Genomic DNA, 128,762 nt, shown 5'->3' with positions numbered 1-128,762 from the left:
AAAGGTTCAAAACCTCATGTCACATTTTCTGGAACAAAGAAATTCTGCAAGTTTTAACCTAAAATGTTTCCTGTCAGGGGCAGGAGAAGGGCTAAGTGATTCTTCACACCATGAAACAAGTATACTGTGCAGATGGTAGGACCTCGGCAAGGAAGCAGGAGCCTCTTTCCTCCTCCCAGGGACTTCTTTTTCCCTCGGGGAGCACGTTCCAGTCCCTCGTGACAGAGGCTGTAAATGAGAATTACTGCTGGGTTGCAATTAGAAATCTGCCTTCAGTCTTAAGGGAACAATATTTTGGAGACCTCAAGGTTTTTCTCTTCTCCCTTACCCACCCGCGGAAGGCTGTGGTGCTTGATCAGGAAGGAGTGTTTGGGGAAAATTACAGCTTTTACACTCCTCTTCCTCTGGCACATATTTGCTTTCCTGAATGTTTTGCTTTCCCTGTATGTTGTTGCGGAAGAAAGCACATGACCCAACATGTTTCAATTAAAAGCATCACTTGCGTGTATGATTTCATTAGGTTTGCCTTCTTAGTGAAAGATTTATAAGGAATTACCTCCTGTGTGCAGTGTAATTGCCTATGATTTTTTGTCATTTCAGGAATGTCATGTCGCTGTGTGTTGAAAGAGCCTATAGCACCTAAATGAGCAACCCAGGAAAACAGGGAAAGAGGATTCTAAGGATCTTTGAATAACCATGAGGTCTAATCTAACTGCAAAGATTAACTATTTCAGAGGTCACCATGCTTCTTAAATCTTTCAATCTGTTCTACTGCAATTTCTTTTCCAGGCTAATTAATTAAAGGTCTGAGCTAGAACTTCAGTTGCCTTTTATCAGCCTCTTTTTTTTCTCCCCCTGCCTCCCATCTGTCTACTTTATTCTAACCTAATCTCTAAATATAACTTAACCAAGGTATTTCTACTGCCAAATATCACCATAGCATCTGACTATAATTAAACTGCTTTTACTGTTCCCAAATGCTTTTGGTCAAATGGAGCGCAACTCACTGCCACTTCTGTTGCCCACACTAATTCTAAAATTTTTAGATGACAGATGAAATTGCGCAGATTTTATCTTCAGCATGTGACCTTATAGCTTTTATGTTTCCCAGTATGACACAGACACTCTGAGAGACATTTCTACTGAACAATTTTCAGTTAGGTGCAAATGACAATATTTTTTTCTCTTCTAATTACCGTGTATTTGATTGTTATGTTCCAATAATTGTATTATTGTATTTGTAATTACAAAGTTAATTATGCATGTTCTTGGTGATGTGCATTTTCTAATAAAATAATCAATGTTTTCTTAAAGCCCTCCCTGTTCTCATACTCCCTAGCCATAATTATAAACCTCATATAAAAGACAGTTTGGAAAAGCAAATAAATCTTCAAAATATCTTCGGGTTTTTAAAGTCAAGACTAACCCCTTAACCAGTCATTGGTGCAGAACATAAAGTACATGCATCATGTGTTTCTTATGGGAAATGACTGCTATTAGCATAACTGTAGCTGCCTTTTGATTGCTAGAAAATCCTTTTTCTAAGTCACATTGCACAAAAAAAGTTTAAAAATTAGTGTGCCTTAATACCATTACCTTACATATGCATGTGCACTTATTTTTCTTGATGTACAGTAACAGAGAGAGACGTCAGAAAACAATTCAAAGCATGTAAGTTAGGACCCTGATATGCATGATCCAGAGGTGCCTGCTTCTCTCCAATGACTATACAGGAATCCTGGGAAGCCTCCCCAGCTAACTCAGCTGCTCAAATTAGGTGCTTAGAGTTAGAAGACATAGATATCCCTTGGATTCATATTCTACCTTCAGTACAGCTAAAATGTGGCATCACTTCTGAGCTGTCTATGAGGAGATTTTTTTCGGAGTTTTTTTGCTATACATTTGAACTACAAGTACAAAAAGCTTTCAGTGTAGACATGCTCACATCTAAGTCATTTAAAAGTGACAGCATTCTGATCCTTCTATAAACTCAAGTAATGTAGGCTTGCAACAGAAACAATCTTGTTCCTCCAAAAATTCCCAGTTTGTACATCTTTCATATACTGGTTTGCTCTATATTAGATCAGGACTGCTATCCTGCCTGTACCTTAAATGTACACATGTTGAAAATCTGATACCCATTTGCCTATCTGATAACTTTTTATCACATACTAGCGATAGTCACAGTTCTAAGAAGATTGCTGATGTGCAGCCACAACTACGGTTATACGAATATCGCCTTGGCTGTTGTTGTGCATTCTTGACTGGGTGTTATCAAGACATGCCACATTTACTTGGAAAGCTTTTTTGATACAAACTGTAGGCTCCCTCATAACCAGACTTAGCAAAAGACCATAAACACAAGCCTAAATCCATACTTACTAAACAAGTGCTTAAAACTTAACCATGTGCTCTCGTGTTTAACACAAAATAAATTCAGTCAACCACAAACCTATGGGAACGGCTAATGTGACTGTAGCCCACCATTGGTGTCATCCAGTGAAGCACAGCTGCTCCAGGTGAGAGGACAGGGCATCAGCTATAACCCTCTTATCCACATTTCAGCTGCATGCAACAGCAGATTTAAGCACATTCTTAAGCTTTGCTGAAGCAAGGCCTTACATCCTTGTGCAAAAGTTGTTGAGGTTATGGCAAGTTTCTTTTGACTTCAATTTCAAATCACAGTTTCAATCAGGGATTTATTGTGGGCATCATCTTCAGGAGGACTTTGGTTAAATACCAAGTTTCTTCAAAATCCTACAGAGATTGTAGTATGAACTTGTTAGTCTGACACTTGCTCATTCTGCTAAAAGGAGGATCCTATACCAAATAGATTGTTGCTTACATTACTCCACGTAATATAACTTGCATAATTCATGTTAAAAATTGCTTTGAGATATTATTGCGAGAGAAATTGCAAAAATACATACACATATAAATGTATAGTAAACTATGCTGTAATGTAAGTGTCTTCAAACATTTAAAAGAAAGAGGAAATGTTATAAACTGTTGGTAAATTTTTTGGATGCTGTTTATGTTTGAACTTTTCTCTGTTTTCCTGTAGAAACTTCCGTATCCTCTTCCTGTGTCCCTACAAAGTTTTGTACAATGCAGAACAAGAAATGCTACAGGGATTGTGCTCCACCTTTCTCCTTCCTGCTGGGATATCCTTTCTGTAGAGAAATGTAAAGCATGTAATAGTCAAGTAAAAATGTTATATTATTCTTTATCTCAGTCATTTTCTGTTATCTACAACATATCAAGCTAAGTGTACATTGGTTGCAGAAGTACACCACTATTTTTACATTTTTATGACATATGAGTTTCTCAGCCAAAGGTAGCTAAAATCTATTACAAAGTTTCTTGTTTTTCAGAGTCTTATCAAGGGTTCATGTCTAAGCCAAACAAGACAAGGGTGGGTTGGGTTTTTCTCTTCATTGTTTAGACTGAATTAACAGGAAGGGGGGAGTGCTTTACCTGTCTGACACTAAAGCAATATTCATTAGCTCCCACTTTTCACTTGTCTGTCTGTCCAGACTCTGTCTGCATCCTTGTGGGAATTGTACAGGAATTTCTTAACTCCCAGTAATAAATAAGGAAATTAGTAAGGGCCTTTGAGCTGAGTTCCAGTCTTAATTCATTCTAAAAGTCAATACTTACAATAAAATAAAGGACCAGGACTTTAAAAGCTTAGTTAATGTTAATGGACCATGTTCCTTAGCAGTCAGTGTAGGCTTTTACCATTGTACTGTTCCTCTGAATGTTGGAAGCCTGTTTTATAACCCTACAGACATATAAATGCAGATGTATATATGTATGTTTCTCATTTAGATCATTTAGCAGTTCTTCCCTAGCAAGAGCAATAAGGCATGATGGTGGTCAAGACGGAAAAGAATTATTCTGCAGTCTGGTAGACAGGGAAGATCAGAAAGCAAACTGAGTATTCATTTCAAATGAAGTTCATGTACGTAAAATAAAAGATCCACAGGAGTGCCAAATTAAAATAATGTAAAAAGTCAGAGACTTTTAAAAATATGCAGAGGTTTCAGACAATTTGTTGAAATACATAGCAAATAGGAAGTAGATGTTTTAAAATTTGCCTTTAAAATAATACAGAACAAAACTCCTCCCTGTGCATGGATGAGATCTGCTGAGTTAAAAATTTCTTATAGTTATCAGTCTTTTATTTTCCCCTCCACCTTTTCTGATAATGTATCGCCCAGTGTGACGCCCATCTACAAGAAGGGCCAGGAGGAGGATCCGGGGAACTACAGGCCTGTCAGCCTGACCTCGGTGCCGGGGAAGATTATGGAGAGGTTCATCTTGAGGGCGCTCACAGGGCACGTGCAGGATAACCAAGGGATCAGGCCCAGCCAGCACAGGTTCATGAAAGGCAGGTCCTGCTTGACCAACCTGATCTCCTTCCATGACCAGGTGAGCTGCCTTGTGGATGAGGGAAAGGCTGTGGATGTTGTCTACCTGGACTTAGTAAAGCCTTCGGCACTGTCTCCCACAGTATTCTCCTGGAGAAACTGGCTGCTCATGACTTGAACAGGCACACTCTTCACTGGGTGAAAAACTGGCTGGACGGCTGAGCCCAGAGAGTTGTGGTGAATGGGGTGAAATCCAGTTGGTGGCTGGTCACAAGCGGAGTCTCCCAGGGCTCAGTTTTGGAGACAGTCTTGTTTAATATCTTTATCGATGATCTGGATGAGGGGATCGAGTGCTCCCTCAGCAAGTTTGCAGGTGTCACCAAGTTGGGTGGGAGTGTTGATCTGCTTGAGGGTCGGAAGGCTCTGCAGAGGGATCTGGACAGGCTGGATGGATGGGCCCAGGCCAATTGGATGAGGTTCAACAAGGCCAAGTGCCGGGTCCTGCACTTTGGCCACAACACCACCATGCAATGCTACAGGCTTGGGGAAGAGTGGCTGGAAAGCTCCCCCACAGAAAAGGACCTGGGGGTGTTGGTTGACAGCCGGCTGAAGATGAGCCAGCAGTGTGCCCAGGTGGCCAAGAAGGCCAATGGCATCCTGGCCTGTATCAGAAATGGTGTGGCCAGCAGGAGTAGGGAGGTGATTGTGCCCCTGTACTCGGCTCTGGTGAGGCCACACCTCGAATACTGTGTTCAGTTTTGGGCCCCTCACTACAAGAAGGACATTGAGGTGCTGGAGCGTGTCCAGAGAAGGGCAACGAAGCTGGTGAGGGGTCTGGAGCACAAGTCTTATGAGGAGCGGCTGAGGGAACTGGGGTTGTTCAGTCTGGAGAAGAGGAGGCTGAGGGGAGACCTCATCACTCTCTACAACTACCTGAAAGGGGGTTGCAGAGAGGTGGGTGTTGGTCTCTTCTCCCAAGTGACGAGTGACAGGACAAGAGGAAATGGCCTCAAGTTGCACCAGGGGAGGTTCAGGCTGGATATTAGGAAAAATTTCTTTACTGAGAGAGTGGTGAGACACTGGAACAGGCTGCCCAGGGAAGTGGTGGAGTCACCATCACTGGAGGTGTTCAAGGAACGTGTGGACGAGGCATTGTGGGACACGGTTTAATGGGCATGGTGATGTTAGTTGATGGTTGGACTTGATGATCTTACAGGTCTTTTCCAACCTTAATGATTCTGTGATTCTGTGATATATTTTATTGGCTTGTTTATCTTTCTTTTTGTGCTAAATAGAACAGGCAAACAGAATAAGGAGAAATATTTTGACCTGTAGGGGATTGATAGTATGAAGAACAAAATAAGGATGTAGCCAGCAAAAGTCATTATTTAAAATTTGTGCTTTTGCTGATTAGTAAACGGATTAAGAAGTATATATCAATTTAACCTTTATTTTATTTACATTTTATTTATCATACTGATTTATATTATAATGTTCTTGCCTGACCTTTATTTCTATAAAATTTATTTCTTTAATAATAAGTAACTTAGCACAAGGCTAACATGGGGCAAGGAATGATCCCTAAAAAAACCCCTGTGTTTAAAACTGATACTGTAAATTGACGAGAGTGTTTTTTTCTAAGCAAATCACAAAATCACAGTTAGCAGTGGGAACTATACTTTGGCATGTGGCAAACATTTATGATTGTGTTAGAGCATTCTGCTTTTGTGGTTAATAAATTTGACTCCAAGTCCTGTTCTGCTCAGGCTCCCTCATGTCTAAATTAACAGAACTCTACTGAAGTCATTGGTGTTACTCTGAATTTTCATTGGGTTAATTACAAACAATTTCAGACCCTTGTTGGTGTTTCAGAAACAAATAATAAATAATTCCAAAGAGACAGAAATAAGTTTGGCCCATTTTTTTAAACAAATCAGTCTTTTGTGATCACACACCATGTGAGTGCAGGTGAGAGAACCTGTGTCTGTGCAACTGTAGATCTGCACACTTTGATGTGTTTGCATGATGTCTGCCAGTTCTCCCTGATAACAGGTAACCCAGCTTTCCCATTTCAGCCAAACTGATAGAAATGGTCTCAAAGGTCCAACCAACATTACTTTAAGTTCCATGAAAATTCTGTGAAAATTAGCACTTAGAAAGAAGACCCTGTTAATGCTACATCAGGAAGAGGTGTAATTGAACTCAACAAGTCACAGACACCAGTGAGTCCACATGATGAATGCCTTAATCATGTGATTAGAGTCAATTGGAATTTGCACTTACTAGGCACTAAAAAACCCAATCAAAATATGTAAAGCTATATGAAGCCAGGCTTCATTAGCTCTTCTTTTCTGGAACAACTTGGTTTTTGCACGGCTTCACAGAGATATAAATTCTTCTCTTCTTGTCCAACATGCACAAGAGGCTACTAGGAACAACTGCACTGTCTTGGGGGCCAGTGTTACGCCGTTAAACATAGATTACTTAACAGTATTCGACCTGCTCCTCCTTCTTTATATCTTTCTTCTTTGGTCTTTCTGGTTCTCTAGATAATCTTGGTTTGCCTATCAGAGCCTCATGAAACCACATTTCAGAAGGTATAGATAACTCTGTTCTGCTCTCTGGGTTAACCTCAAAAGCAGTGCAAATTGTTCAATACCTTCCCCCAGAGGTTGCAGTAGTCTTCTTTCCTTGAGGGCATCAGTGTAAAATTACACATGTGCTAGAATACAAGAATAACATTTACTAAAAACAAGGTGAAAACTCAACGTAAACAAAAGAAATGTGTATTTTACCTTAATTTATCAGTTACACTTCTGATCAGCTATATGAGATAAGATAGTCTCAGCTGAGGTTTATAAAGGAAAAAAAATATAAACAAGTAGCTTAGTGAACAGCTTGCTTCAGTCTCCAGAGGGTTCTCTTGCTGCGCAGACAGACACAGAGATTTGAAACAGTGGCTTTCTGAACTAGTTTCCCCAATTACCTATATGCATAAGGCTGTAAACTCATTGCTTTCTCTAGGACGAGTGGAAACCTTTATGTACCCAAACTAGCATCAGTAAAAGTGGAGTTATGAGACACATAGGTGGTTGGTTTCATGTCATGCTTATGTTAGCTCATTTTTATCACTAAGTTATTGCTCGGTGGTGTCACAAGGGGAACCTGGGCTCCATGGAAGTGGACAGAGAATGCTCTAGTGAAAGACTTTTTACTGACAGTAAAGAACAGCCTCTTGAAAGTTTAGCAACTATTTCAGAGCCTGCATTTTCAGGTTGGTTTGTTTGTTTAAACCTCATTACAAGCCGCTCCAATTATTTCTTCACCCCAGAAAAACTGTTTCATAATTTGATTAAATTTTAAAAAAAATCTATGTGTGTGTTTCTATGAGGATTTTACTGAGGTAAAGACACATCAAAAAGATGGGTGCTCTGTGTAATTCTGAAAACAGTGAAGTCAGAATCATGACTTGCGTCTCCTGTGGGAGGTAACCAAGTCAGGCATTTACCATGATGCTGAAAGGGTTTCCTTTCTCTTCCCTGTACTTCCCCAATTAGCATGGTCTGCAAGACCTCCATGCACTCAAGGGCCACATCAGTAAATCATGGCTATAAGTCATATTTAGAGCAGGGCTGCATTCGCCCCTCCAGGTTCCACAGCCTCCACTTCCATTTCTCTCCCACAGGCAAAAACCTTCCTTTGGGACCTGATACTTTCCTCAGTCGAGCAGAACAGCTGTCAAGGGAGTTTATGTTTGTGAAGAAACAAAAATGAGTCACAGGCTAAAGACTAATTTAATAATCTAGAAACAGATGCCCTTGAGGATGTGTGGTATAGTAGAGGAAACAGCAACTTCTATGATGCCTGTCTTTCTTCCAGCAAGAATCACCTCTGTCTTGCCTCTCTGCAGCTTTGCCAGCTTCTTTTAAGATAGGTCTGCCAGTTTAGAGACCTCTAGGTGCAAAGAAAATCTGGAATTGTAGCATTTCAGTCCTTTGTAGCAGTTCTTCTGCTCACAAAACTGCTTCATTTCCATGGAGCTCTACCAAAATACAGTCTGTGCCTATTTTCCAAGATGCATGTTGTTTCATCACCTCTCTTCAAAGTTCTGCATAACTGTTGAGTGGGGTGAAACAGGGAACTGAGATGTTCTGGGTCTCATGGCAGGAGTGCCGGGAAGTGATGAGCAGTTATTGATAATGATCCTTTGCTTCAGGAATGGAGAACTTACTTAGCTGTTTCAAGTTCTTTGCTGAACTGTGAGAATACTTTATTTCTTTAAGGGAATATTATCTTGCAGTGATTTGCAAATTGCTCTGTTGTCACCCTTCTCAAGTCTGGAGAAAAAGGGAGGTCATTTGCCTGGAAAATATGGATTTGTACTTACATGAGGAGGAGTTGGAGCCCCAGGTGTCAAAGTTAGGGCTTCTGGCATTATCTGCTAACTTTTTTGATTAAATTGCTTAGAAAGGGGAGCGCAATCTCTGCTGGTAAGATATAAATCACTCTGTCACTCTGTAACAGGTATATGCTATTTGGGTGACTTCATGCAAGTCTTACACTGAGTCTTCTGCCTGGAGATGACAAGGAGTCATCTGTCTGTGAGATGAGGATGGGATTCTTCCAGGCTATAGGAGAGAGAACATCAAAGATGGAAAGGACACAAACAACATTTAATCTACTATCTCTGGCTTCCTTGTATGCAGCATGAAAAAGGTCTTCTCTGAAAAGCTGTAAAGCACACGGGACATTCTATAAAAGAAGAGAGAAGGGAAGGGAAGGGAAGGGAAGGGAAGGGAAGGGAAGGGAAGGGAAGGGAAGGGAAGGGAAGGGAAGGGAAGGGAAGGGAAGGGAAGGGAAGGGAAGGGAAGGGAAGGGAAGGGAAGGGAAGGGAAGGGAAGGGAAGGGAAGAGAGGAGAGGAGAGGAGAGGAGAGGAGAGGAGAGGAGAGGAGAGGAGAGGAGAGGAGAGGAGAGGAGAGGAGAGGAGAGGAGAGGAGAGGAGAGGAGAGGAGAGGAGAAGAGAAGAGAAGAGAAGAGAAGAGAAGAGAAGAGAAGAGAAGAGAAGAGAAGAGAAGAGAAGAGAAGAGAAGAGAAGAGAGAAGAGGAGAGAAGAGAAGAGAAGAGAAGAGAAGAGAAGAGAAGAGAAGAGAAGAGAAGAGAAGAGAAGAGAAGAGAGAGAAGAGAAGAGAAGAGAAGAAGAGAAAGGATTTAAACTGTGTTCAGCTATATCTGACAGCTTACACTATATATACTAATATCCTAAACCAGGAGTTATGCCCTTAAATGTAGCTTTTTGTGGGCTTATACACCCAACAGAAATTGTATATGTTCACTAAAATTAATGCTTATGTACAAGGTTGCTCTGTACTGATTGTGTTACTATATGAGATTACAGTACACTACTGGGTCCACCATTAGGGCTTGCAGAAAATTATTGGTCTGTAAGACATGAACTGAAGAAAGTTTATAATTGTCTGCTTTGGGCTGTCATCATTGCTTAAGAAGTTTCAGAAAGACTTTGCACTGTTGTCCTAATTAAGGAACTCACTTTTTTTTGGACAATGACACCAATGAAATCTCTGCAAAAAAAATCAAAATTGTTGTCACATTTTCCTTCCGTTATTTTGGCATTTGACATCTTGCATATTGTAAACCAAATGGATCAAAGAATTAGAATCTGTACTTGTGTGTGTAACATCTTACATGTCTTAAAATTGCAAAGAAGAAAATCAGGTAACAACCAAAACCCTGGTTTTAGTCAGGTACATACTTGGAATTTTTTGAGTGAGCCTGTATTTTGAACATCAAAGTTCACTGAGAATGAGGATTAATTTGCTAGTGGGAATAAGGATTGTAGCTGTGTGTGCTGTGTTCAACAGATAAGGATGAATCCTCTAACCCCACATTTTTTCTGTGTGGGTTTTCAGGTGTGGCTTTTATTATGTTCTTCCTCAAAATAGTGGGAAAAAACCCAGTTTATATTATGTATGTTAAATTGATTAACTTATAGATCTCATTGGGATGAATTTTATGCTTCGCAGATCAGTTGTATGTTTTTCTAAACCTTTTAGCCTGGAAACAACCCACACACTGCGGTGGAGTGTCTGTGATGTTAATATCTGGAAACTTCGAAGAAGCCTTAGTCTCAGATTTATAAAAAATAAACAAACACCCTTTTAAATAGCATGATGATCAGCTGCAGAAATGTTATACTACAGCCTCATTAGGGTCAGAATTCAGCAAGGAAATTCTTGATGAAGGTAACAGATCATCTTTCAAAGTGTCACCTCTCCTATTTTTTTTTTCAGCTATGATGCAGAAACTTTCTTTTGCTAGCTAGGATTATTTTATTTGCTCTCTTCAAGTCATGTCAGCATTTATTTGGCTTCTGCAAATCCTCACTGACTTTGTTCTTTTCATTGATTTTTTCAGGCCTATGATGCTGTATTTTCAGCTTATTTTTCACTTTTTCAAATATGTTGTTTCCATATTTTGAGGATATATCAATAAATCTAGCTTTCTTTGCCAAAAAAAATAGGGTTTACAGGTCTGGATTTTATTTTATATTCACATTTAGATTTTTTTCACATCTGTTTCTTTTTCGCAAGTATTCTGAGGGAATCACTTTGCTTGCCTTTTTTTTTTTCCTTTATAAAAGCACTCAAATTCTGTTCCTATTTATTTCAAATGTTTTCATGTTCAGCTATCCACAAAATAAAATTCATCTTCAGCTCATTCTTGTTTCAAAATAAAAAAGACTATGGTTTTAGGAGGCAGAAAGGAAGTTATGCCCTTTTGACCCAAAGAACTAAGAGGAAGGTTGGGAGGAAGATGATAAAGAAAAAGCAAAGGAGGATACAATTTGTATGCGCTCGTCATAGATCTTCAAAGTTTTAAATTATCCCAGCAGGAGGTATTTGGGGAGCAATCCCAGGCAGAATGTGGAACCATGTTGTAGTCCACCACACTGTATTGACTTTTTCTCCCTGTCCCCTGGAACAGTAACTTGGATATAGCTATTCCAGCACATTTCATAAAAGACTGGGTTTCTGTGATCCTTTCAACAGGTTCTGTGTGAAATTAGTGTTTCTGAGCACAAAATGCTCCTGAAAAGTTATGTCAATCTAGGAAGTGCACCTTGCCGTGGAAGTGGAAGCCTCAGCTACACAAAAACTTGGGATCATGATTTCTTTTCTGCACTTTCCTCTTCTTCACTCTTTCTCATTTCATCATGTTCTTCGTTTTACTTATATACTTCTCTATCTTGCAGCTTTTTCTCTTTTTCCTTAATATTTATATTTATCTTTTTACATCTTCCAGCCCTCTTGGTAATCTTCCAGTGCCTGTTGGAAAGGAAAGTGGGGCAAAGCTTATCTTTTTCCTTTCTGCAGATGAAAATCCAGAGGATGCATGCAGAGAGATGCCGAGAGATGGAAGGAAGGAGTGCTGTTGCAATGGGAGTCTTCTCTGCTTCCTCTCTTCTGCAAGAGCTTATCCTTAGAGAGCCCTGCAGGATCCTGGGCACTCGGGACAGGAAAGGGCTCTGAAACGCTTGCCTGAAATAGAAAACAGGTAACTTAATCCTCCTTTTATCCCACAGGAACCTGAGGATGAATGGATGTGCCCAGCAAGTGTGACAGCAAGGCAAGAAATTAGAAACAGTCCCATGAAGAAGGAGGCTAAAAGAGAAAAATGGGCAGAGATGTCAGGACTATGCTTTATACATCTCCTTGGCATGCAGAAGGACAGGGAAAGGCAAGGAATGGTGCTGACCCTCTCTTGCATTGGCCAGAAGGTACGGCTGGACAGTGAGATAAGTCACTCCCGCTACCGTCATTTCCCCAAGCGGATGAGGACCTGGGGAGGAAGTCTCACTGCCAGTGTGTCCCAGTGCTCCTCCTGGCCTGGGGCAGCTGAGTGCAGAGTCCTCCTGAGACCTCAGAGCAGGCGGAAGGGCCCGGCTTGTAAAGCAAAGTGGCAAATGTGTATGGGCATTTCTCATGAATTTAGCAAGGTTTTCAAAGTCTATGTCGTGACATTTTATGCCTTGCCGTAGATTTTTGTTGGTGAGTCAAACACCTTGTACAAGCAAATCATTAGCTGCTGCAGTGAGCTAAACTTGTCTTTAATTAAAACTTCTTCCAAATATGTCACACATTTGAATTTGTGACCCTTACATTTATTAAACCAAACTTTCATACATCTATGGGATTTAAGTGTTATTGGAGCTTCCATTTGCAGGCACTCACACCAGACAAATATAAGCTTAATAAATGTCTGAAGACTGTGACGAAATTGTGGTAGAGAAGAATTTGGTCCAGTCTCTTCAGAATCAGGAAATATATAGCCAGGTATAGTAACCCTACTTCATACTTGCATGGGTAGATGCACATTAGTTTCTCGTAAATTCAATTACTTCATTCTTGTTGATCATATATGACAGCTTTTACATATACTCGTCCACTTAATATGTTCCCAATACATTTGACAATGAATAAAACGTAAAGTTGCTGATAAGCTGAATTGCATGTTTCCACTTAAATTTGCATTGCTTGTTGGGTTCTTGTGTTGGTTTTCTTTAGAAATGTCCCAGTATTTTGCCTACCATGTTTGCAGTTTACCTGAACTTATTGTTCTTTCATTTCCTTTGTCTAGCACAAGATGCTGTTATTCCACAAAGTCCCAGGGAGAGTTAAAAAAGGAGAAAAAAATGTTAATTTAGGAAGTAAATCTGCTCAGTGTTTTATCCCAGCATCCTGTCCTCCTGCTGCTTTTTATATGACCTTTTGCACTGCACAGAATTCATTACTATTGTAAAACGCATGGTTTTGTTTCTTACAAGATTTCAAGAAATCTGTGCTCTGTTTTAAAGTAGACGGGATTCACAAATGGCAAAAACATGCCTTCTTCCAAATCCTTTTCATTCAGTAGCAACTCTGCAAGTTTGCTAATTAGACCCACTAAACAAAAACAGCCCAGCAATAACACCATGCAGAAGGAAAGGAGAAAACATCATTATTGCTATTTTATTTACCGTTTCACTGCAGGACGGCACAGGAACCCTAACCAGATCAAGACTGCATTGTGTCAGGTGCTGTACACAATAAATAGCAGTTCCTGCTTCAGGAAACATGAAATTTGTGCATATATTTATAGCCAGGTTTGTGGCCCCATGGTAACTCATGTCGTGATTACCTCTACAAATGTTGGTGTAGGCACCCAGAAATGTTTGTCACAGGACACAAACACCTGTTTTTTACCCCGGGCTGAAGCCCAGTATAGTTTCACCTCCACAGAAGAGTAGTTAGCGCCTTAGTGTAAATGGAGTGGAATATGACCCAAAATACTTTGTGTTTTTTAAATGAAAGACACTTCATACACATATATGTTTACTGAAAGTCCTTTCAAAGAAGCATAATTAGACAGGCATCTCTGTGTAATTGCCTGGGTCAATGCTAATATTAGTAAGTACTTTGTGGGTCAGACATATTGCTGCAGTCTGCAGTCCCTGGCCTGCATGGCCGTAATAAATCACTCTACAGAAAAACTAGACTAACATGTATCTGTCTCAGCTTTTTTAATTGCAGACCACAAACACTGATAGAACCTAAAATGTTTGCTCAGTCTAGACTGAGTGCAGAAATGGAGGCGCACGTTGAATTTGCTCTTTGGGGAGTACCTTCTGCTCCTTTTAAGGAAGCAAAGTCTACACACGATACCAGAAATGTCAGACTGTGTACAAAAGCAACAAATGCTGATAGTCCCAGGTGGTTCCTTAAAAATCTTTTAGATTAATACAAAGCAATCAGGTTTGCATGCGGACTTCTAGAGTTTGGGAGTGCATTTAGTGTCTCTGGAAAGGGCTGGGTTGATTGTTCAACCACAAATAGGAGCAGCAGGTGGGACACTGCCACCCTCCCCATCCTGTTCTAGAGGGGACTGGTCCTTCGCTGGCTGAAATGAGCCGGGGAGCTGCAAAGGCTGGCATCAGAGACACGCCAAGCCGTGCCTGGCGGCGTCCCGGCCCTGGCGTCCCTTCCTGCGGCCCTGGCTCCTGCAAGGGTGGGCGTGCAGGACGAGCCATCCCGGCTGGCCAGCCAACAGGGGTGAACCTGCGACCTGAACTGGCAGCCGATGATCACACCACCGCCACAAGGTCTCTTCCTGCAGACAGGCAGCTGTGGGGAGGGACATGAGCCCGATCCTCCAGAGGATGGGGGTGAGGAGGCGAGGCCCTGCCGGCTGTAGTGTGAGCAGGGCTGCTGCGGCTGCTGCCTCCCCTCCGCCGGGAAGCTGGGCAACCCGTTTTGCTGGAGTTACGTTAAAAATGGCAGCCAAGGCCAAGTGCTGGGGTATTCACCATCTGAAAGCCCCATGGCGCCTTAGAGTGCTCAGCTTTGGGTGGTGGGAAGGGGCACACTGGGCTGTGAGTCAGCCTTGCTCTCCTTGGCAAGCCCACGGCCGCCATTTGGGTGAGACAATCTCCATCTCGAACCACAGTGGGCCATGGCCGGTGTGTCGCTTGCACTCGTGGTTTTACTATTTGCCTGCTGCTGCTGTGTTTCTCGCAGCCCCTCAGCTCTTCTTTGTGGAAATCGTGCCTTCCATTGAAAATAAAAGTCACTTCGTAGCTCTGATGGGGGCAGAGAAAAGCCGAGTGCGAGTAAAAGGCTCAGGAGCCAGAAGGCAAATAAAAACAAGGCCAAATGCCTTTTTTTTTTTTTTTTTTTTTTTGGGGGGGTGGTGTTCCTAAGAATTCTCCAGCCCAAAGAAGCCTGAGTAATGATTTCTCCAATGGTGGGGTGGGCCATGGAGACGCTCTGCTGGCTGACTGTCCCTTTTCCTGTGATTTCCACCCAGGGGTCCCTGAAGGCTTTTCTAAGAGTCCCCAAAGCAGTTGTTTAAGGGCAGTGCCAGTAACTGTGGGAAAGCGACCCGATGGGAGAGATCCACCCAGAATGGGACCCCTGAAATGGTGTCCTCGCAGCCCTGATGCTCCCGTACGTGCCAGCCACCAGCACTGGCCGCTGTGCCACACCGGCCGCTTTGGGGGCCCCTCACACTGCAGCAGAGCTGGAAGCCAAAGGCAGGAATTCCTGACTCGGCTGACCTGAATCCAAATATATGAAATTAAGCATGAAAAAAAGAAATAAATAAAAAAGCAGTTAACTCTTTTCAACTGAGTTAATAATTTTCCAGTCTTGCCTCTTGTCTGTCTGGGAGCTGGAAGCACTGCCCCTGAACACCCTCTGAGACACCATTTTCATGTGTTGCTTTGGCCCATGAGGGTCACAGAAACATCCTACCTCCTAGGATGCTCAGGGCTGCTCAGCCTGTAAAAACACAAGCACCCAACCCCCCCACGTTCCTCCTCAGAGCCCAGGATCGATAGGCAACAATCTGGAGAAGGCTTTAAAGGGTTACTGGGCTGTGAGAGGGAAGGGTGGGGAACGGAAGGCGCAGGGGGAACCATGGTTCTCTTACAGTTGTCAGATCAAGTCACAGGGTGGAGGAGGATTTTCCAGATCCTCTGACCTTAAGGTTGGGGAGTGAAAGGAAGAGGAAGCACATTTGCACAGATCGTCTGTCAGAGCTTCCTCAGAGAGGGGCTTGGTCCTTCTGGCCCTTTGCTACATGCAGGGCCATGCGTACACATACGCACAGCTAAACGAACATGGGAATGAAGTTCAAAGTAGACTCACAGGAGAAAACCTAATCTATGGGAACCTGTTATTAAAACTTGTGTTCACCAGCCCCTCGTGTCTCAAACATTAAGTGTTTAACCAGCCATAAAAGAAAACATTTGCTGGGTACCAGGAATACCTTTCAGTCCTATAGCACTTTCTAAGATTTTTCAATCACCTTATGAGCCATTAAGCCTGATTACAGCTTTGGGTAGGCACTTTAGAAGACTCAGAAAAGTTGGGAAACTAAGGTATAAAATGTAAATTAGTTGGTGGGGTCATTTGGGAACCCTGTGGTAGAGTTGGGCAGGGAGCAGAGACTCCATAGTTCCCCATCACTTACTTTGTGCCTGATCCAAATCCCACTGAAAAAAATGAGTTTTTTATTGACTTTAATAGGCTTTGGCTTAACCTCTTCTCCCACAAAGACATCATCATTTGTATTTTAGAGCATATCTGTCCTACAAAACAGATGTCTGAATCCTCAGCATAGGTTTCTAAGACAGTAAGACATATTAGAAATAGGCATGAGAGAATCTCTCTCATTTCCCATTTTACTTTATTCTCAAAAAGTGATCATCAAAAGTAGCAATTCAAAGGTTTGTTAACAATACAACCAAATTTCTCCCATGCATTTCGCCTTCTCCCTTGTTTTTCCTCTTGGCCTTTCTTTTTTTTTTTTGTCCTCATTTTGTTTTCAAGCTACAGGAAATGTTAGCATGGGTCATTTTAGATTAGACACAGCATTTAGTGGGTGAGACCCTCCCTACAGTAGATGTCAAAGAACAATTAGGACATTATAACTGTGAAGAGGCACTCAGACCTACAAAATTTCTTAGTAGTTTATGTTTCCTAATTCTGAATAATTCACCTCCTGCAGAATATTAAAAATAATAGCCTAGCATGGGAGGAACTCATCTCCTTACAGTAGCGGAACAACTGCCTCAGCCAACGTGTCAAATTCAGTAAGTGCTCTTTTCAACACGTATTTTTTTCTGTTCCACACATTATAATTGTGTGTGTGAGTGCCTGCGGCAGCGTAGCCTCCTGGAAGGTGAGCCAGCTGAAGGTAACTGGAACTTTTTCTTGAGTCACTAAGCTAATTTGGTGAGGGTAGAAGCCATGTTAGCATCTCCATCAGCCCTGCGGCTAGATCCTCATCTCAAGCGGGAAGGCAGTTCAGTCTCCTCAACCGTTGGTCTGATCATTTCTTGTCATTTGCCCATTGTTGGTTTTTCAGTCATTTTTTAACAATTCCAAGTCATTCTGCTGCATTTTCTTGTCTACCCACCTGTACTCCTACATCTCTTCCTTTTATTGCTCCTACGATGCTGATACACAGAAATTATATACCTCTTCAAGTGACTGCATAGTTAATCTTTTGACACAAGGTGGTGTTTACATAGAGTTCGGTTCATTACGGCACAGAAGAAACAGACCCTTTAAACAGTGATTTACAAACCCTTCAATCTGACATTTTCATATCAGAGAACCACAGGTTCTGACAAATGAGCCAAGGCAGCTGAACGGTGGTATGCTCCATCTTTTAATGTTTCTTTGCTCCCAGTCATTAACTTCGGTTTAGTCCATGTATTTCTTCCTCTTAGTTCTGAGTACTTTACTCCTGTGAAAGAGAGAATTATATTTATTGGCTATTACCTTCTGGAGGTCTACATTTTATTCCAACAGGATAACAAATACAGCAATAGGCCATTTCTGATTAGATTTTATCTCTACCCATTGGGAAAAAAAGCGCAATTTGCACAGATAAGATCTAGACAGGATGAGAGCATTAAATGCCCTCTCCTTCAGAGACAACTAAAATCTGTTGCCTTTCTGGTTTACAACTGCCTGTGAAGGGGCTTTGCCATCAAGAGATCTGCCAGTAGCAAAACCCAGCCTCCAGCACATCCTGCTCATTGCTGGATTTCTACCAGCCAGATCATGGTGCAGAGGCAGCACTTGTAATGCCAGTGAACATCCTCTGCCAGGGTGTTCGGTATAGGTATTCTTCAAGATGCTCCAGGGTGAGGAGAAATGGCAGGAATTGGCTATCCTCTTAGACTGAACTTGATTCATGAGTGCTAGCAATCAATCAGTCTCTGGAATATGCAGCACAGAAATTCAACCTCATCTCCCAATTCTTGATAACGTCTGCCTGCACCAATGCCATCTTGATAAATACTGTGTATTTACTGAGTTTTGACCTGTTTATCTAGTTTTGACCTATTTAGACTCCTGAATGCTTCTGAATAACCCTAATATTCAAGGCTGCTAAAATTTCATCTTCACTTTGTAGCTGCTGAGAATATTGCAACCGTGTAATAGCCTGCAGGCTGGACTTCTGGATGCAGTGTCAGAGCATCTTTAGCATCAGCAATTCATTCAGTAGCTGCGATTTATTGTAGATGTAACCTGTAGTTGAACACTGGGGAAAAGCTCCCTTCAATACAAATTTCACTTGCTTAGTTCTCTGCTTGCTGAGCAAGGCAGCACAGCCACATCGCACTGGTGCTCATTTTAGCACTGGTCACCAACAAATGCAAAGTCCAGCTCCAGGTTTCCAAATAGGAATGTCCTTCCTGGGACAGGTCACTCCTTTCTCTCCATGACAGCACCTTCCTTTAACATTTGCATCCTCTTAGAGCACCAGTGTTATTACCGTTAGGAGGAAATCCACAGGAATGGATTAAACCATACCTTTTACTCACATAAGAGACAGGAATGACTGCAGGCTTTGTGAGTGGAAACCAAAGGCAAATTTCATTTCTTCAACTCAGCATTTCTTAAGCAGCTCTTCGCACTTATACAGGGAATCTTAAGCAGTAATATTTCATTGCCTATTCCAAAGTTTAGTGATGTGGGTGAGGAGAGGAGAAAAACAGACAGACTTTCTTCTGAGGCTGCTCTTCCTCCTGCCTAATTCTGGGGAGGCTCTCCTGGACCTGATGTCACAGGGTCTTCCATCAGCAGCCTCTGCAAGGATGCTGGTGACTGCTTCCTCTCCTCTCTCCAGAGCCACCTGGAATGGATCATGGCTGGATGGGGTTCCCACAGGAGGACTTTGTGATGTGAACGACCTACTGTGAAAACTGAAAACCAGCGCAAAGCTAAAAGGAGCTTGGTGTTTCCTCCCCGAGGTCAGGAAGAACAGCTTCCAACTTTTCAGTCGCGTGTTTTCGCTCTGCCTTGTGTGAACAGAGTAGTCATATTTGTCTTGTTTCAAGGCTCCCAAGAGAGGCCAAAACTAAGCTACAACATATTTTTACATTTCAGCAAGGACATATTGTGGTCTTTCAAGGAAAAGAAAAACCAACATTTCTGTTCACAGCTCAAGCTGCCACTGGAGCAACACGGCAATGTCTTTTTCATAAACCAGCCTGTCTTTACTTGCTAACTGGACCAGTGCTCTCACATGAAATCAGACAGCTTGTGCATTGCGCTCTGTGAAACTTGCACAACTATCCCATCTTGCCACCTGCAACAAGCACTCCACCAGCTTTGGTTATGGTTCCTCTGTGTGGGGTCCTCTACTTTCTGACATTTTATGAGACTTCTAATGCTATGCAGCCAGAAATTTGAGGCAAAATCCCAGATCAGGTTGTAGAAACTCCAGGATCTGCTGCCTACTGCTAGCTGAGCATTTTGAGTAGTTGACATTGTTTACAGGGCTTATGTTCTTTAACAATTTGCAAAATTTATTATAGTGTTGAATTAATTTTTGCAACGATTTCTGTTTTCCACCCAATTCCCTTGTGGCCATGCTTACAAGGGTTAAGAGGTAACGTTTGGGAAGCTCTGATCTCATGCAGCAGTGTGCAGTACAGAACCGTGTAGTAAATTATCCTGTTCTCTGAATCCCCTAATGTGACTTTTCCCAGGTAGTGACATTGATGGAATGGAGCCCAAGAAAACCACACGTGGCAAAGCAGCAAGTCTCATCCCCATCAGCAGATGGTGGGACTGCATCTTGCCACAGTGTGATCAAATCTTCTAATAGTGGGGGCCAAGTCCCAGCTCTGAGACAGTACTGGACAATCAGTTATAGCTATCAAACATCTGGAAATCTGAGATAAGCATGAAAACGCCTCAGAATTTGTTTGGGCATAATTTCTAAGCAGAAGAGAGAAGTGTCTGGGGAAATCCAGCTGTATGAATCCTTATTCCTCCTAACTTTTCTGCTCTTCTAATAAAAAAATATTGTGAACCAGACTTCGCTAAAATTTTCAATTTTCCAGTCCTGCAGTAGACCACTTAGTTAGCTGCTGCTGACTTCTCAGGAAAGGGTTGAAGGAGTTTAAAGCTGCTCCCTGGCACCCGTGAGCAGGGGTAGAAGCGGCTCAAGGTGTGCCAGCAGGAGCACAGAGGTGGGACACAGGCCAGCAGCATGGCTCAGGCACACCGCTGAGTGGGCTTGCACCTAGGGAGGAGAAGGCAGGAATAGCTCTGCACTGGGAGTGCGCTGGCAGGCTGCCTTCCTCCCCAGCTACTGGACAGGTGGATGTGATTAAGCCATCTGTCCTAACCATTAAAACCACTGGAACAGTAATTGTGGAGTGAAGGTGAGCCAGAGCTCCGAGTGCAGGGATGCTCAGATGTGATGGATTTGTTTAGCTTGTTGCAGAAATCGAGATTAATGTTAAAATTTGAAGAGTACTGGTCTCTGCAAGTGTTAGGGTTTTTAGCTTCTGCTTTCCTTTAAAAAGCCTCTTTCTCTCTTTCACCCTCTTATTTTTTTTCAAACAGATAAGGACACTTGGATACTGACACTGGAAAGGAGACCGAATTATTCTGCAGCAGGAGCCAATAATGAATGAATCAATCAATTTTTCTTTCAGAGAGGAGGGAACAGAGGGTAGGGAGACAGGGGAGGAAGTGCTAAATATTCAATTAACCAAATGAACTAACAGGCTAAACTTTGGGGAATGTTTTATATGATATATTACCATGCAATTAAATGGCAGTATGGTATTACGGTGTTACATTAAATTCCATTTAATCTCCTGTAACCTCTCATGATGAAAATGCAGGCAAAAGCTGATTCTATTGATCTTTCTTGCTCTAACCTACTGAACAGCTCTTCAGCGGACAAGTGACTGTTACATGAGCTTCATCTGGACTTATACACTGTGAGGTAATGATTTGCTCCTTCACTGAGGCAACTTCATGTTTGCCTGCCTCCCTCCTGGGGCATATTTGGGATGTCATCTCGGCAAACATAGAGTGTGGATAGCTTGCTATGTGCTGCTAGATTTTTGTTGTTCTTTTCTTTCAGTATTGCCAAAATCCATGATAATAACTAATATTTTTCCCAGTGCAGAAGTGAGTCACTTTTTAAATTGCTCAGTAAACAAAGATTGATGTGATGTATGTGTGTGAGAAATTAGTACTGCAGCTTTAAACAGCGTCATTGTGCCACCTTGTACCAGTCTTCAGTTGCTAACTCTCTCTTCACCCAAGGACCAGCTCTTACAATCACATTCAAAAGTAACTATTCACTTAAGCATAAACAAAGGCAACCAATAGGTTTGTGCAAATAAGAGAGGTTAAACTAACAGAGGAACACATTGCGAAGTAGGGATGTAGCTAAGTATATTCTTAAATGCTCAGGACTTTAAGGAACATCTTGGTTGTTGGTCAATTACTACCGCACTGAAGTATTATTTCATAATCCTCTCATTATAGGGAACTTGACTGGGTTTCATGCTAGTCTCAAATTACATAAAGTTTTTCATTCTCCTTCGGTTCTCTTAGCATCTGTAGCTGCTATGGTGCACCACCAGCGTCAGTCTTGAAAGGAGTGTAACATGGAGAAAGGAAGGTGTGTGGCAGGTCAGGACTGAGCTGAACAGAAGAGCTATGGAAAAGATTACCTGAGATATGCTGAGACCATGTCAGCTCCTACTTACTGATGTTAATGTGTAATTTTCATGAGCACCATGATCAAATAAACTTACAAAAACATAATCCAGATTTCTGAGGCAGAGAAAGGGCTGCACACAGGGCTGCTCTAATATCCTGTGTATTATTGGCCCAGAGCCACTGCCAGCTGCAACATTTTTCTGTTAGAGAGATGAAATTGCTGCTCCTGAATGCACACAAATATTTAAACAACCAACACAACATAAAGCAATGGATATAAGGACATAAGAAATAAAACAGCCTTTTGGCAATAATTCTGGTTGAGAGAGCAACAGCCTAGTAAATCCTATCTAACATTTAGCAGAGCCTTAGACCTAACGCTGACCTCTGCCAATACATTTGTGTGTAGATTCAATAGGAATCCTGACAGTTTGGGGTCTTGGTTTTCCTTTCACCCATCTGTTACTAACACAGCACATATTTGACATGACTGTTCCACTTCATCTGAGACCTACTGAATAAGAATTCTCTTTTATTTACATGAGTAATAACTACTAATAATTTGCATTTACAGCACATTGCACCCTCTCTTGAAAACTCAAAGCATTTCACAAATATGAGGAACAGAGCTTTTTAATAATCCTGAGAGATGGTGTATTTTTTTCCCTATTCAAAACTACAGAAGCTACTGCAGAGAAAGCGTCACATTCAGTGTTATGGCTGAAAGAGGAAGGCAGAGCCTTGAGGAGACTGTGAGCCCCTTGAGTGCTTTTGCCACAAAGCCACCCGGCAGTAAATGAGAAAACTGCATGCACCATAGAAAGGATAGTCACACTGAATGAAGTCAGAAGCAGTACCTATGAAATACTAAGCCATTTTAGAGTCAAAGAATTTTTATGAAACCTGTTCATTTGCAGTGTTTCCCATGGGGCATTTTGAGTCAGATTCAGCCTGCTAAATAGAGGGAAAAAGTGCTAACTCGCATTAAGGGAAAGGTCAAATCTACACTGATTAGCAAATGTGGGAAATGACCAGGCTGTCTGTGGTTCAATCCGAGGGATGCTGATAACTGGAGACCTCAGTCCTCCCACCCTGCGTGCCTCAGCAGACTCCTTCTGGCTTGATGCTCCTCACGGTGGCAAAGATTTTCTCACACAAAGGCACTTTATGGCACTGAAGTGTTCAGTAGGCTCCCTCTTCTGCACTGCGAGGGTGGAGGGAGCTTGGCTGATACGAAGCTGGGTCTGTACTGTCTCAGTGCCTTGTGACGGGAACCACAGTAATGTGTTGCTTAGTAATGATCTTTCTAGGGACTCAAAAGGCTTTATAAATTTTTAATGCTCCAAATTCATTTTCTGATAGCCTTAATACAGGTTTACTATTTCAGTCTGTGAAACAACAGCTGGTGCATGTTCCCAGTTATTAAGGTCCTACTTTTTTTGTTGTTGTTGTTTAATTTTCAGTAGTATCCCAGTTTTGTTCAAGATCACTTTTTTAACAACAGCCACAGCAACATTTTTATCAACCTCAGCACACTATTCTGGGTTGGGCACAAGATGGGGTGATTCAGGTCTCATGCAAATCAGTTTTAGAGTGGGTTTAACTCCCTGAGCTCCCTGTGGAGCTGCTCCTCCTTTACACTGGCGTAAGTGCAGGATAAGGATCAGGCTATCAGCATTCGTAACTTCTCTTCCCAAGGGTTCGTGCAGCAGAGTCTGCCTCTGTGATATGGGTAGTGAATATATTCATTCTGCTCCACTTCCAGGCATTCATTTCCTGTAACATAATTTTTAAGGAGTTTCTGGCAGTTCAGTGGAAAGAGATTTTTTTTTTCTTTTTGATCTCTCTTAAAGCCATATTACCACTTTTAATTACCACTGTTTAATTTTTAAGGACAAAAAATCTGGCAGACTTGTTGAGCTGCATAAGTCTCGTTAATCGCTCCTAGTTAACACAGCCACTCTGTCAGCCGCAAGCCAAATGAAGAGGAGGGCAGCAGAGGCAGGGACCATGCATCTACCCACTCGTGTCCCTTCATGGCATGTTTGTACCGGTGCTTCCCTGCTTTTTTGTCTTTTTAGTCCTTCTCTAGTTGTGTCATGGACACATTGGCACCATAAGGCCTGCAGGACCAAGACAGTCTTTGCCTCTGCTGGTGGCATGCCAGGACCCCAGGCCCCCACCATGGCCAGCTGTGGTGCCCCTTGCTACCTGTGATCCTCACACTGCCATGGTCACCAGCACAGCTCAGAGCCACCCTTGCTGCCCCTCCTGGGTGGTGAAGGACCCAGTGTGTCTCCTTTCCCATCTCTGAGTGGGGCTGGTGCTGCTGGGGATGCCCAGCCCGGGTACCGGGGCTGACCCAGTCCAGGCTACGGATGTCCCAGTCACCTCATGTCCCCGCTGGACAGGGAGTCAAGTGAGTGAAGTTAGACACGGTGCCAGAGCACAGAGCACACAGCAAGAAGAGACAAGAGGGGAAAAAAGGTCTTGTTTTCACACCGCCCAGCTGCAGCAAGCTGTGAAGCAGGTGAGAACATTGGGAGAGCATGTGCTCGGTTCTGCATGTCTGCAACATGGCAGGTTTGCTCCTGCCTCCTACACAAGTCATGTGTGGTGACAGCTCACCTGCTGTCACCAACAGACGGCCTCTGATCGTCATGGATATAACCTCCTTTCGCTCCCGAAGGAGGGGCAGAGGCAGAATGAATACCCTGACACAGGCGACAAAGTGCTCGTGGAGATGGTTGGTGCACGGTGTATTCTGCTGTCCAAAGGGCATGGATAGGAGTCCTCTGTCTGCAGCTTTCCTCTTCCTTTACGCTTCTTCCTTTCTCCTCTTGAGAAAACTTTACAGAGGGAAATTTCTGTGTTTCAGGCAATAGCTCACTTCTATCAGTGCTTCTTGAAGAGCTCATGATTCCTGGTTATGTATCTGATGTGTGTAAATGAGAATGTGTCACTTGGGTTGTGTTCGAATGGAGAGAACAAAATAAGTAATTGTATGATGTGCTAGGCAGCTTTTCCTCTTGAAGACATAATGAGGCTGTTTACTGCTGGATCGTTGATTTCTGCGAACTCTATTGTAAAATCTCCTGCTGCCACCATCAGGACACCAAAATATAAAACACTTTTTTATACAGAACACAGCATCGAAGCCAAATAAGTCAGTACATGCAAGAAAAATGTGGCTAGGATATAAATCTTTCGGATGTACACAACAATATGTACTGAGTTAGAAATTATAATAGCGTGTCTCTCCAGAGAGACATCCATAAGAAAAAGTAGGGGGGTGGGGGGGTGGGGGGGGTCTGTAATTTGTGCAACAGTCATACAGTAAATAAAAAATCTAAATAAAATAACTTGCATTGTCCATATTCATGGGCATGAATTAAAGGGTCATCTAATAATAACACTGTAAAGACATTAAGAATAATTTTGCCTGTACTTCAGCACAAGGTGTATGGCTCATTGAAGACTGCCTTCTTTCCACATAGATGCTGACTGTTATTTATGAATTCTCAGTCAGCTTTTGTGTATAACCTGGAAACCTAAATTTTTAAAACATTCTTTCTGACACTTTGCAAATGCAGTCACAATTTTCTATGGAATATTCAACTATCTAACACCAAATATAGCAAGAAAGTACCACATCTACATGGTATCACTTGGCTATCATCAGGAAGTCTTGGTTGAGGCTAGACTGGGCAGGGTGTGGGTAGATGGAAATTATCTCCTTCTAACATAATTTATAGAATTTGGTCTTCTCCATATAGTTTTGTGTAGTAGTTTTGTGTAGTCCAAATAAAGAATCACTAATAAAACACTAAATAATAAAGACACTTCTCAACACATTGCGATGCAATACACCAGATTGCTTTTACACCCAAGCATCGCAGGAAAGCATGTGCTCTACTGCCTCAGCTGCATTAATATATTGTCTAGCTTTATTCACTAATAAATAATGTCCCATTCCAGGTGAATATGTTTTGTATGTTTTAGATTAAAATTATAACAGCTTTAAATCAAATTGTTTTACTTGAAGAAGGTAAGCTACCCTCCTTCAGCATTAGTAGCTCTCTACCTACTGTGCAGTTGCTCCAACGCACTGCTCTGCTGTCGCTGCCGTGGCTAAGCACCTCAGGAACCCTGGTAGGTGTGCAGGCAAAGCAAATAAGTACGTATTTCTAAGGCACACTAACAGTAAGTAGATATTTACTGCCAGCAATTATGTGCCTATCTGGGTCCTCATTGTCCGATGACAACATATATGATCTAAGGAAAGCACTTGTGACTTTACTGTTTTAACCCAAATATCTGTGTAACCAAGCACTGAAAAATTTCTAGGAAGAACCTTTGCTGCCGTGAATCAAGGGGGCCTGGTCTTTGATAGCAAGTTGTTTTGGGACATGTTTGTCCTTTGCTGGTTATATGAAAAAGACTTTTCCATAATTCCCAGTAATTAATTTAAAAGGAGAGGCTCATTACAGTGGAAAGCAATGGGAGTGGGTGTGCTGCGGGAGTGAGTAGTCATTCGTTACGGTCATTTATGGCAACAGTTTTCAGAACAGGTGGGGGTTTCTCCACAGCTCAGTAAAGGGAAGCATTTGGCCCCAATGGGGTTACAGAAAAGATCACAGAGAAGTCTGTGGAGGAGGAGGCCATGGGAAATGAAAAGAGGTGCAGAGTGAAGGCAAGCAGCCTGCAGTTCTGAGCCGCACAGATGGCAGTCTGTTGTCGGAAGGACGGGTATTTCTTCTGGGCTACATTACTCAAAGTGCTGGGGAAATACCCCGGCTCAGCAAGGAGGCTGGAAAAGCAAGACAGTACAGGGTACAGGAGAGCTGACAGGTCTAGGGTCTAGGTCTGAGGCTGGCAGAGGTCTTCCAGCCCTGGGAATGGGGCAGGAAGGTTCCCAGGAGGAGAACTCCTGTAATTGAATTTTAACTTTCGAAGAGCTTTAGACCAAAAGACCAAAAAGCACAACAGCAGCTTCCCAGCCTGTTTAGGGCAGCTGGTCCAGATGAGGAATCAAGGCATGATACCAGCTATGTAAGCGTTACCTCAAACCAGTAAGATCCAGCAGGCTGCTGGGAGGAGGGTGCTGCACAGCTGAGGTCCTTCTGCTGAAAATGACTCATGTCCTGGGCACACATTAATAAACTTTCAGGAAAAACACTGCCGATTATCTGAGTTTCCATGGAGGCCCATGGAGGGAGACATGGTCCTTCAGGACCAGCCTCTAACCATTTACCATCCAGTTTTAGCAGCTCAGATTACATCCAGATGGGAAAACAGTGTGGCTGTGTCATGCCTTCAGCCAACTCTCCCCACCCTGGAAACAGCCTGCCCATGATCTGCTAGCTGGAATGAACGCCTGGCTTAATTGCATTGCCGTATTGCCACTTGCACTTGAAATAGCCATGATCTGCTAAGTAACGATAAGCAGGAGAAGCAGTTTTGTGTGAGGCGGAACTACGAAGGCTTGGTAGTGTCTCACGTTTGATCTGGCATCTAAGGAGGTGTGCAGTCTAGTAGATGATTTTCCTCTTGTTGAGAAGAGATGGTTCACAATGGCTCTCCTCCATGGTGCCTAAAGAGGCAATACAGGCACTAGTAGGATTTTTCTTCCCTTCCCAGTTACTTATTTTCATTTAATTTTACTGAGCATCATTTCTTCAGCTCACAGTAGTTGGGCTAAGCATAGCTGGTTGTTACCCCCCTATTTGTGACTAGTCTCAGACACACTGAGAGTGATTTTGTTTTGTAGACGCTCACCTCCAAGCCCAACAAACCTGTCTGCCTGCACCAGCATACTGACCACCTGCTAGCCTTCCAGCAAAGAGCTAGAAGAAGCCAAAGTTAGAAGGAGGCTGTATTCCTGACATAGCAGAGTAACAGAGCCACAAGTGGGTGTTTGTGACCCTCTAGGGATGCTCTTTGCAGGAAAGGTACCCCAGTAAACAAAGTGGTGGGAGTCCTGCTCTCAGCTCTGGAAGATACGTTGGGGTTGTACTGAGAGTAGGACTGCAGAAAGCTGCTATTCTCTGCACTGAAAGCAATACAGGGCAATCTGAAACAAAATTGAAGTGGGAACAACCACTCTTGCTTTGTGCTTTCCAGAACCAGAAGCAAAAATGCCTCCTTCGTGTATTAATGCACTGGATATGTGAATGGCTCCCTCTGCTCTCTTTCCACATTTCAGCTATGTTGGCATACTGTATTACAATTACCTACAAACAGGTTTTATAGGGACAGATTCCAATCCTGAATATTTAAATAATCAGACTGGATAGTTGTATCTCATTGTACAGAGACGAGATTCTCTTTGTTTCCATACAAAGGCATGGAAGGGTGGTGGGGGGAGGCAAAGGGGAATGTGGGAAAGTTGTGGAAAGATGAGGAAAAAGCCACCTGGAAAGGGCAAAGGGAAATGGAGAGAGCTGCACACACAAGCCTACTTTGGCTCATGAATTTAACATGTGTGTAATGTTTCTTACGAGAAGTCATGTGAGCAATTTAAACTAGCCCCTAGGCAGGTCTAATCTGAACAAGCTGCTCTGAGACAAGCTACAAATTGCAGGGTTTAGTAAAAAGGGTAGGCCAGAGTCAGCAGAGCAGAGACTAACACAGGAGGGGGAAAGGGCTAGTATAATATCAGAATTTGAAATGAAGTCTCTATGAGCAGATCTTAATAATACCTTACACTGAGATAGTGAAGACTGAAAAGGAGACCTTGCATTAAAATTCTGCATAGCTGGGAGTGTAAGTTGTATAAGATATCCCAACACTTACTTCATATCCATGAAGAGCAACACAGTTCTTTTAGCTCATTTGCACCCTTGCTGTATCCGTGTCTTGCATTGTGTCCCTACCATTAGGTGTCACCACTTCACAGCAGTAGATTTCTGAGGAAATAAGTCTAGAAAGTCTGACCTAATGTTGCAAATGCAGTCTTTCTTTCTTAAGGGTTCTCAGGCTACTCCTACGAAAGGGTTTTCCTGGGTAACAAGCTAAGCTACTGCAGCAGACAACAAGACTGGCACTGGATGAGACTGAGCAGATCCCGAAAGCCCCTGGCATTGTTGGAACCATTTGGTTTCAGGCTCTTAATAGTGAGCTTCAGCTTCTGGGTATGTTCAGCTCAACACTGCAAAGCAAGGCTCCAGATTGGCCTTCAGAGTGCCTCGCTTGCCTTGCTCCTTGGCTCATCCTCCACTTGTGGCTGAGACTGAGCCTTTGCCATACCCCCAGTGGGTGATCAGCCTGCACGTGGTGCAGCTTGGCTTCACGTCATCTGCACTTGTCCAACAGACCACTGGTCTATCTGTGGATTCACGGGGCCCAAAGTGATGGTGGGGTTAACATGGCTAGCTTTGTTTCGTGATGAAAACACAGCTCAAAATGTGTTCTCCCTTCTCTTCTCATGTACCATAATGCTCTACAGCTTCCCCATGAGAAGAGACTGTACTACAGGGAGTTAAACACCATTAGTACAAAACTACTCTTGGGACAAGCAGGAGTCATCTGCTTGGCAAAACAGATTTTGGAAATTACAGCAATATTTGTTAACTGGTCACCATTATGGTGATGGCCAGCAATCCTCACTGCAATTTTCATGGAGTTAAATAACTCTTTATACAGAAGTTTTCATCATAAACTGGAAACAATGGCCAAAACATCTAGATCAACCAGATTAGGTCTGCGCAAGCTTGGCTTCCTAATAAAACCTCAAGCAAACATAGTAAGTCGTTGGCTCCTGGTGCTTCTGCCTGACCCCACTTCCTGAAGATGGGGAGAGCTCCAGCCCCCTGAGCACAGTGGCCAAGGCAGGGGCATGAACTGCCGGACTGCAATCGGCAACGTCTTTCAATACCTTCAAAAAACAAGAATTCTTTGGAAATTTAAGGTAAAACTTTCCTCTTGTGACCGATATTTACTTAGCAACATAAATAAGCAACTGAAGGACAGAATATGAGTCACAATGTGGAATTAAAAATATTCGTAATCTTTGTTGATGGGCAAGCGCTCTGTCATGCAAGCTGCTGCCAACAAGCTCATTTTGGCCTGAAACTGTGCAGACTCATTTCTCTGATGTGGCAACCTCTTCCGTACTGTTGGGAAAGCAACACCAACATGACAAAGTGTGAGGGCCCCGTGGTAATAGTCTTCTCTTCCTACCTTCCACCCTCCTCCCATCAGGGGAGGAAGCTAGAGTGATTTCTTTCCTTTCAATGTTCTCTTGCTTCTTAAATTAGTTGTATCTAAAGAGGCTGCAGAGGCCCCATGATGCTAGGTTCTGCGTATAGTCCACACACCTTCCCCACAAAGCTTTGTAGTCAAAATCACAAGATAGACAAAGGGGAAACTACTCTCATTTAGCAAAAATTTCAAAATGATCCACACAAAGAGTCTGTGGCAGAGCCTAGACATGCACAATGTTCTCCAAAATCCCAATCGGTGTCTGTGACAAGACTCACGCCAAGCAGCCCTGTGTCCTTCCAGCCAGACACTACTCAGAAGAGTCTGAATAAGCACCTCGTCGGACGTACGGCTTGACAGGGACAAAACCAGTATATCTAATTAAGAATGTAATTGATTAACAGCCTCCAGAAGCAGGCCAAACCAAGGGCCCACGTCACTCAGTATCTTCTCTCTATTTAAGGAGAACAGCGTAAGAAAGATGAAGTATGGAGTGATTTTTCCCCTGGTATAATCTCCCAGGTTATAAAAATCCGCACTTTATAGATTTCAGGAGTTAGAAGCTGCATCCACTCAAAAATGTTTTAAAGGCACTGTTAGATCTAGGCTTCATGACTGTTTAACCCTTTTGAATCTGTTTATACTCCCAGTGTCCACAACACCCTGTGACAATGAGTTTCATAGTTTACATGGCTGCATTTAACTCATTTAACTGCATGAAAAAGTGCTTTCTTTTGCTTGCCTGCTTGCCAAAAATTTAATTGGGTGCCTCCTAGTTCTCTTTTTATGAGGAATAATAAATAACTATTCCCAGTTCATCTTCTCCAGACCATTTGTGATTTTATAGACATCTATTTTAAAAAATGTTTAAAAATACATTCCCTGAGCTTTTATCAATGTCTTCACATAAGCATACAACCTGTTTCATATTACTTGGGTTGAAGCCTGCCATGGCTATTGTCCAGCTACATATTTCAGCAACAAAAGTCAATATGTCCAGCCAAGTCTCTTGCATTGTTTTGTGTATTTGTCTGGCAATATTGCTTCCTCCTTTTCAGGGTTTGGTAGGAAGTATTTATTTAGAAGAAAGACTGGATGAATACTTCCCTCATTGGACTGTCTCAGACACTCAGGGTGCCCCAAACCTCAACTGGAGGACAATCTTGGGGGAGATCCTGCAGGATAACGGCAGCATAAGATAGGCAAGTGCTGCCTGCCCCGTAAGCTGGACTGACGGCTGGAAAATCTCACCTGACGGTGGGTGCAATTCCCTGAAGGGCAATTTAACTTCCAGTGCTTCTTTGTGTGCATGAGGATTCGCCCCATGGTTTGAGGTTTGCTGCCAGCTGGGAATATGCATGGGGTGCAATTACACATTAAATGGCAAGCTGAAGTCAAAACTGGGTGTAGCTGCTTATTTCAATAAATTTTAGGACTGAGGCTGTGCAGTGTGAAAGGTCATACGCAGGATTTCCTTTTGATAAGACATACGTTGTTGTCCCAGAGGAAACAGGGACTGCCCAGTATGTCTGTGCCTGCTTGTTTGTTCATTTCTTTGAGGTGTTTGGTAGACTTTTAGCCACCCTCTGGCAGCCCATACACTAGTGCAAAATTTAGCCTGCCAGGAGCTGCTGGTAAGCTAATGAGGGGAATCAGCCAGGAAAAAGAAGGAAAAAAAAAAAAAAAGACACCACTGAAAAGAGAAATCTATTGACTCTCAATAGAAATATTCATTTTTATATTCTGGGAGTGGAATGATATTGAGAAGGCTTTGTGCGGGTGGAGAGAGATGCTGGGGAGGCTTTAAGGCTTATACCTGGTTTTGGCACAAAACCACCTGTGGTCTGTCTGCACCGCTCCTGAGACCCACCTTGGTGGGGATAGATAATGTTCAGTGGGGCTGTGGGCTGCTTGGAGGGTGGCTGGGGTATCCCCTGCCAGCCCCGCACAGTGCTCCCCACAGCCCAGCCCTGGCTAACAGGGGACAGGAGGGTGAAAAGTGCCAGTCCAGGGGGCTGGGGCACGTGCCGTTTTCCTCACAAAAGCCCAGAGCCTTCGTTGCTGACTGTTTGCTCTCCTGGCTCACAGAGGGCAGGGATGAAGGAAGGTCTCGCCACTGGTCCCAGCACATCCCAAGTCCCACGGCCTTCCCAAAGCTGCTGACGGCACGCAGTCCCCTCAGCCACCCTGGAGTGACTGAAACTAAGATGCCAGACAGTCAGATGGGCTGTCCAGGACTTCAGCCAGAGACCTGCAGAAGTGAGGCACTTACAAAATAAATGTATTTGAGCATGTCTTCTGAAGAGGTCTCTCAAACTTATTACTTCCCTTAGTCAGACTATTTGGCCCAAAATGACACCAGCTCCTGCTAAAGAGAGCCATCTATGCTATTTCTTCAGCCCAGGCTGTGCAGTGTCTGTGCAGGCATCTTGGTGAGTGCTCAGGATGAGAGGATCCCACTCTTCAGAGGAGTCCCACCAGTTACATGCAGTATTTCTTATCGTGCCTGAGGGCCTGCCTGTACCTTGATGCTACTCTTGTTCAGCCCGAGTTTTCAGCTCTGGTCTCTTGGGCTTTCTTGAACCTTTCTCTCTGCTGAAGATTGCTCCAGACAACTCGGAAGAGACCTTCCTTCAGGTTGTGTGCTGAGTACAAAGAAAAATCATCTCAGTCAACCCTCTGCTATCTGAACTCAACCAGTCTCAGGCAACCCTCTGCTATCTGAACTCAACCAGTCTCAGGCAATAAGGATGCAGACCCAAGGTTTTCCCTTGGGCTGGGGATGTGTCCCACCTATTTCAGCAGGGAAGCCAAGGGAGAGAGGGGGAAAGGTCTGCAGTTCATGGCCCAAACGGCTCTGCACAAACCTGCACAGGAGCCCTTTCTTGTGGGTGCATGGCCTTTCCCAAGAAGGTCCTGCTTCACAGTTCTGGAGCTAGCCCTGCACAGAAAGGGCAGGGCTACAGGCATCCTGGTGTAGCAACATCTCTTGGCTGAGGTTATGCATAGCGGGCCAAGAGGAGAAGATCAGTCCCTCTGCTGAGAGCACCACAGGCATGGAAACGTGGATGGATGGGGTGCTCCATAGGTTTTTAGTGAAGAGAATGCCACTTGAATAGCAGACTTAATTAGTTTGCGTGTTATGTTGCATGTTATGCAAGAAGTTGGGGGAGAGGCAGGAAGGCACTTCTGCCTTATGAAACAGCCATGACAAAAAACAACTATGAGAGAAACATGAAAGTTACTGCCTGTGTTGTGAAAAGCTGATTACGCCTGTGGTAATCGCCTCAGTTGTTCTCAGGCTTGGGGCATTCCCATTACAGACAAAGGGAGAAGTTTGCTAGTACATCCGTTCAGGGAGTCTTCCATTTATGGCAATTGCACTGTGTGGGCTTTGTGGGTATTCCTGCAAAGCAGCTGAGATCTCTGGGGCAAAGGAATAGCAAACAGAGACAACTAATGAAGAGCATTGCAGGGAGCAGCTCATCACTGCAGACTAAATGGTGGGACTTGTTAACCAGCAGCCTAAATGAGGATAAGCGAAGGTACACCTGGGTTTGAGAAAGAAAGAGGACAACAAACTGTGAACAAGCGGTTGCTGTTCACGCCCTCACAGCCCTTCACTAAGAAGTGATGAAGACTCACATTAGCATCCAGTGATTTTGGAGAAAGCATTTATCTTTGGCTCTTTTGATAATTCTTTTGCTTCCTTTCTCTTTTTTTTCTCCTCTATAATAAAGTATTGCTTGATTAAACCTTGTTCATTGCTTATTGTGAAAAAGCACAGTTTGTTAAGTACTGGCATGGAATAACTCCATTTTCCCAGTTTGACCTCCACAAGTTGAAGCCAATGCTGCTGCCAGACAAAGCCTAGTAGAAGGGTCACAGAGGCGAATTCCAATTTAAAAACATGAGATTCTTCTGTGCCAGACACAAAGCCTTTGAAATCTGGAGGGACTGGCAACACCACGTAAGCATGTGCAGTAATATAAACATTGCTCTAATGCCAAGTCTTCAGATCACACTCTAAGTCTACACATAAGAAGGGACAGAATGTAAAATCAAATGGTTTGTGAAAATATCCATTGCTTGGTGCTGCGTTAATGGCAGAATGCTGAAGGTGATGAGAATGTAGTAAACCAGGCAGAAGAAATAAGCAAGCCCTCTGCAACCTCAAAAATTATACAGAGAGATACTATCATACTGACTGAGAAGAGGAATGCACATGACTGAGTTTTTCTTCCAAAAGTGTAATAGAAGCTTTTGCTGTTTAGTAAATATTTCTTCTCTGCTCCCATTCTTGGGTGAAGACATCTGTAGATGACATGTATGAGACTTCTGCTTTTGGCTGAAGCCTTTGGGTAATTGCACAATTATTTAGTTTCTACTTTTGTTCTTGCTCTGATTTGCATTCCTGCTCTGCACTTGGACGTAAGGGACAAATATCCAGATAATTACATGCAAAAGCTCTGCACCGTCTCCCTGAAGAATCAAAAAAAAGGCTCAAAGAAGCAAATCTAACTAAAAAAAATCAAGTCTAGCTAAGGGAAATCCAACCTACTGATCTACAGATGTAGACTATTGGCTCGACAATGAGCTCAAAAGCAGCCTAATTACTGACCAGAAGCCATTGCCTCATGTGGAAGCGGGAGGAGATGAACGTATTTCTGTGCATCTGTTGGTGAAAGACAGCAGCAGCTCTAGGTGCAATTCAATAGCACTCCTACCCCTAAAACAATACCCCCAGTTTATCCAGAGGTCAGTTTGTATTGATCTCCGGGGAAAAGGTCACTCAAAGCTGAACGCTATGAAAACAAACATGAAACCTCAACTTGGAAACCTTTAGATATTAAACAACAGAAACAAAAATCCCTTTTGTGATCATGGAGTTTATTCTGCAAGAAGATGAGCATCTGCATCCTATTGAACCAAAGTGCTTATGAACATGCTTTCTGTGAAAGATATATACCATCCCTTTTGTTTCAATGCCAATTCTTCGATGCTTAAAGTTTAGTATGAGCTTGTTTATTTGGTACCTTATGGAACAGAAAGGACCCAATCACCCAGAAGCAGATGTTTTTAAAATTGATAATTGCAAAGATTATGAAGCTAATAATAGCTATCGATACATAGAAAACATAGATGATTTCTTCATATGCTGCAATTCTGTCTGTATAATAAAGCTTTGTGTGCGCTAGGGTTCTCAGATGGAGAAGGATGCTGCAACCCACTGTTGGTAAATGTGAATAACATGACCAAACAGAGGAAGTGGTGCCATCCAGGAGATTTCAAAAGCTTTAACAAAGAAAATATCTGAGAAAAAACAAAATGCTGAGCAGGCTAAGTGGTGTAATAGATGTTTAGCATCAAATTAACAGAAGAGTTAACTGTGTATCATCTGGATATTTGTTTTTGAGGCAGGAATTGTCCTTACCTGAGCCTGTCATGATGACACCCTGAGGTTGCCAGATCTCTGCCTACAGTTAAACAACATCCTCTGCAAAAGAAAACACACTGCTCACTTTGAAGTTGTAAAAATGAATCATGTCATAACTGTGTAAAAATACAAATATGGGCAGTTCAAGTGGCAATTTTAAAGTTAGTTGCTTAGTGGTGTATCCATCCCAAAGTTGTAGGTTAACATTTCCAAATGTGTATTGTGATTTTTGGGTGGTTTAGTTTTGAAATAATATGAGTGACTCTGAACATCAAGTCTCTATGGTACCTTAAACATAGCATATCTAAAAGCTGACACTAATCATTCTGGTGGTGTAAGCTGTGTGCATGTCTAGCAACATGGAAGTTCAAAAAAAAAAGACGACTGCTTGTGCAGAAGTATTTTAAAAATCAGAAGAAAGAAGGAACTGAAAAAATTACAAAACTGATTCCCTACAGACAAAAAGAAGGATGATGGAAATTATATTTAATAGACCCTCTGACATGTAGAAATACAGCTGTATGAAACAGTTGTTGGCTTCTGCAGGGAAGACAGGACTGAGAAACTGTCTTTCTCAGAAAAACAGAAATAGAATAGATGCTCTAAAGCTGCTCAAAAATAAATGCAGGATAAACTATTAAGAAGAAACTGCTTTAAACTATTTTCCACCCTATCTGTCCCAGGAAACTGGATCCATTACTGGTCATTCATGTATAAAACTGAACAGTTCCTTGTAAATGATTATGCTCAAGTATTAAATGCTCAATATGTTAAGAGCTATTGGAGAAAAAGTGGACATCTAATTTACTCTTATTATAAGCTCATGTGGAAAGATGCCAGGCTAGTCTGGAGGAGTCATAAAGCCACAGCATGCATTGGGATCAAATGCCTGATGGTGGCCTGAGTATTTTTTAATTGGCAGGTAGGTCAGTGTCCCATCTGACTTAGATTAGCATTACTCCGTTGACCCAAGTGGGGCTGCAGCAACGTGCAGCACCTGAAGACCCAGACTTGTGTAAAGACATTGGAAATTTTCAATTAAAGGACTCAATTGCCAGCTTCTTGGTGGCATGCTGTGCTCACAGACCTGCATCCTGCTCAGTGACAATGGTGTGCTAGGGAGCCGCAGCAGCAGGCTGCTCCTAGGGGTCTGGTGGGGCTGTGCTGCCATCAACAAGGGCAGACCCGCAGCACCCGCACAAGGTGAGCAGGACAGGGACAGTGGCAGCGACCAGGGACAGCCACAGCCCAGCTGTCATCCTCACGAAGCTCTTTTCCCAGCAGCTGATTGAGGGCTGGTACCATCACAGAGCTGGTCGGGGGCACTGGCAGCCAGACTCCTCAGTGCAGGGAGAAAACTGCAGAGCTCCTTGGGCTCCTCGGTGCCAACAGTTAGTGGATACTAACGATGACAGGCTAAAACCTCTTGAATGAAGATTAAATTCTTCTGGGATGCTTTTTTTTATTTATATGATCAGCTGGTTGACCATGTGTAGGGATCAGAAGCCTATAGCAGCTACTGCTGCAAATTGTTTCAGCACCTTTTGAGGGGCAACCACATTTCCCTCTCCTCTTACCAGCCAAAAGGTTTAGCACCAGGAGTCTCTATAGAAGAATCAAGGTGGAGTAGAGGGTTTGTATCCTCCTAAATTGTCAGTTCATCATGCTTACGTTGGATGTCCTGACCTGCAAGAAAGCTTGTGCACAATTTGCCATTGTCGATTCCTGCTATTAGCCCTTGCTGAGCACTTACAGCGACATTTTTTACTCTGCTCTACCTGATCTCCCTATTTATTGATTAGTTTCCTTCTAAGTGAGAACACAATTAGCGTATTTCAGTAGCTGGTTCTGCTTAAGTTTCCCCATTGGGACTACCTAGAACAATTGCTGAGAACTTATTTTTAACTAGGCTTAAAAAGTGAATTTACTGCTATAGGTATTTAGTTTAGGAAGGGGGTCCTCTCTTCTTTTCTTTGGCCTTAGAGTAACCAACAACATAAAACATAAGTTTGTGTTTCGTCATTGCTAATGACATAAAGCAGTTTCCAACATTTGCAAGCAATTTTTTGCCTTCCAAAAATCTGGACAAAGGTTAACTAAAATGTTTGGGAGAGTTAAGCATACATAAACACACTTATTTAAATACACATATGGATACAACACAGAGGACAGAATACACAGAGCTCCACAGTACCCAGGGCTTGAACATGCTTAAACAAGATGCTTTAACAGGATGCTGTTAGCATGGTCAGGCTGACCCTCCAGCCCAGACCTCCCCTGTGCGCTGCTTTGCTACTACGCTGTGTGATCAGCAGGGCTGCAAGCGGTAGTTTACCTTCCAGACTGTTCTTGTCTTGCTGGTTTGACCACAGCCTTCTCTCCCAGCCATAAGGCTGATACCAGTTGTCCCTGAGCTTTTGATAAGGTGAGAATAATAAAACACACACGTGATGGCAAGCCGAGTGGGATGACTAGAAACATCAAAAAAGAGATGCAGATGAAAGCTGTACGTGGATAATTCAATAGGCATTTGAAGAAGAAATCAGGGCAAGATTTCTACTAGCAATACAATAGTGTTTGCTCCTCCAGGTTTCATTAGTGCCAGCCCTTGTTCAAACTTTCCTTCTGCAAACACTGCAGGAGACTTCCTGCCAGGGCTCCCTCACCTTGTGCCTCCTGTGGACTTTGCCCATGGGGAAGCCAGCCTGGACCGCACCGGAATTCTCACAGCGGTGCAAGGCGGTGCAGGCAGCTGCAGCTGGGCATTCCAGCGGTACTGGCTCCATGCTGCCAGGTGGGGTGCAACAGCAGACAGCACCGTGGGTGTTTGTGGGAAGGATTTGGTACCACAGGAGAGAGGAAAGAGGTTGAGCTGACCTGGGGAAGACTTAGGCAAGAACAAAGTACCCCACAAGGGGAGAAAGGCTGACCTTGTAAAACCCTGCTCAACACCCTGAGCTCCTTGTTCCTCTTCCGTTTACCTTTGCCCACACACAAATGAGAATGACTTCCCAGGATTCTAGAAGCTGCACGTGTATAGCAAACTTTGCCTCTTGGGTAGTTCACTTGTGCACTGTGAAAGCTTAATCTGAAAACAGGAACCCCAACTAAGCAGGTATGGAGTTGCTTGCAAGACTCTTTTTTATGCCTGCAAAGCACTGTCAGCCTATTTCTGTTTTGAATTAATTGCTTTTCTAATCCCTTATTGTTTTATGACAGCTGAAATTGCCTGACTGGATGCCAACACATATGAACTACTAAACAGTTCTTACATCTTATTTTATGGTCCATCCTCTGTTTTGAAATAAACTGCCTACTAAACAAAATCGGTTTCATTGTGTTTGTGATGACATATGTATGTGGATTTTGAGAAAGGGAAGTGGGCAAAGGAGGAAATTAAGAAATTGCAAAAGGAAAAATGTTGGGGTTATTTTTTCTTCTTTCTATAATACGTGCAGCAATAGACCTACTGAAACTCCCTTCCTCTCCTGTCTGGGTTTATCTGGGCTTGTCTGCATGTGGCTCTAGTCCAGCTGGTTTATACAAAGCTCCAGGGTGTCACTGTGGACAACGCTCCATGTCACATCCCCTCTTTTTCATGTGATTCTCACCTTCCCATCACAGGGTTACATGCAGATGGGACAGCTGGGGCAGTGGGATGCTCTTGGGAAGCCCATGGGCTTTGCCACCAGCTGGTGAGCCCACAGAAGGCACCTCTTGGTCTTGCACTGTACCTCAAGCCTTGCATCCCTCCTGTGCCTGCAACTCTCCGCAGCTCCCGGTGCGCTGCTCCTGCAGCTGTGTGCGCACGGGCTGAAGATGTGCTGTTTCAGGAACTGATTTCTAAGGGTGACAAAGGCTAGGTTCTGCATTCAGCATTACATGTCGGTGGCTTCCGGCAATGTTTTGTCAATAGTAATCACCCTTTGTTGCCAAACTTTGCTGTCAGATTGGATCTTAGCTCTTACTACACAGAGATAATTTTTCTTGTTTATGTCCTCACTTGAGTGCTTGCTGCTGTGTTTGTGTGGTTGATGCGAGGTCACTCATGGTACAGAATAATTTGTTTTCAATGCCTGGGTCAGGGAGTCAAATTCATCTTATCAAAACTGTCTTGAGTGCACAAAGCCAGGGCCAGAGCAGGGCACTCCAGGCCTCCTGTGCTGAACACCAGGCACACACAGCCCACACCCCTCATGGCCGGGTGCCTTGGCCTCTTGTCTTGGGTCCTAATTCCTTAATCCTTTTACATGTTATTGGCCGCAGTGCCCTTTCCTGACTTGGAGAAAGAGAAATTTGGGCATTCACATTTACTGCTCGGCATTTCATGACCTCCCACAGAAGGGAGGAAATCTTTTAGTATCCTTGTGCTTAATTGTTAATAAATAAACAATGCCTTTTGGCAGAAGGATTGAAAAAAAGGGGGTGAAGGTGCCTAAAAAAGCATTTCCGACAATACTTAGTAAATGTAGCCAGGGATGCTGGAGTCCCACAGTTGTTCTGCAATGTACTCTTAGCTAGTGCAGCAGATGGCACCGGACCTCTGGCTGGAAGCGCAGGCTTGGGCCAGGATCCGGTGCAGCCTCGGCGCTTCCTGGTCTCCGAAGTTGTCCCTTTGAGGATTAAAACAAGGGGCTGCATTACCACAGGCCAGATGACAGCCTTCGGCCTTCCACCTCCCTCTTCTGCCACATCCGTTTGACCTGTCCCTCTTCCCATTGTTTCTACCTCAGAGGTTTTGGTGAGGTTTTTCCCCATCTTGGTTCAAGAAAAAAGGCGAACGTTTTCAGAAGGCTTAATTAACCCCCCTGTTCAGCTGTTTGAGCCATTTAAATATGAAAATACTTTCCCCATGCATTCTTTCAGTTAGGCAGCTGAGCTTGTAAATCCCTGCAGCCAACCAACCCTCTGGCCCCCCCGGCTGCCTCAGGCCTGAAGTAGGGAGGCAGACAGGCCGTGGCTGCGTTCTTCTTCTGTGCTTCCTGTTTTAAAGTCGCGGTACTCTTCCAACGGCTGTCTGGCAGCAACTTTGATTTCCCAAAGAATTGCTTTTTGCCTCTAGGGTAGAGGCCACATCGGGGAGGGGAGAAAAGAGGGGAAAAAAAAACCTGTACCTCCCCGTCGGGGAATCGAACCCCGGTCTCCCGCGTGACAGGCGGGGATACTTACCACTATACTAACGAGGAACCGTACGATCACGATTTTCCCAGCAGACACCAGATGGTTTCTGCACGCTCACGGCCCGGCGACGTGCTGGCCCTGCCCCTCGCGGCCAACCGCGCTTCCCGGCGCGCCCCGCGCCGCCTCCTCCCGCAATGCACCACGGGGATTGTAGTTCCCCGCGCGCTGCCTTCGCCCTCCCCACGGAGGGCGGAACTACGCCTCCCAGGGGCCGGTGCGCGGGCCCCCTCCCCACGGTGGGCGGGGCGGCTGCGGCGTTGCCCGCGGGCGCGCGGCATAGGGCAGACAGCGCGCGAGCGATGGCGGCGGCGGTGGATCCCAGCTCCTTCGCCTCGCCCTCTTGCTGCCTCACGCGGCACCTCTACCTGCGCTGCCGCGTGGACTTCAGTGCGCAGGCGCTGCGGGGCACGGCGGCCTTCACCGCGCGCGCTGAGCGCGAGGCGCTGCGTTGCCTGGTAACGGCGGGGGGGCGGGTGGAGGCACGACCCCCGCGCTGCCCGCGGCGGGGAGGCGGCGGCGGTTGGGCCCGCGCCGACCGCGGCTTGTGAGGGGCGACCCTGGAGCCCTCGTCTGAGGGGGAGCGGCGGGGTGCCGGGGGCTGTGCTCGGGGACGCCCCGTCGCCTCCCTTAGCTGTCTTCCCCCCGTCCCTGCCCTCGGCCGTCGACCTGGTCCTTCCTTCCCTCACGCCGCAGCTGCCGTCGGCGGCCACCTCGCCCTCGGGTTCCTCCGCCTCCGCCGCCTGCTCGGCTGGCGCCTCCGCGCTGATCGGGCTCGCCGGCGGCCCGAGCGTGCTCGTCACCCGCGAGCAAGCAGCGCCGTGCTGCCCCTGGGCAGCCCAGGTTTCCCGCTCGTCGCGCCTAGAGCCCGCGCGTTGTGCAAGGGAAGGAGACAAATATGTATTTTCCTTTAAAATGGTGAAGAGCCTGTTGCCGAAAAGATGGGAATGAACCTTTGGAAAACTATGCTTATGGCTTTTTCACGTGTGTGCTTTATTATGCCAGCTACTTTCTCGGTTAGCTATGCAAATAAACGTGTAAACCTCTTTAGCTTTGCTTTATATGCAAAGTTTGGGGTTTGTGGGCTTTTTTCACGCTGGCTCCCTAAAATCCTTTTGTGATTGGCACTTATTTTTCAGAAAAAATCCATCTTTTTAATAACAAAGAGTAAAACTTCACTCACGCTGCGTATGGGAGTGCTGCACTATTTAGTTCATCTTCTGTTGCATGCAAGTCTTGATTCATAATGACTGGTTTCAGGATGGAAACCTTGGCAGGGGCTTTTCTATCATTCTCCTCATTTCATTCCAGCATTGTGAAGTGTTTTACCTTTGTCGTTTACTTAGTAAACTCCTGTTTCCACTGTCATGGTCAGAAGTTGGTTTTCTTCCTCTTCACCCTCCAGTTTTAAGTTCACTGCGGCTCTCTTAAAATGCTGGTTCCCAGTACTCAACATAGTTACTCAGTTTTTCTGGTTTTACTTAGTAAATACTTTTTCCTTCAGAGAGGCTTGTGCTTAAGATTTGATGAGTGCTACGTTAATTATTACACTATTTAACCAGTATGTAATATTTGCTTCATTACAGGTCTTGGATACAAAAGACCTACAGGTATTTAAAGTGACTGTAAATGGACAGGATGCAAAATTTGTTTTTGGAGAAAAGCACAGTTTCAAGGGGAGCCCCCTGGAAATCACGTTTCCTTTTGAACTAAGAAGGTACCCGCTTTTGCCTGTTCCTTTAAGTGGTTTCCAAAATGCACTATGTAAGCTGCTTGTCTGCCGGTAGGGTGGGTCGTTGTGTAAAGCTTGCAAAGGGACTTATAAATTAGGGTGTTGCATTTATTTGGTATGATCTTGTAGATGAATTTAGTATTTGGCTTTCACTAGACAGCCAAAACTTTGGGAGACTTTGTACCCGTCCCCAGGTCTTACATCATGTACAAATGACTTGCTAAAGTAAGTAGCAAAATGATGGGTAATGCATTACAATTTTTCCAGAGCTTCTCATTAGTAATACTATTTCTGTTTCAACTACCTGAGTTTTGTCACGTTCAGAATTGCTACAGTATGGCACATATGGAGTTACAGACGCTGTTTGCCTTTCTTCTATACAAGGGCTGTTTCCGCATTTCTGTAGAACTGCAGGTTACCACTATGATTAGATAGAAACATGTTTTCAAATAATGAAAGTTTTATTGTATTGACTATGCTAAGCCCAAGTCTTTTCTTTTTTCAAAACTGGTTACTATCTCTACAAACTCATGTCTGGTTTCTAATTTTTTTGTTGTTGTTCTCTGAATTAGTTTAGAAACACTCTAATGTGGAAGAGAAAGGAATGCCATATAATAGCTGTCCCTTCTGGGGAAATGCTTATGATCTGGTACTTGAACAAATAGGCCACAGCAGAAACATAGGCCTCTTTCTTTTGTTTGACTTTCAGCTTTTTTTTAGTGCTAGATTTTCTTGTAAGAAAAAAAAGGTACAAAGAGTTGTGATCACAAGAATGTATAATCTTGTGTGAGATATAGTCCCCCATGCAAATATCAATAAAACAGTGATAGGAAAGGGTAGGAGTTACAACTGAAAGTCTGACTGTTCAGTAAGCAATGTGCCTTATGGTAATACAAATTATTTTCTCTTTTCTTGTGAAATATGTACTTTGGAATACTGGTTATAAACCAGATATGTAAACCTGGTCAGCTTATCTACTGTCCAACTCCTCTGATTAGCTGAAGTTTGTTCTGATTTATGGTTGGATTGTTAATTCCAGAGAGTTGCGTGTATAACCTGGAACTTTCCGATAACGGAAGCAAGTACTTCTGTGTGCTTTTGGTGTCAGTGATGGTTATGATATGTTTTTAAAAAATAAGAGTATGAATGTGTCAGGTTTGTGTGTGTTCTCTTGTTATCAAGCTGGTACCTGTCTTGCACAGAACTCTTTTTACTTTATACCAGTTCTGTAATGATGAATAAAATTCAAACATTTTTTATTTTTCTTGTTAACCCTAATTTTAATAGGGTTTTCCAGTAATTACTATTTTCAGTATTTTTTTTTTCTGCTTAAGGATCATACTTACAGAACATTACATCAGCTGCAAAATCGAATGTTTTTTTGTTTACAGAATATATGTTATGTGTATTGTTATTAAGACATGTATGTTCTTATATAGGCTTTATACGCTTTTTTGTTTGCTTATCACAGTGGGTGTTTTATACTTACTTGTACAACATTAGATAGTTTTGACAAAACTGTATGTATGTAGCTGGTCCAAATGGTTTAAAGAAAAAGTCCATGTTCTACCTGAAGAGAGGAGAAGAAAAGTTTCTGGTTAGTAAAAACAATAACAGAAATGTCTTGGGACATTAAAATTGAAATAAACCAGCTAATTTTTACTATCATAATTGAAAGGGAAAAGTTGTTTTTAATATGCTACTTGTTCTTATTTTTAATGCTTTTGAGTCAGTGCTGCAAACCTTTTTTCCAGAAATCTTTGTAGAGGAATTTCAGTAGTGATTAGCAGTTGTGTCAAAACAGTCTGACTATATCCTTTATTACACAGGGGACAAGAAGCAATTGTCGAAATCTCTTTTGAAAGCTCTCCAAAGTCTTCAGCTCTCCAATGGTTTACTCCAGAGCAAACTTCTGGAAAGAAACACCCATTTCTCTTCAGCCAGTGTCAGGTTGAGTGGATTTTTTTTTTTTTAAACTTGTTTATGTACAACTGTAATTCCCCCTGGTTTCCAAAGAGTTGTAGGGGAAGGCTTGTAGGGGAAAGTACAGTAACCCATAACTTCTAATTGTGTGTGTCAAAGGTCTTAAATGAAAACACTTAGTAAGTCAGGACATTGCTGAGATTTTATAATATGTTTGCAGTTTAATAATTCCAGATGTGCTTTACCCTCTCCAGTATTCTTGTTGAAGAACATGCAGTCCTTTGCAATCAATATATATGGCTATTGATCTGTCTTACCTACCATTGTTTCTTTTAGAAAACCCTTAACTATGAAAACCGCTATAAGCGATAGGAAGTGTTGGTTTGTAGATAATGAATTCTCTGGAGGAGCTGTATAGATTTACAATATAATATATTAGTTTGATTTATTTCTAGTCCTCTGCATCAGAAAGATTGTTATGTTTTAGCTTTTTTCCCCCCCCTCTCTCCAGGCTACCCACTGCAGAGCCATCTTCCCATGCCAAGACACACCTGCTGTGAAACTAACCTACTGTGCAGAGGTAGATGAACCTAAGTCATGTATGTCTAACTAAAGACAACTACTACAATGGGTGATTTTTTTTTTTTTTTTTTTTTTTTAATAACGAGTCAGGAAAAGCTGACAGTAAGACAACAAAGAGTGCTGTAAAGTAAAAATACTTGAAATGACTCTCATATATGCCTTAAGTAATACATTCTGGTACATAGTTAGGGGATCATTGCAGTTCTGTCATAAATAGTCCGATTGTTTTAAGGAAGCAAAAAGTGAGATGTGCAATGTGACATTACAATTCAGTAGTCTGAAGAAAGTGAAACTTTTAATTTGTGTCAGAGGTAATCCATCTGTTTAATCAACTATTGCCAGCTTTTAAGACAACTTTTTCTACATGCCTTATATTCTACTTGACGGTGGGGACTTAACAACAGAACAAATCTGGGCTACTCTTTTTGCTATTGCTGTTTGTAGTATATTGTATAATCCTGTGTGCCAGCTGAGTTCGTCATAGTTGGGTAACCTTTCAGATATCCATTCCTAAAGAGTTGGTGGCTCTTATGAGTGCTAATCGCGATGGAGAGATGCCCGACCCGGAGGACAGCAGTCGGAAGATACACCGTTTCAGTCAGAACGTAAGTGCTCCAGGCTAGTAAACAGATGCCTAAGGTCTTATTTCTAACTCATGCAGTTCACAGTCACTTCAGATATGGTTTTGATGTCATCGATAAATCATGTGACTTACGATGCATCATGGCCACTATAGACATATGAGGTATTAGGAATATCCAACTCTGAAAAGTCAACCAGTGATGTTTACTCGTTATTTTGGCATTCCCAGAAAAGCCAAATTCAAGTTTTGAAAATGTTTAGTATGCTCAAAGCTAGTACTGTCAAAACCCTTTCTGTTTGCACTGATTCTTGGGAAATAATGCATGGACTTGGATAACATGGGAGTGAGTTTTGGAAAAGAGATCCTGCAAATTTTAAGCTTACCAAGATCTTAGCAGTGAAGCTGAGCACTGGAATGAATTTTTAACTTGAAGTTAGGCAAATTCTGACAACAGAGATTTTTTTTTTCCCAAAGGTGAAAACTTTGGCTTTTATGAAAAGTATACTCAGCTAATTAAAGATTACCGTTCTCAGGATGAAATTTTATTAAGTGGTGCAGCTAGTTTAATGATTCCACTGCTAAAGTGGCAGTCTCAATTTACTCTTCTGACATTTTTGTTCTCATAGGTTTTTGGGTTACAGTTCTGACGTTTGTGGGATCTTTTGGTGAGCCTAGTTCCTTTTGCTGAACAAGCAGATGAAATTAACATAAGTTTAAAAAATGAATTGTTTTAGTAAGCTGATCCGGGCTGCTGAGGGACTGAATGACTGCAAGGAGGGATGGAATTGTGTGACTGGAGGAGAGATGGGGAACCTACTCTGAGCTGCAGCAGCTGTTGGGTTGATTTGGCTACTACATGAAACCTGAGAGGCAAGAGGGGAGAGGGAGAGAAAAAGTTGTTACCTTATCTGTGAGCTCTTCAGTATGCAGTGTTCTGCCTTCTCTGTGGTGCGAAAAACATTTGGCATTCTTGGTCTAGTGCATAAGGCTTCTATGTTGTATGTTATCTAGAAATATACTGTTAATAAGTTTGGTGGACCTGTACAACAAATAACAGTTAGTCTAATTGAAATTATACCACACTTTCTAATATAGAAAACCAATAGATTAATTTATTAGGAAAGGCCCATGTTTCATTAAACAAAAAAAGTTGAATGCATTAAACACAAAATACATAAACGAAAACAGACAAATGCATTAAAAAAGACATAGGCGTCATCTAACGTACAAAACCATGAGACTGATTTGTTAGAAAAGGCATGTGTTTCCTTAGACGAAAAAAGCAAATGCATCAAACTCTTGGATATGCACATGTGCTGAGCTTACCTAAAATTACTTTTTTTGCTCCTGCGTGGCCAGGCTGGTAAGAAGTGTAGGGGAGAGCAGCCTCTGTAAAAATGAATTTATAACCCAACAGCCATTGAGATTTGAAGTAATTTCAAAATTTCAGATTAGCAAATTGGGCATCAAAATGTAGGGATATATTGACAGTCTTTTAATAATTAAATCTTTTCAAGAATATATTATGTGGGTTAAATGTAAAATTAAAACGCACATGATTATATGGGTATTTTAATAAATTATATTGAAATTGTTTGAGGGTAATGTTGGAATAAAATTTTCTGAAATGTTGTCTCCAAGTAATTATGATTACTTATTGTTTAGTCAGATAAAATGGAACTTTTACAGGAACGCTGTATTATCCCCTTTTGTTTCCAGACCACTGGGAGAAAGCATTTCTCTATAAAGACACTATAGTTTTGCAATTTTTTTCATTAAAATAACAAATACTTAGAATTTATTTTAATTCCAAACATAGAAATCAAATGTATACATTTTGATTTTGCTGAATCTTTTGTATCCATAAATATTCTTGTTTACTTGAATTCATTGAAGCTCTTCTCCTTCATCTTTGTGTGATACAACTGCCCTTTATCTGAGCAGTATCTCAGCTTCTCCTTCCATAAAATTCAATGGAACTGGAGTGAATGTGGAAAACTGACTTTCTTTTGAACAGTAACCAAACCAGTGGCATTTTTGTATGCTCTTATATATGCAGATTTTTTTCAACTTACAATTTTGTGGCCTTTTCATGAAACATCTGTGAAATAAGTACTTGTTGTAGATAAAGGGATATCATTTGGGAAGAAAAAAAACAATACTTTATTATAACATGAGGCAGAAAACTATGGAGGAAATGTGCACGCTTCTTTATTTACATACCTTTGTTTTTCTCTGAATCAGCGGTGTTGATAGCTCACATTACAAATAAGATTTCTTTTTTCTCATGTTCTTCACTAGGTTCCCATACCTTGCTACTTGATTGCTTTAGTGGTTGGAGCTTTAGAAAGCAGGTGAGTGAATCTGCATGAAGTATAAATATTAATAATCATAATAAATCTTCAGAGTTATCTTTTTTGGGTTTTGGTCTTGTTTCTAGTTTTAAAAGGTCTTAGAGGTTCATAGAACCTGCTTATTTGTATCAAACCATATGTCTCTTGATTCACTCTTGCATCATTTTTTCTATAGAATACACTTTTGCTGTAAGTTAAAGAAATACTATGAAGGGTTTGGAATTGATTGGAACCACTAAGGGCTTTTTCTAGCTCAGGGAATAGTATTATTTTCCTCAGGTAACAGATAAGCCTCGTCATGTAAACAAGACAGAAAATTATACCTTCAGCCTCATTGCTCATCTGCACAAGGATGTGTTAGTCTAGTCCATAATAATGCTTTTATATTAGGGCTTTACAGCATTTTAAAATCTGTAAATGTGTTTCCTATTTAGTTGTCCTGAACAGTGGATGTGTGTGGTTTGTTCCATTTTCTAAAGCTTTACTTCAGCAGCGGAGATGGAAAAAGAGACAAAGACTGTCTAAAGAGTTTATTCAGCAACATGGGTTACTCAGGAGCACAGTTAAACATATGCTGTCTTAGTTTCCCATAGAATTATTTCCAGTTCATAGTGTCTTAGTGGCATTTTTACTTTCAACAGAAAGATTGGCCCAAGGACACTGGTGTGGGCTGAAAAGGAGCTAGTGGATAAATCGGCCTATGAGTTTGCTGAGGTGGGTAATTAACAAAAAAATGTTTTCTAAACTAACTGTTTCACATAACATTGGAAAAAGAACAGACTGTAGTTCAGTATTTTATTTGTCTGTAGCTTTCCTTTCTCTACCTCCCATGCCAAAAAGTGCTGCTGTTCTATTGCAACACAAAACTACTACTGAAAATCAGTATTGATACAGTCTTGTACTCATTTTGCACGTGGGACATGCCAAGGTGAAAGAGAATGAAGTATGGGATCCATAGCTTACTTCTTGTTCAGTGCTTGTAGTCAAAAGTCACATTAGAAACTAATGTGAATTCTTGTTTCAGGCTGAAGCTATGCTGAGAACAGCAGAAGATTTAGCAGGACCCTATGTATGGGGACAGTATGATTTGTTAGTCTTACCACCTTCTTTTCCTTATGGTGGTATGGAGAATCCTTGTCTTACTTTTGTAACTCCAACACTATTGGTAAGTATAACACTGATAAAAGTCAGCTTTTCCTTAGGGCTTGCTTATCCATCAAGTGATGGATATTAATCCACAAATTGGATTAATCTTCCCCCTAGAAAGAACTGTAAATGTTCCTGCTTCCTTTGGAGTTAGGGATCAGACATGAAACTGCATTAAGTGGTATATTTTGAGGTTTACTTGAACTCACAACTGCGTTGTCTTTTTTTTTTTAGGCAGGTGATCGATCTCTATCAAATGTAAGTGCAAAATACGTTCGTGTCTTCAAGTAGAACACAACTTGAAGTTGTATCTTAACTTCCTTTGGAATAGATGCCTGAAAACTTGGTCTCTTTTTTTATGGGGGGAATTAAAGGTTAAGGCAGTAACTCCAGAAGTCTTACAAAGTGAGTTTTAGTTCTAAGTAAACTCTAGAAAACTGGAGACATACTTACTTTGTATTATGAGCAGATGAAATTAACATGGGTGCCTGTATGCGTAGGGGGCTGACTGAAGTTAGCTGCTCAGTAGCTCTTTTCCTGTCCTGTGTATAGATATGTTTAAAAACCACAACTGAATTGATCTCACCAAAATAGTTTGTAGGGAACTTCTTCCTACATGTGCCTGTCTATGCACTAGAACTCACATTGTCTACGGTTTTCTTTTAAAGTACAATTTGAGTAAATTCTTTTTTTTTTTTCTGGAAAGTTGAGTACTCTGGATGCTGTTTTATCTCATATGTCTTTCTACTAGACTGATAGACTGCTAAAAAAAGAAAGAATATGATTGTCTTATCTCAAGAATACTGAAATATTTGACATGGATACTTTTAATGTATCATGCATCATTATCCTTCTAGGGGTGACTTTTCTTCCTGTTTGATATTTTAGAACATCCCAGCACTGCAGAAGTTGCCTAGGTGGAAAAGTAGTACTAGTCCATCACTTGGCATGGATCCAGGATTCTGAAATGTGATTTCTTAAATAAGTACCTGTACTGTGCTACCAGAGGAATTATTTTTGTGGATCAGTGTGGCTCTATGACTTGCAGGCTGGACATTAAAAATTATTTCTGGAGAAGGTTCGGTAGGATAGTGTTAGTCCTCTAAATAAAGTTTATATGGCTAATTTCACAGAGCTGTGAATGCTATCTGGCTTTGGGAATGTAGTGCGGTAAATGAGATCTCATTAGGATTTTTTTCTTTCTGTTGGGATTTGATGTTCATTTTCCAGAGGAATCTAAACAGTAGATCTGTCATTGTTTTCTGTGTTTTAGGTTATTGCTCATGAAATCTCTCACAGCTGGACAGGAAACTTGGTAACAAACAAAACATGGGAGCATTTTTGGTAGGTGTGATGTTCAGTGCAATGCAAATCATATTTTAAAATTAATCTGTACGAGACCAACTAAATTCATTTTGCCATCCTACCAGTGCTGACTTGATCACTGTATTTCCAGGCTGAATGAGGGACATACTGTATACCTGGAACGCAGGATTGGTGGTCGTTTGTTTGGTGAGCAGTTCAGGCACTTTCAAGCCCTAGGAGGTTGGAGGGAACTGCAGAATACGGTAAATATTTTTAAAGTTATGATAACTTTATGTTTAAGGATATACCTAATAAAACAAAGTTGACTCATGCGTTTCACACAAATAAGACTTGTCTAGAGAGCTTTCCTAACACTTTGTTATTGAGGATGAACAACTTTGATTCCAAGGTATATGATCTCTTCCTAAGGTAATAGCTTAATGTACTCAGATTAGATAAAGCTTTTTGAACTGTTTTAAGTTGTTCTGTAAGGATGAACATCTTTACAGACTCTCTTGATTGTTCTGGGTGTGGCTAAACTGCAGTATTACCTGTTAGCATACTGGTAAGCAGCTAATTTTGACAAACTTTCAGCTGCAGGCATGACCATTAGAATTTCCAGTGCCTCATGCAAGTAACTGATTTTTTTTTTTCTTGTGTACTGCATTATAATTGAGCATACTCCTAGCCTGTTACTGCCTAGGAGGGTTGTTTAATTTTGTGATTAGGTAGCATGGTTAAACTTCAGTTTTCAGATTTCCAACCTGGGATATTTCCAGCCCTCTCATTCAGTTTGGTGATGACTGGTTTACTATTAATATTTCCTCGTTGTATTTTATTCTTTATACCACCCATTTAAATAAAGTAGTTTAAATAGTTCGTTAATAAAGGGATAAATATAGATAGTTTATTAGGTGCTTGTGATTATGACAGACATGACAGTAATTATAACTGCTTTGAGATAGCTGGAGCACAGGGTGACTGATCCTAACATCCTTCTGTTTGATACGCAATCAGACACTGATAAAACAAAATGAGAAAGAAATTCAGTAAACTGTTTTGTGCAGATTCAGAACTTCAGGAAAAAAAAATAAGAAAAAATGCTTTGAAATGAGGCCATCTTAGTTTTGGATCTATTATACCTTTATAAATAGGATTAGTAGTGATTTGCAAGAGTGCTAGTTTTCCTAGATTAATATATTTTCTTGTGTCTCTGTCACAGATAAATACTCTTGGAGATAAAAATCCTGTAACTAACCTCATCCCTAATCTGAATGAGGTAGATCCTGATGTTGCCTATTCATCTGTTCCGTATGAGAAAGGCTTTGCTTTGCTTTTTTACCTTGAACAACTTCTTGGAGGACCAGGTAAGTGTTGGTCAGACTTTATATATAATTGTTTCCCATTTTAATTTCAAACACTGAAACAGTTTGTTTTTTAACTGCTAGATGTCTTCATTGGCTTCTTGAAGGCTTACATTCAGCAGTTTGCTTATAAGAGCATAGTAACAGAGGACTGGAAGAAGTTCTTGTACTCCTACTTCAAGGACAAGGTTGGGAAGTATTTAAAACTAACTGCTTGAAACCTGTTAATTATGTGAAACTATGGCATAGCTCAGGAATTACCTTCTTTAAGGACCAGTTCTTTATCTTTCTCTTCTTTATTTCAAGATCTTACTATGATGTAGTCTGGCATCTTAGGAAGATGGGTGCATTAGGATGCCTTTTTTTTTTTCCTAGAAGGGAACAACTTGGTTTGAAGTAATCGGTATAGGATTCTCCAGGGTAATTGGAGGGATGTTTTTTAAAAAAAAAACAAAACAAAAAAAACCCAAAAAAAACCACACCTCAAAAGATTGAAACTAGTTTTTGTAGGGTATGCTTTTTCTCTAAAAATAACATTTAAAACTGAATAAGAATTTGTGTTTCATTTTAGGTAGATGTTCTTGATAAAGTTGATTGGAACTCATGGTTTCATGCTCCAGGAATGCCACCGGTGAAGCCTACGTAAGCTGCATTCTTTTATAGTTCATCTTTTCCTTCTCTAGATTGCACATGATTTTCCAAACAGTCATAAAGCAGTTTGTAAACAGGGTGAAAGTCTTCCCACAAACGTTTCATTAGAAAATGTCCTAGTACTATGTAGAAACTGATACATGTGTATATAGGAGGAAAAAATGCCACTGTTAGTATTTTCAAGTTTTTATTTTGGTGGTAATTCATTTTTCTTCGAAAGTTGCCAGGAAAGATTCTTTTTTCTGACAGTTTGTTACAACAATATTCTCTTTTCAGCTATAAGCTATAATATATGTACAAGCATATACGCTCAGAAGCATTGATCAAGGGATAGTGTCACCGGCGCACAAAGTGCTTCTAACTAAAACTGAAATATATTTCATTATAATAGATCTTTTGTCAATTGTGTTGCAATATAGAGTTGGAGCCTACAACGAACAAATGTGGAGCCATGCGAAAATAATTTCTAAACATTCTCATAAAAATATTAAAGGAGCTTTTTGTGTTTCCAAAGTGTGATCCTTTGTTTTTAATATTTGACAGGTATGATATGACGCTAGCAAATGCTTGTGTTGCCTTGAGCCAAAGATGGATCAAAGTGAGTGGTTAAATAATGCTGAGGTGTCTGTATCTTGAAAAGCTAGTTCTCTTTATACAAAGTGAGCCATTCTCTTCTGAAATCTATCATTTGCTGAGAGAGAATGTATTTATGGTCATAGTATGGCTGCCAGGGATTTTGCATTTCATAGACTTGCCTTTCATCATAGAGTCTGTGGATTTGCTATGACTTCTGTACGTGAAGTGCTGTACATACTTTAACAAGGCACACAGCCAGCTTTTTGTTATATGTATGTAGTAACCAAACTGAGAATATTCTTTTTGAAACCCTGATATTATGGCTTGATTTAAAAACAAATGCCAAGGTATCTCTACATTATTGGTTATATTGTATTAGCAGTAATTCCCCTACATTATACTGGAGCTAGTATGCATTTCCCATCAAAAACTTAAATACATAAATCATAATAAGTAACTAATACCATACAATTTTCTCATAATTTTAACCATAGAACTCATAAAACTAATAGAGAATTCAGCATACCTTCCTTTTGTTAGCTCTGTGGCTTTTCACTGGACTTTTATGTTATCTTTAACTTTCTTCTTCTCAATGTTACTTTTCCTAGAAAAAGTATTTGATTTTCCACTTATCTCCACTGTCTTTCTGTTAAAAAGATCAGTGGAGAGAAAACAAGTGAAAATTGAAATTAAGAATACTAAACATTGGACAGTAGCTTAAGTCCCTCCCTTCCTCTTCTTGTAACATCCTGCACAAATACAGATCAGTATCTTTATGTGGAATGGCTCAATAGTAAATGCGGATGTCCAAACAAAAAATTATGCCTGATTGCACTTTGAAATACCTATTAAAAACTTACGTAACTGTTCTCTTTTAGGCAAAAGAGAGTGATTTGGGCTCATTCAGCTCAGCAGACCTGAAGGAAATGTCATCTCATCAGCTGATTGAGTTCCTGGCACTGTTGCTTCTGGAGGTAAACGCATGCCTGGTGTAACTGGATTCTGGTATCACAAAAGCAGGCACAGAAGCCCAAGTGTGCTTTGGAATTAAGTTGACCATTTTCTTTAAAGTTTTGCTAAAACAACTCGCTGTCACCATACATAGTTACTAAAACCTTCAGCTGTGCCTCCTATGTCTGGTTCTTCAGCTAACAAGTAACATAGAGTATTTTGGATTGAAAGGTAAAAACAAAACTATAAGGTGGTTGAGTTTGTCTGTATTTGATGTTATAGCAAATAAGCTGTAAATAAAACAGAATGAAAATACTTCAAGTTTTGAACATTTCGGTAGTACTGGATGTGGAAATTTCCTAACATTTTATTCCTTGCCCCTTCCCTATTACCATGAGAAGGTGAAAGAAACAACAATTTGTCATGGTAAGCTTTTAATTCCTTTGCAGCATCAATCTCCTCGAATTAAACTGTTTATTTTTGAAGTATGTGGCTTGAAGTGTGCCTCTGGCTTACTCTGACTATGCAATTTCCTTTTTCAGGCTCCTTTTCCAGTGTCACATGTCAAACGAATGCAGCAAGTATATGACTTCAATGCTATAAACAATTCTGAAATAAGATTCAGGTTTGTTCTAGTATGGGCGTTTTTCTAATCTTAAACGCTTTCATAAAACAAACTGTCCCACTTCATAAGTGGTCTGAGACATACTGTTGTATACAACTGATGCAGGGGTTTGGGGGGGTTGTTGTTGTTGTTGCTGTGGGGTTTTTTTGTAAGCGCATGTGCAAGCATGCTTACCAGAGTTGTACTCTGTTACTTATGAATAGGGTGAATATAGTCTAGTAGAAGAACTGGAAGTGAGCAGTGGGTTAGCCGTGCTTTATTTACATCTGTCATACTAGCGAAGGAACCTGATAACCTGGTAACTTTCATTTTGGGGGTGGTATTGGATAATACAATAGTGAGCCTCTCTGAGTCAAACATGCCTGAAAAATCTTTTAAAATATTTGGTCAGGAACAGGTCTTCTGGACTTACCTAATCAGTTCTTCTGCTGATGTGCCACTGGTTTTTTTTCAACACTATTTGGAAATGTTTTTGTCACATTTTAATGCTCGCTATCACAAAGCTTTTGTCTCATAAAAAAATTAAATATCAAAGGAAGTTTCTAAACAAATAGGAAATGCTTCTAGCTAAATGGCTTGATTTCTTGTGCCATCCTAATTTCTCCTATTTTGTATTTACACATTGTGTTTACGCGTCACTTCTTAAAAAAAGGTATTGTTAAGGACGTAAGTAATCTTTACAGATATCTTGAAGTGTTGCATATTTTGCTACTGCTATGTACTTGGATACATTTGCAATGGTGACGGTTATTCTGCCTTAACTAACGTACAATATAGTTTCTACTTATTGTAACAAGATCAATTTCTTCTTATTTTTAAAACAAAACAAGCATATGCCAGTTGCTGGTGATGTTTTGTTTGGATTTTTTGTTGGGGTTTTTTTTTTTATCACTTGGTCAAATGTGAGAGGTGCTGTATAATCCAGCTCTAATTCTGAGTGATGCAACTGGACATTACTGTAATATAAAAGAAATACAGAGCTGCAGAAAATAATCAGACCATTTTGGAGAAACTTTGAAGCAATTTTTTCCTATTTTATAGAAAAGTCCACTTCTGTAACATGCTAGTCAGACACTATATATTTTTATGTTGAACTTAGCATGGGAATGAGATTCTAGCTGACATAGCAGTACCCAGAGTGTTTACGGGAACAGAGTCATAAGATGACTAACCACTGCAAACAAAAATAAAAGTATACTTTTTTTTTTTGGTCCCAGATGGCTGCGCCTCTGCATCAAGTCCAAGTGGGAAGAAGCTATTCCTCTGGCTCTAAAAATGGCAACAGATCAGGGCAGGATGAAGTTTACTCGACCCTTGTTCAGGTAAAAGTAATCTCCAAATTGTAGAAGCTCATGCTGTTGGCATTTTTAGTATAATGGAATGTATAATACTAGACATTGTACATGTATTTGTTATGCTTCGAAGTGATATAACAGAGAATTTTCTGTATATTGTGAACAAGCTTATCTTCAGAGTCACTTTCCGCTTGCTGACTTTTTTTAATAGAAGAAAGCTTAGTCTCCCCGTATGCACCTTAATGTGTGGCTTTCAAGGGAAAAGTAAAACCTTGAGAAAATCCCCACTGTAGTATTTTCATAGATTTTTTTTTTTTAATGGTTTTTTTTTTCTCCCCCCCCCCTTTTTACAGGGACCTTTACAGTTTTGACAAGTGTCGAGATCTGGCTGTCAAGACATTTCTGGAGCATAGAGCCTCTATGCACCCAGTCACTTCAATGCTTGTGGGCAAAGACTTGAAACAGGATCAGTGACAAATTTACTGATTTCTTTGAAATCTTATTGTTGCTGAAAGAAGAGAATGATTCCACAAACTGCTGATATGCGTGCTTGACTATACCATAAAATGCTCTGCTGCTTTGGTACTAATTTAGCTTAAAATGAACTTTCCAAATCAAGTTCAGTACTTTCTATTTTGCACCTCCAAGTAAAACAGCAAAATTGCTAAATCTCTGGAACCGGGAGAATGGTTTTGTTACAAGCAATTTTTAGAACACACAAAAAAGCTGTTCTCAGATGTAGTCACTTGTCAGTCATGGAGTTTAAAAACATGGAAAATTAACTGGTGGATGGTATGGCTCTTTGTGCACAGCTTTGTTTTTCATAGTAACATGGTTGAAATTTAAGTATCTGAAGACTAAAAAAATAAATCTTTTCATTGACTACTTGTCTGTGTATTGATTTGTATGAAAACTTTTGTTTTATTTACTCTTCTTTGTTGTGGGAGAGATTTTAATGTAACAACTTCGAAATAAGGTAAAAAACAATCAGGGCGGTGTTCCCTATCATTGTTGCCGCACTTCATTCAGGTTGATGGTTTAAGTGAAACTGTTGTGGATACTGCCATCTACGGGTGGGTTTTTGAAGTGAGTTTGAGAAGAACTGCTTTTCCTGGAAATGACCAGTTAGCGTGAATTAAATCTGTTGACATAGAGGTAATCCCATATGGAGGACTAACAAAGTAAAAAATAGTGCTATTTTAGAGGAGGAAGGTGCCAAATATAGGTCATGGCAAAAGGTCTGGATTTAATAATAGCATGTAGAGTGGGACTGGAGAGTCTGTCAATCAATTTATTTCTGATCTGAGTTTTGACCAGTATAAGCTTTCAAGTGGACTAAGTTACGTACTTTACCAGGAGATTCATCTTTTCATGCTAGCAGCTCTAATATAAATTAAGGCATGAACATATCCTGTCGGATTTCATTGATTCAAGGCATCCCAAGTTCTTCCATTCAACTTTAACCTACGTATGTCTAAGTAGTTTAAATAAAAATGATAGAAAAGTTAACTCCTAGATGACTGAGGCTCAAAAATCAGTTAATCAGTTTAAATTCTTTCTATGAATGTTGTGCCACTCAGCTTTTAATAAACACAATAAAATATTGGCTTTTTTTGAACCAAAATAGTGTCATTTCCTTGTGTGTAAAGAACTTACAGGCTTTCTTGTGTTAAGGACCTAATGAGCCATTCATTCTCTTCTTGCTACTCCTCTGAATGAGTGATAACTTCTGGTGGAAAACTCACTGCAAAGAATTTTTCTGTATTTCAGATCAGAAACTTAAGCAGTTCCTTTCATTCACTCCCAAAAATCTAATTGGGCTTCTGCTACAGCATCACATGAATGAACAGGGATCCCCCTGGGCAAGGTTCTGTCAGGAGGAGGGGGTATCTGGTGTTGACAGGTTCAAGCTATCAGATTGCAATGAAAACTCTTGTTCTTTGTTTTAGAAATGTTTTATGTTACTAGTTTTGGGGTAACACTTTGTCATAAAAGCCCATATATCATATATAATGATTTGGCAGTTGGAGTTCATGCTGCCAGCTAATCCTGATTTCCTGCTGTCAGAGCTAGGGGAAAAAAAATAGTGGCAAGCATGGCTTTCGCTAGCATTGTCCTGCTCTGCTGGGGCAATGTCTCCCACACAGAGACTTCCACCGATGGGTCTCAAGTTCAGATGCCCTACAATAATTCACCCCAGGTAAGTGCAATTTATAGTAGTCCCTTTACCTGAGAACAGTATTGTGGGTAGCATGGACTACGAGTGGTGGTGGTGTTTTGTCTGTAAAGACAAAGGTATTTTCAGCTTCTGTGTTGATACGGTCATTGCTAAACTTTATTTTGGCACCATCTTAACAGGTATTTCTCCACATCTTTTCCACTTTGCATCTGCCCGCAAAAGTGCGGTATAGCAGCACCAGTCTCGGTAGTGGCAGGTGTGGCCTAATATTTGCGCTACCTTTTCTAGCAACGTCTTCCAGAGCATAAGTGAAAGGGTAACAGAGGGGAAACTCATTAATCTTCTCCCCTATGACATGAAGCTATGTTCTCTAATTTCAGCTTGGATGGAGAAAAGCAGACTTGCTTCCTACACTGCCTGCTCTCACCCTGCTCTGGCTACACTGCCTGCTCTCATCCTGCTCTGGATAGAGATGTACAGATATAATCCAGTTTCTTTTCAATCCTAGCAGCCATGACCAACCCATAATGGGGTGACTATCTTCCAGCCCTGTCTGTCATGGAGGTTTTCGTTAGTGTGATCTGCTGCCCGGTGACAACTCTGTTAACTTGTTAAACCCTTAGGCTTTTAGAACAGTTGCATTCCAACTTATTCTGATGTATTTATATATTCTTGCTACCTAAACTCCAGCTCCTAGATTTTCATTGCTGTATTCCTGACATGATCTTTGGAAAAAAATTCCTGTGGTAATGGGGGGGGGGGGGGTTGCCTTTCCATGAAAAGGGTGTGCTTGCTAGGTTTGATTTGATTGGATGCAGTCAGCTGCTTACATCGATCTCGCTTATTTACAAAGGTGGGGATTTCAGGGGTGGGTTTTTGCCTCTATCTGATTGCAACACTGGACTCCAGCTAGACACTGCTCTTCAGGCTGTCACGTGGTAAATGTAAGGCTGCTGCACGCTGCAGCCCTTCTCAGTCAAGGGACAATTTTGGAGAGAAAGCATGCCGAGATACACGGTGCATGTCCGAGGAGAATGGCTGGCAGTGCCATGCCTAAACTGCACGAACACAATCAGGTGGCTGGGAAAGGAAGCTGTGAGACGGTACATGAAAAACAAACCCGACAACGGGGGATTTGCCTCAGCTGAAGAAGTAAAATTTTACATTCGAAGGTGCAAGGGACTTGGCTTGCTGGATCTTGATGATACAGTGGAGGATGCTCTAGAGGACAACGAATTTGTTGAAGTTGGTAAGCAAAACCTTAAGCAACGCGTCGCAGAGTGACCGCGTTGGCATCAGAGTCAGCACACTGTTGTTTAGTTTATCTAGAAATGCGTCTGAGATAGTGTCCGTGATTTTTACGGAAAAATACCAAAATGCACCCTTAGTTTTTAAGTATAGAACTGTATAAGGTGTAGAAGCTCCAGGATTCTATATACATCATTTGTATATATGACATGATATATATGCTATATGACTGTATGGGATATAGAACATGTGTCCAAGGGTTGGACGTCTCTTTTGCCTTTAGAGTACCTTAAACTACATAGTCCCTTGTTGTTTTCCTAGAAGCATGCAAATATTTTGGGGGCTGATAACTGCAAATTAGAATTCTTACTGGTGTGTATTGCAATGAATAATAAATTGATGTGTATGTAGAACACAATTTAATCCTGTCCATGTTTATTTGCATATTTTTTCTAGTTATAGAAGGAGATATAATGTCTCCAGATTTCATACCATCTCAGCCAGAAGGAGTTCATTTGTATCCTTTTTTTGAGCATTTTGTGAACTTTTTTGTAATTCCAGATTTATAATTTCCTAGATTTCCCTATTCTTTTAGTGTTCCTTCATTCTTAAAACACTATTGCCAGCTGTAACTGAATGGTCACTACCTGTGAAATAGTGCCTGCCCTTTATTTTCCTTTACAGAACTTTCAGATACAGCAAATATCGAGAACCAGAACAGGTAGGAATTGCCAATGATGTTACAACTCGGTAACAAATCCTGCTATTCACCAGAACATGCCAAGAGTTCAGCCACTGCAGCATTCACGAGAGCAGGGGTTGTTAGATTGGCTGTGTCTAGGAATCTAAATTATAATGTGCTTATTATGTTTTTGTTAGTGAGTTCCTGTCTTACAAATAAGCGTGAGTGAGCTTACTGTCATTGCGGAATTTTGACTGTTCCGGGTTTTTTTTATTCTGATTATTAAGCAACTAACTAAACTAAAAGGCAGTTGTTTTGGTGTAGTATATTTCTTTAGATGGCAACAGCTTAACAACGGAGGACTTGGTCAATTTAGGAAAGGGCCTCTACAAGATAAAGGTAAAGATCCTGAACAAACAACAGCTAAAAATTATGCATTTATCATTCTACAATTAAATTTAAATGACAGATAAACTTATATTTCAACTGTGTTGTAGCTCACACCTGAAGCTGAAGCTAAAGTCAAACAATCACGAGAAGTGATTGAAAGGATTGTAAAGGAACAGACGGGTAAATGTTTTTACCTCTAACTATTAATTGTTTAGAAAACTTTATTGGGTCCCCTCCTTAACCAGAAGTGTACGTTTCATGCAGTTGTTTATGGAATCACCACGGGGTTTGGGAAGTTTGCCAGGACTGTCATACCAAACAGTAAGCTGAGGTAAGTTGTGCGTGTGGCTTTCTCCATCCTTCCTTTTCAGGAAAGGAAGAGGAGGGAGCAGTTCAACTCTGTACATTTATACTCGGTGGTTAGATGAGAAGGCTGCTTCAGTACGTCCCTTTGCTTTGTGCAAAATAAAACCTGACAGGACTTACTTGGGTTTTTATATGTATTTTTCTTCCATAGAGAGCTTCAGGTGAACTTGGTTCGTTCGCATTCTGCAGGTAATAAGATATCACTTGTTTTTTTCCCTTTTCTGCTGCTGTTGGTAGTGGGTTAGTTAATGAGAGGGTTACTCTTTCAGGTGTGGGGAAACCTTTGAGCCCAGAGAGATCTCGCATGCTGTTGGCACTGAGGATCAATGTCCTAGCAAAAGGATACAGTGGAATATCCCTAGAAACGCTCCAGCAAGTTATTGAAGCATTTAATGGTAAAAAGATGTTTAAAGAAAATCCCCCTTTCCTTTTTTTTTTTCTTTTTAACTGTTTCATTAAAGGGTGTAGCTCAATCGATTGAGCTATGGATGTTGGGCTTTTGGCTTGAGAGTTGTGAGAGATCAGGACCAAAACTTGGCTGTGACCAGTCCTGTAGGAGATCATGGCTAGAGACTGTTCCTCTGTTGAAGAACACAGGGTGTGAGTCGAAGCGGCAGGAAAGGCTGAGAGAAAGGTACAAGTTTGAGAAATAGGTAGAAGTTTTGGAAATGGGCCTCTGAGAGGTCAAGTAATTAGTTCAAGGATAAGTTTGACTGAGAGCATGACTATTCCTCTGGGTGAGCTCTTCTACAAAGGCTCAAGTCTCTTAACTTTTGTCCTGTCACATCTTTTGGGATGCCAGGATTTTTGGGTGGGGCTATTACCACGTAGAAAACTGCACGGTTGGTGTTTGTCAAGCAGACCAGCTTGAGCAGCACCTGTTTTTGTGAATAGATCCCCTGAGACCTACACATGTGTTCATGAGCAAGGGCTACAATGCAGACACACGGAAACACACGGCCAGTCAGCAGCTCATGTGGCCACGGCTGTCAAAGCAGTTAAATCTGGGTGGGCTTGCTGGACGCTGCAGCAGGGAAACCAAAGGGGTGGCTGTGCTGTTTGTTAGCTGATGTCCATTAACGGTCCCTCTGGTGAGGCATGCCAGCGTGGCTGTGACGAGCAAAGAGCGCCTTCTCTCTCTCTGCAGTGCTGCCCTCTGTTGCACCCTCCTCCTCCTCCCACAGTGGCTGAAGGAGCTGCAAGTCAGTGTTTAACTCTGCAAAAGAAAAGAAACAGACTGGTCCCTTCCCTGCTTTTTTCGCAGTTTCCTGAGCTCCATTTCTTCATTTCCACATGTTCGGTGCTCAGAGGGCGAGGATGGAGGGAAAAGGGTTCAAAGATGGTTTGTTAGGAGTTACCCAATGTTTAGTGGAGTGAGAAGTGAAGGGGTAGCTTTGTCCACACCAGGTGGTTACCCTGTGATGGGGAGCTGAGAGGAGTGATGGTCTACCTATGTGGCTGTAGATGCAACCACCCTGGGCTGTGGTCCCCCCAATCCAAAACTAAATGCAGAAGGGAATTGATTTCTTTATAAACTGCAGCTAGCCTGTGAGCAGGGGCAAATGCCAGTCTGCAACGAGAGTAGTCCTGTTGGTGCCATTGACCATGATTGCAGGATGTTACTGTGATGACACTCATGTGCTGGCTTCTCTGTTTTCCAAGAAGTGTATCAAGGGGAAGCTCTAACAGGAGCCATTTTTGTTTTCTTTCTAGCATCCTGCCTTCCTTATATCCCTGAGAAAGGGACAGTTGGAGCCAGCGGAGACTTGGCCCCCCTCTCTCATCTTGCTCTGGGATTAATTGGAGAGGGAAAGATGTGGTCCCCAAAGAGTGGCTGGGCTGATGCTAAATATGTAAGACTCGTGCAGCTGATTGCTTTTTTTTTCTGCTTGCTGACTCATTTGCCAAATTGCACATAACTTTGAGAGAAAAAGAGCTTTTGCTCAGATTAATAACAGGTGAAAGTTCTTGGATTTTTTGTACCAGTTTGAACTGGGACTAGATTGCCTTTAGCAACTCATCCTCTACCTTGAGGAAGGTGGATCCATGAGAATGGAATAACTGACCCACATGTCACTGGAGCAGATATGAATGTGCAGCATGTTATTAAGTCCTAAAGAAATATCATGCCATAGTATTGCAATACAAGATACTGCAATGACATCAGTTAGGACCTGGAGAGAGGGACAGGATATGATACCAGCTCTGAAAGAACTGTACTACATCTTCAGCTCCATAAACATCAACACTGTTCCAACAAACCCAACATCACCTCTCAAATTCAAAACTTCAGATGTAACTGGAGATTTATTAGAGGCAGGAACTTAGCAGTAAAATTTCTACTGATTTTTATAATGGCTTTAAGTGAATACACAGGTTTGGACATTTCATTTTTGATAGATTAAATAGGGTTACAGGAAACCTTTATAGCATCCTCCGTTACAAGATGGAAGCTTTACAATGGAATTAATAGTTATTCTGTTGCTAATACATCAGCAGATTGATCTAGTGTTGAATATCTCCGAGTCTGGCTCTTCCAGAGTCTTTCATGGTAGTTTGTTCTGCTACACCTATCACTCCTATCCATGAATATTTGAACACCAGATTTATTCATGGATTGATAGCTGTACCATCACTGTAGGCTGGAGAAGTATTGAGAACTGCACAGGGAGAGGAGTAGGGAAGAAGCAGGCCAGCATGTTGTGGACCTTCGGAACCAGAAGTTACAGTTGTACACCTCTGAGATGTGTTAACTCTTCAGTTGGAAAGGTTGAGAGGACTTTAATCAGAACCAAGGTTATACCTTTCCTTCCTTTCCCACAAGAGTGATTGCCCTATGGACGTGTATAGAATAAACTGAGCAGGACTCTTCCTGTCATTGGAGATCTTCTATAGAAGGGGTTAGGGAATCATTTATGAAGGAATAGTTTATGCCAAGCCAAACCTGCTATGAGGCAGGGCGTAGGCAGAACTACCTTCCCAAGATGTTTCCAGGCTTCTCTCCTATTACTCTCTCCCATCAGCTAATACATGGTAGATGTTAATGGGCTGCGGCAGTATCTTACTTCAGTGCTCCTGCTACCTTCTTTTACTGGCACTGGGAAATCAGGTGCTAGTTTGGAAGCCCAAAAATGCTGTCCTTTATTTAGCCCAGCAGAAAAAAATATTTTAAATGTTTGTGATATAAAGCTCTCTTTCTTCCTTCACTTAAGGAATTTGTTAATATTTTTATTTCTGGAAACATTTAAGATTTAAAAGTTTTGGTGGTTGAATTACCGAAAAACATTTTTCATTACTTACCTTGTCATTAAACTCCTTCACAGGTCCTGGAAGCCCATGGTCTGAGACCAATTACCTTGAAACCAAAAGAGGTAATAAAGTATAATGATGCCAGCTGATGAAAAACAAGCATAGTCAATCACTAGTTGCTCTATACTTAACAATTTAAGCCTGAAATGAATAAACAGTCATTTTAAATCAAGCTCTAGAATGATATTAATGAAGTATTATCAGGAGTGGGATGTACCTTTCCTAGTGTCACTGTACCTGACTTGAAATGTCAGACCTAAGCTTAATGTTTAGATCGGCTCTGTAGTTGGTGGAAAGAGATGGGCATCTTCAGAAAACCCTTTAAATCATGCTGAAACAGCTGTCTAAGAAGCCCTCTCAAGGTACCTGTCTGCCCTTTGACCATAACAGGAGCTCAGATAACTGATTTGAACCAGGTATCTGACTTCTAGATCATTAAAACTAGGTGAGATGAATCTCACTCCAAGTATTAAAGTTTACATGGGAACACAACATATTTGAGGGCTGTGGAGCTCTTTGATAAGGGGCCTCAGTAGCTGTAAAACAGCACCAGGAGCAAGAAGCCAAATCCAGTGTCTCCTAAAGGCAAATGGAAGGCTCCCATGGGCCCCATATTTGTTTAGAACAAACATGAAGCTAGTTTTAACTGAACTCAATAAATCTTTTAAACCAGTTGTAACTTCTAATGCTGTTTTAATTCTCCACTTCCTTATTATGATTGGTTTTCACAACCCACCTGCTCATAACATCTTTGGTTTAACTAGTAACTTCAGAAGAAATTAATAAAAATAGCATTCCACTTCCAAAGAATACAGATTTCCTGTACTTTTTTTGCCTAAGATTGAAATAACATTAAATAAACCTCTAGCTTGGAACTACTGGAGCTCCAAGGGTGTCTATAATGACATAGTAGGGTCATGACCATTGACAATTTATGTAGCAAAGATGCCCAGTCAAGCCGTGCATTTTATGATTTCAGGGTGATCCACGAAGCCGAGCAAAGGTCTTTAACTCATTCATATGAGAAGGAGAATTATCACAGAGATGGGAAATTATCAGAGTGTGTGGAATAGCTGCAATGAATTTGCTTAACATCTGCTTTCTCTTTGAAGGGTCTGGCTCTCATCAATGGGACACAAATGATCACCTCGCTGGGGTGTGAAGCAGTTGAAAGAGCCAGTGCTATTGCTAGACAAGCTGACATAATCGCTGCCCTTACACTTGAAGTCTTGAAGGGTACAACAAGGGCCTTTGACACTGGTGGGTACTGGGCCTTTCCTGTCTGTTTGGTTAACAGCTGTTGACAAGAGAAGCAAAACCTAACAGTCTAACTTGTTTTACTAGATATCCATGCAGTGCGCCCACATCGAGGGCAGGCTGAAGTGGCGTTTCGATTCAGGTCCCTTCTAGATTCTGACCATCATCCATCAGAAATAGCAGGTGAACAATCTTAACCTTCACCCTTTAGGTTACACAGGTCTAGCTGGGTGTTTCAGCAGTAGCCCATATGCTTTTGTGTGAGGAATATTTGGTTTTTTCCTCCCTTGTTCCTTCTAGAGAGCCATAGATTCTGTGACCGAGTTCAGGACGCGTACACGATGCGATGCTGCCCTCAGGTAAAAACTGACTTTTATTTCCTTTTATAGCACTAGATAAATGATGATGAAGTTCCCACATCAGAAGTACTGTCAACTGTGCACTGTCTGACTCCATTGGAGGAAGCGGTTTTATTTTGCTTCTCCCTCACTTCAAAGTTAGTATTAATGGAGACATGTAATTCATTGAACCCATGCATGCACCCATCAGGCAGTGTCTAACAAAGCTGTGTTCAGATCTGAAAGAGAGCAGGTGTTGGAAGCAGGGGGAAGGTGCTGGTTTCTACTCTTGCAGGCTCTGTAGGGCATTTATTCTGCATTGATGCTGAGACCATGAACTGGGGAAAGGTGTTTCCAGAAGCATCCAGAGTGATAGGTTGTTCATCTGCCTGTAGTACCTCTAACATACTGGAAGAACTCGACCCCGTGAGTTTTAACATGAGCAAAGCTATTAAATCAGTGGAATTAATGAAAGTTAATTAATGAGAGTTTTTGTTTTCTGTGGGGGCTTTGTAAGGTTACTTCTCTCATAATAACACTTCTGCCACTGAATAAGTATCTTATCTTCCATTTAGGGTAAACCAACCCAAAGAGGTAAAGAATGACATATTCGGATTACCCTTTTAGCAATACTGTCATAATAATAGTAAATACAGTCTTTCGGGTGTCTAGGATGGGCAGTGTCCCATAGTGATGCTCCTGATTTTAAGAGCAAATACAAGACCGTCTTCATGTGTGGATGCAGAGACTGGGATGATGGGAAAGAGGGTGCCTGCAACTCAATCAGCATCCTGAAGATGAACTAAGTGTAGATACTAAGCTCAGGTGCTAATGTCTTTTGTTCTAGGTACACGGAATTGTAAATGATACAATTGCTTTTGTGAAGGACATCATGATGACTGAAATCAATAGTGCCACGGACAACCCTGTATCTTTTTGATGATTTTATTTCTATGTAAAATTTTGCTTGGCCTTTTTTATCCTTTTCTTCTACATAATTACTTGCATAGGAGGCAAAAAAAGTCATAACTGGCTTCAGTCAATAACTACCATTGGTTGCAAGAGCAACCTCTCTTCCTTTCTCCACGTTTGCATTGGTGCATGCGAGTGTCTGTCTGGGCAAGGAAACCACGTGTGCATGCAGTTTAGCGCATGTTGAATGTTTCCTAGATGAGATTCTATACACTTATATTGAATATGTATATAGATGGGACTTGGCAACCAAATGGATGTAGACAGGTGGTGACTTGTCATATGATGTTGGTGCAGCATGAGTGAAACCTGCACTATAGAGCAAGATTTGCACTCAGGGAAGGCAGGCAAAACGCGTGTGGCTGGTAAGCCTCATTGTGGCTCAGCGTGGCAACCTCTGTGCACAGTTCTTGCACCGGCGCTGAGCAAGGCTGGATTCCCCTCAGCAGTATAATGATGCTATACGTAACATCACATCCACAGCTGATAAGCATTACTGCTTGTAACCTGTCTAAAATTGTATCTGCCGTGGAGAAAATCTACCAAGGAACTGAGAAACTATGCTAGGATCCAAGCACATGTGTTTCTTTGCACGTCTCCCCACCCCTGATCGAAGACTTCATTTTATGCAGTCTATTTGAAAAAATAGGAGAACTGAGTCTGGGTATTCATTTTCTGAAAAGTGAAGATGCAGGTGTAATATAATGTGCTTGCAAATAAAAGCCTATTAGCAGAAATATTCCTTCAGTTAAGAAATTCTGATTACTGACAGATATCTGTCATGCAAAATGTATTTCACTCATATTTGTGCCTTAACTTCTCCTTAAAGATGGTGTTTGCTGAAAGAGCAGAGACCATTTCTGGAGGAAATTTTCATGGTGAATATCCTGCAAAGGTAATTAAGCATTTGGAGAAAGAACAAAAAAACCCCCACATTTTCATTTCTGGTTTGGTTGGTTTGTTTGTTTCTGTCATCTGGTTTAATGAGATCTTCTTTTATAGGCTTTAGACTATTTGGCAATTGGTGTGCATGAACTTGCTGCAATTAGTGAAAGAAGAATTGAGAGGCTCTGCAACCCCTCGCTCAGCGAACTGCCTGCATTTTTAGTCACTGAAGGAGGTCTGAACTCTGGCTTCATGATTGCACACTGCACAGCAGCTGCCCTGGGTGAGTACTTGAGCAATATAATCAAAGGAGCAAGCCAGAAAGGCCAATTTATATCGAGGCAGTTATAATTTAATAGTAGATACAAAGGGATCTCACTCCTGTTTTGCACCTCTTCTCCATGTGCTTTGTGCTGTCTGGGTGCAAAGTTTGAGTGTTGAGTGCAGCTGCAATTATTTCAGCTTGTGATTCTTTACTCTGCACTGATCCATGGGCATGTTTAGCACTCTGAGCATGTAAACCTTTAGGTGGACTTTGGGAATGCTTGCCTGCTTGCATCTTTATGGGATCGGCAGGGAGTGCTCTGATGTAGAGTCACCAAAACAAGAGTTCGGGTTGAAATCAGTGACAGTTCTGTACCCAGGAGCCTGCAAATCAGCTCAGATAGGGCTGTAATTAACAGCAAACACTGCAGACAAAAAACATGCATCTGTCTGAGCCACTCTGCTGAACCTAGAACCTCTGCTTGAATAGTTATGGTCTGTAAGCAGGGGATACCTCTATTCCTCACTCCTCACTAGCACAGGGACACCACCACTTGTCTCAGAGCTGGGCCTGAGACCCTTAGTACTCGGTGTCTCCATTTGACGGCCAGGTCTGTACATCAATATCAGACTCCACAGTCCTCAGGAGACTGGAGTTCCCAGGGCTGGTTATTGGAGGAGTGCACTAAAAAATCATTAGTACATTTTTCCTCTAGTACTCGCAACTAAGGCAACAAGAAGCCTGCTAGCAGCTGGGGTATTACAGTTCATAGGCTCAGGAAAGCATGAGCCAACATAAACATGCTATGAGTAAAGGGGCAATTATAAGAGGTGCAAACAGACAAAGGAACAGAGGTTGTCAGATAAATGTGTAAACAAACATCCTGCATGGAAAAGAAGTCGATGAACTAAATCAATGTAATAAAGGAACCCTGCCCAGAGGTCATTTTGGGAAGTGGGCTGGAAAAGGAACTGAAGTGCTCATCCCCTTGTTTGAAGGCTGGAAACTTTTCCTTTTGGCTGGGCAGAGTTCAGAATGGCTCCAGGCCTTAGCTGTTGCTTGGCTTCAGGTTTCGCAGCTCACTTCTGCAATCTGGAGGGAGAGATTCTGGGGTGTTGGTGGCCTCTGCTTCGGGGAATAAAAATTGACAGCCCTGCCTCCTAACTCATTGCTGCACTGACACCAGGAGTCCATGGGTTAAAACCATCTTTCCCTCGTCAAAATAGCCAGGAGAAAAATTTGCAGATGTTTTGCAACGCCACTGGATACATCTCTCCCTTCCTCTCTGGTAGCGCTGTGCCTGCCAGACCAAACTGTTTGCAGTGGCCTCTCTAGGACCTGCTGTTGCCTGCCTGAATGTGCCAGCTGGGCTCTGGCCCTGGGCTGTGTCACACCAGCCTATTTGCAATTGGTGTCACCACCTCTCTGTTGCTCTTGTTGCTTTTCTGAAGCCTCTAATTTGTTGAGGGCATTACGCAGCACCCTGCTGGGCTTCAGAAAGAAAAGGTCTGCGTGCAGCCAGAGCGCTGGGAATGCAGACTTCGTTTCTTCTCTTCTAAAAAGCAATTCGCAACATCAGATTGTCGTTGGATGGTGCCTACGGCCCTTTGCAGCCAAATTCCCCTCGCTTTCAGGTGCAGTTTGAGGGACTTACTCCAGGTCTTGCACCTTTCAAAGCTGGAGCGCTCCCACCCTCAGGGGCGTACATGCCTGGAGGAGGGATGTGGGCAGCCTGGTAGCGAGGTGAGGAGGGTGGGAGAGGATTTGTGCCATGATCCCGCAGCATCTTCCTGCAGCAAGCTCTGCAAGTGCCTCAGATCCAATGAGAAGAGACCAGATGCTGATCTCTAGCTCTCTTCTTGAAACCAGGGTAGGGGCAGTATTTGTGACCGAAAAGAAAGGGAACCAATGCTCTTTACAAAGAGTTGCCTTGAAGTAACAGGCAAGACTAGGCTTGTATTTCAGTTATGCTGTCCACTCTTTTTCTTCAGTTTCCATCAGGCCTTTGAGCCACAGCAACCCAACCCTGGAGATGGGGGAGGAGTGAACAGTCTTTCTATATTTGGTTAATATTTGCATCTAAAGACTGGTATTGATTGCTGTTTTCAGAGGCAATGGTAGTTTTCAAGGCGTTTATTACAAATTACTCAGTCCAGGTAAAAAATCGATGCGTTCTCAAAAGTGGAGCAATAGGTCGACCTGGGGTGATGGACAGGCCCTTTGCTCCAGGCTGGCCAATGCCTCTGCTGTCTTATGCCCATTGTCTCCTACATTCATTGCGCTGGATTTTTGCAGTTTCTGAGAACAAAGCCTTGTGCCACCCCTCTTCTGTGGATTCTCTCTCAACCAGTGCTGCTACAGAGGATCACGTGTCCATGGGAGGATGGGCTGCAAGAAAAGCTTTGAGAGTTATTGAACACGTGGAACAAGGTAAAATTTAAAATGTTGATTTCCAGACAGACCATATGTATGTAACTACATGAAGATATTAGCGCCATTCTTTTTAGATACATTTTAAGAAAAAAGAGTTAATGCATCTGAAGGAACCATCTAAAAATATTGTATTAATTACATATTTTACAAGCATTTGGATCCTTCTAACAGAAATGAGGTAAATCCAGCACTAAGTGTTTCTTGTGAAACAAAACTACTTACTGCAGGGCACTTGGCAAAACTTTCCTCTCTTGCTTACAAGAATGGATTGCTCTCTTGCTTTTTATTTATTTATTTGGCAGATGGTGTGCTTAGATACAGATGTCAGCTGTTAGTGGAAGAGCAGATTCATACACAACACACAAATACTGAACTCGCTTGCTGACAAGTTTATACATTTGAGTGCCCTGAAGATTTAGTTTTATAGAAATACATTTTTCGTGTGCAGAGAAATGAGTTTGAGAAACCATGTGTTTCAACATGGTTTGAAACATGTCTTTCATGTGTTGAAAGACAGTGTGTCCTAGATCCAGTCGGTTCTCCCAATTCCTTGGGTGGATTGGCTTGTGAAAATGAGGAACTAATGCAAATAATGATCAGGTGTGAGGTGTGCAGCTACGGCGCAAACTTCTCCGGACAGAAGACTGTCTTCCAAAGCTCTGTAATTTTAGTGGTGCTTTCATGTGGGCTCTTGCAAGCTTCATAGGCAGAACTTTCTTTCATAGCTCAGGGCCCTTTTCTTCTTCTCAGTCCTAAAGAAGTCTTCTGATTTATGATGTCCATTACTTTGGGTATTCAAGATACCCTGGAAGAGTTTTTTATGGATTTAAGACTGTGATAACTAGGAGTTCCTGGCACACTGAAAAGTCCGTATGGCAGACTACCTAGAATGTGCTTGCTAAAATCCTGGATACCAGCCTCAGCACCATCCACAAAACAATCCTGCTGCTGGGCTGCCTCTCTGGGGTGTGTGGATCCACTGGTCTTTTCACATTACCTGAAACCGTATCACCGTAGGCAGAACAAACACCAAAGACAGCTTTATAAGGGAAACCTTGCCTTGAGCTGCCCAAAATCCCTTTCGCTGTTTTGATTTCTAGTTCTGGCTATTGAGCTGCTCGCGGCCTGCCAGGGCATTGAATTCCTACGCCCTCTGAGAACAACCACCCCATTGGAGAAGGTCTATGACCTTGTGCGCTCCGTTGTGAGGTAAGATCAGATAAACGCCTCCCCCAGAGGTTACCCATCTGGAGACTGGCTGTTGGCGGTGGTGGTTAATGTTTGGCCAATGTTCACAATGTGTCTCGTTACAGGCCTTGGATGAAGGATCGCTTCATGGCCCCAGACATCGAAGCAGCTCACAGGCTGCTCGTGGAGCAGAAGGTGAGTGTTGACTTTAGGCACATGCTGTAGGACTGTCCCGAGGAGCACACTGCAGCTCTGCTCTGGAAATACCCTCCATGCGTTCATGGGCTGGCCTCGCTAAAAGCACTTCTCCACCTGCGGCGAACCCACCACCTTTTCTGAGATTTGATTTTCCTTAGTTTTAATGGGATAGCTTTAGAAATCAATTCCGAAAGTTGCCCTGTGTAATAAGTAGCTTACATTATTAATTCTGGCAGGGGTTTCACAGACATAGGTCCAGCTTTGAATCATTTGAGGGCAGGGTCCTATTACGCTGCAGATCTCCAGAGAAATCAGTTGTCTGTCCAGACGGTGTTCCTCGTTCCTGGGGCAGTGAGTGCTCCCCAGCCTTGAGGCCCTTGGGCATGGTGGACCACTGGAAGCAATAAGGGGATGTGGATGAGGGAATAGCAGTGGCCAAGTGTTTGTACAGCTATGTGACCTTTCTATTTTGTCTGTAAAATGTAAGTAACAGAAGAATCGTGGAGAGTAAGCAAATGGGAGAAGAAAATCCCAGTCCATGTTCCGTAAGGCTGTTTTCCCTACAGCCCTTACAGGAGGAGAGACAAAGGAGACTGTAGAACATTTTCCTTTTCTGCCTTAAATCCCAGCTGCTGTCCCTTCCCTTTTTCTTTGTCCATGCCAGCAGCCATTTTGCTTCCCCAGTCCCTTCATGACCAAGCGACTTTGTAGCAGGTGACAGCGATCCTCTCCCAACCATTGCACACAGAGCATTAACCTGGTAACAAGACAAGATGCAACATTTTCACCTTGAATCCTTTCACCTTGTCCCCCCGGAGCTGTATCTCTTCCCATCCCCTGTCAACTCCATCCACATGCTCTTCCCTAAACCTCATTCTGGCTGCCTCTCTGGTTCTGCTGATCGCATACAGCTTATCTAGGTAGGTCTGTAATTCTCACTTCCATTCCAGTAACTCTTCCACAGGGTTTCCTGAACTTGTGCATTGATGTCTGACCTGATCTTTTGTTTCGCTTCTGACTCTGCTGTTTCACTTTCTCGTTTCACAGGTGTGGGAAGTGGCTAAACCTTACATTGAAAAGTACAGGAGGGAACACATCCCTGAATCAAGACCCATTTCACCAACAGCCTTCTCCCTGGGATCGCTGGAAATGAATACAGGTGTTGGCCATGACCATGGGCATCAGGATGAACTTTGAGTTGCGGTCCTCTAGTACAGAGCAGATCCTTTCCAGGACCTTGCCTAACAGTGGCCATTCTACTAGAAATCAACGTGGTTTCTCCAAGTAACCCAAAGGACCTGGCTGTCTATCTCAGGAGCACCTACAGATAGTAGAGCAATGGCTCACTACTTTCCTCACATGTGAAAGACAGCTTCGTCATAATAGTCTAGTTTGGGCTGAATTTTCTGAGCTTCACAACACAAAACATTGACTCCTGCTGAAACCAGTGGATGTTTTATGCAGGGCCTCCTGTATTTGTTTTGTTGGCTCTTCACTTGTTTTCTCTTAATCTGTGCCAATGATACAGAACAGCTTAGGTTTGACATTCTCACTTTTTTTTTTTCCTTTGGGTAACCGTTGTGGTCCCCTTCATTCTGCCACAAGCTACATTATCTTTACACTTAATTCTTCTCTCTTTTGTAGATCATATGTGAGGCACAGGTTCTTTCTTGTATAACAAGAGCATTTTTAGAGCAGGTGCTTCACAAATCTGAAAATCTCTGTGCATAAAAATGTGCCGTGGAGATCATTGCTCCAGAACAAAGGTATTGTATTCTGGTGATGGACTACACTTAATGCAGCTTTCCAAGAGCTATCGGCTTACACCTGCAATAAATAAACTGAGGCTCACATACAGCTGTAGCAATCTCTTTTCCTGTTATGTGTGATGATGAAAATGTAAAGCAAAAACTTAATTTAGAAATAAGGAGGACAGGTGGAACAGGGGCCAGGAAAGGGGGGCGAAGGAGGAAGTGTAGGAATGGTGGATATGAACCACTGCAAGATCTGCACTCCCATGGCTTACCAGGCATCTGCCTGGCTGCCAAAGGCACTGTCCCCATGGAGCGACTCGTGTCATAGCACGCTCCGTGTTACAACACTGACCTCTGGCACAGGCTTTATTTTGCAAAGGAAGTCAGGACTTGCGACTTCACATTATGGTGTGGTGATGACATGTGAAGGCTGGTTAACAACCACCAGCTTTGGCACTCCTGCCCTCATACCCACAGCTGCAGGGGGTTCAGCATGGGCTGGCAAGCTGCCCAGGCTATTGGCTATGCAGCAAGGGGCGGCCAAAGTGCTAGTGTGGGGCTACCCTCATATGTCTGAGACCTGCTGTGTTAAATGTGCCCTGAGGAGAGGACTCATGCCTGCTGACAAGCTGTTAGGGAGACACCTAACCTGGCCAGAAGACCTGGGAAATAGGGTACCCACCCATGGCATGTGAGCTCCCAGTTCAGCTCCTTCCTTCTGTGCCGATTTGCAGCATCTCCAGCCTCTGTCTCTCCCTCATGTGCCAAATAAGTCCCTACCCTTTCAGCTCAAGGCTCTCTGTAGCAGGCATATCTCAATCTCCCCCTGAAGCTGTTCCATTTTGTATAAAAACGGGTATTAATTAAAACCAAGTGTGAGAATGAACAGCCAGGCTTATATCTTGTACGGTCAACCATTTTTCTTCCGCCTCATGTTATGGCTAAACAATACGGTTCCTTCAGTAGCAAAGCGAGCAGACGTTCCTACCTGCTGCACTGTTACCAGTGTCCTGCTCCCAGCCACTGCAGGAGCCAGCAGGGTGAAGGTCATTGCTGAAGTGAGCCATGTTAAAAAAAAGCAAACAAAAATCTTCCTGCATTTCGGTGTGGTGTGCCTTCCCCAGCAAGGACCACGTAGGTGGCCATCAGGAACCACTTAGGCCAGCTGTGCCACTGAATTATAACCACATCCTCTAACTGCAAACCTGCCATTAATTATAGCCCTGGGGCATACTCCCAAATGGCTACTGGATTTGGCCAAGCTGGCTGGGCAAGCACATGGTTTTATGTTGCCATCAGAGCTCGTTCGTGAGAGCAGAATCACCTCATGTCAGTAGTTTCAGGCCATGAACGCCTATTCCTGTCCAGCAAGAGAATATTTGAGCTTTTCCTTATGCAATCTTGGCCCCCCAAACACCTTAGGCACTTTCTGAAGTGAGGAGGTACGGGGCATTGCTTCCCACTCACCTCTGCTTTTGGCTGCCTGGGACCAAGGGACCACCAGCACACGCTGCAGCATGATGGCCTCAGCTTTGCACCGCACCTATGCAAAGCCAAGAGGCACCACACTGGCTGCACACTGCATTTCCAAAATGCCTGTGCTTGTACCCTGATAGCTTTCCCCAACAGCCTGCATAAACTTTATTTATGAGTGCCGTCTTGGGCAGAATGGACCGTGCAATCGCATACTTCAGATGTTCTTCCAAGCTCTATAAAAACGAAGGTCCACACCCACAGCTGGTGCAACATCTGCTTGCAGGAAAATGCGTCTAGTGGCAGGAATGCCATTAAATTGTTTTAAAAAGTGATTTAGTTGGCTAGCCTGGCTCAAATAAAGCATGAATGAAGATACTCAATGGGGTGGCTTACATATTTTGGATGTTAACAGATATGCCCAAGGCTCAGGGAGATCAGAAGGTCATAAGAAAGCTCATACATGTTTGTGATGGCTTTCCAATATCTGTTAATCAGACTCAGACTGTTGTCCTTCCTCAGGGGTCTGGTTCACTAAAGCACTTTGCTCTGTACCGCAGGTTATGTCACATGCTTATATCAATAATTATTTTTGATGCTAAGTAAGTTCTTCATGCTTGTCAGGTGTAGGTTTATGACTTCACCTTCAGAAGGTTAAGCCCTTTTGTTTCTGCAGCCACAATCCATTTGAAAAGTTGAAGAAAAGCCTCAACCAGTGTGCTGGATAGGGACCCTCCCTACCCCAGACTCTCTGCTTAAATACTGCAGTAGCTTCAACTCCAGAGCTGTATCATCCTTTTTTCTACATACCACATCCTCAAATGGTGGTTCAAGCTCCAGAAAAAAATAGTATCTGAAAGAGAGCTTTAAAAAAACTGGGAACTTAAGTTTTGAAATTGCTCCTAGTAGAAGTCATCATACTCATACTCAACTTGTCATCAGAAGCACAAACTTACATGAACAAACATGTCTCATGTTATTTCAGATTCAGCCTAGAATAAATGAGATCAGGTCTTTTTGGGACATCTGTACGAGACTGCAGGTCCTCTTAAGTTTCAAGGTAACCGAAATTTTGAGAGGTTGGCTGTACTCAGCAGACCATAACCTCACTGGGTTAACTGCCACGAGGGGTAAACTGTAAGGTTTTGGCATCACTGATTTCCAATACTAAGCCTAATTCAGCCCCTAACCTATAGTGCACTCCAACTTTCAGCAGCCCAGTGAGTGGTGTACCTGATTGCATTTTCCTCGGCTCCTTTTTCTTGTGCCCCTACAGCCCCAAAGAAGCTGCGAGATCCTCCGCAAGGGACGATGTTGCACATCAGCTGATAAGCAGCACCTTGCTGGGCTCCCAGCTGCCGGCTCCCACTGAGTTTAAAAGTTGCAGAAACCAGGAGACTTGGTATTTTGGAGAGGTAAGATACTGTGATTCTCACCACGACTGTGGTTCCTGGTATCTGCTGAGTTTGAGACTGAGCAGACCCAGGAGCTACGAACGTTGCCTCGGGATGCTGTGGCCTCCCAGCACCATCAAGGGCCATTCCAAATGTGCATGCCTGAGTCCCTGGCCCTCCGTCACAGGTTACTGAACATTTCTCTTCCCAGTAAATGTTACCTGGATCCAGACTTCTTCATTCATTGGTGGTTTGTTTGGGTTATTTTCAAATATAATAATTCTATAGATTAAAATTTTATAGGAAACCATTTTTGGAAACTGTCTTATTTCAAATGGATACAATTAGAAATTATTTTCACGTGGTGGAGAGAAGGACAATGAACGTGAAGATGCACCAAATGGGTAATGCCTGGTAAAGTTTATTTGAGTAAGTGGGCTGGTAAAGTGAGCAAGCAAATGATTTACCAGTAAATACAAATCTGATTTGTCTGTTGCTTTGAAATACTCCATGCTAATTTAATTACAGTAGCTTCCTAAATTACTGTCTTCTCTCAGTAACTGCTCATTGTCCCACACCTCTCATTTTGGTAGATGACTTTTCCTTTTACTATAACGTAGTCGATCAATGCTTCATGTCCCCCAAACTGGTAAATCAAGTGCTCCCACCTAAAAAGACAACAAGATGTTTAAGAATATCCAGACTTGCATAAAAGCAGGTCACATGCCTAGTATACCTGGCCATTATAAAAGATTTGCCTGAACTGTGGGACAACACTATTCCATGTCGACATGTTGATCTCTTGTTGCATGAATACAGTGAGTTAATGTACCAATCAGTAGAGAATTCCTTCCACAAAATAAACAGATATTATCTTTAGATAATTTGTAATTAAGCATGGATTATTTGTAATATTAGCCCCAAAAGTCTTAGGCTTTATTTTCCACTGGAGTCATTAAGGAGAATGAAAGTGGGTCTAAAATGCTAGCAGCGTCTCTTTTTTCAGATGAACTTAACTTCTAAAGCACAAGGAATTCACTAACCTCTCCACTATCCAAACATGGTGAAAACCAAAGTCCCTTATGTTAAATCACATTTCAAATGACAATGGAAGAACAAACCTTGGTGAATTTATGATAACAAGATCCCCCTGCTTGCCAGCCTCTATGGAGCCATGCTTGTCCGATTTTCCCAGAGCGTAAGCCGCATTAATGGTGGCAGCTGCTAGTGCTTCATTCATTGAAATCTTCATGTTTACACAGGCCAGATGCATCACCATAGGCTAGCAGGCAAGTTAAGCGGAAAATGGGAGTTACCAGAAACACAAATAAAGCTGTTCATGCCTCAAATCCCTAAGCACTCTCCTCCCTCCTTGTGCAACAGAAGGAGTTGTCCTGCATAATGTAAATCTTGCCAACTCCAAAATGAGAACTCTAAAATCAGGAACTTTGAGAGCTTTTTTTATAAGCCCCTCAGTGTGTATGAAGAATCGAACCCCTTATGGTTTCAAGAATTTCTGGCAAAAACTACCAACACACATAAATAAGCATGAGCAGTTGTTCAAGCAGGGCATACAGCTCTCTTTGCGTATATGAAGACTGTTTTAAGCGTGCAAGATCTATAAACAAGTTGTACTAGTAAGAGATTTCATAATTTTGTGGTGTCATAAGTATGAGGAATAGCTTACCATTGAAAAACAGTATGCATTAGGATTAAAGTCACTGCCAAGAGCAACTATAACTCCTTCTTCTAACATTTTTCTAGCTTGAGGTTGCTTCAGTCTAGTGGGAAAAAGACACTCGTCAGTACAATTTGCTTAGTTGTTATATGATGATTCACAAGAGCAAAAGCCATCACTCAGTTTGGCTACATTCATGTTACATTCAGTTATATTAATCCTTTTGGAGATGAAAGCCCAAATTCTCCTCTTGGCTCCCTACCTATCACCCTACGGACAGCACAAATGGGAAGTGTGATCCACTGCTTTTGCAGTAACAGCATGTGGCAGCAGCCAGTATCAACCATCAGGCTCCAGGCCACTGACATTCTGGTATTTATCCAGATCTCAGCCACTTAAGGATTTACAAGGTGAAAATCTTCATTTCTCAAAAAAGCAATTTTCTAGTCCTTACAGCTTCAAAGACAGGCTCCCAAATATGAGCAGTGGCACAAGCAAGACAATAGTCCCTTCCTGATTCTGTTGGCAAGTCGAAACAGTAAGTTGAGGTTATGAATTTAGGATGTGTATATTAGAGGATTTTCTCACTTAGCAATGTTAATGCAAAAGATATCTTCAATAACTTCAGTATCTAGACTAGCCATTTCAAAATTGTTCGGCCACTGGATTAATCTGGGTAGGTGTTTGCAAGGGTGGGCACTAGGAAATACACTCTCTAAGAAGTTTTAGCCATAGCTGCTGTAAAGCAAATAAGACCAAACATGATGTCCGAAAATAAACGAGTGTAATAATAAAAATGAAACATTAGAACAAGAGCTGCTCAAAACGTAGTATTAAAAGCACTGAAGTTAACAGAAAAGAACAATAAATGAGATCTCGCTGAAGTGCTTACATTTGGTATAAGACAATCCTCTCCCTATAGAAGCTTCTTATCAGGTTTATGAGAAGATATGACCTGTTCATGCACAACACAATGCTCCGGGAGTTAACTGTGTTTAAAAAGAGCCGTTCCCCATCCTCGTGTGTCCTTCCAGCCTCTGCATCCCCTGCTGTGCTCTGCTGACAGACTCCTTCGGAGTACTGCAGGCAACAGTTAGCAAAGGCCAAAATGAGAGTGTGCTCACCATTAAGCCACTCTCCAGCTGCACTCTCTGGCCCAGCTCTGGTCATCAGGGGAAGCCCTGGACACTACTGCTTTTCTTAAAACCAGGGGGTATCATAGGGGCAGGATGTCCCAAGGTGTGAGTGGTACTGAAGGAGCTGAGGGAGGTCGGCAAAGGATGTACCACATCGCCTCATAGCAACTTCTTCTCACACATTCCCCTCCCTGAGATCTGTATTCTGGTGGTGCACGTAGTTGCAACCAGCCAGCTCAAAAGCACTGGTGCAGGACACGAACAGCTAACCACAAACAGAAACACAAGCATGGACATAGACGTGAGCACAGGTGGCAATGGCACAGGCCTCGATGCCTCGGAAAGCGGGCCTGAAAATAAACCAGAATCAGCTCAAGGATCTTTGCTTCACAGGAGGGAAGGTATTACTGGGTCATGGTCCTCATCATATAGTTGGCTTATTTCTGACATTAGGGGTAAGCAGGTGATCCATCCATGCTTATCTGGAATATCTGCTTATGGAAAATAGTGTTCTTAAGGTGATTCTGCTCAGTGTTGCTGGGTAAAATCAGATGAGATTTTTTAAATGCTACCCACAGTCTTTCAGCTCTTTTAATAACCGAAGGATTCATTTCCTAGCAAAACCCAGCAAGACAGCAAATACTTACACTGCAGATATAATTTGCTTGAAAAGAAGCCAACTCAGTTTTCAAAGTCTAAATGGATTAAAGACAATCAGTCCAGTTTTATTCTTCAATGAATACCTGATTATCACCTTAGCCTGTCATAAGGGTTAAATTCCACTGTTGACTGAACCACTCCAAATCTTCTGTGAGACTTTTCAGAAGTAGGGTATCACCTCATTTTTGAGGCTCTCCTCCAGAAACAAGACATAAGGAGGCTCATTCAGCTCTCTGCATTTGTGATTGTCTTAACTGGTCCAGCCTGATCCTTAAGGCATAAATACAAGCTTACGCTTTTACATTAAAAGATCCTAAAACCACAAACACGGTTTTGCTGTTACAAAAGTTTTCCTCCAATCTAGTGGCCTTACCTTAGCATGTAGGCAGTCGTTGGTAAAAGGACAGCGGCGCACTTAGCTCTTGCCATTGCCGTGATACCTTCATCACTAACTTCTTCCAGGTGGCTGATTGCCCGAGCTCCAAGTTCAGCTCCAAGCTAAGCAAATTTTCAAGAAAATTACTCACCGTTCTCAATTAATTCAGTAAAGCAATGTTGTTTTCAAATGACTGGAGGAGACAATTCACTATCAATGTAAAATTTACTAAAAGAAAAATCATGAAGAATGCTTGAAAGAACAAACAGAATACAGAGACAAAATACTTGCTAATTTACTGCAGGAAAAGTTGATCACAAAAAGGTATTAACCACCCACCGAGTGTACCTTCAGTGTTTTTTTTAACAGATTAACATACAAACTATGGGACAACTATGGATAAAACCATTATCAACTCCTGTTCACAAAGTATCTAGCAGAAAATGGTTGACAAAACTGACACTGCTTGCCGAACTCATAGTGCAACTGCTGCCTTCAATGGTGAAGCATCAAAAAGGCTTTATGATCAATTAAGGTTTTGTTTGGGTTTTGGGTTTTTTTAAAAACAGCAGAAAATAACTTGAGCAGACCCCACAGGAAGGAAGCAATGTTTAAATGATGATGAAACATGGTCTCAGAGTGACTTAATTTATCAAGATATTTGGGAGCCTATTCTTGAACAAACTGTCCCTCTGAGTGCGCTCACTGCACATCTGACCTGCTGCGGCTAACAGGACATTTAAGGAAAAAATATTTTTCAAGTTGCATAGAAGTCATGTTTTTGTCATTCTTGGGTTCACGGATATCCACCTTCCCCATCTGTATCCCATGTGGAAGATAAGCAAAGTCAATGTTTGATTAGGCAGTGCGTATTAGTCCCAGAGGTCAAGGCTTCCTCCCATGTCCTTAACTCCAAAGCTGCACAAGGGCTGCACTTCCTATCATCTGATAGAAATAGATGTCTACGAATGGTCTATTTTATAAAATCTTAGAAAAGAAAACCTTGGTTTTGAAAACTGTGATTCTTTCAAACATTCAGCTCTCACAAAAGCAAAGAAGCAAAAAGCAAAAATGGCTTAACTGAATGTTAAGAAAGACATACCTCAGCAGATTTCATCGGATGGAGTTCATCACCATGAAAGTTAATCTGTAACCCTATATCTTTTCCCGCTTGAAGAATTCTCCTAGTAGAATCCAGATCAAAGACCCCCTTCTCACAGAACACATCTATATTGTTAACATGTATTTCACCACTTAGTTTGAGTTCTTTCAGTTTAGGGAGATGGTTATTGATAATGTCATCTGTGGCTTCAGTAGCTGTTTTCCCTCTAATGAAAAGAAAATGTTACAGACCCCTAAGAATAACATCCTTGAAGTCTGGCAAACATTCATATTGTACATGCAATTACTAGATTATTTAGAAAAATTATGCAAATACAAATCAGTCAAAAAACCTTCAGATTAAAAAATTTAAAACCACTGTAATTCATGTACTCTCAAACTTTAATTACTTTATATTCAAAGAGTATTAGGTTGTAGTACTAGACATTTTTATAAGGTTACCTTCTTGGATGCTAACCAAGACATGGGAATTTTAAAATTAATTCTTCTGCTTTCCTATTCATATATTCTGACCTACTTATACTGTACTCTAAAACACAACTATTTAAAATATGTAAATTATTATTTAAAAATAATAATGTAAAATAATCATTAAAATAATAATTATATAACAATTCATAAATAATGATACATAAACAATAATCATTTAAAAATAATGTAAATTATAATTTAAATATTTTAAATTGCATTCATGCAATATTTTTATGCAAGTATCAAAGCTCAAAGGGGACACACAGCACAAATCATTATTTTAAATTTAACTCTCCTCCTTTTATATCATTCAGACCGATAGCTAGATAACTCTTTCTAAATCAGAAAGGCCTCAAGAGGTTCAATTTGCCAAAGTCAGAACCATTTATGAACCCCCTATTACACAAAGATGACCCAGGAGAGATCAGTAAATGCCTTTGAAAGAGCGAACAATCCCCAAATCTGCAGCTGAGTTAATATTTTGCAATTTTAAGATCTAAAGATAAGTTATTTACTGCAGCTGAATGTCTGTGACATCTCAATCCTCATTTCAGGCACTGGAAAGCATGCGCAGACCGGCATTATACGAGTGCCACATGTGGGCGAGTTGGGAGTTTACAGTGGCAGTAAATTCAAGAAGTCAAATTCTGCTTGGATTTCTAAACAAGGTTGTGCGGTCATAAAGCAGAGCAGAACTTGGCTTATGGGCCTTCTTGTGTTCACTTCTCACTGAAACAGTTGCTGGGGTTGCTCAAGCTTTTACCATGACAAACCTTCTCCCCTTTCTTCTTTTACTCAGCAGTCTGTGAAGGAATTTGGACTGAAAGATTAGGATCAGGGACAAGACAAAACAGAGGGAAACGTAAGTCTTGGTTTCACTTTTTTGGGGGACATAATGCCCAATAATTCAAAACTGCCGTTGCTCTAATGCAGGAGACTTCTGCTCAGGAAATTACTTTGAAAATTTCTTCCTAAGGATGAAAAGGGCCCAGTGAAGCTTTGCCAATGAAAAAAAATAAATTAGAATCAGACATCCTCGAAATCATTAATTTGATCCAAAATGATGACTGGAGGGATGACAGGGCAGTTATTTATGTGCTCCCCTGCTGTGAGCTTTTTAGGTTCATTTTCTAAAGAACTGGAAGTTCTGAGGCTGGAAACATTTTTTAAAAGTGACGGACAGGAACAAGGATCACTATAAACAGAGCAGCCTTATTTTTCTCTAGGGTGGCTCAGACTAAAGTAGCCTGCACCGTTGGATGCATACTTCAGTAAGTACTGCCTATTACCAACGCACTGTATCATAGTCCCACAGAATAACTCTGTTTGTAGGGACCTCTGGAGCTCATCTGAACCAACCCCTGGTGCAGAGCAGGGTCAATGTGAATCATGTATCAATAGTGCCTTCTAGAAGCAGAAAATCAGACTGAATTACCGTGTACCTAGAAATCATGAAGAGACACACGCAGTAAGTTCTCAACATCTGCCCAAAGCCAACTTCCAGGTAGGAAAAAAGAACAATCAGTGATGGCAAGTCTGGAAGTAGGCTCCTCTTAAGACTCCACATACTGAAGCGTTACAAGACACGTCACATATTGCAAGACTTGGCAACATGGAAGAGTCGACACCTTTATCAATTAAATGAACCTTCTGGTGATGCTTCTGCTGTAGGAGGCCAGACTTGCAAGAGTAAATTAAGCCAAGTGTAAGAAGCAAGCAAGTGAATGGCTTAACAAGAACTTAACAGAGATCCTCGGCAGCAGCCCTGGGGGGGCCTAAGCAGCATTTTTTGTGAGCAAGCGTAACATTGCTCTCTTGTTCCATATTAAATAGAATGGCTTTAAATTGATTCAATGTTAGCAGATTAGCAGCAACAAATTTGCACGACTATGATCATTCCAAAATCATCGTAAGATTATTAGACTTTTAACGGCTATCTAGTCAAGAGTTGTCATTAAGTACAACAAAAAAAGGCATTACGTTTTAAGATCTATGTAAATCAAGAAGATTTAAATAAAAACAGTTAAATCAATCTTACTATTTTGTATGTATGATTCATGCCTAACTGAACTACAGGGCAGTTCTATGGAATATAATGATGAAAGAAAACTGGCATGAGCTTAAGTGACTTGGAAGATGTCTGTTTAACAGCTTCTAGAATCCACAAGATGATAATCTCATTTGCATAAATAATATCAAAGAGCAGTTCCCAGCCCCAAGCCTGCGGGCAACATGTTGCCCTTGCGATCCTCCGCTGTAATTGAAGCTACAGGAAATTCAGAGTTTAAAATTGGAGCTCAACAAAGGAGGATGCTTCCCTCAGCATGTTACTGGCCCAGATGTTCAGGAGCCAGCCAAAGGCTGAGGACCATGTTTCTAAACAACAGGCCTTGGATCAGGGAAGAACTGCAGAATTCCTCCTGGTCAAAATAAAAACCCGACGTAGAGACTAAATTTGAAGGGTAGCAGAAAATCCAAGCAAAATATTCTAGACGTGAACATTTGAATGAAAAGAGAAGAGGACTTAAGAAGACCCAAACTGGAAAATACAGATAATTCAGTATTTCCTGCAGTAAATTTCCTCAGATCCCCAACTACCTTTTCTCCTTACTTGAAATACAATATCCTCACTACCTATATTTTGTTATGCTTGACATGCATCAGTGGGGACAGAACCATGCAGAGAGTGAGATGGTACACCTGTCTTTCTAACACAAAAGATTTGATACATTTGTAAAAACACTGGAATTTATTTCCTTAGTTTATAGAAATGCTTAAAATATTTTGGTGGGAAAGACTATTTATCAGGATTTTGACTGAAATCCTCCCAAGGCTTTTTAGGGGAAGAGGAAAGGAAGGGCTAAGAAATATATATAGTTTGGGGTAAAACCTCAATTTTATTTTACTATTAAGTCCTCCAAATTTTAGTAGAACTTCTTGAAAGAAATATTTGGTGTTTTCAGCAGATTTGGTTACTTTATCTTTAACCATCTTCCAGCTACTGAAGATGATACAGGTTCCCTTTTGAATAGTGACATTAACAAAAGATAATTTGCCGTCCTGCCGCAAATACAGAATAATTAGATTGCATTTTTTTAGGTCATGTTCTCTTGAATGTAGGAAGAGGTACATTTTTTTTAGAGTATTTTTTTTTTTTAATTTTTTTAAATTATTTAATCTCTTAAATATTGCCACAGTATCCCTGTGATGCTAGGCCTGCCTCCATATTACGTCTTGTTTTGCAGCAGCCTACTGCTTAGTCTGTCAAAATATATCTTTCACATAACCTACCTAGCTAAAACTCCTCATTAATTCTTTTATAGAATGAAATTTGGTAACTTGAAGATGTTATTTTCATCACAGGGAAAAAAATGTCAAAGTGAGAAAGGCTTGTTATGGTATGTCTACTTGAGCCATCAAAACAGTTGTGATTAAGTACATTTACTTTAATCGTCTACTCATCTCATACCTACAAGATGTATGCAATTCTTCATCGCATGGAAGCATAATTTAGCTTTGTCTACTGAGGTATAAAAGGATTAAATACAGTATTTTCTTCTGTTAGCTGGTCAAAATAAAAGTTCATGGCAAAGACTAAGCTTGAAGGGTAGCAGCAAACCCAAGCAGAAGAACTTTCTGTACAGGAAACCCTGTAATCCACGTTACGTTCATTGTGAGCATCAGCAGGAGGCAGGGATTCCCTGCTACGCTTATGTTGGCATTTAGTAGCCATTAAGTAATGTTTCCCCATCATCCTTCAAATGAAAATTTAGGAGAGCTTTCTGTAAATACTGGCTACTGTTTCAAATATGTTATATTTTAGGAGGACTAGGCAGAAGAAACCTTTGTGAAAATAACAGCCAATTCTCAATGCAAAGCAGTAATACTTAACAAGAGCAAGAAAAATCAAGTCATATTACTTCGGCACAGAATGAGCTCCACAGTATGTTGAAGAAATGCCAATATCCATGGAATGCTTAGCGCGTTCAATCACCCTGAGCATTTTAAGCTCTGTTTCTAAGTTTAAGCCATATCCACTCTTGCACTCAACCAGCGTAGATCCTGCTCTGCACATGCGTTCGAGTCGGTGTTTGAAAGTATTGAACAGCTCTTCTTCTGTGGCCTTCCGAGTGTGTTCCACAGTAAAATGTATTCCTCCCCCAGCCTGGTGGATCTCCATATAGGACGCACCTGCCAGCTTGGGGAAAAAAAGAAAACAAAAACCAGCCCCCCCCCATACAATTAGCTATTAAACATGCATTTTCTATCCAAGGTATTCTGGAAAGTGCCTTGACATCTCTTTGCAGTGAGAGAGAAGAAAAGCGGGGAAAAATCTCCATTAATTCTTCCTCCCTCCCCTCCACTTAAGTGAAGAAACGATGTCAGAAGCGACATAAAGAGAATTACTCTTAAGATTTGCTTTCCCCTGAGCCCAAGGGGAAAACCTATCACTAGCTCAAAAATTCATTTATGTGAAAAAAAAGAAATCAACATTTAGATGGTAATAGAAGGCGGCACTCCTGTATAGCTTCAATTAATGCAAAAATATATCAAGGCTGGTTGCAAAAGCTGAAGTTACACTCCTCTCTCAGCCTACCAGTATTCAAAAATTATCCCTCCTCCCTCAGTTAGATTATCTGACAGAAATTATATATTTTTCTACAAATGAAAGATGAGAGTCACTAGAAAGTAGAAATAGTTATGCATAAAAAAAGAGGAAGAAAAATCCAGCTGTGTAATTTTATACCATTACCTTCATTGCAAACTCATGAACCCTATCACCAGCCCACACTGGGTGTGTGTGTGCATCTACCAGGCCTAAAGAAAACAAAGTAAATGTACACTGAGGTTATTTCACTGTGTAAGAGAAAAGCTTATGAACATGCAAGCAAATGAAATGGACAGCAGAAGCTCCCCTATAAAGCCTCTATTCGTTAGAGAAAAAGAAGAATCCAACCAGCCAAAAATCTAGGATTTTCTTCAAAGGCTATTAATTTTCTTTCAAATTTTTTAGGTGTACTGGCTGACACATTATGCAAAATGTTTCTAGGTAAATTCATCAGTTGCTCAGTTTCTCATATTGTTTTGATGACATTTTCAAACTGTGGAAGAAGTGATAAAATACAAACTTTGAAATAGTTCATTAAACGTTAAGTCTGTGTTCTTTAAAAAAAGCAAAGTGCTTTGGTTGGGCTTAGTACACTAGCACTTACTCCAGCAATAGTCCACTTACTCCAGCGGGAGCTTCTTCTATAAGCTGTGAAACCAACACTACTGAATGCCCAAGCCCATTGCAAACGAAACAGAGGTCTAACAGCTCGTGTGTTAACACCACTTGCGAAGTTTAACATGCAATAGACTTGCCCTAGTTTATTTATCAGGTGAAGTTGCAGAGTTTGTGGCTTAAAATCCTGCGCTGCCCTTTTGCCTCCAACCAGCTGTGGACAGGACAGAGAGACTGAGTTCTGCAGCTGAATGGCTGATGGGCGGAAAGGGTAGAGAAAATAGAGGTGAATATGAAAAGTCACTCAGCAGGCCAGCTATGTTACCATTGTGATCTATGATACAGAGCAACAGACGTAAGATGAACCCAGAGGAGACAGAGCTCCACCATGAAGCCCAAAAAACCATCCCGAGCGCTGCAATTTTCTCCTTGCAGAAGTCCCGACGAGGAAGCTATGCTACTCTGCCCCTCAACACAAGATATTATCAAACCAGTACTGAATACAGAGGAAAAAGGACAGACGGGTGTTTAATACACATCTACTTTGTCTCTAAGCACTTGCCGCCATTAGGAAAAAATACACCTACCTGGTAACACACACTTCCCGGAGCAGTCAATTATTCTTTCAAATGTTGCTCCCGAAAACTGATTGCGAATAACATCTGCCTGGCCCACAGCTTTGATACAACCATCTCTGCAAACAACAGACAACAAGCAAGGGAAGCGTGAGCCTGTTGAAAAGTCAAGTGCTCATTGACAGAGCTCCTGGAGCAACAACTCTCTGAAAGCAGGGGCAGGGACCTTCAGCAGGACTGAAGATGCACACAGGAGTGGTTTGCTAATCTTACAGACACACAGAAAACCATGGGGTGAGGCCATGCATTTCAAGTTGTTTGCCGTAACGCTTGTCATGTCCTCTGCTTAGATCCCTCAGGACAATACCTTGGTACTCTTTTGTTCTAATTTCTGCCAGACAACATTATTTTTCTCTTGTGGATCAGCAAATACACAGTATTCCTCCAGCAAGTATCTGCAGGGCACTCTCCCCTTCATGGAAATCAAACTGTCATCGCCAGCCTCCGCTGCCCGGACCTGAATCATACCCTTGAGCCCTTGAAGCCATAGGGATAAAACTCTTCGGGGCTGATCTTCAGTTCAACAGCCATTTTCCGCTGGTGGAGCTTGAGGATGGTACTGGGAACCCCACACTGCACTTGGGGGATCCCCTCCAGCCATGCATGGAACTCCACCTCACCTACACAAGAGGAGCTTGCCGGGGCGCACGCGGCACCTCTGTGCTTTAAGCCTTGTCTTTCTCCAGCTCTTTTCCAGCCACTGGAATAGTAACCGGGAGTCATCATGGGTACCTCACTGCACAGCTGAATTTTTAAGAAGCAAATAGCAGTTGGAGCATTTAGAAATGGGGGAGACGAGATGTAATTATACGTGTTAATGACTAACTGTAATTCCATTAATTACAGAAATTATTTATAGGATTGCTAGTAGTTCACGTTAGTTCACCTAGCAACAAAGCAGAGGCAGAAGAGGGCAGCGGTTACGAGCAACACCAGCCTCGAAGTTATCTTTACGAGGCTGGAAGTGGGAACGCAGCATTATAAAGGAAGTTATCAGGATATGGATTGAAATAACCAAAATTATGAAGGCACATTTCAATGCAGGCGGGCGGCTGCAGCTCCACCGCCACCGGGCGCAGGCGACCACCGGGCGCAGGCGACAGCCTGGCAGCCGGCGGGCAGGCTGCCGGGGCGGGGGCAGCTCGCAGCGACCCCCTCTCGCAGCGACCCCCTCTCGCAGCGACCCCCCGCCGCAGCGACCCCCCGGGCAGCCCCCCCGCCCCAGCCCCGCGGCCGCCCGCACTCACAGCCCCACCACCAGGCTGGCGCCCCGCAGCACGGGCAGGCTGGCGGCGCCCTCCCGCAGCAGGTACTCCTCGCCCCGGCCGCAGACCAGCACCAGCTGCTGGGCGTTCTCCAGCAGGAGCCGGTGCCGGCCCGCCATGGCAGCGGGCAGCGCGGCAAATGGCGGGCGGCGCGGGGGGCGGCCGCCGCTGGGCTCAAAGTCCCCCCCGGGGCGGCGCGGGAGAGGGTGCCTCCTGCCCCGCCGGCTGCCCCGCCTCGGGCCGGGCCTGCCCCTGCCCCTGCCCCTGCCCCTGCCCCTGCCCCTGCCCCTGCCCCTGCCCCTGCCCGGGTTGGTCTTTGCTAACCAACCGCCCAAGAGAGGGTGAGCACACGGGGGTGGGAAGCAAAGCGGAGCGCGGACCGGATGATTCCTCCGGGGCACGGGTGTGGCGGGTGGCGGTGACCACCATCACCTTTGCCACACTCGGCACTTGGCAGAAATTTGGGCTGAAAAAGCTACGGAGCTTCAGGAGTGAATTTGGCAGCAGCCTGCTGTGCTAGGTGAGGGATGCTGTTCTTGCTGCAGGCTGGCACGACGTGACAACATCCGTACATCTTGCTGGCTTATGGTAAGCTCTGAAGCACCAGTTTTGGCAGCTGGGGATTCCCGGAGCCCTCTGCCCGCATTGCACCACCTGGAGATTGCCCTTTGCCAAGAAAACAGGAGCTTTTGAAGTGGGAGTGTTTGTCTGCCCACGTCCCCCCTCCCCGGCATCCATCACTTTGGCAGCATCCCAGCACCAGCCCCTGAGGGACCACAACACCTCTCACCGCACAGGATATTTAGGCGGACATTAATTTACCCAGGCAGATAATAATTTGTCCAATTCCACGATCGAAAGTTTTGTGCGATTCTGCTGCCCCCTACAGAATTAGGGATGGGAGAGTCGAGGAGCAAATATTTACTCTCAACACGGATTTTTGGTTTTCTTCTCTTTTCAAACATTCATAGTGTGTGTAGGGCTCCAGTAATTCCCAGCTGGAAAATGGAGTGTCTTTCTAAGTAAGTGGTCCCTCAAACACCTTTTTGGTGGTGGTAATCTTCTTTAGACACCTTGTTTTCTTTTAGAAAGAGGGTCGATTTAAAATGCTTGTAACACACCTAACATCCATATACATACTCCTGTACAGCAGACACAGATGGATATGTTGGATCTTTGAATGAGCCTTTCTACTCAAGTCTTGTTTGCAAATGAGGCAAGGTATGCAGCTAAAACGCAGTGTTTTGCATTTAGTAACAAACCTGAAAAGTGAGTAAAACTATGACGGTGTCGGGTGTTACCTTGTGCTACTGCTCCACTGGCTCAACACTGCACCACGACATCATCTTCACCTTCCTCCTAAACATTCTCCCTCACTAGGCATGCAGAAGATTGACAGGAGAGGTGGTAGATGGTGCTTTACTGCTTCCAGGAGTTCCTGGGGCTGACTTTGGCTTTCGCCAGCAGTATCGCAGTATGTTTGAAAGCAGAAATTAAAGAGGACCCTTGCAACAGAGTCATAGCGAGGGCAGGAGGACAGTCCATGGTGCGGGGGATGCTTAAGCCGCAGTGGTGGGGTGAGAGCTGGTGTGCCAGGAATGAAACACAGCACGCTGTGGTGGAGCCCAGCACTCGCCGGATCAGTCCTGCCAATAAAAGCAGCAGGGAGAAGATGATTCAGCTGGAGCAGAAGGGAGCACCCCACAGTGCACGTAGCTCACTTCTCTTTGTGCGGTGGGGTGGCAGGCAAATGGAGAGATCTAGAATGAACGGCCTCACTGTAGCGCTGTCTTATGGCAGTGTGAGTACAGTGAAATCATCTTCCTTGTATTCACAAATATTTCAGGGTATATGTTCAATGAGCTGCTCTTTCTGCCCTTGAGAGGACCACTGGTGAACATTAAATTCCCACCTGTATTTGCTCCTGTGAGCAAGGGCTAGAAGTCAAACAGAAACTGGCCTGAATGCTTCTTACATTTATGTTTCTCACATCTACACGGTTTTTTGCCTTTTGTCTCTTTCAGCAATTCCAGGAGAATTTTTAGGAGCAAAGGTGAAATCTGCAGCTCTATTTCTGGTGATCTAGTCTCAGACTCTAGCCACTCATAACATTAGTTTTGGTAAAAGGGGGGAAAAAGGAAAGATCAATTCTGTGTAAAGCGTTACACCTGTGAGAAGTGTGTTGTTACACACTTAAGGATAAAATTCAGTTCTGTGCACTAGGCTTTGCCAAGAACCAAGGGCAGATCCTGGTTTACGTCTTTAGAAGAGGTGAAAATTTTATGCTTCCTAAGGTAGGAGTGTATTTCATTCTCAGACTTCTGTTCTGCTTGCAGAAAACTTACAGCTGTGCTTGTGTATTTGCATATGCCCTGGTTCTTTTCTGTTGAAGATTTTTCTCTTTAAGAGATCAGCCTATAAAGGTAAAGGTCAATCCACTGCAAAGTCAGTGGTTTCTGACGTGCTGCGCCTGATACATTTTTAAAAGTACTGTCCAGAAAGGTAAATGCAGGAGCGGTTTCTTGGTTGCATCCTCAGGAAATTCTTGAGTTTGATACAAAAAGTACAGATTCTAACAGTTGGGCTGTATTTTAAAAATGTTACTGTCAGAATTCATTGGATGTAAACAAAGGATGGTAGGGTACCAGAGGAAGCCTGCCAAAATTCCTTAAACTTAGAGCCTTTAAATCACAACCTTAATGTCCAGTGAAAGTGGGTTTTGAAAAGAATTTTTAAAAGTGGTATCTTCAATAGTGTCTGATAATAATTTATTTTTCTGCAAAATTTTACAGGTGTTGATAAAAGCAATCAAAAGAAGATAACTTTCACAGTAAAAGATGGAAAGTCAGTTCTTCACAGAGCTGGTGGGTCTTTGCCTGCTGAAAAGGTCTGTGTTCCTAAAACAGTTTGAAGGATAATATCCTGTGGTCATTTTACTTATGTTATTATCATTGAGTATTTTAAGTTCCTCGAGTTTGTCAGTTTGGGTTGGAAAATAACTCATTTCACCAAAAAATTAAAGTAAGGTAGCAGAAACAATAGAGGGGAAAAAAATAGTAAAAGTAGAGATAAGTAAAAAAGTCAATTGAATATCAGGTTATTGATTTAAGAGATTTCATCTCTTCTTGCTGGTGCTTTGTGTAAGTGTATGATACACTTGTTTCTCAAGTAACATCTTTTCAAATACATTGTCAGGGTTACTTTAGAATATTCTTGTAAACAACATTGTCCTGGTTTTGGCTGGGATGGAGTTAATTTTCTTCATAGTATCACAGAATCACACAGAATCAGTACGGTTGGAAAAGACCTGTAAGATCATCGAGTCCAACCTGGGGGGAAAAAAAAAAAAAAAAAAAAAAACCACAAAACCCACGCCACACAACAACAATAACAAGCCACAACCCACCCAACACCACACAGCACCATGTCCATCAAGCTACATCCCACAATGCCACATCCACACGCTCCTTGAATACCTCCAGGGAGGGTGACTCTACCACCTCCCTGGGCAGCCTATTCCAGTGTTTCACCACTCTCTCAGTGAAGAACTTTTTCCTAATGTCTAGCCTGAACCTCCCCTGTCGCAACTTGAGGCCATTTCCTCTAGTCCTGTCACTAGTCACTTGGGAGAAGAGACCAACACCCACCTCTCTGCAACCCCCTTTCAGGTAGTTGTAGAGAGCGATAAGGTCTCCCCTCAGCCTCCTCTTCTCCAGGCTAAACAACGCCAGCTCCCTCAGCCGCTCCTCATAAGACTTGTGCTCCAGACCCCTCACCAGCTTCGTCGCCCTTCTCTGGACACGCTCCAGCACCTCAATGTCCTTCTTGTAGTGAGGGGCCCAAAACTGAACACAGTATTCGAGGTGCGGCCTCAGTAGCTAGTAGCTAGTATAAGTCTATGTTTTGGAATTGTGCTGAAAACAGTGTTGATACACAGGGATGTTTTAGTTACTGCTGAGCAGTGCTCACACAGAGTCAAGGCCTTTTCTGCTTCTCACACCACCCCACCAGCGAGTAGGCTGGGGGTGCACAAGAGGCTGGGAGGGGACACAGCCGGGACAGCTGACCCCAACTGACCAAAGGGATATTCCATACTATATGACGTCATGCTCAGCATATAAAGCTGAGGGAAGAAGAAGGAAGGGGGGGACATTCGGAGTGATGGCGTTTGTCTTCCCCAGTAACCCTTACGCGTGATGGAGCCCTGCTTTCCTGGAGATGGCTGAACACCTGCCTGCCCATGGGAAGTGGTGAAGGAATTCCTTGTTTTGCTTTGCTCACATGCACGGCTTTTGCTTTACCTATTAAACTGTCTTTATCTCAACCCAGGAGTTTTTTCACTTTTACCCTTCTGATTCTCTCCCCCATCCCACCTGGGGGGAGTGAGCGAGCGGCTGTGTGGTGCTTAGTTGCTGGCTGCAGTTAAACCACAACAAACATGTAACTAAATACAGAAGGCCCGAGGCTGGATATGAGTTGTAATCGAAATATTGGCTACATTTTCCTTAAATTTGCATCTTAGTTTTTTTCATCTGCTAAAATAGTCCTTTACAACAATACATACAGCATGATGAAATGTCCTGGAAGGAGACACTGTGCATGTCTTAAGAAAAGTTAATTGCTAGTGGAATTTACTGAATGCTTTTTCCCTGTTTACAAAAGCAGCAAAGGTTACTAGACCCTCAGGTTCAAACATAGAAATTGTATTACATGGATGAAACTGACTTTGAAATGTGGAATTGACCCAGGCTAAATTACAAATTTGTTATGCACTCTTGGCTCCCCTCATATCAGATTGAGTTTTACATCAGATTTACAAATATTTTTGCATAGCTTTGCAAAAGTAAAAATGAAGTAATTCTGCATTTTCTTTTTCCTATTCAGAAAAACTTTGCATCTCTCAAACCATGGAAACATTGCATTTGCTCAGATGACCTTTCTGATTCCTCCCTCTGTTCCCAGGTTCTGTCTTAATAACTCCTTTGGCAAAGTCCGTAACCCCCTGGTGATGGGGGGAACCTTTGGGGGGAACACTGCAATCTGCCCCAAAGGACCTAATTTGGCACGAATGGTTCTCTCTGAGCATAGTGTAACCTTTCCAACCTATATGTCTAGGTTTCCTTTTCACAAAAGCTACAGCGAAGGGGAAAAGGAGAGTTTGTGTGTACCTATGTCCTGTCAGGAGTGAGGATGTGGACACATCCAGACATAGGAACTGGTATCATTCCAACACCTGGCCTTATGGCCAAAGCTCATCGTGCTTTGCAGTCAGCGATAGGCGCAAGACAGGATTAGAGTTCGCAGCATTTTGCCTCTTAGCAGCGATAAAAATTTAGGGTCTTCTCAGCTGTGTTGTGTACTCTTTTTTTTGGCTACTCCTAGGAATGGGAAGGTTTCCAAATAAAAAATAACCAGCAAACAACCTGTACTTAAATGAGTAACACAAAAAATAAGCTCAAAACTACATGTTGTATGTCTTAAGTCTTGCTATATATTTTTCTAGGCTTTTTTTGACTACGTAACTTCTTACCATATTTAGTAAGTAGTTTTGCAGAGTATAATCTTTCGCTGATGAAGTGTCCTACTACTTTGTCTCTGATTTCTTTTATCCTATAAATAATTTGAACAACTTAAACACATGAAAGCATTTTATTTTTAGTTACTTTATATACCTTGTATTTCAAAAGTAAAATCACGAGCCCTTTTATTTGTATCTTTAATACATACATAATATAAGGGAATGGTTGCAATTCTGCCTTTTGGATTTGCTCCAGAAGAAAGGAAAAATCTGTATTCATGGGCCTTACTCCGTACCAACTAAGGACCAGCTCCAATTACATTGATATATTCAGAGTACCTTACCTTCATCTGCATTGCAATTCTTTTCACACCATTTAGGACCAAAATCTGAATTAAGCACATGTGTAAGTAAGTCTTTTGTCTTACTGTACCTGCGTGGGTTCTCCCATTGAAATGAATGGAACACTTTATGGTAGCAAAGGTAAACAATGCATCCATCTTTGCGACATGTGGGCATAAGATCTAAGATTAGTTATGAAGTTATACGTCAAGGTATTATTTAGTCACTGTGTTTGATGCCTGGTGCTATGAAAAAAATAAAAGCTTATTTCTGAGTTTGAAGTCTAATGAATGTACCTATCAAAAAAAACTGTAGATGCATAACAAAAAATCTCAAGGAGCACACTTTAATTGAGAATGAAAAATCAAGACTCTGTAAAGAAGGCGACCTCAGTCTTTGAAAGAGGGAGACAGCTTACAGGAGAAAAATACATTTGTTTTGTTAGTTCCTACTGGCCTCTTGCTTTTGCAAAATACAAGTCCACTTGTCTTGTCTTTCCTTTTGCATTATTCATCTTAGCACGATTTTTGTAGAAGTTTGACTTTTTTCAGCTAGATATGGGTTTTAAGGCCAAGGTCTTTGTTTAGAATGCTGGCCCTACACAGCTGGCCCTACTGATTTTATTGGGCCTTTTAGAACCACAGCAGGCCACACAGATTACTTTCTTTCCACAGTTTGTCCTTCAGGGGATGGTGAAAAAAAATTTGGAGCCATATCCACCTTTAAATGGACTGCTAGACTTTGTGATAAACTATCATTTTTCTTCCTATCTGAAGACTACAGCTACTACAGTCTGCTACTAAAGAAACCTTGAATTTCACTGTGAAAATGAATGAATGAAAGCCAGAGCGCTTGCAGGGTTCTACCACAATTGGTGGCCAAGTAGCAGAACCGACATCTGCACACAGTGAATACTGTGGGGTCATTTACTGGTAAATAAACAGCACTAGCCGAGTTTTTGTGGAATTGCACTCATGACTGACTTGTCTCTGAGACTTTCACTTTAAATAGCTCAAAACACTGATGGTTTTCTATAGTTAACAAATAATAGTGCTTACCCTGAAAGATAAATTCATTTGCAAACATGCTGAGATTGAGTTTATAGATATCCTTCATGTTGATACCTTATTTCAGAAGCCTTTGCATCAAACTGCTACTGGTGGTGATGCACAGAGATGGGGCTGGTGCAGAGCTGGCGCTGAGCTCCCCACGCTGCCTCCAGGACGCTGGTGGCAGGACCCCAGTCACCCTCTGCTTTGAGCAGTTTACTCAAAGCTCATACCCAGTGTTTTGTGGAGGTGTTTAAACCCAAGGGAAGCTGGCCATAGTGCTGGTTTTATTCCTAATTAGCTGGCCATCACACAGCTCCTCTCCTTAGGCAAACCAAGTAAGCTAATGACACAACCTGTGGCATGTTGAAGGCTTCCATAAAACATTTTTCCATACCATCTCAGGCTTCAGTGCGATGTGCCCATACAAATCCTGTCAGGAAAGGGGCCAGAGTCTGTAAAGAGCCAAAAAGGGTCCTTTCCTCTCCTTCTTCCACCCTATGACCATATCTAAGGCAGGCCAGGACCACAGCAGAGAACCAAAGGAATTTTTATCTTGTGTGAAGCTCCTCCACTGAAATCACAGCGCAATAAAGGAGGAATTCTATTTTCATTTGCAGATGACACCAAGTTGGGCAGGAGCGTTGATCTACTGGAGGGTTGGAAGGCTCTGCAGAGGGATCTGGACAGGCTGGATGGATGGGCCCAGGCCAATTGGATGAAGTTCAACAAGGCCAAGTGCCAGGTCCTGCACTTTGGCCACACCACCACCATGCAGTGCTACAGGCTTGGGGACGAGTGGCTGGAAAGCTGCCCCGCAGAAAAGGACCTGGGGGTGTTGGTCAACAGCCGGCTGAATATGAGCCAGCAGTGTGCCCAGGTGGCCAAGAAGGCCAACAGCATCCTGGCCTGTATCAGAAATAGTGTGGCCAGCAGGAGTAGGGAGGTGATCGTGCCCCTGTACTCGGCGCTGGTGAGGCCGCACCTCAACTCCTGTGTTCAGTTTTGGGCCCCTCACTACAAGAAGGACATTGAGGTGCTGGAGCGTGTCCAGAGAAGGGCAACAAAGCTGGTGAGGTGTTTGGAGCACAAGTCTTGAGGAGCGGCTGAGGGAGCTGGGGTTGTTCAGTCTGGAGAAGAGGAGGCTGAGGGGAGACCTTATCGCTCTCTACAATTACCTGAAAGGAGGTTGCAGAGAGGTGGGTGTTGGTCTCTTCTCCCAAGTGATGAGTAACAGGACAAGTGGAAAAGGCCTCAAGTTGCACCAGGGGAGGTTCAGACTGGATATTAGGAAAAATTTCTTTACTGAGAGAGTGGTGACACACTGGAATAGACTGCCCAGGGAGGTGGTGGAGTCACCATCCCTGGAGGTGTTCAAGGAACATGTGGACGTGGCATTGTGGGACATGGTTTAGTGGGCATAGTTGTGTTTTTTGGTTGATGTTTGGACTTGATGATCTTACAGGTCTTTTCCAACCTTAGTGATTCTGTGATTCCCCATATGTAAAACAGGGATAATACTTCTGTATTTGACAGCAGCACTATGGTCAACGATCACTGACGAAACAAGGGTCGAAGTAACACAATGGTAATTTATGTTCATAAAGTGTACCTCTGGCTGGCTGGGTTCTGGTTTGCAGAATGTCTCTCCAAACCACTCCTTACAGGTAGCAATTCTTAGCTCCATCAAAGTCTCAAACATGTAGCCTCAGACTGGCAAAGTGATGGCCTTTCATTAAGCAATACTGATAGGTAAGGGACATTCAGTTAACCTCAATGTTTACTCTTAACATTTGAAAACATGGTTATCGTTTTCCTGCCAAAACTTTAACATTCCAGTAATAAAGAATCTCTTTTTATCACACAGACTGGGAAAGTACACTCCATTTCGTAGCGTGCTGTCTTAACTCTGTTAATGCCACTGAAGCCTATGGACCTTTACAGCTGCCAAGAGGATTTTGTTTATGTGGATATTAGCTACAAAATCAGTACAAATTTGTCCTTCCTTAATAACGATTGTACAGCCACACTCCAAGCTTCGTGACTCAAAGCAGCAGAATGTTTCTTAGAGACACTAAGAGGTATAATGGATCTCCACATCTCACCTGCAGTGAAGTCTTCACAACTATTCCCAACTTGTTTATAAACTGGTTTAAAGACTAAGTGTATTTAAATAGTAACTACATACATACTCTAAACTATATAGAATGCCGTATTTTCTTGTGTTTCAGATGGGAAGATAACCAGTATTTTGTTCACAGCAGAGAAGTTAAAGCAGAGAAGACAGCTAAGAATGAGGTTCCTGCAAATACTGAAGATGACACAGTTTTTCCCACTTAGAGGTGAAACTTGGTTTCTACTGAAATAAGGCTACAAAGCGTTATAGCTGCGTCCTCTTGATTAACCATTTCAGAGCTGAAGGAATCATTAACAAACCATCAGTAGCCTGCAGCAGGCACACTGGCATATTTTTTAAAAGACTTGTGTTGCTCATTCTACAGCCCATATTAGCATTAGAGAAAAGGCTATCCCCGCAGCTCCTTCAATCAACCCAGCGATGCAGCTTAGCATGACAGCAGAAGAAAGTCACATACACATGACGAAACCTTCTTCACCTTCTATTATACGCTAGCCTGCATTCAGTATGACTACCTGACAACAGAGTACTGACACTGATGCTGAACTGAGCTGATACATGAATGAACCATCTAATTTTTTTGGAGTAGACAACTTTGAAGATTTAATTTATTCCAGGAATCACTTAAATTCAGCGCTTTCCCCTGACAGTAATGGCATTTGTTGATACTAGTAATACTTAAAAGTTGGAGGGGGGTTGTTTGTTTATTTTTAAATAGTCACTTTTCATTCTAGTATTTTCAGTTTTAATTTGAAATAATTGCCTATTCCTCCAGCATTAGTTTTTTGGACACCAATAAAAGATTAGAGACCTTTTTAAAGTTAACTTCCCCCGTATTAAAATACAATGGAAAAAAAGTAAACACGTTATTACAAAACTATGGAAAAACAAAAAAAAAGAAAAAAGTTTATTTCCAGATATACAAAACACCTATTCTCTCATTTCGCCATCTTCTTCCTCTTCTTCCACACCTCTGATGTACAAAACATTATTGCACCTGTAAATAGAAAGAGCTCCCTTAACTGTAAGTGTTTTAATTTTCCACGCCTTATATACACTGTCTTATTTCCCAGCTTGAGTGTAGCCACAGCCAAATTCTGCGTAACAAATTTCTGCTGTTGACCTTGTACAGCTTTCCACAAATTTTATAACAATTGCAAAACCCCCAAGTTTATAAAAGCAGTAACTGGTTGACAATGATGTACAAGAATTTTTTACTCTTGGGTTAATAGTCATGGTCAAGTATAAATGCCCAAACATGCAAAATGTTTTCCATAGCAATACACTAATATAATTACTAATGCCAAGGGATTAATAGATCTACAATGATCTGGAAAACGAAGGTGTTTAGTTACCTGAAATAGGGATCATAAATACTTCTTTAGAAATATTTCAAAATTCATTTTTTTCTCCCCTCAGAAGGGATCTCACAGCCTTCACATAAAAGATACATTAACACTTAGCATCTTAGTTAGACAAGATACACAGCATCTAGTAATGCAAGTGATCAGAAGATTTAAAGAAACCCTGCTTCTACCATAAATATTCTAATTACCTTATCAAAACTTCACCCAGGTGTCCAGACAACGCACCGTCTATATACTCCTCTGTGTTTGCAAGCTTGAGAAGAAAACCAGCAAAAAGAACGATTGTAACAGAAGAAGGTTCGCAAAGCGGGTCACGGTTTTGCCCCGCAGCCCACCGCCCGGCTACAGTGACCGAGGGAGGCCGAGCGATCCCGCTCCCACCCGACACAGCGCCCACCGGCGAGGCACCGCCGAGGCGTTAGAAGCGCCCCGCTCTGCCCCGCCCCGCCCCAGGCACCTCACCGAGAACCCCGACGGCTCCTGCCCCTCCGCCGCCGACCCCGGCCCTCACCTGCATGTTCATGTAGCCGTCGACGGAGACGAGGTAGCCCTTGTACTCCATCCCCCACTTCAGCTTCACCATCACCGGCTTCCCCGTCAGCCCGTTCAGGAAAGGCTTGGGGTTGAGGGGCAGGCTCTGCCAGGGAGAGCAGCCGGTCAGTACCGCCGGTCAGTACCGCCGGTCAGTACCGCCCCGCCCTGCTGCCTCGGGACCGTTAACGGCCGCGGCGCCAGTTGCCCGCGTGGCCCCCCCAACCCCTCCCTTCCCGCCCGCGGCGCGGGCACCGCTCTTACCATGGCGACGCAGCGCGCGGCAGCGGCCCGAGAAACACAGGCCCACGCAGGAACCCCTCGTGCGCGCCGTGGGCTGCGAAAGAATGGGAGGCAGCACCGCTCCGGCTTCCACTTCCGGGGACGCCGCTCTCACCTCTGACCCCTCACCCCCGCCGCGCTTTCAATAGGCTGGGGCACCCCCGCCGCGCTTTCAATAGGCTGGGGCACCCCCGCGCGCGAAGCGAAAAGCGGGGCTGCCTATTGGCTCGGTGGCGCCGCGGGCCTCTCTCATTGGCCAAGATGGCCGCCCTTCTCCCTTTTCCAACCAATCGTTGGCGCCGCGAGGCGCTCCATGCTCTCCGGGGCGGGGTAAAGCTGGGGTGCTGCTGCCGGGCGCCTCGGGCCGCCATCCTGGGGTAGGCGGCGGGGTAACGGGGCGGGGCGGTTTCCTGCGTACCTCAAGCCCGTAGACCTTTCCTTCCCTCCCGGCTTGTGACCTCCTCGCCACCCTACAGCCCCGCAGGCCTCAAGGGGCCGGTTTCAAGACCGGTAGCAACCTTATTTAGCCTTGAAAGTCAGACGTCCAGAGCAGCAGCTGCCCTCCCGGCCGGGGATGGACGCACCGCTTATGAGCAATCAAGTGTGCGTGTCCTTCCCAGCAGGGTACTGCTTGTTTTTCACCCCGAGAATTGCCAGCTTTGAGGACTGCGCTCAGCTCAGCAGCAGTTGGTCTGCCTGCGTTTCTGTCTCTCTACACAGGTGGATCTCCACGAGGCGGCAGTGCTTACCTGGTACGATGGCTGTGGCACGTAACGGGAGGCTTCTGACAAGCTCCCCTGGCGTTACCTGCGAGCCTTGCAGCCGGTGAAAGCGTGGCGGCATCGATTCGTGTTGAAGAACAAATTTGCGGACCAGTACGTTTTCGTTACTCCACACGCATGGAAAGAAAAGCTCAGAGTTTATAAGGTGCATAAGCGATGTCCTTGCCGATAGGCGAGTGCTCTACTCAGTCTCATTTGACTCACAGGCGAAGAAGTTGCCAGAGCTTTTCTTGGCTGTAGAGGGCATCAGCCTGTTGACACGAAACGTCGGTCCTGCTCTAGCTATAATTTGTGACTCAACCGTTGACAGGCAAATATGTTGAATCAATGTTTGCATCGTTCACTAATTTGTCACGTCTACACTAATGTCTTCTGCTACTCTGTGTCTGAAGCCATCAAATGCTGCAATGCGTATTTATGTACCTGCATGCAGCATATTCACTTTAATGTATTGGATGCTGAATGTGGAAAACATACATTCAGGAACTAACCTTTCTGCAAAAGAACTATTACATTTTTTTGCCTGCTTTACCTTCCCAAGGTTGGTCTAGTGCCCTAGTATTGAAAGCAAAACCATCATCATCTGCTTAAATCTGAGTGTTTAATGCTGTTGCCTCAATAACCTGTGTTCTCCAGATCCAGACTCTCCGCATACACAGTGGTTGCGATACGTTTATGGATGGGTAGGAGTGAATAAGAGCTGGAATTATAATTTTTTTTAACTAGCCTGTAGCAAAAGTGCACTCGGATACTTGTTTCCATGATCATTAGAAATGAGTGTGATTTTCTTTTAGGGTGTATTGGATGGGCTGCAGAAACAACATCAAAATTATGCTAATAGTCTTTCTGGTAGGAAAGCTGAAAGAGTAACTAAGTTACAAAATTTCTGTAAGGAAATCTGTTGAGACTATGTAGGAAAAGCATGAACACAACAGAAAATGGTATATATAGCAAATTTTTTCATGCCACTTGGAGTAAAGAATAGCTGATTTCAGGTGATAACATGTATAATGTGGCAGAACGCAATGAGCTTAGAGTGAGTGTCTTGGATAAAATCATACTGTGGGAGTAATTTTTGCACTTTTCTGATAATTGCCATCTGTAAACAGCCTTTCTTTTTACATATTGAACCAATTTTGATCACAATGTCTTCTACTCATGTTGGGAAAACTTTTTGTGTACCAAGAAATACAGGAGCAATTACATTCAGCTTTTAATAACACTCTGGTCCTCTGACAGATGAGTAAATATTCCAGTCCTGTTGTTATAAAGTTATCAAAAAACAGAAGAATTTCTGAGGGTCATAGATACCGGCATAGAAGTCAGAGAGCAGAAGTGCTTGACTTCTAGTTTCATAATTGGTGCATGAATTCACACGTCAGTAATCTCGTCAGCTGTAGACTGGGTCTGCAGCAATTTTGTGTGGCGGTGGGGTAGGAAGGAGTACTGAAAGCAGAGAATGCGTGACTACATCTGATGTAGTTAACTGGATAACTTGGTTAATCAGGAAATGAAACAGCTTTTGCTTTTTTTCCCCTGTCAGGAATTTGCTGTTTACCTTGTTGACTGAGTCATTCTGACTCAGAGACAGTTTGCTTACGCAGGTCTTCTCCTGACCTTCAGCACAGGGGTGAAGTTCACCTTTTGTCCTCTTTGTATTTCCCCGTGTAATAAGGGAAGTAATCGTTTGCATTCTTTTCTGCCTTTAGGTCAGGGTATTTAGGTTGCTGCTCAACAGGAAATGAACAGGAAAGAGTTTTTGTCATAGATTAATCCAAACCTTAGATCTTGGGTGGATGGATAAGATTTTCTCTTACAGCTCAGGGGTGGGAATTTAGCATGACTGCCTACACTCTGTTCCTAAGGAAGCACATTAAGCAGCTGCACATCCGACAGCAGCAGCATTTCTGGTGGAGGGACTCATTAGATGGCGTTATCTGTGTAAGTGCAAATGGTCACTGACATCATTAACACGCCATGTCACCGTAATGCCAGGCAGAGAGGGCTAGCCCCTGTACCCTCACATCGGTGAGAGAAAGCTGAGCTGCCCAGAAATATTTCCTGATTGAGCCGAGTTTGCTGAGGCAGGAACTCCCTGCAATAACCCCCTTCTGCCTGCCATAAACACATTTCTTAAGGAAACTTTCAGAGCTGCCCCGTGTTCCAGTTTCTGGGCTGCACGTTTAGTGACCATCCCATGCCTTTTCCTAGCAATATGGCATTGTAAATGGGGTTTTGCCCTGCTGCACTCTTCTCCCACCTCAAGCCAGTTACTTCTGATACCAAGCAGTTCATCTCCGCTGGAGTAGTAGCAACAGTAGTAGTCAACTTTGCCATCACACCGAACACACATGAGATGGGCACCGGTTGTAATCAGAGAACTTAAAGCAGTCACGAAGGCACAACTCTGAATTAAGAGTGGGGAGAGCTGAGTTAACAAAAAGGAAGCTCCACCAGGAGACAGTACCTTCAAGGACAGGTTTGCATCAAAACCAGTGTAGCAGCATGGAGTTAGCCTGGCTACATGATGGATGAACCTCAGCTTCTGGTTCTCTCGGGTTCATCATTGACAAAGCTGTGTAAGAACCTGCTGCTCTCCCCATACGAACCTGTCCCAGGTGAAGATGTACCACGCTCCTTCCTCCCCCTTACCAGACTCCCAGACCGCAGCGTCTGGTTCTTGAAAATACTGGGTGATACGATGCCTCGGTCTGAGTTAGGCAGTTGTTAAGTAGCCTTGTGCGACCAGGAGTTGATTTCTGACAAGCTCTCTATTCTAACTACTTGGGGATGCAGTGGTTATGACTCTCACGGACCTAGAAGGATTTTGAAGCTGTGTGCACTCTTGGAGAGTTTTGCTGCTGTAGCAATACTGCTAAAATGTGAAGAGGATCTGGGACTCGGGCCAAAACTTGCTATGAACATTTTTTTTTTTCCTTCAGCAATAGGCATAATGGAACATTTGCCATTGTAAATCATACTGTAATGGAAAACCTGCTCTTGCCCACAAATTTTCTGTAGAAAGTATCTGATGAAATTTGTCTAAAAATCTTTTCCGATAAGAAATACAAATTTTTTGTATGTGCAAAAAATCTGTATCAGTTATCAGCTCTTGGTGACTTGGGAACTGCTGTGGCAGTATGTGTGGATTGTCAACAACCCTCACATGAGGTTTAATCCTGACCTTCTGGGGCTTTGCCAGAATAGAACAGTTTCTCTTCAAGCAGTATTTTCACAGAGATCTCTACCAGTAAAACATCTTTCTGCCTTTCCTCTGTCTGTTGATGATTTGTCACTTTAATAACACCATCTTTGATCAAGTCTCCATGAATGAGGCAATAACTGTCCACCACAGACCTCCACACTGGATGGGGACTGGGGGTCCCTGGAGGTATTTAAAAGACATGTGGACATGGTGCTCAGGGACATGGTTTAGTGGTGGACTTGGCAGTGTTAGGTTAACAGTTGGATTTGATGACCTTAAGGGTCCTTTCCAACCTATACGATTCTATGATTCTATATTTTTATGACCCAGTAGGTAGTGGCATCAGGCTCCAGAAGAGGAGAGATCTTTAATTTCTCTCTGACATCCTAGGATCATCAACCGAACCAAAGTCGAGCTGTGCTGCAGAGGTGGGTATACAGAATCCAAGTGCCAGGAGCTGCAAAACTGGTTAACCTGTTTCAGGTTTGATCCAAATAACATGCCTCTTTCCACATGCTGCCACATACATATTTTGGTGCAAGACTGTAGCCTAGAATAGATGTTTGGTCTTGCTGAACAACACTTGGAGCCAGCTGAAGGGAAGGTGTCGTGGTTTAAGCCCAGCTGGCAACTGAGCATCACACAACCGTTCGCTCACTCCCCCCAGGTGGGATGGGGGAGAGAATCAGAAGAGTAAAAGTGAGAAAGCTCATGGGTTGAGATAAAGACAGTTTAATAGGTAAAGCAAAAGCTACGCAGGCAAGCAAAGCAAAACAAGGAGTTCATTCACTACTTCCCATCGGCAGGCAGGTGTTCAGCCATCTCCAGGAAAGCAGGGCTCCATCACGCGTAACGGTTACTGGGGAAGACAAACGCCGTCACTCCGAATGTCCCTCCCTTCCTTCTTCTTCCCCCAGCTTTATATGCTGAGCATGACATCATAGGGTATGGAATATCCCTCTGGTCAGTTGGGGTCAGCTGTCCCGGCTGTGTCCCCTCCCAACTCCTTGTGCACCCCCAGCCTACTCGCTGGTGGGGTGGTGTGAGAAGCAGAAAAGGCCTTGACTCTGTGTGAGCACTGCTCAGCAGTAACTAAAACATCCCTGCTTTATCAACACTGTTTCCAGCACAATTCCAAAACACAGCCCCATACTAGCTACTATGAAGAAAATTAACTCTATCCCAGCCAAAAGCAGCACAGAAGGGCACGGGGGAACGATAAAATCCAAGAGAGACTTGCCATCAGCCCTGCGTGCCCGGCAGTGGCTGGCGTACTAGTGTGAGGAAACACAAGTGAGATGCAAAAGTCTTTTTGGGGTGGACTCGCCCGATGAGCAGGGATTGTGCTGTGAAGGACTCCAGTGCAGGAGGCAGGGGTGAGCCTGGGAAGAAGGGAATGCAGTGTTTCTTTTCCTCCTTCAAGTGGAGGATTTATGTGCAGTTTCAGATCAACACAATACCTTTTACCCACAGAGTCATGTCAGTATGAAATGAGATTTGGGCGGTGGTAGGTATATGCTAACAAAAGCCCAGGTCTTGATGGAGTCACAAAAATTTGTTGTCCCCTGCCAAGGAGATTTGCCAGAGTGGCTCTGCTGTGAACCTGTCACCAGGGCTGGGCTGTGCCAGCGAGAAGGGGCATGGGATGGGTATTGTACAGAAATTATGGGAACATTAAAGCCTCTTTTTATGCATATTGAAAACCTTTATTTGTTTGTGCAAATAGTATTCATTCAAATTATGCAGCTACACTAATGGGAGGCCCTTTAAGAATGCGTCTCTGAAAACACAGGCCCCTTTGCCAAGAAATAATGGGACTTCCTTAATTATCAGCTGTTATCTTCTGGTTTTGGCAACCTTTTGTTGCTTTATGTGCTGTTGTTTCTTTTATGCTTTGACATTAATGAATTGGAATTGAAATTATGTGCTGAGGAAAACAAAGTGATCTGTATAAATAATAAAATGGCATTCTCGTGTGTGTCAAAAAGGGGAGGGGGTCAAGCATTGTGCAGAAGGAATTTGGAAACTGTGCTTTCACACAAACATCTTAATGGAAACTAATAGCTGGCTCCAAATCACAGAAGTGGTTCAAGAGTTGGTGTTTCAAGAAACCTGTCTGAGCAGAGCTCAGAAAGTCTGGCTGATGTTGGAGGCTCTCTGTGTTAGGTGACAAGCTGTATTGTAACAGAGGAGCTCGTCTGCTTCTTCTCTTGTCCTTCTGCTTCTAGCCATGGCTGAAATTCCAGTGGAGGTGGTACAAACCTAACAACAGTTTCTAAACCTTAATAGTCCTTTATTCATGCTGAAGCCCTCTTGGACAAATGGTTAGCCTGACAAACAGAGGAAAGTAATTTTTAACAGTGAATCTTGTGGGAGGAGAGCAGAAGAAGGAGTGTTTAGGCAACAGGGCAGTCGGGTGGGTACATGGGTCTCCAGGGGATTGCTGGTCAAGGGAGACTAGACATTGTATAAGATGTTCCCTCACCATTTCAGAGAAAAAGCAGAAGGAAAGTAGCTGTAGAGGAGAAACTAAGAGAGAGAAATGCTGCTGGATTAAAAGAAGGAGCTAAATCCAGGATTCCTGAACAACTTAGAAAACTCTGTCTGAGCCCAAGCAATATTCTGGAGAGAAGAGGCAGAGAAATAGGAGCCCAGGCCCCAAAGAAACCAGTGAGTCATCAAGGCTGACTGGCAGCTGTAGGGACAAATATGTCCTGAACTCCCTCCATTACCCTGTGAGGCTCCGAACATGCTGTGGTTTTATTAATTTGGCTAGATACACCTATTTTTGTGATAGCCAAAGGGAAGAGTGATTTGGGGTTGGAGCCTCTGCAAAGTCTGCTGGGCTGTTTGCACCTCTCCCATGGGAGCCAGAGCTGATCCTGGGGCAGCTGGGCCAGAAAGTCTTGTTTCCAGGAAGGGGCTGCAGACAGAAAAAATCCCCAACCCCCGGTACTCTGAAAATGTTCCAGAGTCGATGTCTGCATTTCGTGTTTGACTTGAACCTGAGCCCAGGGCCCACATCTCAGCTGGGAGGCAGCGATCACTGCCCTGCATCTGAGACCAGTGACTTCTGCCTCTCCACTAAACTGGTGGTCCTTTTGTGAGGGCCTCTCTAGGGCCAGGGAGTGGCGAAGGTGTGCTGTAAAGTCAAATGTTATGGGTACCGCTTTCCCCATGGAGCAGAGCGGAGGAAAAGCTTTCATGCAGCCAGTTTCTTGTCAGCTACCAGAAGCTCGGAGTGTCCTGTTGCCTGCCTGAAACAGGCAGGAGTCCAAGATTTTGTAGATGGGCAAGCTTTTCTCAGACGCTACAAACCCCATAGGATTAGTCTACCCGAGATAGGAAGGGTTACAGGGACCAGGAATTAGCTGTGGGGATGGTCAGTGAATTAGGATCAGATGCCCAAGGCAGACAGCACAAGACTGCAGCATGCTCAGGGCAAAAGTAACTCAAAATCCCATGGTTCAACATGCATCATCTGATACAAATTCAGGAGAGAGAGCATGGCTATAGCTGTTTATGCTGGTTTTACTCCAACTGTCCCCAAATCACCAGTGCCCTGACTTTCATACTTCTTGGGGCAGTGCCCAGCTGTATGTGCTAGGTGCAGTGTGTCACCACACAAATGCCTTTCTTCAAAATGCTTTAAGAGTTCAGTAAGTTGGAGTTTCGGTCAGCAAAGTTTCCACTGCATTGTGTCAATGGCAACAGTGCTCACGGAGATCAGCTCTACCTGGTTCATTTCTAGCCAGGAGGCTACTGATGTGCTGGTGTTCCCTTGTCACAAGTGCTTTCTATAACGCTTTAAGTTGTCATTTAGTTGGCATTTCTGCCTTCATTTTGCTGAGTACTCTGTTAGATTGCTTATACAACTGTTACTTTTTTTTCCAAAGTGCACAGGGGATGGGAGCTGGCTTCTCTTTGCCCAGTGGGTGTTTCTGAGGAGGCAGCTGACATGCCCTGGGCTTCCTCGCTTGCGCACCAAGAGCCTGGAGAGCCACAATGAGCAGTTTCAGTGCTCCCGATGGTGCACTGACAATTCGTGATGCTTCTTGCATGCCCCAGGTGACCTGGCCCACTGCCACAACCACTCCCATCAGGTCCTTTTCTGTTCTTTACAGTCTTTGATAGCAGCCACTGTTGCTGTCTACACTTGGCATGGGTGGCCTCAGCAGCATAGCATGGTCTTAGAGGCATTTACATCCATTTGGTGCCTTCCTTCTCCAGAGCAGTGCCTTGTCTGTGGCAATTTACACTGCAGGTAATGGGAAGGGCCAAGTAGGTAAGCAGAGGATGTTCTTGTAATAGGACCCAGAGATGGTCAATAGAGGATCCACTCTTCTGCCCAGGAATGCAGTGACAAACATACTTGCAAGGGTAGGTACTGACCAGGCGAGTGAAGAGAAGATCAGGCCTTGAGCATATTGTTTACTGCAATGCAGGATAGAGATACTTAAGCTAGTTTGGGTAATAAAAATAATTGAAAAAAGCCTGCTTCTCTGCCAACAAACGTATTCTTGTGTCTGAGCCGGCTCACTCTGACCAGCACATGCAAACTGCGATAATTTGGAGGATTAGGGTATGTTCAAGGGTCAGACTGTGGCCACATTTCACAAGCATAGCAAAAGGTGTACCCTTAACAAAGACCATTTATTGTGACACTCAAGTTTTTGCTCCAAAACTCATGATCATTTTTCCAGAGAAAGCATGGTTTTCTTTAAATAAGTGAAAAGGAACCTATTTTGCACCATTATTGAAAATGACCTTCTTGGCTGAAATTTTCTTGAAAAATATCAGCTTGGTGCAGATATTTCCTGCTTCCAGGAAAGCTTTTCCAGAGATCTGCCTCCTGTAAATGTTTATACAAACAATTAAAGGCTGCCAAAATTATAAGCCGCTAAGAAAGAGGAGCTTAGAGTGGAAAACAGTGAAACCTTAATAAGAGCATTGCCAACTTCACTTAATAAACAGATGCATTTGATATGGATTTTATATAAGAAATGCTAGCTTAGATATGAAACTATTGTACCATTTTTTTGCTACACCATAAACAAAGATTTAGCATATCCATGCACAATGGTGAGTATTTTCCAGCAAATACTGGATTTCTGGAATTAACCTTAAGGTTGTTGGATCAGTTGTAGGTTTTAATGGACTGATATTGATGTTCCTTTCATATGATGCTTCACGTGACAAGTGACTACTTGTTTTGACAGATTGTAAAAGATATGTAATTAGAAGGGGAAAAGGACTAGTTCATACCTGTGACACTTTATGGATTTACATGCTTCTGTGAATCGGACATAAAACACTTCAGCTCATCTGTGGTTTTGTAAGTTCTTGGTTTAAATGCTCAGGAAGAAGCTCGTATCATTTTTTATCTCTGGGAAGGAAGATCTAGAGGATTAAATGATACAATTAAAGATTTATTTAACAACAGACATCAAATCCACAGCTAAACAGTCTTGCTTAAGTTTAATTCACAGTACGATCATGTTGAGACCCCAAGAATTTTAATGGAGGTATGATTTTACATGAAGTAGTTGATAAGATAATTCACAATAGAGTCAAGTGGATGGCAATTCCAGTGCCCCTCTGAACTGGGCTGTCCGAGGAGAAGCACGGTCGCAGTGGCAGGTGACAGTGCTTCTGTCCCAGCATTGGGACACCAGCTCCCACTGGAAGACCCCAACAGACACTTTACCAATCCAGAAGATAATAGTGGTTGGAAACCTGACTGCCGTGATATTTGTTCACCATTTAATAATTAGCTGAATTTGGGTCCGTGGAGGGACTTTACCACAGGCCATGCTGACAATAACCTTTATAATATGGCTCTACTTTTTGTGGTGTTTGGGGAGCAACACTTACCAGACTTAAGAACTTGTAATTTGTGTGGTATCTTTGAGGTTATATATAACTGATCTCCATTCCTCTAATACACTATTCATACAGTAGGTTTTCTTTATGGGCCCATTACTTGAAGTGCTAAACTTGGCAGAATTTCAGGGAGTTTATTCTGAAAATAAAAAGTTCATCTGCATTAAATTGGATTTTTTCCCCCTGAGTAGTCAACATCAGTAAAGTAAGTATATATGGAAAATACTGCAGACCAGCGTTTCTGATGCTGAGCAAATATATGAGTATATAAGAGCTTATACAAATGAAAACTACAACCTTTTTGATGTTGCCAGGTTGACTCCAGCCTCAGATAATGTGCTAAAAGGTGCAAGCTAAGCACGTTAATCGGAGCTGTAATGTCTTTAGCAAATGAGAGAAATTGAATACCCTTTGCCTCCATAACATTTGCCTTCACTGATTTTGCTTTATTCACATTTGGAAGTACACATCATCTCCAAGTGTGTTTAAATAGCAGCAGGATGGAATTAATGACTGCGCTTTCAAGGGCAGAATGCCCCTGAGTACCATGGGAACTGGATGCTGAATTATACTAAAAAATCATAGAACACACATGACTCAGACCTGAGTTGTACCTCTGAAATGTTGTTGTAATGGAAAGCATCACTGAATTTTTTTTTTTTTTATTTATAGCAAAGGCAAATCCATTTTATAGAATTTTAAAATATGTTTTACTTTCCATATTTTCTCTGGTTTAATAGTTATATGTGTGTGTATATATATACATGTGATACCACAGAACGGTGCAGACAATACCGTGCATATAAATATATATTTATGTGCTACACATTATATGTATGTATACTCTGTATTATTTACTAACAACCATTTTATTTACTAACAACCATTTTATTTCAGACATCAGAAAAATGTGGGATTCCGCTGTGTCTGAGAGCACTGATTACATTCACAATGGTGAACAGATTAACCATTTAGTTGCAGGTATCAAGGTTGTCACTCAAACTGGCAGCACCTCAGAATAGCTAAAGCTTATCAAAAATTGTCTGGATTGGAAATGACAGCCATACATGCATGAATGCGTCTGTATGGCTGGAAGATTGTTGAAGTGTGAAGTGAAGAAGTTCACTTCAGTTTATTTTTTATCATAATTACTGTATTTCATGAGGGAACATTGACTTGCTGCATGATAAATACAAGGTGAAAGAGAAAGAAACTTCATTCTCTTATCATCTTTGTCTCCCGAAGGTCACCACATTTGAACAAAGCATATTTATTTCATTCCTTATGCATTTACTAGCCATTTACTGTACTCTCTATAAGTGAAGCAGAATAATTTTTTGCGAGACTAATTAAAAGTTGCATGGTAGAAAATTTTTTTGTGATCACACCACCGTAACGAAATTGAGCTGTCTTTACTGACGTTTGCTCCATTTACTGGGTTTTTAAAACATGTTTCCCACACTTCCAGCAGATCATTGTTTTTTAAGAGCAAAAACATAGTAAAGTTTTTTATCTTAAGCAAAGTAATATCCTTCATGAATATATTTAGGAAAAAAATCATGGCAATTTATCTCATCTTTCTTCTATTTGTTGTGTCTTTATACTGCTTCTTAGCTCTAGAGCATCTTAGAAAACTTCCATGTCAAATCAAGAACTACTAAATTGCCTCTGAGTCAACAGGATCAATGCATAAAGTTTATTTGTCTCCATCCAAGTGGTGTTACAGTCTCCTTCAGTCCCAGCATAGAGTACCAACCAGGCAATTTTACCATGTTCTACATTTCCGATCCCATGTGGAATAAACATTTAGTGAATGGAAGAAACCGTTAATTTAGTTACATTTTTTCATCATAGACTGTTAATGGAGTTGAGGGTTGCACTGAGAAAGCTTGGAGGTTTTAGCATGACAGATGGACAAAACCAAGCTTTTATTAAAAAAAAAAAAAAAAGAAAGCCCCCAAGTTAGCCCAAACCACAGTTAATTCTTCCCAAAGACTGCCATAGGTGGGGACAGGACTTCGTTCTGTGGGTGAGGTTTTTGAGGACAAAATGGTCTACCGAAGAAAGGGGAAGGTCCAGTTTTAACTGGCACAGCGCTCCAAAGTGCCCATTTGGCTTCCATGGAGTATTTGGGAAGTTTTCTTTTTCAGGTGTTATGTGCCTAATTAAAATGGAAGAATTAATCCTGTCTGTGTATATACTCAAAGGCAACTGCTATATCTGAACCGGCCAGTGGATAAAGTGTAATAGCAGAAGTTCATGCTATGCCCCAAAAGACTAAAACATGTGGCAGCTTTGATGCACTCTGTCATTCTAGGTGTGGGGTTGGGGACCGATCTTACCCCTGCTACTGGCCTATCAAGTGGCCTTCAGCAAGTTGGGAAACTCCCATTCGCAAAGCAGGGACATTTTTTATTATTATGACCATCATCACATCATTTTATTAATGATATGATGGCACCTAGAAGACTTATGCAAGATTGAGGCTCTGCTGTGTGGGGCACCTGACAAACATGAAGAGGGTGCCCTGCAGAGATATCAAACCATGTCTGGGGAAAAGGAAGCATCACTGAAAAGGTGGAGAATGCAGGCAAGAAAGATAACCCTTAATGCTCTACCTGCCATTCAGGAAGTGAAAAAGGCATTGCCAGGATATATTAGTTTTTGTTGCAAAGCTGTAACTGTCTGAAGCCCAAACCCATACATATATTTTTCCCTTCTCGGTGGCTGACCCCAAGAGGGAAGACAAAATGCCTCCCTTTCCAAATGCATGCAAATGGCTCTGAGATATGGATAGATATGGGATTGTCAACTCCAATTAGTTGGTGAAATGACCTACTGTACTTCTCTTCTATAGGTATTACAAAAGCCGTTCCGCCCATGAATTAGGCGTTGGTGAGAAGCTGAATTTAAGCCCACTATTGTATGGGAATGTCCACTCCGCTTTGCCACACTAAAGACATTCAGGCAGGCAGAACACCCTCCACCGACTCATTAGGGCATACATTAGAAGCAAACTCGCTGCGCTCGCCATGAACCCACAGCGCTCTCTTGAATGGTAGCCCTTGGTGGACGCTTGCAGGGCAGGCCGGTTCCCACAGCACCCTGCTGATCCCCTGTGAACAGATTCGCAGCTCCCCGCTGGCTGCAGAAATGGATTGCTTGCCCCATCCTCACCCGCCACTGACAGCCCTCATAATAATAACCTGCCCGGGAGGCGAGGGACGGGGACGGGTTTCTGACAACTCATTAGCCTGAGATACGGTCAGTTCCTGCCAGGGATCGCCACCACCGCTGCAGAGGGAGCGGGACAATGCTGGGCAACACCAGTCGGGCCCTTTCGAGGCCATCCTTTACCGAAAAAGTTACTTTTGTCCTCAGAAAGGCGTGTCTGCAGAGGGTGGCTCCGTGAAGAGTCCCGAGGAGGAAAAAACAGAAAAAATAGCGGTGCAAGAAGTGCCAAGGAATAAAATGAGGCCAGCAGAGGATCGTATGATACTACAGTGAGACCACAGCTGCTCAGAGGGATGGGAGGCTGCCCTGGCTCAGGCATGCACACACACGTCGTCCGCCCTCAAGACAGCAGTTCAGTTCTGAGGTCCTGGGACTGATTTCTGTAGTGCTGTCTCTCTTCTTCCTTTGGCTTCACTGGGACATCATGATCAAAGTATCAGTCTGGGAAAAGAAATCAAGAAAGAACAGGGACGACTCCATTAAATATTGCTTTTCACTCTTCTCTGCAGTTTGTCTTTTAAAATCCAGGTGCACTGAACTACCCTGTGATTCTTTGGCCCAGTCGAGAACTACACGTGAGATCCTGCCCACTCCCCTGTGTTGCTGGAGTGGTAGACAGGGCACTTCTGAGTCTAACAGAAATGCTCTTGGGGTATAACTGGTCTATGGAAACCACCAAGTAGAAGTTCCTCAGGCTGGTTCAGCAGGAGGGGATGTGGAGGGCTGTCCATGAAGAGCCATTTTTTTCTGGCTGTCATGGAATGTTGTTACCTTACCTCCAGCTTGGAGGGTGGTGCTTGCAAAGGAGAGGTCTTCACTCAAAGCACCCAACAAGAGCTATGTGGAGTGGAGTGGTCACCACAGGCAAGAGATGTCCTTGCTTCTAATGGGATGAGAGCAAGACATGGGGAATCTTAAAGGAGGTCACATATTTCAGCTTTGCTACATACATCTTGTGTGATATCAGAGGCAATTTTCTATGCAAACTGAAACCCTGGACTGCATGTCCTCTGACTGATGTTTTCAAGTTTAATCATTAGATTCAGAAAGAGCAAAACAGTTGATTTATAAGGTCTTTGTCTGGCTGCATACTGGTAGACAATGAAAATTTAATGAGTTTTCTACAAATTTTAGTGCAGAAACAAGAAACGGCTTCACTAAGAGAAGTAATTTTCAGCACTACTGCGGAGAAATGCTATCTACCAGGAATGGAGACAGTCACTTTAAAGTAAATGCCAGCAAGGTGCAATTTGACAGCAAAGAAAGTAAAAACCAATTCAGGCCATAAATAAGTAAATAAATAGAAAGAATCATCACAGTGTGCTGTTCCCATAGTTCAGCTGCTTTGGAAATAATGAAGACTTTCTGAGCCACAGCTCTCAAAGTACTTGAATGTTGTGGTCAGGGAAAGCTCATGGCAATTGCTAAAGTTTTGGGGGGATGTAAAATCACAAAGAAACAACTTCTGTTTCAGAAGGGAGGGAAATGGGAGGGGGTGAATCCACACACAGTGGTCTAAAACTGTGTTATTTTATTGCTTCTGTCTCATAAGCAGCCTGTCTTGTAGGCAGGACTTAAACTATGGAGATACAGAGATATTCCAGGCGCACTGGAGACTTTCCAGACCCGCTAATAGTCCCCCTTAGTCATGGAAGCAACAACACGTAGTAAATCATATTGAAGGCCAACAAAAGCTTTTTAACATCTTTATTAATGAACTGGAAAGGGAGGAGCATGTCAATGACATTAGTAGAAAATGTTAAATTTGGATGTGCTGCAGGCAGAAAAATTGCTCAAAGACAAATGTGGAGATTAAAATGATCAGGCAGAATTGATACAAAGTCATTCAGTTTCAGGAACTGTAACTGTTGAAAAGGAGTCCAAATATACAGATCTAGGTTTTACATTGCTCCTCACAACACGTGCAATCTGTCCAGAAAGCCAGAGGAACTGACATCTTGTAAAAATAGAGGCCCAGCAGATGGACATCAAGGTGACATTACCTGATGGCAAGTGACAGCTGGTACTGTCCCGCAGGCCTAAAACATAGCTATTGATGGAAAAAGGTGAAAAGAGAGAAAAAGAAACTAAATTAATCCAAATGCAAAAGCTAGCTGACATGGTCTAAGGCTGTGGTGAGATACTGTTAAGTAAACAAGGCACGTGTTGTTCCCAGACTCTCTTGAGAAAGACGTGAAAAAAAACCCTAGATGCAGTCCACCCGGGGAGACTCAAACAGGAGAGCAAAGAAACGGATGTGGATGTGGATGTGTGCTTTGTCAAAGGCAGGGAAAGTCAGAGTCTGCTGTTGGGATAAACCACAGAAGCGTCTTGTCCTTCCCACCAGGGAGGCTCAGTTGCTAGAGGGAGAAGCTCTAACTCTGTGAAGAAGGAGTTACGATCAGCGGTGTAGGCAGGAGTGCAGCTGTGGTTTTGCACACAGTAAAACAGCCTTGGGAGGGAGGCAGCCACGTACAGCTGAGAGGCTTTCCTCTGGAAACCTTCCTCCATGGGATTCACCAATGGCACCGGTGTCCAGTTTTCTGGGACAGGTTCATAGTTCTGAATTGCCTTTAAGCATGCAGTACAAAGTAGAGAACAAGCTTTATTATCTATTTCCAAGGCACTCTGGCTTATCAAACTAATGTGAAAGAAGCTTTCGTCAAGTACTAAAAACTTGCTTGTGCAGAAAAAAGAATTGCGTGACTATGAAAATGCACATTCTGTTGGATTTATTTGTCTTTAAGTGTTTTGTAAATAACAGTCTTCTTGGGTGTGGAAATTTCTTCTAGGATGGAAAATACTGATCTTCCTGGAGATGACTCTGTATTTTTGAATTGCCTTCAAATTTGAAAGTGATTGCACTCTTGCTAAAGGCTGTTGTTTGAAGTGGTTGCTGCACTTGCACATGGATGGACTCCAGATGATGGTGCCACATCTTCCAACGGTACAGCTGTAACTAGAAATAAGATGTTTTGCTTCCAAGTTCATTTTCAGCACTGAATTTGAAATGGGCTCAAAAAGACTAAGGAAAAAGGAAATACAAAACTTGACTGGGCCAAAAGAGACATAGTCCAAAGGAGCAAAGATTTCAGTGTTGCATCTCAGAGCCACTAACAGAGCTGTGTTGGTTGTAGTCCCCCAGTGACGCACGCATCTTAAAATCTCAGATAAAATATCTGCACTGATATTCTCCTCACTGTGATCCAGACCACAGATTTGCAGCTGAGGTGGAGTCCAATGCTTGAAGCCAAAAGTGTCTGGTGAAATGCAGGAGTCTGGAGGGATGCAAGTCAGCAGGAATCCACAGAGGAGGAGGATCCTTTAGAGGAGACTGGTGCTAAGGCCCACCACCTCAGTAAATGCAACAAACAGCAGCTCATCTGATATTCCTCAGGGCAAAGGAAGGAGCTGATGTTCCCTTTCCTAGTGCGTGAACAGCTCCACTTTCTGGGTTTGTGTTCATATGGAATTATATAAGATGAGGAAAAAATGGTTTCAGGAGATGAGTCTTCCCATTTTATGATATGGAGGCTATATATAAAATGTATTTTAATAATGTTTGGAAAGCCGTTACAGCAAGCCATTTTGGTATGTTCCACTGAAACTACTTTTCAATGGGAAAACAAACATGTAAAGAAAAAAAGAGGACGTTTTTCATACTCTCCAGGAGATGTTTTTGGCTTTTGTACACTTCCTTCCAAGCCCATTAAACACTCTTCCCTAAAGTCAAAGCACTTCTTTCACTGCCACAGGCTGAATGAGTCCAGAAAAGCAGCCAGCCCTAAGTTCTCAGTGCCATTTCTGACCTCTGTTATAATATTTTAGATACCTCAGATATTTCTCCATCAAGCTCTCTGAAGGCAAGAACTGTTAAATCGCATCTGTAAACTGAAGCATGGAGAATTCTTTACATGTGTAAAATTCCTTCTCATTGTATAGAAAGAAATAGCTTACAGACTGCTCTAAGTACAAGGCAGTACTCACCAGAACAATAGTAATAGTATATACAAGTCTCTTAGTCTTGATGATCTTGTTTGGCAACCAATGTCTGAATGGCTTGACTGGATTACTTGAAAGTAACTAAATTAAATACTGTCTTTTGTTCATCAGCTGGGAGATTTCTTCTAAGCACTCTCTTCCAGTCCCAAAACATCTGCACATAAATAAGAAAAAGAAATTAAGAAAAAAAATAGCACATAAAGGGGATTTAACTCTCTCTTAAACAGAAATGCAAATGAAGGGATTCTGACTGGCTTGGGAGATCCCTGCTCAGGGCAATTGATGCTGGAGACTGGACAAGAGCAATATGAACATACATTTCTAAGAGCATCCATGTCACCCAGAGCTGCAAAACTGGGGTCATCTATGATTATATTCAGAAGACATGATAAATTATCATTTAGTATTTACATAGGGAGATGTCAAGAGGTCGGATCAACATCTGGATTCTCATGTGCTAGGCTGAATTCACACATATGAAGCCACTCTCCCGGAAAGCTACTGTCCTCCCAAAAGCTTGGATTTCTCTCACGAAACTATACTTGAGATATATGAAACATACCAAGCTGTGTACATCCATCAGTGCATGGGTTTGAGTGCTGTCTGACGTATTTTCAGACTTACCAAGCTCCATGCATTCTTTGTGCCCTCCTGCTGAGTCAACAAATCCCTGAATAAATGCCTGCAACACACCACTGAGTGGAAGGCTCTCGTATTTTATTTCCTCCAGTGCTCCCTGCATTGTGTCTGTACCCTGGTTGGAGGCAGTGGTTGCCTGGTCCGTGATCTCTGAAGTCCAACAATAGAAGATCTGGATCCAGGGAACAGCCAGAGCGCTGTGTTGCAGCCATGGGGTAAACCTCACAAGATTTTTTTCCTGGACATTTCCTTTGTTTTCCACCTGGAAGTTTTGCTCAGGTGGCTTTTGCCAGCTCCCTGTATGGGCCCTGGGTTTCCTGACCTCCCTCTCAGCAGGGAGATTAGACCATGCTGCACCTTCCCAGGCTGCTCCGTAGCACCGGCTGCTCCGGTCACTGCAAATGTGCAACACTGACCCACGGGTACGTATTTCTGAACAGGATGGCCAGGCCTGTGCTCAGCCGAGGCTGTAGGCAGACTCCCTCCCCACTGCTGCTGAGTGCCACTGCCCTCCCAGGCACGTCATCCCACCTGCAAGTGCTGACGCCCATCGCGAGACCCCAGGCATACCATGTTCTTACATGCTCAGAGGTAGATGTTGAAAGGAGTGTTTTTAGAGTTACTAGCCATTTTTGTCTGAAGCATCTGCTCTACTGTGTGCTTTCTTGCTGTCTCTTATTCCCTCAAACAAGGAAGAAGCCAAGGTTTTGCGAGCCAAGTCTAATCCCGTTTACATGATTTTAACTCCTGTATTACTAGTTCAAAGCATGTGTCCAAATTTAGAAGCGAGACTAATACAACCTCAGGCTTAGCACTCATCAGATCTCACTAATTAAGCATGTTCAGGCCTGGTCAGTACTGGATGGAAAGTTGTCAAAAAATTATCTGCCTTCGCTAGGAGGGGTCTCAGAGACTGCAGGTGATGCACTTCTCTCAGTAATCGACTACTGTCGGGGCCACACTTGGCTTGGCAGTTTTGAAAGTCTGGAGCAGAGTTTGGTTTAATTACATGCATAGCACTTCACACTCATTTTTCCATGCGGAGAGGGAAAACCAGCCTGATTTTGAAGACCAACACAGGGCTACTTGGCATTTAAATCCCTAAATTCCTATCCGGAGGACAGAGAAGGACTTTGATGCTGCAGAACATGTGTGCTGGCCATCTGCACAGCGCCATCTCCTAGTGCCATCCCCTGAATACACAATGAAAATGCTGATGGTTCAGGCTGGGCTGGTGCAAATGCTCATTTATCATCAGTAAAATACTGAAATGTTTTTTGCTAGAGGAAGGATGTTGATGGAGGTATCAAGCTCCAAAGAGAACGATTCTCTTCTTTCCTCTATTCTTTGTCCTGCTTATCCATCTGATCCCTGCATTCATCTGTCCATGCTGCTGTTACTCACATCTCACGTTTGAGTGGGACTCAGCCTCTGTGTAAATGGCTAGTGTGAGACCCACAAATGACCTGTATAAGGCTTCAGCATGAACCAGATTTATCACTTCATAGCTGACAGCTGGGTTTAGCCCTAAAGAAGGTTTTGCAAACAGCTTAGGGATGGTCATTACAACATAAGTGGTTGTAATAAACCACTTTATGTAGGAGACACTATTTTGCCCATGACAAATGCTCTACAACTGGAGAAAGGTTAGTACATACACCTGCAAAACTTCACAGCAGTCTTTCTGCTACAAAGTTTTAACAACTCCTTAACTCCCTAGCTATGTTGCAAACACAAAGCTCAGCCCATCAGGTGACAGAAATGCCCACAAGGTTCATCATCTTTGCCACAGAATCAATGTCTGGTCCAAAGCAAGCCAGGATCAACATCTTGAAGTCATGACGTGCTTCTGATTTCACCTGGATTGTACAAAAGTCAAAAAGAGATAGAAGGTAAAGGGGCAATTCACTGATCTAAACGAAAGGCAGATGCCTGCCTACAATATGGTAATACCTTTTAACTCTTTGTTAAGAAACATTGTCACATTCATCATACCTTTTGGGAGTGTCAACCACTTTGGCTTTTCAATAGCCAATAAACAGCAAAAGTAATTTTTTTTTTAAATACAAGGTGAAAATCAAGTTTTTTTGCAAACAGTGTCTAATTCTTTTTATATAATGCTATCGGATTTAGAGTTATCAGTGTACCCCTTGCAGCTAATTGCTAATTCTAGGTAGGCAGAAACTAGCAATATGTTTTGATTCAAACATAATAAAGCTCTCGCTTCTTTGTTAGCTATGTACATAATCAGCACAGCTTTGCTCACGTTTTCCATCATTTACTGTGGCTTCTAGGACATCTGATTGAAGAAGACGGTGTGCTAGTGGTGGAGTGTAATGCCAGGTCCACCTGCTATGCGGTAGTCTAATATTAATCCGTTATTTCCATTTCTGCTTCTCCCCAGTAAGAAAGTACTCATCCAAAACCTGAGTGCCTTTGCAAGTGTCAATGACCAATTAACAATTAACACTTTAAATGCCCAACCTTCCTCAAGGATCATAGCTCTGAGAGCAAAGGGCCATTTCAGTGTCTAAGGTGAGTACTTCTATAGCTCTGGAGGGAAAGCAAGAAAAGGAAGACAGTCTCAATAGTATTGAGAGTTTGTCACTGCAGTTGTAAACTAGCTTTGCTATTTCTCTGGCATACCAGGATTTCAGCAATAACCCCATACAAAGCATGTATGGAAACATCTTGACTGCTGCAGAGGAAGAAAATCTAGCCTGGGGCAGGTACCATCCACCTTCAGTCTTTCCAAACAGAGACATCATCATGTTTCTGGTAAGGTATCAAACTGTCACCCTTAAAGAGGGTTGGGCTTTGGGGTAACTCTTTTGGTGTGGATTCCTTCTTCTCTGCTCTGGCTTCATGTCCCCTTCAGTAGAAACTGCTTAATCTGACAAGCCTTGCTGTGAATTCTTGCTGCGCCGGGGAAGCAGGAGCCCATCACCATGGGATGCCACCAGCACTGTGGGATGCTACTGGCACCATGGGATACCCCAGCACCTTTTCAACCAGCAGGAGGGAGGTCCATGCACGGGAGGGCTCCTGCACCCCAGTCCCTGCTCCATCCCCTCACCCCTCAGGTGGACTCCTCCAGTCTCTCAGCCCACCACACATGCCGACTCCTTTTGTAGACCTGTCAGTCAGGATAACGTCCTTGACCAGGCAAATCACAGCCACTTTTCAGCTGGAAACAATGTTCTAGCCACAACACGGCATTGTGCTCAAAGAGGATTACACAAGCAGGCCTGTCTGCCTGGCATGATATTATTACATCAATAAGACTTTACTTTCTCCTAGAAAATGTAAGCTCTGTCATCTTTTAACAAAGAAACCCAATGCCAACCTGCTGCCAGCCAGCACTTTTAGCAAAACACTGCTGCTTTTCTTGGAAAGGGCTAACAGCTATGGCTTGTTCGTGACAAACGCATCAGGGGCTGTAGCGGAGAGAGAGGGGAGAACTTCGTCAGTGGTCCGGATTCCTCTTTCCAGAGCCAGTGGTAAGGAAACCAAAAAAAAAAGGGGGTTCATGTGAGCAAAACCCTGCCCTAATGCAAAACCCTGCCCTGATGCAAACCCTGCCCTGATGCAAAGCCCCTGCATGTCAGCTGAAAGCCCCCAGCCAGCGGGTGCGTGCAGCAGAGATGGCCCACGGATGGTGGAGTTCGTGTCCCTGCAGCATCAGCGGGGTCCATGTCTGGTGCTGATGGTGAGACAGGAGGAGGAGGAGGCCAGCGGTTGTAGCAGCAGAAAAATAGCACTTGCCAAGAAATATCTTTTGCTAGTTCAGGACTGCATTTCTTGCTGCTCCCGAATGCTGTGGAGACCTTCGCTGCTGACTGATGAGGGGTCAGTGACAGCCAAAACATCCCCCAGGTCAGCTTATTCCTCTGAGTCCTTGGGTTTGTTACATTCAAGAACTTCTAGATGTTTTTCCCCCTGAAGCAGTGTTGCACCACCATTGCCTTGCACCGTCTGTTACCTCTGGCTCAATCTGGGCTATTTATTTCTCATGACATAATTCCAATCAAGTTTCAGAGCGCTTGATTCCTGTAAAGCGGCATGAAAAGGCTGTCACTGCTGTGCCTACTGATTGTGGATTAAAACAAACATGGTTCCATCTGGCTAGATCAATCTGTCATGTTCGCCCATCTGTGGTTTTGCTTGCCAGTTAAATTCATTTATCATTAGAATAAATCCCTTTAAAAAAAGGGAAAGGGAAAGTGAGGCCATTTGTTGGGTTGAGTTTAGTTTAATTTGAGATGCCTACCTGAATCACAGAAGGAAATTTTGAGCAGCATTCCCAGTCCTTGCTGGGAAATGTGCCTGTCTTCACAGATGTTGGATGTATCTGCTTGCACACGAGGGCTGGAAGACAAGCCAGATATGTGCCCAGGTATTGCAGGAAGATTGTCTGAGGGACGGTCTGGTCATATTTGTCTTTGTGCACGTCAAGAGAAACCCTATTGAAATCAGTGCAGGGCATTGATATAAATTTAGCATATGCCTCATCAGGAGGCAGTGTGTTCAAAAATATTAAGTCACCCTAGGTCCCATTTGAAAGGTGACCCGGTAGAAAAGGCCAAGATTTACTGGTGCCTATCAGCATCTGTAAATACATATGTTCACAGTATAGAATCCATGCTCTTTAGCGTAGATTTTTCCCACCCTTCTCTATTGTTCATCTGTGGGTTGTATGTCCAGACAATAGTCCTTTTCCCAGTTTGAAATTATCTAATCCTAAATCTTGCAGTCCCTGCTGGCCTGGCAGTCTCTCCATCTCCTTCATCAACTTTAGTCTTCTCTGCACTGTTCTTTGTACAAGGTGAGGCCACTGACATTTCCTAATTTGATGCTCAGTTGCCACCTTCTGTGTGGTACCTACTCTCCCCAGCTCAGTGTTTGTGAAGCTGCTTGCGCACATTCCCTTGCAGATAGGAAGGGGCTTGGAGCCTTCACACAAGCCAGAAGTCCTCGTAGCCTGGCGATGGAGCATGTGCGTGATGCAGCTGAGCACCGGTGCTTCTGTGGGTCCCTGTCCTGCAGCGGTGCTTGTAGCATCCCCAGGCACCCACCAGCTTCCAAACGTAAAGAGGTGACCCAGAACTGGGCCAGAGATGCTGAATGTAATGCTGGAATAAACCGCTGAGCCTCTGAACATGAGTAAGTCAGTCAGCTGTAGTTCATTACCACCTTAGTCATTACTTTGCAAGTATTTGGACTTCTGCCAGAATTCATCAACATATTTCTGGATTCCAGGAGTGTCAAGAATTCATACCAGCTGTTCATTAGTCACTGCTCACCACTCAACTTGCTCATGCTAGGAAATGTCCGTGTTTGCTTACGGAATCAGAAACCATACTGGCTCACCTGCCAGGCACCCCTGTCACAACGGTTCATTAGTGGAACATGGTAGCCAACATTGTGTAGGACACCCATAACTGGAAAATTATTTGCCCAGATAGTCAGCTAATGTTTAAAAAAAACCCCAAATGCTTCAGACTCATTTCCCAAAACAACACACTCTCTGCTGCGTGACTGCCCTGAGTGGCTCTGACCAGGGGGTCTGCAGAGGGCTGGTACTAGGTTCCTGCTTGTCACTTAATTGCTGCTCAAAGCCTTTTTGAGTGGCTACATGGTGTTTCAGGCGTACTTCAGGGCCTAAATTGCACATTGAGCAAGGCTCTGGAGCAGAGCCCTAGAGTCGGCTCCTGCTTCATTGCATTGCTGCATCTGGCTCTGTCTCGTGGGGTGGCCTGACAGCCTCACCCAAGTTCATTTGTCCCTCCTTGAAGATGAGGCTCATACGCTGAGGTGGCTCTCAGCAGGAGCCAGCTGCTTCTCAGTGAGGACTCACATTTGATGAGTCCAGCCCCAAAGCTTGCCATCACCCAGTGATGGGGCTAGCGCTCTTTGAAAGGAGAAGGGAGAAGAGGTGAAGCAATGTGATCAAAACAGGGGTCTTGGTCTACTGCGGAAGTACATCAAAGTCCCCAGTATGGCACTTAATGTGCAAGCCTTGCACAGACACATTCCCCAAAGACTTGCACACTCCTGCAAGACTTTTCTTGAAACTGAAGGGGCTGCAGCAGCTGCTCCTTTCAAGTTTTCATCCGAAACAAGTAAATGGCTGCCTCCCAGTGACTCTGCTGTGTGCAGCTTAGCCAAAGCTGCTGCCTGCCTTGAGTCACCACAGAGTGGTGACATCAGCTGGGACACAGCCTCTCCTGTCAGCTGGTCCTGGATGGGTTCCCTCCTCAAAGACAGCCCTTTGCTGGCTTTGTTTAGTGCCAGCATCTCCTTTCTCCTGTTTCACATGCTCCTTCAGTGTTACAGACCAAAGTGCATGGCCCTGGCTTACCACTTAGCACTGCCCAGAGGAATAAACTTTCACAAATGGACACATGGCCCAGCTCAGCTTCCTTTCCTTTGCTGTGGGCATCCTTGTGCCAGCTGGATGGCACCTTCTGCCCTGGGCATCCTGAGGATATACAAGAGGGTGGGTGACTTCTAGGAGATCTCTTTATGTCAGGAGAATCTGCTCCAAGAGGCAGCGTTAGCTGGTTCTGTTATTTTGGGTTGGATGTTTGTACATGTTGGTCGTTCACAAGAGGTGGGTTCGGCTCGGACTGAATGTCTCCAGCGTCTAGAAGTCTTTTCCACAAGCTTACACGTGCCCATCTTTGCTAAAAGATCTCAAGGGGGAAATGACTGAGGAGAAACTAAATAGTAAATGTGGAGTCCAGTGTACTAGATATTTGTGCAGATGAAAGGAAATTGTCTCTATTACAGGGAGATAAAGAAGATACAAACATAGAATTTAACTAACTGGTTGATTTTCCCCAGTCAGTCAAAAGGAAAGCTTTAATTTCCCTAGAAAGGACAAAAGAAAGAAAAAAGCACAGCCCAAGGGAAGGGAGGAAAGACAGACATTAAAAAACATAAGACAGTGTTTCCCATTATGAAAGGGGCTTTTTGGAGACATAATGCTCAGAACTACATTATTACAAGATTTCTTGTGATTTATAACAAATCTTATAGCTGACAGAAAATACTTGACATAATTCAGTTAATATTACAAAAGGTCTTTGGAACAAGCTAGCACAAGCTTTAAACTTTTAACTTAAGATAAATTAGAATTCTTACACCAAGAGCCCGTAAAGACAGCGCATCTCCCAGCAGCATCTGAATGTTACAGTTGTTATGTGGACATATGCAAACTGGTTGCTGGGTTTGGGGGATTGTGCTTTAGTCTTTTTTAGAATAATCTTGAAAATTAACTAGGGAAAAGAAACCCAAACTGTGTTTCATATCCATTCTTGCTTTGAAAAATACAAGCAATCATTGCTTCTCACTGAACACTAAAATCTGCTGTCAGACAGTTCAGTGTCAATCCCACCGGACATTGCTTTTGACAAAATACAGAGCTTCTGTGCGTAGGAGGCCACAGGGAAACCCACATAATTACTCACCGAAAAAAAACATTGTCCCAAGATAGAAAATATAAATCACTGCACTGAAGATGAAGACTGAGGACTAACCCTTCAAATGAGTCACTGTTGACTTTTCTCCATGCTCTGTTTTGAACCTGTGCTCTTGGTTCTGCCTCTCTCTTCCTTTGCAGGCTGGAATAATTTGATTATTTTCATTGTGTCTGCATTCCTGTTCATAAAATCTATAAAAAATAATGTGTTCCACATCTCCTTGCCCTTCAAAGAATAGTGAAGTTTCACAGAATGACAGAATCATTAAGGTTGGAAAAGCCCTTTAAGATCATCAAGTCCAACCATCAACCCAACACCACCATGCCCACTAAACCATGTCCCACAGTGCCACGTCCACACATTCCTTGAACACCTCCAGTGATGGTGACTCCACCACCTCCCTGGGCAGCCTGTTCCAATGCTTCACCACTCTCTCAGTAAAGAAATTTTTCCTAATATCCAGCCTAAACCTCCCCTGGTGCAACTTGAGGCCATGTCCTCTTGTCCTGTTTGCTCAGATTCAGTGGTGTATTGCTGTAGCAACGGGGATCATGCTGTATGTTAAATAAAGCAGCAGATCAAGTATGAGTATTACTTTCTGTTGGAACACTTCAGAACAGAATTTTTAGTGAAATGGCTTAAAAAACATGGTTTCAGACAAGTATAAAACTTTTTTTATTTACACCCTTAAAGAAAAAAACAAGTTACTTTAATTTTTGCTTCTTCCTTTTCTCTGGCCTTTCTACACTGGAAAGGAGAAATAAAGAGTACAGGGTAAGGGAGATACTTCAGTTTAGATCAGCAAATGTGAAGGCAATATTGTTTTATGCATTGGAGGATGCAAGGAGAAAGAAAAATGACCCCTTTAATTCCTTTTAAACATATCAAACCCCAAGTCTTGATCTGCTTCCATCCAATCTGGAAAGGGAATTCATGGCTTGAAATGTGTTTAGAAACTGTTTTCTTATTAAAATCAGAGATATTTCAAACACATCACTGTGTTTTTATCGAATGAAAAATCCTTTTTCATCTGGCCTCATTAGACACTAGTGCTGACAAGGCAGTCCTCTGCTAAATACATGTATTGAGCTGGTGGCTTCATGCTTTTCTCCATTCTCCCTATCAGCTCCTTCTTCACTCCTTTGTTCTTTGGTGGGTTTCTGAACAGCAGCTTGTTTTTCTTGGCTGCCTCTCAGGAACGTCACTCGACATTGGATCACTGGATCTCATCTTCTTTGATTTCAAACCTATTTTAGACCCATTAAAAATCTGAGCCATTTGTCCTGTGGTGTTTCCACTCCTGCCTGGTTTCCAGAAGCTCAGACATATTTAGGCAAGGGCAGTAAGGTGCCAAAATACCTCCCAGTTCATGCTCTGAGGTTTGTCCTGGCTGCCCACTCCCTTGCAGGGTGCAGTGCTGTGAGTGCTGCGGTTACACAAGGCTGCTGGAGCCCATGGCCCCTTCCCGGCACAAGAAAGGGACCTGGGGGCACCCCGTGTCCCTGCCGGGGTTGTTAGAAACCCCCTCCCCAATGCAGCAGGAGTCTGTAGACTCCTGTAGCCAGTTCCGTGCCAGGTACCTGTAGCGGGGTTAGGATATCACTGGCCTACAGGAGCTACAGGAACTCGTTCCCACCACCCGGATCTGCAGTGGTGTGTGTGGGACATGGGGAGAATTTTGTTACCCCCTTGCACTTGGGAGCCTCTCCCCTTGCCGAGGGCGAGGTAAAGCCCTGGCCTCCAGCCTGGCTGCCAGACTGTTTCCCTGCTGAACTTCTGACAGCTTGCAGCCACGGCTCTGCCCAAGTCTCACAGTCACTCCAGCTGTTAGAAATGTCTAAATTTATCCTTTATGAAATATGAATAAGTGATTTCTTATCGACTTGTATCTCTCCAGATGTTTGGGGATCTCATCCGTCAGGAATGTATTTAGAATTTTCTCTGATGCCAAAATTGCAAAGCTATTAAAAATATTCCCAGCCTTACTAACACCCGGATCATTCTGAATTTTCCTCTTAGGCATTGCTTATCTCTCTTCATGCTTTTCTCATGCTTTCTGTTTTTAAACTGAGGAAGAACATTATCTCAGTCATAATTCAGTCATTCAGCGTCCCATCTCTGAGAATGGTTGAGACCTGGTGAAGAGCCAAGTAAGCCCAGAATGGAAAACTACGAAATTATTTGACCATAGTTAGAGATATTCCCCAGAGTTTAGTGTCTGCTCTGTATCTTAAAAAAGTTTTTGATCCTGCCTATTGCTACAGACTGTTCATTCATATGCAACTCTATATGTGTTTATTTGCTTTCTTTAAAAATCTTAGCTCTGCAGGTCAGCACATTCTGGTTTATGGTCTGTAAAGATACAGAAACTGGAAATGGAAAAAGGAGTCTCTCATCTGTCTCACTCTCTCAATGCTGTGATATTCCTATATTATCCATTATTATGCTTTTTAATGGAGCTGGAAAACCCCTAAACTTCTTTCATTTCTTCTTTCATTTCATTTTTCCTGGCATTCAGTTATGATTTTCTTTTGCTTAGCTGCGCTGCGCACTGTACTGCGTCGAACAACCATACCATGACTCATATACTGTCAGTATACCGTCAGTATTTCTCTCCAGTTGTTGTTCAGCCGGATCAGACTTAGTTCTCTGTCTGTCTAACAGAGGTCTGTCCTCCCCCTTTGATTCCTCCTGCTCTTGTACGAATCCCTTCAGCGTGTCAGCATCTTTCCAAGAATGGAGTTCCCAAGGCTGTGAACAGCCCTCTAGGTCCTGTCTAAGGCATTTTTCTATTACAGAAAAGGTCTTAGGGCATAAGGAACATTAATTCATTGCCTGTGTTGTTGGTGGGCAGTGAGCCCAATCCCCCTGGCATCATAAAACTCAAGCTAAAGGACTAGGGTTGAAAGGCTTAGCAGTGCTTCAGTGTGTAGAAATGCAATTTCCACTGGGACTGGGGCCACAAATAGACAGAAGAGTTGCAAATCTGAGCATCCTGTCATCTGCTTTTTAGGCATCTTGCCACCTTCTTGTCTGTATTGCCCTGAGTGAGCTGTCTGTGCTCCCTGTAAGGGGATGGAGAACACTAGGTGCCCAGGAATGGGACTACAGGCGTCAAGGCATTAGAGCTCCCGGACATGACCATGCTAGATGGATCAGTAGATCAAAGCAGCATCTACCCTATGTACATCCAAGGGTTTTTCTTTGGACTGTAATGCCGCTATCATGCACATGGCTTACAGCCCCTGAAGGACCGGTTGTTCCTGTGATCCCTTATGTGCCCCAGGGTGCTGGAGTGCTGCTGGTGCTCACCTGGAGCAGAGCCTCCGGTTTAGTAGCCTTCAAAGGAAATCTCATTCTCATGTGCCAGAACTGCTCTGCAAATCCAACCAGTGATCAGTAAATGGAAATTATCAGGGAATTTGTTTACAAACTCCACTACTACTCCTGCAGTGCCAAGACTACTCCCATGTTTGTCTTTCAGAGATTTTACAGGCATAACGGTGGAAACATGCCACTGCACTGCTGGACTTCATTGTTTTCAGATGCTAAGTACAACAGTAACTTTGTCACTGCGGTACTGTG

The 128,762-nt window shown here is 42.8% G+C and overlaps 4 protein-coding genes and 1 non-coding gene across 5 annotated transcripts; 2 read left to right on the top strand and 3 right to left on the bottom strand.

Moving 5' to 3' along the window:
* Window positions 1-40,673: 40,673 nt before the first annotated feature.
* Window positions 40,674-40,745, bottom strand: TRNAD-GUC (transfer RNA aspartic acid (anticodon GUC)). The gene has a single exon. It is a non-coding gene; the product is annotated as a tRNA-Asp (tRNA).
* A 294-nt stretch (window positions 40,746-41,039) lies between these two features.
* LTA4H (leukotriene A4 hydrolase) lies at window positions 41,040-56,703 on the top strand. The gene is made up of 19 exons (XM_059816507.1): window positions 41,040-41,195; window positions 42,324-42,454; window positions 44,299-44,419; window positions 44,904-44,972; window positions 45,475-45,579; window positions 47,859-47,911; window positions 48,553-48,625; window positions 48,936-49,076; window positions 49,292-49,315; window positions 50,331-50,401; window positions 50,514-50,625; window positions 51,585-51,729; window positions 51,811-51,914; window positions 52,298-52,368; window positions 52,921-52,975; window positions 53,832-53,927; window positions 54,447-54,529; window positions 55,747-55,851; window positions 56,178-56,703. The coding sequence occupies exons 1-19, from the start codon at window positions 41,040-41,042 to the stop codon at window positions 56,296-56,298; spliced, it is 1,836 nt and encodes a 611-aa protein (XP_059672490.1). The 3' UTR covers window positions 56,299-56,703.
* A 2,302-nt stretch (window positions 56,704-59,005) lies between these two features.
* Window positions 59,006-72,750, top strand: HAL (histidine ammonia-lyase). The gene is made up of 20 exons (XM_009818804.2): window positions 59,006-59,252; window positions 59,708-59,768; window positions 59,945-59,972; window positions 60,258-60,332; window positions 60,431-60,503; window positions 60,588-60,654; window positions 60,841-60,878; window positions 60,959-61,084; window positions 62,403-62,542; window positions 64,013-64,060; window positions 65,111-65,258; window positions 65,343-65,438; window positions 65,556-65,614; window positions 66,441-66,521; window positions 67,395-67,460; window positions 67,568-67,733; window positions 70,011-70,145; window positions 71,249-71,357; window positions 71,462-71,531; window positions 72,582-72,750. Exons 1-20 carry the CDS (start codon window positions 59,006-59,008, stop codon window positions 72,729-72,731), a joined length of 1,983 nt encoding a protein of 660 aa, XP_009817106.1. The 3' UTR covers window positions 72,732-72,750.
* Window positions 72,751-76,708: 3,958 nt separating this feature from the next.
* On the bottom strand, window positions 76,709-88,841 carry AMDHD1 (amidohydrolase domain containing 1). Its single transcript, XM_059817087.1, has 9 exons — window positions 88,705-88,841; window positions 87,410-87,516; window positions 86,352-86,416; window positions 85,519-85,796; window positions 81,108-81,333; window positions 80,003-80,127; window positions 77,843-77,936; window positions 77,277-77,437; window positions 76,709-76,823 (listed from the first exon to the last, which is right to left on the bottom strand). The coding sequence occupies exons 1-9, from the start codon at window positions 88,839-88,841 to the stop codon at window positions 76,709-76,711; spliced, it is 1,308 nt and encodes a 435-aa protein (XP_059673070.1).
* A 9,588-nt stretch (window positions 88,842-98,429) lies between these two features.
* SNRPF (small nuclear ribonucleoprotein polypeptide F) lies at window positions 98,430-100,006 on the bottom strand. Its single transcript, XM_059817072.1, has 4 exons — window positions 99,931-100,006; window positions 99,647-99,772; window positions 99,324-99,388; window positions 98,430-98,765 (listed from the first exon to the last, which is right to left on the bottom strand). Exons 1-4 carry the CDS (start codon window positions 99,931-99,933, stop codon window positions 98,699-98,701), a joined length of 261 nt encoding a protein of 86 aa, XP_059673055.1. The 5' UTR covers window positions 99,934-100,006; the 3' UTR covers window positions 98,430-98,698.
* Window positions 100,007-128,762: the final 28,756 nt, after the last annotated feature.

The sequence above is a fragment of the Gavia stellata genome, chromosome 4 (genome assembly GCF_030936135.1).
Source record: "Gavia stellata isolate bGavSte3 chromosome 4, bGavSte3.hap2, whole genome shotgun sequence".
NCBI lineage: Eukaryota > Metazoa > Chordata > Aves > Gaviiformes > Gaviidae > Gavia > Gavia stellata.
Note: the sequence above shows the minus strand (reverse complement) of the source record. Positions and strands in the feature narration are given on the sequence as shown.

Bases quoted from the DNA above. Each gene is read 5' to 3' on its own strand.
- LTA4H (XM_059816507.1), top strand. From the start codon at position 41,040: ATGGCGGCGGCGGTGGATCCCAGCTCCTTCGCCTCGCCCTCTTGCTGC. The intron at 52,976-53,831 runs GTGAGTGGTTAA...GTTCTCTTTTAG, and splicing joins TGAGCCAAAGATGGATCAAA to GCAAAAGAGAGTGATTTGGG. The intron at 53,928-54,446 runs GTAAACGCATGC...TTCCTTTTTCAG, and splicing joins TGGCACTGTTGCTTCTGGAG to GCTCCTTTTCCAGTGTCACA.
- HAL (XM_009818804.2), top strand. From the start codon at position 59,006: ATGCCGAGATACACGGTGCATGTCCGAGGAGAATGGCTGGCAGTGCCA. The intron at 65,439-65,555 runs GTGAACAATCTT...TGTTCCTTCTAG, and splicing joins TCATCCATCAGAAATAGCAG to AGAGCCATAGATTCTGTGAC. The intron at 67,461-67,567 runs GTAATTAAGCAT...CTTCTTTTATAG, and splicing joins ATGGTGAATATCCTGCAAAG to GCTTTAGACTATTTGGCAAT.
- AMDHD1 (XM_059817087.1), bottom strand. From the start codon at position 88,841: ATGGCGGGCCGGCACCGGCTCCTGCTGGAGAACGCCCAGCAGCTGGTG. The intron at 87,517-88,704 runs GTGAGTGCGGGC...TGTTGTTTGCAG, and splicing joins GCCAGCCTGGTGGTGGGGCT to AGATGGTTGTATCAAAGCTG. The intron at 76,824-77,276 runs GTTTGTTCTTCC...TTGTCTTTTTAG, and splicing joins GTTATCATAAATTCACCAAG to GTGGGAGCACTTGATTTACC.
- SNRPF (XM_059817072.1), bottom strand. The intron at 99,389-99,646 runs GTGAGGGCCGGG...TTTCTTCTCAAG, and splicing joins ACGGCTACATGAACATGCAG to CTTGCAAACACAGAGGAGTA. The intron at 98,766-99,323 runs GTAATTAGAATA...TTCTATTTACAG, and splicing joins CTGGGTGAAGTTTTGATAAG to GTGCAATAATGTTTTGTACA.